This window comes from Pteronotus mesoamericanus, unplaced genomic scaffold (genome assembly GCF_021234165.1).
Source record: "Pteronotus mesoamericanus isolate MK-2021 breed Mesoamerican mustached bat unplaced genomic scaffold, CSHL_Meso_final contig_50, whole genome shotgun sequence".
Taxonomy (NCBI): domain Eukaryota; kingdom Metazoa; phylum Chordata; class Mammalia; order Chiroptera; family Mormoopidae; genus Pteronotus; species Pteronotus mesoamericanus.
In genome coordinates, this window is record NW_026555186.1 from 44,897,249 (window position 1) to 45,018,559 (window position 121,311).

Consider the following 121,311-nt stretch of genomic DNA (forward strand, 5'->3'; position numbering starts at 1 on the left):
AGGGGATTTAACAAGCTGTGGAGTTTTAAGTATCTCTGATCCTAAGTACTTTGGTTGCAAAAATAACTCTAAAGGGACATGCCAGGTTCTAAAATATAGGGAAGAGCCTCTTGTCTAAGCAACACAATGTGCAGGGTCCTTTTGACAAAATCCAGTCCTGCATAAAATATCTGAACACAGATGCACCAGCTGAGGTTCACTTCCTATTTTTGGTTAAGTTCCCTGCGGTGGGGGGCAGAGGGCAGTCTAAAGCCTCTGATTATCTTTATTTAACAGTGGTGGGAGAGCAGTTTTGCGGTATCATATGATACAGACACCCTTCCTGTACTGATCACATACACGCCGTTTAATAAAAAATAAGGTAGATATTCTCTGGAAGAGTGTTCAACATTGCAAGTTAACTAGAACTCTAAAAATTACTGCATCCATTCTCATATTTATTTAAAAAGTGATTGCAGATATCTGGGGATTAGGAAGACAATCCTTGAAAAAGATAATGACCCTACCTTTACGCAGCTGGCATTCTTGAGAAGGAGGATGATAATAATAAAGCTACAAACGAAATCATTGTTTTAGAGAGTAATGAGTGCTCTAAGAAAATTAAGCAGCAGCCCATGTTTGCGTTTATTTTCGACTGTGTGGTCGGGAAAGGGCTCTCTAGAGTTGACATTTGAGTTGAGACCTAAACAAAAAGGAACCAGCAGGCAAAGTACCAGTCACAAGGAACAGTTCTCGCACGAGGAACGTGCTTGGATGGAACTTGGCTACTACTTCCAGGAACTGCAGGAAGCCCTTTGTGGCCAAAGCTGTGAGCACGTGTAGGAGGAGATGGCCTCCCCAGAAATAGGTAGAGTTTCGTTTTTATTCTAAGTGCGATTGTTGTCCTTTGGAGGTTTTAAAGTGGAGTGGGAGGTGTGTGATTTAATACAATTGACATTTAAAATATAATATTGCACTTTGACTTTACTTCTATCTAATTTCTAACTCCCGTAGGGGTCAAACGACACCCCTGTCGTCCCCGTTTGCCCAGGCTGTTTTGCGCTTTCCGGCGTGTTTGCAACCGCTGCCCTGCGTCCTCCTGTTGACAGCCTTTGAGTAGCCTGTGACAGTTGGCAGGCGCAACGAGGCGCAGCCTAAGCCAAGTTGCTGCGGCGGCGGGGGATGCGGGGAAGGAGGGAGAGGGAGAAAGGCGGGGGCCGCGGTCCGGAAGGGCCTGGGCCTCCGCCTCGAGAGTAGCAACGCCGCGCACACCAAGCAAGGGATGAGGGAGCCGGCCCCGGCTAGCCTCCCCGGGGCCCACGGGCCCCTAGATGCTTCATCCCCTAGGTTTGCCGGGACTGCCCAGATTTGACATCGCGAACAATGGTGGCAAGGGGCTGGAGGCAAAGGCGCCAGGGCTGGGGGCCAGAGATGGTTAAGGGAGCTTCTACTTCTCCGGTCCAGCTCCGTCCGCCTAGGCCCAGGACTTCAGCGGCGGCACCCTTCGGAGCCGCAGGTGTTGATTTAGGGCTCGGCTCCAAAAAGCCTTCCGAACACCTCCTGCGGTGCCCACGGCCTCCGGCATATCCAGCGCCGGGTTTTGTGATTCGCCTGCTTGTAGAGGCCACGCCCGGAACCCAGAGCCGGGGGACTAGATCCCTGGGGTCCCCCGACTGCCTTCTGTCTCTTGGGATACGCCCACTTGGGACCGCTCTGTGGCAGGCGGGCAACCCTGCCGAGACAGTTCCCAGCGCCTCCTCTTCTGAGCCTTGGCGAAATGAGCGCCCGGAGCTGCTCTGCAGTTCGGGGAGCGACCCCTCCGCCTTCGTATCTCGGCGACAGTGGCACCTCCCAGCGAGTCCCCTCTTCACCAAGTCACCCGAATTAGCGACCCGCTCACTCTACATACACTCCTGATTTAATGCTCAGTGAGGGCACTTATTTCAGCCTCGTGTATCTTCTGCATTTGTTTATTGTCTGTTTCCGGAATGTCTGCTCCGTGGGGTAACGACTGTGTTTTTCCACCGCGGTGGTGAATACTGGAAGCCTAGGATCATGCTGGCTAGGACGCAGTAGGCCTTCACGTTTGCTGACTGACTGAACGTGGTTCCGGGGGCCAGAAGAGAGAGTGGAGGCAAACCTGGTGGGGGCGTGGCTTGTTCACACCCCGCCCATGGGCCCGCCCTCCGCTATAACCCTCTCCAACCCCTCCTCTCTCCGGTGTTGGCTGCGGGCCCTGCGAAGCGTTTTCTATTTTGATCCTTCGCATTTTCTGCAGCTATCGCGAAAACCCGGAACGGCTGAATCACGGAGTTGCGGAGCGGCGCCGCCCCTCGCAGCGCCTCCCTAACATCCCTCGGTGGCCGCGCTGGGCATGCTCAGTCTGCAGGGCCGCTTCAGCCCTCCGTGTAGGAAGCTAGGGTGCTCCGGCTGTAAGGAGCCGTGGCGGGGGGAAAATGGAGCCCTTCACCAGTGGTGAGTGGGCGGCCGGAGGGCCTGCGACCGGGGCTCTCTGAAGCCCAGAGGATTGTGGGCAGTCGTAACCCGAGGGGTCGGGATGCAGTTGCTCCCATCCTGGGTTTTCTGCGAGGGTTTGGGGGCGGGGAGATGGGACTGGGGGAGGCAGCGGGAGGTTCGCGGGCAGGGGTCCGGCCGAGCAGGGTGCGGGGCCAGGGGCTGGGGTGAAAGTCAACACTGCCGCCTTCCCGGGTGGGGATGGGGGGGAGTCGGGTGCGGCTGGACCCGATTCTCCGCTCGGCGGCCAGGTGGGCGAACGACAAAGTTTGGGCTGCAGTACGCAGAGGAGGGGAAGTGGGAAAGTTGGCAGCACGGGTTTGCCCCGCATAAGGTGGTGTGCGTCATGGCCCCTGCCCAACCTAACTTTGGTGCTGTGCTGGGAGCTGTCCCCCTGTCCTTCAGCGAGTTGCAGGTGTGACTTCTCCGAATAGGACGGGTCGGGGTAGGGATCCTGCCGGTTGATTTAGTGGAAGGGAAGGAAACTTGGGGAAAGGCTTGGCGACCGCTGCTCAGTGCCGAGGAGGTGCCTGCCGGTGTTGCCACCCTCCTGTGGGTTGCTGAGGCACTGCGCAAGGCGTTCAAGCTTCCTTTCCCCGGCTCCCGGCAGGTCTGGGTGTTCTGGTGCAGTTTTTCAGTGGAAGGCTCATTAAATATCGAGGGTCCGTCACGGTGATATCACAATGTGACTTGAGGGGAGAGCCAGAGTGGGAGCCTGTGGGATGCGCTACAATAGTCACAGCCTTTTACTGAATGGAGAGACTAAATCCCGCCTTAGTTAAAACGATGGCTTTTGTTTGGAACAGATGTGCCAGAGTTACAATATAAGGGTGAGATGTCTAACCATTTTGCGGCGTTGGTTATATGGATTCTCTTTTGGGATAGAAAGTGGGAAAACTGCCAGTAAGGGATAATTCACGCTTACATAGAGAATTCACTTTCTAGTTGACATGTTTTCCAGCGAGTGGTTGGTTACTTACGGGAGTTTGTCATATTAATAGAGGCCAAGTCTCCAGCTGTTTGGGTGGGTCGTTGTCACCCAAGAGACAGAGACAATGTCCGCCATCCCCACCGACAGCCATCCTGACTTGGTGGTTTGTTGTGCTTCATTCATGGGTCTGCGCACTACTCATTATTCTTCCTGCTCCTACTCCAGAATGCTTTATTCTACTGCCATCTCCCTGTCTGTAATGTTTAATCGGGTTTAATGATGACAACTTTAATTCTAAATCTTCTCATTCAAGTTCTGTTTGTAATCATTAAGGCTCTGAGAAGAGTCAAGTAAAGTTACTAAGACAATTAAGGAAGATTGGAACAGAAAGGAAGCTTAAAGTCCATCTAGTACTTTACACTAGTACTTTAGTGTAAAATATGTTTAATACAGATCGTCATATCCTTTCAAATGACTCTTACAAAGCTTTTTCTTTGTTCTAAGCAGAATGCTTGGAGCTTCCATCTTTCTAGGATTTTAAATGTGAAATTTTACTTAAATTAAAAAAAAATTTTCCACAGCAAGGCCAAGTCATCCATTTGGTCAAGAGCATGGCTAGCTGATTTTATGAACTGGTACTTATGGAATGAAAGTACATTCTCAAGTCTTAAAAGTTGGGGCCTTTTCTCCTTTCTTAGAACATGCTTTCCTAGATACGAATGTTTGCAAATTGCTGCATTTGTAAAGGCAGTGAAAAAGTCCAACAGACAAAAACAAAACAGAAGCAAACCTTCAACTTTTATGTAGGAAATTGAATTTCAAATCCTTTCCTGTCCTGTCTTCCAGATTTTCAGTGTGTGCTAGAGATAGTTTGGCATGCATCATTTTAGTTAATGTAAATCCTTTACCAAGGAGAATAGAAACTACAATGTCTAAAGTCACAAGAAATGAGCTCCTAGCAATTTGAGGTACTTTTCAGGTTTAAGGGGGACTGTTTTTGTTTTTTTTTTAATTTCAGAAATTTTGGATAACTATAGATTTTTCTACTGTTTTCAAACAAGACATCTTTGTACTTAATCCCTTTAAGTACAAAGGATATGTATATTTAATTCTTCTCTCATAGGTCTGGGTGTTCTGGTGCAGAGTATTTCATTATCCATAGAATTTATGATTGCAAGAGTTGTCAAGCTTGGTATTGGCTTTTGTTTCAAATTCATGCTCTTTTAGTGAAATCTTCACTGTTTACACTTTATCATATATCCTGTATGTGGAAAGAGTTATGAGATCTTAACAAAGTTTTAGTTACAGGACCACATGTCTTTCAGTTAAAATCTTGTCAAGGGTTTTACCCTGTGATCTATAAATTTGCAAAGAAGGCAAATTTAGTTTCTGTTTTGTCATTTTGGCTTTCAGTACTCATCTATTCTGGTAGGGCTTTCTGTACATTGTTAAAAGTTGCTGCTGCTGTGGTTCTTTTTTCTTGGACCCTGCTCTTTGCCTGCTGATTATGTGAACATCCTACATTAACCTGTCCAAATAACACTGCAGCAACCCATTTAATATACACATCTCCAGAAGAGGCTTCAAAAGAGGAACCTTAGTGTCAGGAATTCCCATTGGGCTTAGGAGATATTTTTGGTCTTGCCCTTGGAGGGACTGTTATGCTGAAGATTGGATATCCATTCTGGCTTTGGATCTTCTGCGATTTTTTTTTTTTTTTTTTTTTTTTTTGTGGGGAGAGAGATGTGCTAGACCAGTACTCAAGAGTGTTTTAACAGTAACTATTATGTCCTGTTAGGCAGGTAGAGGTGAAACAGTTAGAAAGTAGTGATTTATATATTTTCAAAAAACAACAAAAGTGATGGCAGTTCTCTAAACCTCTAGATAGATACTGTTGTAGATTAGGACAAGTTATTATTGATGACGGTCAAGCTTTATTTGTCCTCTCTCATGTGCATTCAGGGTTGGGGTATTTCAGAGTAACGTAAGTTTTTGTTAAGGAATACAATCACCTGGGCTCACCCTCAGAATCTGATTGAGGAGGTCTGAGATTGTTGGCTTTAGGAATATGTGACTTCATTTTGAGGATGTGAGAATTATTCACCAGAAGGGAGCAAATTCAGGATTTGGAGGCATATTGACAGAGAAGGACTTTTTATCTTTATGTGCTGTGTGTGTCTATGTGCATATGTATATGTGTTTTTTCCACCTATGCTTTGTGGGTCTGAAGGAAATCTAGAAGGTAAAAAATCTAGAACATTGGTAGTTTGAAGTCCCAGAACTGAAAACATAATATAAACAGTAAGTCATTTTTTCCATATGAACAAAGCCCCCAGAAATTATTTTAGCACTCCAGCCTGGTGCATAATCAAACAGGGGGACTTTCCTGTCTTACAAAATTATTTTTGTTTTTGTTTTTAAATTGCAACCCAATTGAAAGTATTTCTCAACTTCCTAATGAGAAGTCTGGAGAACAAATTAGATATTTGTGGGTTGTAAGGCAGTATGAAATTGTGATTTCATCTTTTTATGTTATAAAATAATAATTGTCCTATAGCATACATTTACAATTTTTTAGAATTATCTATCAAAAGTGTGAGCTTACCACATTTTGTTTATATGTTTTATATCTTTTGTTCTATGATAAATTACTACACTGAGAGAAAACCCTTAAGAAATGGAAGATAGGAGTTTTTCTCTCTGATAGAATATAAGTTAAATTCTGTTTTTAGTCCATCTGTCTTGTTTTTACTTTAGTTAAGGGAAATAGGAACTATATAGGAGCTGAGTGTTAACATTTAATAGTCTAAGGTTGAGGCAGTAACTATAAACCAATTCAGTTTTTAACTGGAAAGCAGTGGTTGAAAAGTTCTTTGCTTTCCACAACAACCTCGAAGAAAGAGTGGCTTGAAACAAGATAAACAGCATAGTTTAGATGCAACTGAAACCAGTGATTATCATTGATCTGTAGATAATCCTTGAGAACTCACCTGAAAGATACATAACCAGAAAGATTGGTTATGAGGAAATTATCATATAGAAAATAAACAAGAGGATTTCCTCCTCAGCAATTCAGTCAGATATCATTTTTTGAATGCCCATTACAAAGTAGATTTTCTGCTAGGCATAATTATAAAAACCCCACAAATCTGTCATCAGATAATGCTAGCCTCAGTGAGAGACATGAAATGCAAGAATCTAGTTTTGTTCTCATGCTGATACATAGAAGTGAAAAAGCAATAAAAGTTTAAGACAGTTTTCTAATTATGAAATAAATGTACAGGGTTGTCTTTATAACCCGTTCATATAATATCTGTCACCAATAAGTTCACATTTCTACTGTGAATATTCCTGTTAGGGAACAGAAGCATTTTGACCCTCTCTATGAAAGTGATAGGAAATCTTAAAAGTTGGGATGGAGCTGGATTAGATCGCTGCTTCCTGGCAGTTGAGGTGAGGAGGATAGTGCAGACATGTTCTGTAAATTTGTTACCTAATGTCTTGAAAACTGTAGGTGGTTGGAGGTGGTGCAAACACTACCTTTCCATAATACTAGTGGAGCAACCAGAGAAAGCCTTTTTTTTTTTTTTTTTTAATTTGAATCAGTTGACATGCACCTTTTCTGAGTGTTCACAGGAAACAAGGCGAGGGAAATTTTGAAGCCCTTGTGATAGTACAGTTCCTGCATATCTAGTGGCCTTTTTAGAGAAGGCTGCTCATGGCCTTAGTGTTCCTGTACAGTTATGGTGACAGTAAGAGTTCCTGTGTCAATGCAAGAGCGGTCCAGATTCCTCTGTAACCTGATTCTTTATTGTAATCCATTTGTGATTGTCCTGGGAGGTCCTGTAGGACAGTGACTCTAAAGGTCTTTAGGGAAAATTGGGACTTAGTCAAATTAATGATGAAGATGAAAGACGTAGAGATTTAAGGTAGAGGAGGAAGGTGATAGGCAGAGATTTTCAAAATGGTCATGCGTTGAGCCCTGCAAGTTTGGTTTAAAAAGGAGTCTAGTTTGGTGAGCAAGACATTGTTGTTTGACGTTGAAAGACAGAATCAGAGTTGGAAGGGGGAGGTAGGGCGGATCTGATTGGACAAAAGAAATGGAGGGGTGAGCGGAATGAATGAGTTAAGATCTACATTTGAAGGACCTAGAAGGAGACAGAGAACATTTGCCATGAGTTTAATCATACAATGTACTTCCCTCTTTCACAGTAAAAAAATTCAGTTACTTGTAAGTTAGGACTGTTCATTTTCATGAGACTTTCAGATTTCAAGAGAAAAAGTACAAAGAGGACTGTAGAGCCATTGACCTTGCGATACCATCCTGGGAGTAGTGACTGTTCTTTATATCTTGGTTTTACTTCACTTTTCTGCTGTTGCTTATGCTTGAATAATGAGGCAAATAATTTTTTTAAACTCCAAGGTTAGCATCTAAACTAGGAGGCAACCAGTTCTTTTGCCTAATAAAGTGAATTCAGGCTTCCAAGGAAGTTTGAAAAACAATGGAAAATCAATTTCAACTGTAGAAGATCCTTTGAAGTTCTTTTCATTTTAGAGTGTTTTCCTCAATGAAGGTCTTCCTGGGCATTCCTCCCATGTATTTTAAGAATGCAGTTGCCAACACAAAACTCAAGCCAATTGTCTGGATTTCTGAAGGTTGTGGGGCTGGGTGGTCCAGTCTTCTCCAATCCCCCTGTGCTTTTGGGGCAGGCCAAGCCAATGATCTGGGATGAAGGGAGTAAAAGGCTTCCTGATGTTTCTGTGGAGAAAGCTTCATAAACTAGGAGAACAGGAGAACGGGAAGTGCAATGAGATAACAGGTATCTCTGTGGATTGGCTGTCCTTCCCGATCTCACAGTGATGATGACCTGACTGTATGGTAATGTTTCCCCAACAACTACCTCAGGTGTCATAGAGGAACTTTCTGGTGGGCAAGGAGCCTTTGAGTCATAGTATTTCTCACAGCTGAAACTTATTTTATAAGATTTAAAACAGTATTGAACACCTCAACAGCATTACGCCATTCCAAGGGTCTCTTCAGAAGAAAAATGCATGGAAGTTAATGGGAGGGATTGAGTAAAGTAAGTAAATGTTTAAAAGACCTTTAAATTGCTTTTGGTCATGTGATTTGAAATCATAAAGTAGTGCGTGTAATCCTTGTCTAGTCTATTCTTGTTCCAAAACTGTGACAAGGGCCTCAATGGCTAAATAAGGGAGGCTGCTGTCCCCTTGGGGCATAGTGGGAGGAACTAGTGTGTCTCAGATTTATCAAGGTCATATCTATGAGTTTGATATGGGCCCCCCTTGTAAGAATTAGCAGTAGTTTTTCTGCTTTTAAAACTGAATGTTAAGTACCTAACCCTTTGGGCCACTGACATGTTCTTGCAGTATCTAGATTGGGTGGCTAGATTAAGAAATCAGCTCAGACTGAGCATGGAGTACTGGGTGTGAGTGGGAATAAGAAATGCATTCCTCTTGAAAACAGCAGCCTCACATCCATCTGCATCAACCCAGACTAGTGAGGCTTGGTAACTTTCCAGTTGGAGGGAGCACACAGAAAAATAATTGAATGTGGAAAAGAGGGTCTAATCCGAATGGGGGTTAGATAAGAAATATAGTGTGTTGTGTTAGATAGAAATAAGCTACCTTTGCTCGAGTGCAATTGTTCATTGCAGTTGGGTACTGTTATAGTTCTGTTTTAATTAATTGTCAATTTGGGAAATGCCATAGAGATAAAAACTTGAAGAATTCATACAGAGAAACTTTTCTTGGCAGGTAATCAAATGACAGTGATGATTGGTAGAAAAAAATGTGGTTCCAATCCCAGAGTTTTGGGTAATCATCACAATTTTTTTTTTAAATGGACTGATGATAAACTGACTCTCATTATGTTTTAAATTGATGGCAAAATTTTTGCTACAGAGGTTTAAGGCTATCATTTACTTGTGTTTTATCAGTCTGATGAGTCAGATGGAAAATTATTTCAGAGAATTATCAGCAAAATAATGTTTTGATCAAATCTATCTCAGATCAAGTCTAGCAAATACATTCACTGATTGAAGTACTTTCTAACTCATAAGCATCCTATATACATTGAAGGGTTCTTACAGATTTCTTTTGTAGATCTCATTCAGTAATTTGCATTCTCTATTAAATCACTTAAATCAGAGGTATTCATTGTGCCTAATGCCATTTTTCAATTTAAATTAAGGATTATGGGAGATTAATATTATTTTGAAATTATATTCAGATAGTTGATGGAATTAAAAATAAGCTTTTTAACTTTAGATCTTTAAAAAATATTCGCCACTTTGTAGATTTGTCTGAGAGATTAGTGAGCATAAATATTTAGGCATTATTGACAATTTCAATTCCTTTTTATGGCTGAATCTTTCTAAGAGGTACCAGGAGGATTTTCAAGGATTGTGGGACTTACGTTATGAGGAAAGATTTTAAAAATATTATGAACAAGTTTGCTATAAGTATAAACAGTAGAGTAAGTAATTTAGCCTAGGAAAGGAAAAGAAAATTGAAAATTAAGCTCAAATAACTTTTATTTCCCCTTATGAGGATGTTGGCTAATTTTTAAATGGCCAAAAAAAAGAGGCATATCTGATTAATGTCATAATGATAAATATAAGGATAAGGAATATTGTTTGTGTTCTTTAGTCCATGGAATACTATGTTCCACTTGTTAACTTGATACTTTATAGGTGTACCCTAGCCAAAAATTTAACTAGAGTATTTTTTCCTGTGGAATCTGCAATGTTTTTGAATGCTGGTTGTTCAGTAGAGATAAATGGTTGTTATTAGAGCTTTGTACATTATTGTAATTTTTTATTCTATATTAAGTCCACTGTACATAACCAGAGAAAATAAATGCTGAAAAATATACATATGAATATATAAAAATGTTTTTAGAAAAAGAACGCTTTGAGCTCAATTCTGTTTTATTGAAACCAGATAATATGAGGGTTTAAATCTACTTATGTTTTTTTTCTTTATTTCCCCCTTTTTTTTTGTTTTGAATTTCTTCCTTTTTAAATCATGCTAATAGCTTTCCTTCATCTCTTATTTTTTTCACTAAGACTAAACATAGAACAAACCAAAATTAGTTTTCCATGTCTCCTTGGAAAGTCAGGAGTTGGGGTCAGAGAAAAAGCATGAATGAATATTTTAGTACAAATTCTTCTTGAATACCATTTTAAACTGCCTCAATTAATAGGTGTTTATAAAGTTTGTTTTTTGACATGTCCCCACTTACCTCTTCTTAAAAATATAATAATTTTTAAAGAAGATACCTCCCTCAATTAAATACATTAAAATATGTATTAATTTTATGCTAACTTGTGCCAAGCTTTGCTCCTAAAGCTGTAGTAAAAATATGAATGCAGCATGGTCTCTGTTTTTGCAGAGTTTATAGTTCAGCAGAAATAATTTTTTAAAAATGTATATGAACACACAATGTAGTACCTTCTCTTAGAAAACTGTCAGGCTTCTCTAAGAAGCACAGGTCCCATCCTATACCACTTTCCCTAAATACACTTGGTTTTGTACTTTTACCTTTTTCATTTTGGAGATCTATCCAGGATGATAGATCTGTCTGTCTATCTCATTTTGTAAGACTGCTACATAGGATAACATAATATAGAAGAGTGGTTCAGATGGCTTTATTTAAATCCTGTCTCCTTACTATTAGCTCTGTGATTCTTACTTAAGAATATTAGAAAGATATTCTCATAAGTTTAGTTAAAAGACTAAAATGTGGTTAGAAACTCAGACTTTTATTGTTTTTAGCTGAGGTCTAAGATATGTACATGGTGATTTGACATATTCCAGCCATAGTGAGGTTTTCAAAATTGAGAACAAATGGTATTTCTTATATCTTGTCTAATAAAGGCTTGAGGCCAGTATAGGAGGATTCTTTTCATTTCATATTTACTAACAATTATCATGCATTTGTAACACTTTCAGGGAAGTGTACTGTAAGAGTAGAATAGAGGAGCTATTCATTTCTACATTCAATTTGATTCTGGCTTAGATGTGTTTTTCTGGTTCCTTTAAGCAAATGTAATATGCAACACCTCATTCATACAAGTAGAACTTGTTTCAGTCTTTGATTACGTATTAAATATATTTTGTCTGTTAGTTGGGGTTGAAGTAGTTAGGAATTTAAGACCAAAAGGAGTAGTGTTAAGATGAAGATACAGAATAAGGGTACTTCATTAACTGGTAACAAGGCCTGTATTTCATAGGCATCAGGAATGAAAACAAACATGTCTATGTTTAAATTTATACCTATTTTGCTGTTTCCTCACAGGAAGTATAATAAGAAGCTAGTTTTATTAGTGAACTTGTATGTCTGCTGGTGACTGTGACAGCTTCATTTATTATTATTATTTTTGCAGAAGGATTGTAACTTGGCATCAGCTTTTGGCTATGAGAATATGTTATGAATCATGGCAATTTACCTCCTTACCTCCACCCTGCCCGTAGTCTCCAGAACTTTTTTCCCCCCTCACAGAGATAATACTTTCAACTTTTAAAACATATCAGGTAGTGATTTTGACCAAATAGCAAGATGAAGTGTCTATATGGAAGGACTGCATGGGAACAGAGTACAGGCATTTCTCATCTTGGGCCAGAATTATTTCGGGGACACCTCAGGGTTAAGAAGAGAGTGTTCCTGTGTTCATTGCAGCATTATTTACAATAGCCAAGGTATGAAAGCTTATGTTTTCAAAAACTTAAAGTTTATTCTGTTACAAATTTTGTATTTGGATCATTTCTTCTTAATCTGAATATTTTACTGGATATATTTTTACTTGGCCTAAACATTATAGGTTTTTATAAGCCTTATTTTTAATGACATAAGAATTGCAAATTCACCAATCTACCACAATTATTTCATTAGTACTCATTTAGGATGTCTCCTGTTTGTCTTTTAAAATAATAAACAGTGCTCTGAAGTTTTATTCAAGTGATATTTAAATTTTGGTCATTTAAATTTTGATGCATCACACTTTCTGCTTATCTTAAGATAAAGCTCACCGTCAGTGTATCAAAAAGCCTCTACCTTTGCCATAACTAAATACTGCCATTAAAGAACCATATTTACAGAATAAATATATTAAAAATATATATAAAAAATAGAGTGTTTTTCCAGAGGACTAAATCATATGAGTCCACATTTCTGCCCAGAGGGGCTCAAAGAAACATGAATGGTACGTTATGAAGGCAGAGGCACCACTTTTTCAGGACTCCATTTTCTAAATGGTTAACACTACATTTCAAGGTCTGTGTAAAGAATGTACATGCTTGTTCAGCCAAAAATTATCAATTACATACAACAAATGAAAACATAACTCTCTTATATTTGGTTGCTACTAGAGTTGCCACCTAACATAGTGTTCCACACATGTTAGATGTTCCATAAATGTTATCTGAGATTAATACTACTTCAAATAACTCTGAAATATTTAAATAACAATTTTATTTTGTCTTAATGTGGGGATTTCTCTCTTTGTACCCTAAGTAAAGCTGAATTTCAGTGCTCTTTTCCTTTTCCTATACATTTCTCTATAGCAAATAGAGTAATTCCAAATCACCTTTTTTGGGGGGGAATATTCTTTTCAGTGTACATGAACCTTCCCTTTCACTGATGTGCATTTTGAGTACTTGCTGTGTTTCAGGCACAGCAAGTGCTTAATACAGGAAAGATAGTGCTACATAAGACATGGTCTCAGTGTGCGAGGGGAAGATGGTAGTTAAGGGGAAGGAGTCTCTTACTCTGAAGCATTTTCAAAATCAAAATTAAAGAACGACCTAGCATTTTCCACCTTCCTTCATAGCTAGAGATCAAAGTGGTACAGTTAAATCAATTTCTGTTCTGGCAGTACTCTAGGGCTTCTGGCTGACCTGGTATTGGGGTACTTTTGCCCTTCATTAAAAAGACACAAGAACAGCTCCCAAGCCAATTAGGTTCAGCTTTTAAAAAGTAGTTTCTTAATATCCCAGAATTGATAAGAAGGCATGAATTGGTCATACATAAGCAAGCGTTCATGTGGCCTTACGGGAAGAATAAAGGAGATGAGGCAGCATCATTGCTGTTAATTAGGCAAAGCCATTGAGAGGCAAAGTTCTCTATTAGTTGATATAACAGAATGCTAATGGTATGAGTTAGTTACAGTATGAGTGGGAATGTGAAAGCATGAAACTAACCAGGAGAAAAAAATGGAGATGTTTGTGTCCTAATGTTAATCAAAGGATAAAAATTAAATGACATTTGGAGAACAAAACCAATACAACTCCTCAGTGGCCACATAGCATAAATTACGGTGTGTGAACTGTGAAGACATTAACACAATATCATCTTTCTTTAAAAAAAAAAAAACAACTTTCAATTTCTCTCCCTTTTACTTGGTATATTTATGGAGTACTTATATGAAAACAAAATATAGGCAATGTATTAGTCAACTCAGGCTTCCATAACATAATACCATGAACTGACTGGGTTGGGTGGCTTAAACAACAGTAATTTTATTTCCTTACAGTTGTGGCATGGAGGTTAGGCATTCAAGAGCAAGGTGCGGGGGGCATGGTTGGTTTCTGGTGAGAGTTTCTTCGGGCTTGCAGATGCCCACCTTCTTGCTAAGTCCTCACATGCCTTTCCTCTGTGCCTGCAGAGAGAGCTGTGGTGTCTCAGATGCCTCTTACAAGAACATCAGTCCCATCAGCCTTACCCTTATGACCTCATTTAACCTTAAGTATGACCTTAAAGGCCCCTGTATCCAACTACAGTCACATTGGGGCTAGTACTTAGCCATGTGAAATTTTTTGGGGGGTGGGACTCAGTTCAGTCCGTAACAGGCAGCCTTCGAGTTGGATGCTTTGTTTATGGTGAAGAAGACTGTGTTTTTCCATAGAAACAAATTATTAGAGTCCACATTCCTGTCTGAGATTGCTCAAAAGAGCATATATGGTTAATTTAAGTTCAATGAATTTTCCTAGACCCAGGAATAAAGGATGATCCAAAACCCCTTGTTCCGTCCTGCCCTACTAGAGGGTGATTCAGTTCTATACTTATTTTTCTTACTTTATGTATTTATATGCTTTTTCAAACAGTATACTGAAACTTCCATTCTTGAATCAAGATATCTGGAGAGACTGGTAATTTTTTCTTTATCTTTGAAGGCAGAATTATGTTTCTCAAACTTCTTGGTCTCAGAATGCCTTTTCTACTCTTAAAAATTATTGTGGACCCCTAAAAGCTTTTGTTTTATTTCTAGATATTTAGTGTTTTACAAGTTAACACTGAAACAATTTTTAGAATATTTATTTCATAACAATAAAATCCTTTTACATGTCAAATAATATCTTAATGAAAAATAACTGTTTTCCAAAACAAAACAATTATTGAAAGCCATTATTTTACATTGTTGCAAATTTCTTTAATGTCTGGATTAATAAATGACAGCTAGATTTTCAGATTTGCTTCTGCATTCAGGCTGTTATATTACATGTAATATACCTTTGTATAACTCCACTGTATACTCATGAGAGAATGGGAACAAAAATGGCAGATAACCTCTTATTAAGAAAATAATTTTAACCTTGAGGAACGGCTGAATGAGTGTTAGGGGTTCTAGGGTACCTATACCACATCTTCATAACTGTTGCTTTGAACATTAAATCTGCCTTTTACAGGGACTGGAGAGGAACACCTAAGGAGTCCACAGCAGATAGAAAGTGGAACTGTTGGAATTAGGCAGCAGGTTTCTTAAGATAGATCTAGGTCATAGGAGAAGGAAATGTTCTAGCCAGGCATATCTGACAAACCACGTATCAGGTGCCTTGGTTATTTGAGGATTCTACAGTTATTTATTTCAGCCCTTGATAGTTCTAAACTAGGGTGGACACAAAATTTTAGAACACTCTTTAATTACCTTAAAAAAGACAATTGGGTTTTATCTATTCTGTGTTACAACGTGAAGAGTTTTCAACCTGCTGCCCTTCTTTCCCAAAACCCCTCCCTCCAACATAGACATAATGTGAACACATCATTTGTCTTCTCAGTCCTTTAGTGGTTTCTTAAATTTACCTTAATCTTAATGAATTAAATGTCTGCACAGTTTAATTCAATTAGTTATTTACTCTTGTTCTGATCTGTGGAGTCCGGAATGATATAAAACCCTTTGTCCCATATCTCTCTTTAAGAGAACTATAATAAACCCTTTTTTTTCCCCCCGCGGTACTTAGGGTTACGAATGACTAGTATTGATCTACTTAAAATTGTTTTTCCCCTTGAAAATATATCTGCACCCTCATGTTCATAGCAGCATAATTTATCACAGTAAAGACATAGAAACAACCTAAGTGTCCATCTAAGGATGAATGGATAAAGAAGTTTGGTACATACATACAATAGAATGTTACTCAGCCTTAGAAAACAAGGAAATCTTTGCTCTGGTCTGGGGGCTCCAATGATTGGAACGCCATCCTGTATACCAAAAGGATACCGGTTTGATCCCCAGTCAGATACCTAGGTTGTGGGTTCAATTTGCGGTCGGGGCACATAAGGGAGGCAACCGATTGATGTTTCTCTCTCTCTCCTGCCTCACTCCCTCTCTAAAACTGATAAAAATATCCTTGGCTGAGGATTTAAAAAAAAAAGAAGGAAATCCTACAATTGGCGACAACATGGATGGACCTTGGAGACATTATGCTAAGTGAAATAAGTCAGAGAAAGACAAATACTGTACTTGTCTTACATGCGGAATCTAAAAAAAACACAAAAAACACTAAAAACCGACAAACACAGCAAACACACAGAAAAAAGGACAGATTTGTAGTTACCCAGAGGCAGGTTGTGGGGACAGGGACAGTTGGAGGAAGATGGTCAAAAGGTACAAACTTCCAGTTGCAAGATAAATTAGTACTAGGAATGTAATGTACACATGATGACAATAGTTAACGCTGCTGTATGATATATAGCGAAGTTATAGAGTAGATCCTAAGAGCTCTCGTCGCAAGGAGCAAATTTTTTTTATTGTATCTGTCAATATATGAGATGATGGCTTTTAACTAAACAAACCCATTGTGGTAATCTTTTCACAATACTTTATGTAAATAAAACCATCATGCTTTACACCTTAAACTTACACAGTGATGTAGGTCAGTTATAAGTTCAGTTAACCGAATTAATGTTCTGTAAAAGTAGGTTCTATACCCAGCCATTCTAATCTGTTCATTTAAAGTACCTTGAAGAGAATTAGCTATTCACTCTGTTGTTCATAGGAACTGTCAGGCACGCTTTTGAACAGAAGACCATTTATGGTACCTTTGTGTGAGTTAACAAAAAGTAATTGTGGAACAAAGGTCTGGAGTCTGGCATGTGAATGTGCAGTAATTGTTCAAATGAATAAGCCTCACAAATTGGCCTTTGTATAATTAAAATCAGAATACTGAGGTGTTGCACTTTCCTGGTTCTTAGTTTTAACATTTTTTAAAGTTAAAGTCAAAGCAAAACAAAATCTACATTCTATCCTTCCCTCCATCCCCATTTTGAGGCAACAATTGACCTGCTTTCTGTTGCTATAGATTAGTTAACATTTCCCAGAATTTTATTTAAATGGAATTATATAGATTTTATATAAATTTAGTCATATACTATCTTTTTTGGCCTGTTTTTTTCAATCAGCATAATTTTGAGGTTTGTCCAAGTAATATCAATATTTACTGTTTTTCTTTTAAAATTGCTGAGTGGTATTCCATTATATGGATATACCACCATTTGTTAATACCTCTTCATGTACATTTGTTTCGGTTATTATAAATAAAGCTGCTGTGAACATTCAAGTACAAATCGTTGTGTAGACATTAGTTTTTGTTTCTCGTGGTTAAATACCTAGGAGTTGATTGGTTGGGTCATCTGATAGATGCATGTTTTAACTTGCAGAAATTGCCAGGTTTTCCAAACTGGTTATTTCATATTTCTGTTGTCAGTATTATGGTGGTGCTTCTCCATATCCTTGCCAAAACTTGGTAAGATTAATCTTTTTAATTTTAGCCAGTCTTGTGGGTTTGTAGCAATATCTCCATGTGGTTCTAATTTGCATTTCCTTGAGGACTACTGATGTTGAGCATCTTTTCATGTATTTTTTTGTCATTAGCTCATCTTTTGTGAATTGACTGTTCAAATCTTCTGCCCATATATAGAGTTATAAGAGTTCTTTATGTATTCTGCATTCACGTTTACAAAAAATATAAATATATTTGTGTAATATATAACCTATGTGTTATACAGGGTGGGGCGAAAGTAGGCTTACAGTTGTTCATATGGAAAATAATACAATAGTTAATAAATGTTACTATGTTAATACACGAATAAACTGTTTCACTCACAACTGTAAAGCTACTTTTGCCCCATCCTGTATGTGTTGCACAAACATGTATAATAAGTTACATATATGTGTATATATGGATACATATACATATATCAAAACACTAAAGGTGTTGCTCTGTGAAGTTCTCCACAGTTTTCTGTTAAGAAAGCCTCAGTACTTTGTATTACACTATATATAATATGTATTTTTTCCCAGCTGATTTCAGAGTTTTTCGTACTTTGTTTTACACTATATATAATATGTATTTTTTCCCAGCTGATTTCAGAGTTTTTCTTTACTTTCGTTTTTTATTTTTAGCAGTTTATTTGTGTCTTGATTTGGTTTTCTTTGGGCTTATTCTTTTGTGCTTTTAAAGATTTTGTTTATTTTTAGAAAGAGGGGAAAGGAGAGAGAAAGAAGGAGAGAAACATTGATATGTGAGAGAAACATCTGATCGGCTGCCTCTGGCACAACCCCAACTGGAGATCTGGCCCATAACCCAGGCCTGTGCCCTGACCGGGAATTGAACCAGCTACTTTTCAGTCTGCAGGCCGGCACTCAGTCCACTGAGCCGCACCAGCCAGGGCTGGGCTTATTCTTTTGTTAGGTTCATTGAACTGTAAATTTATGTCTCTCACTGTATTTGCAGAGTTTTAGACCATATCTTTTCTCAGATGATTGTTCTGTCCCAGTATTTTTTTACATGTGTTAGTCTTTTTGATACTGATTAACTTGTTGATATTGAGGCACTGCTGTTTTTTTCAGTGCTTCTTTTCTTCCTGTTTTTGATTTTGAGGCACTGCTCACTTTTCTCAATCTTTCTTTTATCCCTTTTATTCAAATTGAATAATTTCTGTGTATCTTTAAGAAATATAATATGTGAATAATAATTAAAACTGACCATCAGTTTGGAACTTACAAACCCCCTGATAAATAGCGGGAGTAAATAGCTGCAGTGTCTTCAGTGAAACCAGTGATTCAGCAAATAAATATAAACTAAAACTTAAAAAATAATCTCATACAATATGATTTGCTGTAAATTTTAAATTGCTAATTGAAACACATTTTAAAGCAAGTTTGGCCAAATTCTGGGGTCCAGAGTGTCAACTTACTCTATCAGCTAAGACACTGAATTCTGTGTTTAAACATGTAGTAGTATAGTTATTTTTTTGCCAGTGATGACCATATGTTGAACCTATTTTTTATAAGAAGATGGTAAAGTAATAAAATGTGTTAGAAATATTTGCATCAAAAACATTTTAAAAATTAGTAAATAAAGTTTTATCACTTAGCCAGGAAACTCTAATATTAATAGTTATACATATTCTCTCATCCCAAGTATTATATTTTACTGTATTAAGATTCAGCTAGTGCTTACTACAGGGGAAAAAAGGGGACAGCAGATATTTTTCTCAAAAAATCAGCTATAGCACATGAGAAATTTCTCTAAAAATATAATTTTTTCAGTCATATCTGACTTCTGTTTTGTTTGAGATCAAGATGGAACCATGTTGCTCAGCCTTGAACTGTCGGTTTATTTGTTTCCTGCAATGGTTTTTATTCTTCTGGTTTGGTCTGAGGTCTTGAGAATTCATTTTATTATAAAATGTAAAAACTCATTTTTAAAAAAGCATTATAGCTCTCTTTGCCCTTTTTAAAGGAAAAACATATCTAGGATAGAGTAATAACTTGTAAAATCCTATAAACTTGCTATTTCGGTTGATGAAGGCTTGGACAATGTTAGGATGTTCTGTTACCTGAAAAATACTCATTGAAAAAAAAAATTGTCTGCCATGGTGCAAGAACAAATGACTTCTCTGAGGTTACTTAACCATTTCCTGTGTCTGAGAAAGTAGTTGTTTTCACATCACCAAACTGAACTTGGGTAGAAGAAAACTTAGCTAAGTGATTCTGTGGGTAAAACTCAGTTTCACTTCCATCTTCCTGTAGAGAAGTTAAAATTAAAAAAATTAAAAACAAGAAATCTTCTTGGTTCCACGCATTTTTACTAACCAGCTGAGTAATTTTGGACAGAAGTTAATTGTTTTATCTGTAAAATATAAAGATTTAGCATGTCTCTAAAAAAGCTGCTAATTTTCTAAAGTAGCAAAAAATAAAGTTTCAGTAAAATGGGCACACATTGTGTTGTATTTGGATAATTTTGTAATCTTAATGAGAAAGGGGGAACTCCAACTTACTGCCCATGCTGGAGTAGTAGTACAGTGGGAGGTAACTGGGCACTATCAGGCAGCACCTTTTAAATACCTACTAAGGGCCTGGCCGAGAGAGTTGTCGAAACCACAGTGTCAGTGTCTGGCACATTGTGGGTAGGTGTGTTAACTCTGAGGCCATGCTACACGTCCGTTCAGCTCTTCAGTTCTGACCCACAGGTGGCTCTGTGACCACCCCAGCTCCAGAGGCTGTGGAGACATGAAACGTTTGCCTGGCAGGAGGGACCTGGTTTGACACTCCTGGGCTATTTTAAGTCATATCACACGGTGTTAGAGGGTTTAGCTACTACAGTCAGAAAAATGTGGGTTTGGAACTTGGTTGTGTCACTTGCTAGCAAGTTCTTTAACCTCTTACCCTCTCACTTCTTCATCTGTAAAATGTTGAGGTGATCAAATTAAATAAGCTCATACATAAAATGCTGATTAATAATACAGAAAGCTAATAATTATTGAGCACTTACTATGTGGTCGGCTCTCTTCTAAACCTTTTATATGTATCTCACTGAATTATCACAATTCAATAGGATAGGTACTCTTCTCTCCATTTTACAAATAAGCACACTGAGCTTAGAAAGATGAAATAACCTTTTCAAGTTTACACAGGAAATGGCACAGAACATCTCTGGTTCCAAAGACATTCTTACCTATGCTGCTGTGCTCAACCCATTGTTAGCACATGCTAAAGCCCTCAGTGAATGTTGGTTTTTATTATTTTTATTGGTGGTGGTGCCAAAATGGGGATGGTGATGATGAACTTCAGCTTTACTTTTTTTCAGCATCTAACCTGTTCCTGTTCCAGGACCGCAAACATGTGGATGATGGATAAATCAGTCATCTACTGCTGCATAATAAGCCACAAAACATAGTGGCTTAAAACAACCACCATTTAATTTGCCCATGATGTTTTTAGGTCAGTAATTTGTATTGGGCTCAGCTGGATGCTTCTGCTACTGATTTTGCTGAGGTTGCTTGTAGCAGCCATCCGCTGATGGGTTAACTTGGAGCTAGAAGATTGGAGGTGTCTTTGTTCACGAACCTGACAGTTGGTGCTGGCTGTTGACAGGGCTTGTCTCTCCACATGGTTCCTCATCCACGAGGGGGCCAGCTCAGATTTCTCCTCATAGGGCCCTCAGATCAACAAAAGGGAAGCGGTGAAAGGTACAAGGCCTCTAAGCCTATGATTGGAAATATTTCACTGTCATTTCTGTTGCATTCTGTTGATGAAAGCAAATTACAAGGCCAATATAGATTTAAGGAGTGGAGCTAATAGACTCCATCTCTTAATAGGAAGTCTCATGGAAGATTAATTAGCAAATTCTGTCCTGGTGTCCAGGTTCCTATTTCAGTGACCAGGACCATTTCTAAGACATGTCAAAAGACATGTATTTGAGGGAAAAATAAGGATGCACATTATACATGGGTAGCACTAATGCCCTGTGTACAGTGCACACCCACGTTAAAACCTTGGGTGCACATTATACATGGGAGTGCATTACACATGGCAAAATACAGGTAATTTTCATTAATTTCTTAACTTTACATCATAAACAGATTAAAACATCTGTACATGTAGGAGCGAATTTTCCTATTACTTAACATATAAAACGAAAAATAATAAAAACATTCAATATACCCATAACTTCACTTCGCAGAAATAACCACCATTAACATTTTTATTTACAGTGTGTCCAACTGGACAAATATTTATATACTTAAAATTCTTTAACCTGCCTCAACACTATATTTTGAAGACCTTTCCATATTTAAAATAGATGTAAATAATTTTTATGCCTGCATAACATTTTATTGGTATGAGTATACCTATCCCCTGTTGCCTCACATGTAGGTTGCTTCCTTTTTCTTGCTATGTAAATGAAATTACTGTAAACATTCTGTAAATGTGTGTAGATTCTCTTTAAAATAAATTCCTCTTATGGAGTTATTTGGTCAAAGGAATTAGGCTTTTGACATGTATTGATGAGACATGATTTTAAAAATCCTCTGGTTTGAACTCATCAGTGAGTATAATTTCACAGAGCTAGGTTCTTAAGTATTTTAGTAACATTGTTCTTTAGACATGCATGCATTAATGTACACATTGTGGTTTGTGTTTGGAGGAAATTTGGTGTATTCTCTTAGCTGTCAGGATAAACTTCTAGACGTGAGCCTTAGATGTCAGTTTACCTGTAATATACCTCAAACATAATACTGTTTAAAACCTAGGTAAAAATGTAAACTATGAAAATACATTCCTCTACCATTTCAAGTCAAAGGGTGTAAACTTAGTTCTGACACCATCTTACTAACTAAAGCTTTTATTTTCCATATGAGTCCACTGATTAGAGTTCTACATCTTTCTTGTATATGACATGTGCTGCCCAAGATGCATCTGTAATTTCTAGGATTTTTTTTTCAAGTGGTTTGAGAACTTACACACTTTGAAGCCTGGATGCAAAAATCCTTCTGGGACCCCTTTCCCCCAATCTTTTAGCTTTTCTTCCTAATGATTTGGCAGCACTGTTATTTTGGGGTCTCACTTTGGTAGGGTCTTTCTGGTATATAACCCAGTTTTCATAGAAACTATTTTCTTTTTGTATTTTTTCATTTAATGCAATACTGATTACATAACTACAGTTATAATTTTAACTAGCGTGAGTTGGTTTGAGAACAGACGATTAATTCTTGGTAAGAACACAAGTGCTCTGCTGGGGGCATAACTGCCTGGACCTTCTAGAGACTAGCCCTTTAGTTGTAGGCATCCACTGGGCACATGGCATTAGAAAATGTCTTTCAGAGGAAACAGGGAAGATTGGTTAATTTGGAGGCTTAAGTGTACATAAGTTGAAAGAACATCCACATCGTTCGTGAGGTAAGATTATTTCCTTCCTTTACTGAAAAAAATGACTTTTATTATTCTTGTTTTACAAGTTAAGGTTTGTATTAAACTACAAGTGTTTATTTCTTTCTTTGATTTTTGATATTAAATTTTGTATTTAAAACATTTCACACCAGATTCCTTATGTGCTGCAGCTCTTCTTCTTCTTCTTTTTTTGATGGTACTCTCCTTGGTCATTGGCATTTTCTAGCAGAGTGCCTCCTTTTCGTCGTAAATGTTCTCCTTGGCAGATATTTAAAATAATGTGCTTCATAACTACAGCATTAGACTAGCAAGTAGTTTTATCTTCTTTGCTTCTTCCTTCCAGCACTGAAATGTTGATTTTTGCTTATAGGAGTACAAAACTGCACAGATAATAGCAATTGTGATTAGACATAGTAAATATTATACAGTGTAGAATTTGAAGATGGTGGAGAATTTATTGACTGAACATTTTAGTTTGGTAAAGTAAAATCAATATCTATGTAATGCTTTCCTTTATGTTGTTTCAACCAGAAAATATTGAACATTCTATAAATTCAAATTGCCTTCTTACAAATTGTAGCTGTCGTTTTGTATGTCTTATTGTATAAATGCAATTATAGCAAATGAGCATGGCCTTTATAGATACACTTAATCCCTAGGTTTATTTTGTTAAGAGTTGTAGTGTCTTCACAATCAAAGCAGCCATTTGACAGATGTGTTAAAAGTCAAATGAATTAAAATGTAAAACCTGCATATTAAAATTTCTGTGAAACAGAATTATCTAAAGTTACCTTGTTCCACACTGGCTGGAGTCCTTCATGGACACTGCTGGTGCTGCTTCTAAAAGACACCAAGAGGCCAGAGTTGTTGCCTATGTTTTATCGTTTGGTATTTGTGGCACAGAAGACAAAATAAAGTGTCTGGACTCTTTTTAAAAAAAATATTTATTTTTCTTTAGAGAGAGGGGGAAGGGAGGGAGAAAGAGAAGGAGAGAAACATCAATGTATGAGAGACACCTCTCTAGGTTGCCTCTTTCACGCCCGAACTGGGGACCAAACCCACAACGCAGGCTTTGTGCCCTGACTGGGAATCGAACTGGCGACCTTTCAGTTTCACAGTCCGGTGCTCAATCCACTGAGCCCCACCAGGTCGGGTTAGGGTCTCCTAAATTCATGAATTTATCTACTGATAAGTGCTGTGAGCAACATTTAAGAATCATCTTTTTACAGTTAAAGTTGTGAGGGGGAAAATTGTCCTGATGGATCTTAAACAGTAATTCTAGTGTGCTGGGCTGAAAAATAAAACATGTGTTTATTGGCTTATGATTTTGAAGCCCCTACCCTAATTACTTAATATATTAACAATAAATTCTTTATTAATGTAGCAGTCAATAGTTTGCAAAGTGTTGTGACCCACTTATTTGATAATAATAATCTAAGCAGACAGGGCAGTTATTATTCCCTTTTACCAGTGAGAAAACTAAGGTTCCAACACATACTTAAGTGGTAGAGCCAGAATTAGAATCCCCAGGTTTCTATTTACTACACTTTATGTCTACTAGACCATAATGTATTTAAATTACATACTGACTTTGAGAAAAGAAGAGGAAATGTATTACAAAGTCTGAGGAATCACTGTCCAGTGGAAAAGGAATGCAGTGACTCAGAGCCCATAATCACTGCAGTAACTACTAAGCCCTGCCCTACAGCAGGTGTTAGAAGGAACTTGGAAGCCTCTTGGGTAGCACACTAATTCTATCTTATTACAGGCCTCAGTAAGCCTGGGTTCAGCCCTTGGAGAGTTTATGAGCAGACATGGAGATCATTTTCATTAATTAATACTTCCTTTTAATGTATTGGGCATTGCTACTTTCATTTTCACCTTTTCAACATTTACTGCAGACTTCTTCCCTGCTGGGAACTGAGGATACAAAAAGGAACGACATGAGAGCCCAGCTTGGAGGAATTATCTAAGTGTGAAGCAAAACTTGTAATTGAAGTTTATTTATGCAGAAATTCCCTTCCCTATTCAGTAAACTAGGTCTTGGAAATTTTCTAAACCTTCTTTCATTCAACTTCTAATTCTTTAATAAGCAAAAAGTTACCAGTATTAAAACCTACCCTTATTCTAGAAAAGTATATGAAGCAAGTTTTACAACTCAGTGTTTTATCCTAAATATGAAAGCCTGTATAAGCATGTAGTATGTACAATTTTCATTTTCCAGGTTTGAGAGGCTGCCACTAGTGTGTAGTGTGGAGAGCGATGATTCATAATTCAGGAATGATTGTTTTGATCTCTCCCAGAAGTTTCTGTAGAACATTGGCAGGGCGACCAGCGTAATTAACACTGCACAGACTACTTATAAACACAAACCTGCGGATGGTGGCTACTGGGAAGCAAGCCTGTACTGGATAATTTTCCAACTTGGCGGAATTACTTTAGAATGATGACTAAATAATGTCAAGTTTACTCTAAATCAAGCTTTTCCTAGATTGTCCAAAGACTTACCATAGGGAGGAAATAGTATCTGTGGAAGTCTCATGGGGTCATTTTTTTTCAGGGTCCCTTTAAGCATTTCCTTATTGCCGTCCTTATAACCTTTTCATTCTAAGATGGCAGTTAGGCATCTTAATGCCTTAGGGGAGAATAGGGAAAGGGGTCATATTAGGACCCTTTTTCCAATAACAGTTGAATTGTTTTTTTAAAAGGTGGAAGAAACTGGAGATTTCGAAACATTACGTTGGATTAATATAGTAAAGAAGGAGAAGGGACAAGCCTTTGGGCTAAGGAGAGGGAAGATGTTGGGATAAAGGTACAGTGACGAAGTGGATGCAGCAGCCATGCATGCTTGAGAGAAACAGAAGTTTGCAACATGTGTGGTCTCGTACTGGTCAGAGGTAGAACAGGCACTGTGTGTGGTTGTGCATCCCTGAGGGATCTGTGGAAATGTGGCTTAAAGCCAAAACTGATTTAATTAGTATATACAGGTTTGCTCATTGGACCACTGAGACTCAGAACAAAGGTGCTAGCTGTGGAGAATGGTTCATTCAATTTCAATGTGAAATACTGCAGATTGTGTTTTTGCAGAACGAGCTTCAGAATTGTGATTGCCTTAAATGAAGTCGGTGCTTTAAATCAAATGCCCAAAATGAGGCAGAAATAGATGATTTAAGAACAGTTTTTTGCTTAAAATACTTTTTGAAAATGCTCACCTAATGATCTGTTTATTGATTTGAGAGAGAGAGAGCAAGGAGGCGGGGGTGGGGGGGAGGGAAGAGGGGAGGGAGAAGGAGAGATAGAAACACATCCACGTGAAAGAGAAACATTGCTTGCTTGCTTATCAACCAGAGATTGAACCCAAAACCTAGGTATGTGCCCTGACTGGGAATTGAACCCACAATCTTTTGGTGTACGGGATGATGCTCCAACCAACTGAGCCACCTGGCGAGGGCTTAAGAATACTTTCTTGCTTTTGAAGAGATTGTAAGAGGTTTCAAAGGACTCTCTCCAATTCATTTTAAATACTTAGATTTATAAAAAAATTTTCTCTAGATTTTTATGGGTTGGCCAAAAAGTTTGTGTGTTTTTTTCCATGAAATAAAAAACACATTTTTCATTTTCACTAATAGCTTTATTGATTTGGATACTTTGAGTATGTTGGCTATCTCCCATGAGGTTTAACATTGATTGTTTTCAATGTCTCGATTTGATCGCTGTCAACTTCAACTAGTCTCCAGACCATGGAGCATCCATCATCCAGCGAGAAATCTCCAGCATGAAACTTTGCGAACCACTTCTGACACGTTCGATGAGTTACAGCATCTTCTCCATATACTGCACAAATCTTTTTGTGTGTTTCAGTTGTGTTTTTACCTTTCTTGAAATGATAAAGCATAATATGCCAAAAATGTTGCTTATTTTCTTCCATCTTCAACATTAAAATGGCTACACAAAAATTCACCAATTTTTTTTTTTTTAATGCACACTGATACAATAGCTGTCACAAAACAGTCTAACAAAATTGTTTCAAATGGAGATAAAGACAACTAAGCATTACTAGAACCACCTTAGGGAAAAAAGCTGAATGAACTGTTGGGCCAACCCAGTATTGAATAGAGAGAGAATATATGGATTTTCTATATTTGGGTATAACTGGCATTCTCACTAGCTAAATGATTTTGTGTTTGTCAGATATTGAAAGAGGGACAGTTTTAAGACTGTTGGGCTTGTTAAAGCGGACCTCTGTCTGTAGTCCAAGAATCAATTCAGATTTGTCTCTTTAATGAACCTAACTAGACTTTTGAGGAGACATGAATGATTGGTCTTGGAGATCTACTAGGGTTTGATACTATGGGTTTTTAGGCCAGTTTTCTAGGAGAATATGATTTAGAGCCAATAACACTGCTTTCCTGACCTCCTGCAGTATTTTTTGCTTTGTTAATTTTCTGTTGTTTCTCAGTTTCATTAATTTACATTCTGTTTATTATTTCTCCTACTTAGGTTTAATTTGCTATTTTCTAGATTTTTAGGGTGGAAACTTATATCACTGATCTTAAAATTTTTTCTAATATGAACACTTAAAGCAATAAATTTCTCACAAATTTTGATGTTATATTTTTATTATTATTTATTTCAAATATTTTCTAAATCCCTTATGGTTTATTCTTTGATCATGGATTACTTAGAAGTTTATTTTCTATTTTCAAACACCTATATATTTAGATAACTTACTGTTATTGGTCTTTTAATTGTTTCCATTGTGGTCAGAGACATAGCCTCTAAAAAAAACTAGTTCACTTAGTCTTTTGTAATTTATTGAGATTTATATTATAGCTCAAAATATAATCCATATTAGTGAATGTTTTATATGTATTCTGCAAGTTTGCAGAATGTTCTATAAATGTCAATTGGGCCAAAGTGGTTGATAGTATTGTTCAGATATTCTCTAGCTATACTTATTTGTTCTCTACTCATTCTATCAATTATGAAGAGAAAAATGATAAAATCTTTAATTATGGTTATGTACATTTCTGTTTCTTGAGTTTTATTATTTTCTGTCTTATGAATTTTGAAGCTCTGTTATTAGGTACATACTTGTTTAAGATTGGCATTTTATCCTGATGAATTTCTTCTTTTATCATTATAAAATTTCATTCTACGTTGTTAACCTCTTTGTATATTTAAATTTAAAATGTATCTCTTAAAGACAGTATATAGTTGAGTTTTGCTTCTTTTTAATCCAATATGACAATCTCCACCCTTTAGTTGAAATATTTAATCTACTTAGTTAATGTAATTATTTATGTGGTTGGATTTAAGCCTGTCATTTTGCCATTGTTTTCATTTGTCCCTGTAGTTTTTTTCCCTCTGTTTTTCTATTAATGTCTATCTTTTGGGTTAATTGTGTGTTTTTTAATATTTCATTTTAATTTTTCTATTGGCTTATTAGCTATCCATCTTTTAAATTACTCTTTCATTGATTATTATAGGGCTAATGATATGCATTCTTAACTTATTAAAATCTGTTTATAATCAGTATTGTACCATTTCACATTTTATACTTAACCCTTCTGACTTTTTACTTGATTTTCCCTTCTCAATTTACAAGTATAATTTAATTTAATTCCCCTTATTCACCATCTACATTCTTTGTGTTCTTGTTAATATATTTTATTTTTATAAGTTAAAAACTGCTAGCATGTTATTCTTGCCTTAAGTAGGTAGTTTTATAGATATTTAAGGATGTTTTAAGAAGAATAAAGAACACAAACTTTTATTTTTAACAACTTATTCATCATTTCTAATATTCTTCTTTCCTTCCTGAAGTTCTGAATTTTTGTCTGGTATCATTCCTCTCCAGCATGAAGAACCTCCTTCATCATTTTTTATAGTGCTTATCTGCTTGAGATGAATTCTGTCTGCTTTCATGTATTTAAAAATGTCCTTATCTTGTTTTTTAAAGGATATTTTCACTGGATATAAAATTCTGAGTTGACAATCTTTTTTTCTTTCCAACTCAGAAGTGTTGCCTGTCATATTCTAGTCCCATTTGCAATGAGAAGCTAGTGCTTTTCCATTATTTTTCTCTTTTATATTGCATTGTCTTCAGGTTCCTTTAAAGATTTCTCCTCATTCATTTCTAATTTCATCTGTTTGGGTCCTTGCTCTTTTTTTCTTGATGAGTCTGGTTAAAAAGGCTTGTTGATTATGTTTATTCTCTCGAAGAACCAGCTCCTGGATTTATTGAGCCTTTGAATGGTTCTTTTAGTCTCCGTATCATTAAATTCTGCTCCGATCTTTATCATTTCTTTCCTTCTACTCACTCTGGGCTTTGTTTGTGTTCTTCCTCTAGTTCTTGTGGATGCAGGGTTAGGCTGTTTATTTGAGATTTTTCTATCTTTTTTAGGTAGGCTTAAACCTAACTAACCATCTCTCCCATGAATGCCTTCTCTGTGTCCCATAGGTATTGGGCTATTGTGTGTTTATTTTCATTTGTTTCCAGAAACTTTCTGATTTCTTCCTTGATCTCACTGTAAACCCATTCAATATTTAATAGCATGTTATTCAGTCTCCATGGATTTGAATGTTTTTGAGTTTTTTTCCTTGAGGTTGGTTTCTAGTTACCAGCCATTGTGATCCAAGAAGATGCTTGACACGATTTCCATGTTCTTGAGTTTGTCGAGGCTTGTTTCGTGACCTACCATATGGTCTGTCTTGGAAAATGTTCCATGTGCTTTGAAAAGAATGTATATTTTGCTTCTCTGGGGTGAAAGTTTCTGTGTATATGGATTAAATCCATTTGATCTAGAGTATTGTTCAATGCCACAACAATATCCTTGTTGATTCTTTGCTTGGAAGATGTATCCATTGTTGACAATGGGATGTTAAAATCCCCTACAATGAGCATGTTGCTGTCCATATCTTTCTTAAAGACCTCCAAGATTTTCCTTATAAATTCAGGTGCTTCTATGTTGGGTGCACATGTTTACAAGGGTTGTATCATCTTGATGGATTGTTCCCTTAAGTATTATATCATGTCCTTTGTATTTTTTTATGGTCTTTGCTTTGAAATCTATTTTGTCTGATGTAAGTATTGCTACCCTAGCTTTTATTTATGTCCTTTTGCTTGGAGTATTTTATCCCATCCCTTCACTTTCAGTCTATGTAGATCTTTTGTTCTGAGATGGGTTTCTTGGAGACAACATTTATGTGGGTTATGTTTTCTTATCCTTCAGCTGCCCTCTGCCTTTTGATTGGAGCATTTAATCCATTTAAATTTAAGGTTTTTATTGATAGGTACTTATTCATTGTCATTTTTCCCTTCCTATTTGTGTTCTCTCTCTCTCTCTCTCTCTCTTTCTCTTTTCATCTTCTGAAAGCAGTCCCTTTAGCATCTCTGGCAATGCTGGTTTGGTGGAGATGTATTCTTTCAGCCTTTTTTTTTTTGTTTGGGCAGCTCCTCATTTTACCTTCCATTTTAAATGAGAGCTTTGCTGGGTAGAGTAGTGTTGCTTGCTGGCCTTTGCTTATCATTACTTGGAATATTTTTTGCCATTCCCTTCTGACTTACAGTGTTTCTGTTGAGTAATCAGCAGATAGCATTATCAGGGCTCCCTTTATGATACTAGCTGTTTCTCCCTTGTTCCTTTTAATATTCTCTTTGTCTTGAAGTTTTTCCATTTTTATTATGATGTATCTTGGAGTGGGCCTCTTTGGATTCATATTGATTGGGACCCTCTGTGCTTGCTGGACGTGCGTGACATTATCTCTCATCAAGTTAGAGAAGTTTTCTGTCATTACTTTTTCAAGCAGGTTTTCTGTGCTCTACTGTTCTTTTCTGTCTGGTATTCCTGTGATATGGATATAATTACATTTCATGTTGTTCTGCAGTGCCCTTAAACCCTATTTATTTTTTTACGTCTTTTTTCATTTTGTGACTCTGGGAATTTTTTTCTTCCTTGTTTTCGAGCTCATTGATTTGATAATCTGCCTCATCCAGCCTCCTTTTAATTTTTTCTACTGTGTTTTTTCTTTTTTAAAAATAATCATTTATTTATTTTAGAGAGGGTAAGAGAGGGAGAAAGAAGAAACATCAATGTGTGGTTGCCTCTCAAGTGCCCCTTACTGGGAACCTGGCCCACAACCCAGGCATGTGCCCTAGACTGGGAACTGAACCAGTGACCCTTGGTTCTCAGGCCAGCACTCAATCTATGAGCCACACCAGCCACGGCCCTCCTGGCTCTTATTGATTGTTTCTATGTCCTTTTTCATGCTGATGTCATTTGCAGTATGTTCCTTGTAGCTTCCATGTAGTTCTTTGTAGTTCTCGCTTAGCTCATTGAGCTTCCTTATAACCAATATTTTGAACTCAATATCTGATAGTGTACTTGCCTCTGTTTCATTTAGTGCTCTTTCTGGGTATTCCTCCTTTTTTTTATTTGTTTGGGTTATTTGTTTGTCTCCTCATTTTAGGTAACTCTTCTTGTTTGTTTCTGCTTGTTAGATTGATCTGCTTGGACTTCCTGTCTTCATGCTGTGAACTCTGTGGTAGGTGACCTGTGGGATTCAGTGATACAGCCTCCTTTATCTCCTGTACTTGATGCTCTTGGGATGCCCCTTATGCCATTTATGTAGGCTCTGTGGTTGTAATTGGGTTTTGATTGTTGTTTGGTCATTCTTTGGTGGGTCCTTCCATCCAGCTGGCTGACTGAGAATCAATCCACTCACCATGTCTTGTATGCTGTTGTGCAGGTGCTGCCAGAACCAAATCACACAGCCCAGGAAACAAACCCATTCCTTTAAAAATAGCCCCCACCTGCAGTCACACTATCACAGAGAATGAGCCATGGTTATTAAGGGTGTAAAGAGATTATGAGTATTATATGAAAGGAAAAAATGAATTTGAGGTGACTAACATAGAGGAAAATTATTTTGAGAGGGTAGATGGAGGAGTAATAATATGAGTTGGGAATCAGGACAAGGTGAAGAGAGAAAGAAAACTTTGCAACATAAATAAAAAAGAGAAGGAAGAAGGCATAATGGAGAAAGAGAAGAGAAGTGTGTAGTATTAAGTTTAAACAGATATTTAAAAATACATACTGAGAAAGAAAGAAAAAAATGAGTAAATAAGTAAAAAAAAAAAAATGGAACCAGATTGGAGAAAAAGATCCATCACACACTATCAATAACAAATGAGCACAGATTAATAGAGGTGGAATGTGAATAAGAGGGGGAAAAGAAATAGAGAAAAGCTTAAGAGATGTATAGAGGGAAAGGAAGTGATTTTAAAAATGATGCAGAAGGAATATTAAGAGTGAGGAATGAAAACCAGGTTAGAGCACAAAAAAATTAAAATTTATGATGAAATAAAGGGCTGGAGGAAGACAAAATGGAGTAGGAGAGGGCAACAGTAAAATTTGAGATTTGAAATACCAAAAGAGTGACAATCTAGAGATAAAATTGAAGAAATGCAACAACCACAGTATCTATAACCAAGGATCAAAGGTGGTTAAAGGTAGAGAGAGAACAAGGGTATTTTAAGAGCAGAAAGAAGAATGTGAGATGACCAATGACAGCAAACGTGGTTTTGAGAGGTTGGAAGGGGAAGAAATAATAATAGTGTGGAATGGAAACAAGTCACAGCAGAGAAAAAACAAAATTTAAAACAAAAATAACAAAAGAAGAAGATAAAATGGGATAAGAGAAGGGAGAAGCAATATGTAAGTTTTGAAATAAACTATAATATAAAAACTAGTGACCTAATAGGCACACTCTCTAGAGACAAAAAGTGAATGTTAAAAAGCTACGCAGGAGAGAAAATATTGCAAGTCATGAAGACCGTGGTGATTTGGTCTCGGTAGCATCTAGTATTTACCACTGTTCTTTCTTTCTGGATCTGCCTCTGGTGATGTCAGATGGTGCCCCAGTCTGGCCTTAGGCAGTCTGCTCAGGACAACCAGGGATCCACAGTCTCTGGCTGTGTCCTTCAGTTGTTAATCTAGTCACTCTGTATTCAGCAGTCAGGCCTAAGTGCCACAGGGTGGGGCAGAGGAATTCCTGTGGGTGGGGCTACTGCCTCTCCTCAGGTTGATGCCCCTTGGAGGGGAATGGTCTGCCTGAGCAAATGACCTGCCTGAGCAAGAAGGGGCAATGAGTCAGCACCAGGATCCTGGCAGCTGCTGTCTCAGTTCTCTCCCCAAAGCCACCATCCCCAGTCTCTCCTCCAACGTCTCTAGTCCACTCTGCTCCCCCCTTTGCCGGAGCCCAGGGTAAGTGGCTGCAAGTGAAACTTTTATGTGTTGGCCCTTTAAAAGGCTCTCTGTGTTTCCAGCTGTCTGTGCCTGGCAGAGAGAAACCCTGAAGCTTTTCACCGCTGGCTGTTATCTGGGTTCCTTTGTAGCTCTGGTGCTGTAGGCGGGGGAGCCCTGCTTGGTGTTTAGACCCCACGTTTCTTGCGGGGAGCCCCTCGGCCACTGAAAGATTCCTCCGGCACCTCAGCTGCTGGCCGGCCGGCCCACTTGTGTCTCTTCCTCCTCACTCCCTACCAGTCTCACTGGGGTGAAGCTTTTTCTTCTGTCTGTCCTTGGATACAAGGCTTCTCTCCAGCTAGTGTTCTGTTGGCTATTCAATAGGATTTCTTCACAACTTAGTTGTAATTTTAGATTGGCCCTGGGGGGAGGTTCGTGTAGCTTCCACTTACTCCTCTGCCATCTTGGATCCCCCTGCTTCCTGAAATCTTAATCTCGTTGGAAACATGTCTTCCAGTCATAAGGAAGGAAGGTGAAAAGGATTATGAGAGACTGGGTTTGCGGGGCTGAAGCAAGTGTGTATTTTATGTCATGTAATGTTTTAATAGATAGTACCAGATTATTTTTCTGAAAGGGGGTGTTAATTCACCTTCCTCTTACCTTTATATCCTGTACTTGTTAGTAACAAATGTTAATCTCTTATATCTAGTAAACCTTTCCATGGTAAACTACAGTTTCCCTAGATGTTTATATAGCTACACCACTAGTTTTTCTTGACTGGAATCGGTTTGAGAAATCATTTTGTATCCTGTTTCTTTGGATTTTTCTGTATCTTTTATTTTCAGATGAGTGTTTTATAAACAGACTATTCCTGAATTTTGTTTCCCGTTATATTCCCCAACGTGGGCAGGTTGGGCTCTGTCCTCTGCCCCCACCCCCATGCCTTCTCGAAGGCATAGAAACTGAAGCTTCGCATGCCCTCAGGGCAACTGTTGCGTTCAGTCTCTGCTTGCCCTCACCGTCCTGCATTCACTTCAGTTTTGATCCATGAGCATTCCTTAGTAACTTTCCAGGACATCAATGCATTCAAACAACTTAAAAATGTACTTTATTCTACATTTTTCTTTTTAGCGGGAAGGTCAGCCAGGGTCTCTAGTCTAGCATATCTGAGAAGCCATGATAATTCATTTTCCAGTCTGCAAATGCCTAACACTTTTACACATGAGGCTCCTTAGTATGGACATTTGTTTGTTGTATTGACTTTGTACTATCGATTTCTCTTAAATGCAGTTGTGGGATGCCTAACACTGTACCGTGCTTAAGAAGCTAGCAGTATAAACAGATGGTTTTTTCAGAACTTAAACCAGGAGAATTTTCGATATTCAGAGGGAGAAATGGTTAAGAAAGTCTGAGAAATGTAGTCTTAACTAACAAGATAGAAAAACGTTGCTGTCTCAATCACTTCTGCAAACTATTACTTCAAGAGGATTTATTAATTTGTGCTTCTTTTCCCAAGTCTCATATTAATACAACTGAGCATGTCCCTTAGTCATCCAAACAAGATTTCAGTTATAATTACAATCCTCATTTTAAAGTAGGCAGACTAAATTGTCTAAGACTTAAAAGATACAAAATACATTATTAACCTTTTGAAACATTATTCCCCTTTAAAATTGTTTTCTAGTAAACTGAGTTTGAAAATTCTCACTCATTTTTAATATGAGTTGGAGTCAAGAAAAGGCTAGATAAAACTTTGTAAAAATTTAAATAGAGAAAGAGGTGGGATAAGGTGGAGGGAACTTTTTCTGAAACAAAAACAATTGTCTCCATGGCATAAGGCTTTCACTTACTCTTCCACCGTCTTGGATCCCCTTGTTTTCTTCTTTTTGTTCCTGAAATTGGTAATTGCTAATGATTTGTCAAGGTCATAGACTTTTTTGCTGTTTCCAGTCTATTAAGTCTGTTGAGTTATTATTTTTTTGTTTCAATTATTGAATCTTTCAGTCCTAGAATTTCAATTTTTCTTCCCTTTGTTTCTTTTTTTGTAGTTTGAGCTTCTTTCCTGAGTTTCTCATCTGCTCATATATTCTCTTTTGTTGTTGTTATTGTTGTTTAAACACATTTTCCTTTATTCTTTGAGACTTATTTATAATAGCTGCTCTAATGTTTTACTGAATGCAATATCTAGGTCATCTCAAAGCCTGTTTCTGATGACTTAGTTTTTCCCTATATGTCACATTTTATTGTTTTATTGGATGTCTTAGTTTTGATTATGTATTGGGAAGTGTTGATGATACATTATTGAGATGCTGAATTAAAAAAAAAAATTCTTTGTAGAGTGTTCACTGTTGTTTTTAGTAGGCAGTTTAGTACCTGGTTGATCACCTTGTGTAAGCTTGGTTTTATATTTTGCTAGGACAGATCTGTGGAAGGCACAAAGCTTTTTCTGAGGCCCCTGTAACAAAGCACGTCTCATCCTCCAAATTCTGTATCCTGTATGAATTATATTAGAGCTTGGTTTTAGACTTTGTCAGTGTGGTCTAGAGGAAGCCTCATTCTTGGGTGTTCTTTTGCTCCTAAAGTGAAGCCCTTTCTAGTGTTTCAAGTTGATGCCCAGAGTGCTAATGAGTTCTCTTTGTTCAGACTGGGTTAGACTGCCAATATATCCCCATGTTGCTTGACTTCTGGCATTTCTGTTTTATGCTAACCTTATTACAGCCACCCTTTTGCAAGTCTCATGTAGTCCTGCATTGGTTAAGGACTCTCAAGAAATCCTTGTACAAACTTTTATAGTCCCCCCTCTGCCCAGTTCCCTCCTCTCTGGTGCCCTGTCTCTGCCTACCAGCCCTGCTCTGTTGCAGTCCAGCTCACTGTACTGCAATTAGGAAATTGTCCTTAAGCAGAGAACCGTGAGCAAATGTGAGCTCACCTTTTCCCTCTCTCGTTTACTTCACTCTTTTCTCTTCACAAGGAAGGAGAGGGGAACAGAAGAGAGAAAGACCATACTTGGATTTTGCATCCTGGGTTATAATCATGGGCCTGTCAACTTGAAAATAAATGTGGGTTGTGATAAAGCACTTTATATTAGGGGTGAAAGCAGGAATGCATGCAAGACTTTCTGTGTTTGTGTTTTACAACGTTGCTTATACATTAAGATTTAAGGAAATAGGATATGCCAGGGAAAGGTACTACTTAGAACATCTTCAGAATTTGTGCTCTCTAATGGCTGTCCTTCAGATTCTGGTGAGATGGTGATATGTCTAAACTTGTAACTTAACATGAGCATTGGGATTAGGGATGGGTAGAGAATTTTTTGTCAGATTAGAGCTACTCAAAAAGTTACTTTTTTTTGTTCTAAATTCTAGTCCTTTTCTTTTTAAGTTTAAACATCTTTAAAATAAAATCTCTTTTTGATGGAAGAGGATTATTTTATTTGATAATTAGCCATCACTTCAGAAATTTAATGAAGTTTCCGTTTGGAAATAATCTAGAAGATTTAAATACTGTCTTATGCTTAGAGTTTTCAGCTCTATTTAAATGTGTCATAGAGGCCTTTTATTTTTAGAGCCTAATTTGGTTGCTATATTACCTAATTGAATACAGTAAATCTTGTGTCTGCCCAAGAAGCCTTATTTTGATTAGGCCTATTCTTTGAAAATGTTTGGTTTGTTGATCTGGAAATACCCTCCATTTCATTCTCTCAAAAAATGTGATGGTTGTCTGAAGGGATTGAAGTCTGTGAGAAGTTTGTTTCTTTTAATTCAAGTTGTTTACCATTTTTGCCAAAGCTTTATGTTTTGTCATATTTTTAAAATTGACCTCTTCAGTTAATTACTTACCCCACTGCCAGCACCCTCTGTGCATTTTCCTCTTAGGTTTTCATCACATCCTCCCTACATATTTAAACCTGAATCCACCATCTTCTTTCTCTACTTTTATAAGTTTGTTTTCATTTATTTATATTTTTAATTGTGGTAAAATACACGTAATGCTTTTTCTCTTCTTTTAGACCTGGGCTGGTGAACACTGCTAAACGCATTTATGGAGACTGGTGGCCTGACGTATTCCACTGGGCTTATTGCTGAACTTCTCTGTCATGCTTTGTCCTTGGGCCACTCTTCCCTAGTTCTCTCCCATAGCATCTGCCCTTATTTTTCTCTTCAAGTCACCTATGCCTTCCTCGAGACTGCCTTGGCTCTGGGCAGATGGCCTTGCCTCCTCTGTCCCAGAGAACATGGAGGCCATCTGCTGTTTACACCCTCAGCTTCCCTATGAATACATGCTTCTCTGTCTTCTCCTCCTGTTCTTCCAGGCTTGGGGGTGGCGGGGGGGAGTGCCTAGATCTTGCAAAGGTTAGTTTCTCTATTGGAGTTCCTGTGATACCTCCCTGTCCCTCTGAGATACAGCATTTCCTCTGGTCTACTTCTTCACCTCCCTGTTTTGTTGTTGTTTTCCTTCTACACGTAAATACATGCTTAAGTTGTTCTCATCTTAAACACAGACAAAAAAAAAAAAGGATTTGACTCTTCACTATGCCATGTTTTCTTTCAGTTTGATCCTATGCTTTTCTTTTGATACACAACTACATACCTTGAAAGAATATGTCTGTAGCCCTTGTCTTCCCTTGTTAACTTTCCAGTTTTCCTTTGGGTCACTGAAGTCAGGCTTCTGTTCTCATTACCCCATTGAATGTGCTTCATAAAAAGTCACTGGTTCCCTGGTTGTCAAATCTAGTGGCCCCTTTAGGCTTCATTTGCTTGACCTTCAGAGACGACAATTTTCAACATTTTTCCTCTCATAGCACACATAGACTAATTACTAATGTTCTGTAGCACACCAAAAAATATATTTTTTGTCGATCTGACAGGAAAAAGTAGGCATAATTTTTATGCATTCACACTGGATGGCTGCTGTTGTGTTGGCTGTTGTCATTTTTCTTGTTTGACAATCTAAGGGAAAAGAGGTCAGTACCCCTGCATTAGTCTGGTATGGCATGTTTTAAAAACTCTTGCAGCACACCAGTTGGAAATTCTAAGACATTAATGCTGACCACATCCTTCTTGAAAATCTCCTTTTGCTTTCTGGGATGTTACTGTCCCTGATTTTTCTTCCTCTGATACATTCTGTTCATTCTTCGTTGCCACCCCTCCCCCTCTGCACACCTCTTTAATGCTGATGCTTTCTGACTCTTATCTCCCACGTTGTCACACCGATCAGTATAATTTTAGTTATCATGTAATTAAAATTACATGAAAATTCCAAAATCTGAATCTTTCACCCATATCCCTCTTTTGAGTTCAGACCCACATAATATAATCCTTATAACTCTCCTGCAAAATAGTAATATTTTCCACATTACTATTAGTCAAATACCTTCATCTGGCTTACAGATAGTAGATATATCATGTCCCACACCAAATGCCATCTCATAACTCCATTCTCCCTATGCCCTCCCGAAGTAAAACAAGAAAGATAACATGAAAACCTGTATTCTCAATCTCAATGAATGGCATTCCTTCGTTTACTTATTCAAGCCAGAATTGTTTAGAGAATTCACATAGACTTCCTGCTATACTTCCCCTGTCTCTCCACCCTACAGGCCCATCCAGCCCAAGCTGGCATCAAATGGTTTCTGTATATTCTCCTTCTTTAACGTGACTTGTACTCATTCCCTCCTTTTTACTCCTATTGCTACTGTGACAGTTGAGAACTTTATGTCGACCTGGATTGCCACTATTGTGACAATCCAACCCATTGCTTCTTATATTATCTGAGATGAAGAATTAAGGTTTTTAATTTTTAATATGTTGCAGGAGTGTTGTAGGAATGTAAAAGTGAATCATTGGAAAACAAATGAAAAGAAGACAAAATGTTATGTGCTGTTTTAAATTCAATAGACATAAAATTACTGTGAAATTTCTACTTTAGTTTTCAAATACTAATTTTCTACATCTATTTTGTCACAGACAGGTAACAAACAGTTTGGGGATTGGCATTGTCTGTAGACAACATTGAGGTTCATGGTATCTGATGAAATGAAATGTCTTCAGATTTTCTCAGAGTATAACCACACGGGCCTGTTATTTAAAACTGAGATATTTTAACTAGGACATTCTTTGCTTTTGGGTTATAAGTAGTTTGTATATGTGGATTTAAGAGGTTTTAGAAAATTTTCTGTTTCTTTGGGATCCTTCTTTCAATATGAATAAATTCCATGTGAGCAAGGGGTAATCATGTGTCACATTACAATTTAATGCTAAGATCAAAGTACACTGACTTAAGAATCCAAAATGACATTTTCTTAAATAGTCTTCATGGGCTACCTGTAATGAAAGTGATTTTCCCTGGTTAGATATATTTGATATGGTGGCACACACATACAAAAATTTGTTTCTAATGTGCAGTAAGATGGAGCAGATTGGTTGATATGTTTAATTTGTGAAAGATTAAAATTCTATATATGTATTAATCTGAGTGAAAAATAACAGTTATCTGGATTTTGACAGGCATCTGACTAAGCCCTTGTCAAAGATTTGAAGTTAATCAGTTGCAGGCAGGAGATGCTGAAATGCTCAGACGGTGGTTTATCCCTTGGCTTTCAACCGGGCATGGCTTAGGAATCCAAAAGCACAGAAATGAAGTTCGAGAGAGAGAGAGAGATGAATTCAGAGATGGAAATGCCGTCAATAAATATTAAGCCGAATCATGCCTGGAGTTAGTTTAGAAATGTATTAAATAAAACTGTACTGCCCAGGCCCCTATATTGTCTATATCGGGTCTGACACAGAACAAAACATATGGGCAAATGCCTAAGAGAACATAATTTCCCCATATGAGATTTTTAAAAAGTCATAAAAGATCTTTTAGACATTTTTAAATGAGAAAGCAAATTAAACAACTAATCGGCATCACTGCCAGATACTAAAAAAGTAACAGAGAGAAAATTTCTAACCATTAAGTATTCATTAAGAGTTAAATTTTTTAAATTCAATTACAGCAGAATTTGCTCAATTAAGTAAATGACTCCCAAACACAATTAACTATAAAAACAAAATATTATCACAAGAAGTTGGGGCACTATAGGAGGTTTAGGAGACTAAATTCCCAAAGCAGGATGTCGTAACTGCCACCCTTCTTCCATTTCCAAGACGGAGAGTTGGCAACCTGGCTAAACCCACACCTAGAAAGTGATTAAAAGTTTTATTCAAGGAAAACTTTAAACAAGCATAGCTTTTATGAAGTTCAGGATAGAGAGGAGATAGGAGAAGACAACCTAACTGGAGTCTCTGCTCTCCCCAAATCAAAAAAAGGGATGAGCTAAAGTGAAAGAAAATGGATTTTTAAAAGGTAATAAAAGAAAAGAAAAGAAATTTTCTTCATTTGCATTGTAGCAAGTTAAGCTGAGTTACGTAATAACATGTTCACCAAGCGGGCCGGGGTGGAAGGGAGAAATGGCGACATGGCAGGGCAAGGGAGCAGAGGAGAGGAGGCGTGTGGAGGCTAACGTGAAATAGCAGTGCTCTCGGAGTAGGAAGCAGGGGGCGGTGCTGGAGCAAGGGCAGAGGTGGCATGTCTGGTGTGAAGCCGATCGTGGAGGAGGCTTAACACAGTGCTGCTCAAACTTTGGGAAACATAAATCACCTGAGGATTTGTTAAAATTCAAATTCAGGGAAGGGACTTGAGAGTCTGCTTTTCCAAGAAGTTACAATGTGTTGCAGATGCTCTGGTCCACAGACCACAGTTGGAGTAGCAAGACTATAAATTTTATCTTAATATTTATCAATACTTTGTTTCATGGATTGAGTTGTCACTATTTAGTTATTAAGTGTTTGTTGAATAGCACAAGATACATGGCATTTCTGTTATGCTAGCTATTAAGTAATTTTAGGTCAGTTTTGCCTTGCTGATAGAGAAATAATACTCTTAGCAACTTCATTGCCAAGTGCGAAAGAGATAAATAATTTAGATACAAGCTCTCATCCTGTATTGAATTAGTTGAGTAGGAGAATGCAACATAATAATGGAAAGAATCTAAATTTGATAACATTTTTAAAACTGAGCTCCAGTTTCAGTTTTATGGCTGAATAGCTGTGACTTTATGAAGATAAATTAACCCCTCTTTCTGTTTCTTTTTCTCTCCTCTGAAATAGTTATAATACTTGCCATTTTATAGAATTGTTGTGAGGATTAGAAATGATACATATAAAGTACCTTGTAGGGGAAGGTAAATGGAGATTTCAAGGATCAAACTTTTGAGCTCCCTTAAAAGCTAAAAATATGTGATTCTTTAAATAAAAAAACATTGAATGATCTGACTTTAGGAATTATTGATCTGTGTGTGATTATTGGCCTGTCTACTTTTTGAGTCTTTTATTCTTAGAGACTCTTAGCAGGTTGGAGGGTGTGGTTTTTTGTAGTTTATAAAAGCTCCCACCACCACTACCCAGTCCTAAGATCCACTTATATTCACGGTGTAATGTAAGTAATACAGTTGTTAGAGAGGAGTTTATGTTGTACTTCTGAACGTTCTGGAAGCATGAGAAAAACAAGTTGGATTGTAGCTTTACCTGATTTTCACAATTCATTTGTCTTATTTTTAGTATTTCTTAACTATGGACATTTTCTCTATAATTTGCCACTTTCAGTTTGCTGTGGAACAGGAACATCCCTCTTCCAGGGGGAAAAATAACTCAGCCTGTTGCTTAGCCATAGTGCAAGCCTGTAAAGGTCAGACCAGTTTGGGATTCTCCTTTGGGAGAATGGGACTCAGAGGAGAGCCCCACAGAGGCCCCAGCAGCAGAAATTCTTTTAAACCTAGGGTTCTGGTGTCAGACCCCAGCAGGGGGACCTGGACCGTTGGTGTGCCCACCATCGGTGGGCCCATCTCTTTGGTCTTACTGACTCCTCACCCAGTGGGGAAAGGTACAGACAGGCAGGCCAAAGCAGGGCTCTCCAAAGCCCAGGACGATTGTCCGGGTTGTCGGGCAGGAGCATATTACGCAACTTATTATTTAATCTCTTACCTTTTTTTTTTAATACTAGCCCATTTACTTAGCTTTCTTGTTTCATGACTGCAGTATATACATTTGTTTATGCCTGAGTTTTTAATGGATACAAGAAAACTATAGCATCTTATTTAGCTTAGTAGCTCTGGGATGGAAGTAAGTCTTAGTGATAAAAATTCTTAGATTAAATGTGGTCTTGCTAGTAGACATTCATTATGAGCTTTTCTTCCTAACTCTGCATTGTCCTTATGTTTTGTTTTGTTTTTTTAGATCGGCTTCCGCTCCCCAGGAATATGATTGAAAACAGCATGTTTGAGGAAGAGCCAGATGTGGTGGATTTAGCCAAAGAGCCTTGTTTACATCCCTTAGAACCTGACGAGGTGGAATATGAACCCCGGGGTTCACGACTGCTGGTGCGGGGTCTTGGCGAGCATGAGATGGATGAGGATGAAGAGGATTGTGAGTCGTCTGCAAAGCTGCTGGGCATGTCCTTCATGAACAGAAGCTCAGGCCTTCGGACCAGTGCAACCGGCTACAGGCAGAGCCCAGATGGGACTTGTTCAGTACCCTCTGCGAGGACCATGGTGGTCTGTGCTTTTATCATTCTGGTTGCCGTTTCTGTAATCATGGTGATTTATCTACTGCCCAGATGTACCTTTACCAAAGAAGGCTGCCACAAGAAAAACCAATCAATGGGACTAATTCAGCCAGTTGCAACAAATGGGAAGTTATTTCCATGGGCACAAGTCAGGCTTCCCACTGCCATTATGCCACTACGCTATGAACTTAACCTGCACCCAAACCTGACCTCAATGACATTCAGGGGTTCTGTGACAATTTCACTTCAGGCTCTTCAGGCCACGTGGAATATCATTCTTCACAGCACAGGCCATAATATTTCAAGAGTGACCTTTATGTCAGCAGTTTCAAGCCAAGAAAAACAGGTTGAGGTCCTGGAATATCCATTTCATGAACAAATCGCCATTGTTGCCCCTGAAACCCTTCTTGGGGGCCACAATTATACCTTGAAGATAGAGTACTCGGCAAATATATCTAGTTCTTACTATGGGTTTTATGGTTTCTCCTACACAGATGAAAGTAATGAGAAAAAGTATGTAGCCCTCTTAAATGGTTCTGTTTCTTTGCTCTGTGACAACTTCTGTGATGTGGACTTCTTTGACCACACAAGAGATATTAACTGCAATTCTTTAAATTTTAGGATGTTATGTATGAAAGTGTAGAATGTTGATTTGGAAGAATGTACTATTTCTCTCTTAGTCAAAACCTTGAGCATGTATCATGGCAGGGGTAGGGACATGCTGATGGAAGGAAATAGCTAGAAATTTTGTCTAAGATGAATCCAGTTTTCTGTCACCATACAGGATTTCTATGAGAAGCTGAGTATGGATTATTCTTTAAGACCTATTTTTCTAATGTGTGGAGCATTTATGAGGTGCTTAGTGAGATAAGAAAGAAGGTGTTAAGAAGTGTTGTAGGCTTACATAAATCATGTTTAGTAACCTTAATTTTGGCTGGTTTATTTTTTTAGATGCCACTGACTATTTTGAATTTTTGATGGAAAGATTTTTTAAAAATCTAGAAGAGACAATTTATTTTTGACAAAGAGTGACTCAAGACGTAAAGCTATTCAGCTCCCTATTTAGACCATATATTTTGCAGTTTAATCTTAGTATTTATAGCATGTAGTTTGAATTTCCACAAAGATGCAATGCCTACTGCATACAGGTCATTCTTAAGTAACAAGAATGTTAATTCTCTTGTGTACACAAAGTCCTCGTTAGATCTGCCTAATGCAGTTGCAGTATTCTCTCATATTCCTTTGTAAACCAGTATGTGAATTACTGATGCCATTTGGCTATTGGTATATTGAGAAAAATAGAAATGAGTATTTTGAATCTATTTGAGGAAGTTTTTTTGATCCTTCTTAAATGGAAAGACAAAAGCAGGATCTGTGGTTCTATTTAGATAAGTACTTCTCTTTTCTCTTTATATAATGCTTGAAAAATAAATGGAATACTGGCTCTTCATGAGATCTGACATTAAAAGTGAATTTACAATTGCAGTGGTAGCTTGGACTGCTTGGCTTTACTTCTCCTTTTATAATCTCTATCATCTCTAGGAATTACAGAATATACATAAAAACAATATTTTTTAGTATGCAAATAAACGGTTGAGACAAATCCTTTGTCATACCTTCCAATCAGATTATTGCCCTTGGAGTCCCTTGTGCCTGCTACTATATAATGGGAGGAAAAATATTATGTGGCAGATAAGGTGATTTTTGGTATGGTCACTTGTCGACTCCTGCCATAGTCTGGATTGAGTTGTGAAAAATGCTAGAAAAATGGAAGACAGTTCTTTAAAATTAAGAAATAGAGCATTAAAAAACATTATTTTAAAACCTTAAAATAAATTTGTGAAACCTTGCTGTTAAAAACTATATATAAATTCATTAACTTACTTGGTTAGGTAAAACGAGTACCTCACAAGAATGTGTATATTCATGGAAAATAAAAGTTTAGAAGATTATTTATACCTTTGAAGATGTTTGAAAACTATAATTCAGAGCAATTTTTTGGTCTTTTTGCCACTTGTAATTTTGCTTAGTTATCATAGAAGTTTTTGTACTTTTTCCCCCTTGGAGGTGTAATAAGAATAAATATTCAAACAAGTAGGTAAAGTGATTAAGGGATATATTGTTTACTGATTGGAAAATCAGAATATATGTAAATTCCAAACATGTACTGACATTGCTTGTAGTAAGGAGAAGTTACTGATGTCATCTAACAGGTAAAGATGGTTAGTAAGTCTAGAAAATTTTTGATGATAGACTTAGGTTCTCGATAACAAACTGTTATTTACTAGGTACTCAATAACTATTGGATGAATTTGCATTGGTTTTAGGTACTTTGCAGCAACTCAGTTTGAACCCCTGGCAGCAAGATCTGCTTTTCCTTGTTTTGATGAACCAGCATTTAAAGCCACATTTATCGTCAGGATCATGAGAGAGAAGCGATACACTGCTTTATCAAATATGCCTAAGGTACTATTCTGATCCTTGATTATAAACTCTTTCAGTGGGTCTCTTTCTTTGTTGCGAAGACTTGAACTCCTCTTTGCCATATTGTTGAGAATGAGTAAAGTCTTATGCATTCTTATTCTTTCTTAAAATACATAAATAAAAGTTACAACATACATTGGAATATACTGGGAAGTCAGCCTGAGGAGCTGAGGAAAGAGAAAGACCTGCTGAGCGTGGAATGTGAGGGCAGGAAACATGAAGTGTGTGCTGTGCACTAAAGATGTACAAAATATTAATACTATGAACAAGTACTGAAAATCAGAGTGATATTTTCTGAGATATGGTGAATTTGCTATTCTAAACACTGGAGAGTGATGAGTCATTATTGACCTTGGCATTTTATTGGTTATTTAAAAATCTTGGCTTGTGAGCTCTGCATGGGAGACAGTGAGTGTGGAACCAAGCAGAATTGTTTCTATGCTAAACAGAGCTTAGGGGGTCCTTTTGTTGACACCTGAGGGGCTGTGTGCAGCCTGATGGGAGCCTCTCAGATCCCACGTGTCTAGGGGAAAGGAGCAGCCACGTTCAACGGACTGTGGAGCGAACGCTTGCAGGCAAGAGAGGACAAGATCTGTCCTTTAACAGGGACATACTTCAACAGCTCTACTCCCAGCCATACTCTTTACCTTAATCTTTCCCTGAAAGAGATAGAATGCCTTGTATCCTAAATCACATCGAAATCCATGGTCAGAAAATCCTGTAAGATTGCCTGCATTCCCTTATCTTGTGTCTACTACAGACTTCTCTAACGACTTGGATCCCGTTAAACCTTGGGGTCACAACATGTTACCTTCTGAAGCCATTTCACATCATTTGGCATGATATCCCAGCTTTAGCTCCTTCTGTGAGTATATCTGTAGAAGTACAGAGGAGCACTGTTAGATCATAAGAGAGGACTTTGGTTTTGGTGGTGTTTTAAAGGGGAGAAACAGAGCCAATGTTTCTTATTATCTCTAACTTATGTTTACCTAAAGCCATCTTTTGAAACTAAAAACTCTTTAAGGATTTTCACTGTAATTGATAGATCCTTATGATGAAGAATAGTAGAACAGACTGAGACTAAGGGCCATGGTCTGTTTAGAAACTAATGCTGAGAGATTAAAACATGCCAACATCTTTACTACTTATTTCCTATTGAATTTTCAGTTTCTCAGTTTGTCACTGTCATTTATTCCCATAATTATAGAATTGTCATCTTTTCCCCTTTGCTTGTAGAAGTCATCAGTCACTATGAAAGATGGATTTGTTCAGGATGAGTTTTTTGAAAGTGTGAAGATGAGCACTTACCTGGTTGCTTTCATTGTGGGGGAGATGAAGAATCTGACTCAGGACATAAATGGAACCCTGGTATGTGGTGGTATTTATCTTGAAAGGTTGAGAAGATTTCTTTAATGAGTTCTAGTAACTGCTTTATGGAGGAAAACAAGGTGTTGGATCACAACTGTGACATTTTATGCCAGAATTGTTCTTTTTTGTTTAGTTGTAATTTACTGTTATTAATTGAATATCTGAAAGTAATTTTTAAGCTTCTTTTCATTTTAGTTTTACAAGTAAGTTCCCCTAAAACAACATACAGGGTTGGCAAAAGCAGGTTTACAGTTGTTCATATGGTAAATATTACAATAATTAATAAATAATATAGGACTAAACTGTGGTTCACATACAACTGTATGTTTAATAAATCTTTTAGAACTGTGTTGTATACTATGGAGGTCACTAGCTTAATGTGACTAGATTTAAAATTAGATGACAGTATCATGGCTGAATAAGATGTCCCTCATTTATGCCCGACTGCCAATAGCAATTTGCATCCATTCATGGACAAAAATGCCTTTGTGTAAGCTCTGGGATCCAGCACCATATGCCTGGGACATGGAAGAGTCTTGCCCACCTATGCATCAGCTACGAAGCATACAGACCTTGGTCCTGGCTGTGGACCCTGTAGTGGTCTGTGAAATGGCTCCAGCCCTCTGGGCTGTCGTTTGTGAGCATCTGAAAAACACTGTCTTAGGCCAGTGGTTTTCAACCTTTTTCATCTCATGGCACATGTAAACTAACTACTAAAATTCTCATGGCACGCCAAAAATAAGTTTTTTGCTAATTGGACAAAAAATAGGTATAATTTTTATTCATTCACACTGGGTAGCTATTGTTGTATTGTTGTTGCCATTTTTTTATTTGACAGTCTAAGGGAAAAGAGGTCAGTGCCCCTGACTAAATAGTCAGGTGTTGCATATTTTAAAAATTCTTCTGGCATGCCTGTTGAAAATCATTGTCTCAGACAATTGCCCCTGGACAAAATATCCTTAATGGAAGCCCAGGTTTCCAGCAGCAAAGTTCTAGCATACTATTGGAGGAAAAAGAAAAAAGCATGAGTTTGGATGCATTGGGGAGGTCAGTTAGTAAAAATTGGAGGAGATTACTGGAGGAAATTTAATCAGCTAAAAGAAAACACAAAAGACAGTTCAATGAAATTAGAAAACAACAGACAAACAAAAGGAGAAGTTTAACAAAGATATAGAGATAATAAAAAAGAACCAAACAAATTCTGGGGCAAAGAAATACAATGAATGAAATGAAAAATACAATGGAGACATCAACATCAGAATGAATCAAGCAGAAGAAAAAACTGGTGCATTAGAAGATAGGAAGTTTGATATCCTGTCAGAGGAGAACAAAGAAAGAAGCATGGAAAAATTGAAGAAAGCCTGTGTGATGTATGGGACCATTAAATGAAATGGTTTGTTGACTATTGGAGTTTCAGAATGAGAACAGAGGGAGAAGGGCACAGAAAGAATATTTAAAGAAGTAATGACTGAGAACTTACCCAGACTGGGGAGAGAATTGGGTTATCTAAGTTCATGAAGCTCATAGATTACCAAACAAATTCAGTTCAAAGGTATCTTTTCCGAGACACATTGTAATAAACATGTCAAAAATCAGAAAGAATCTTAAAAGCAGAAAAATAAAATAAGCTTCTAATTTACAAGGAGACCCCCATAAGTTTATCAATGTGTTTCTCAACAGAACCTTAGAGAGCAGGAGAGAATGGAATGACCTGTCCAAATTGCTAAAAGAAATAAAACTGCAGCCAAGAATACTCTTTCCAGTGAAGTTATCCTTCAGAAATGAAGGAGAGGAAGACTTTCTTAGACATACAAAAGTTGAGGGGGTCCATTAGCTCTATCTTATAAGAAATGACAAAAGGTCGGTGGGTGGGGCAGGGGAAAGTGGTAGCAGGAAAATGGAGGCAAATGTATTGGAACAATAAAAAACAAAAATTAAAAAAAAAGAAGTGCCAAAAGGACTGCTTCCAGCTGAAAAGGAAGGATGCTAATTAGTAAAATGAAAACAAATGAAAATATGCAACACATTAGTAAAGTATATAGTCAAATATAGAATAATACTGTAACATGGAATGCATCAAAAGGATTTCTAAGAGGGAAGTTTGTAGTGATAAATGCCTGCATTAAGACAAAAGAAAGAACTCAAGTGAACAACCTGACTTTATACCTCAAGGAACTAGGAAAAAAAGAATAAACTAAACCCAAAATTAGCAGAAGGAAGGAAATAAAGATCAGAGCAGAATTAAGTGAAATGTATACCAGGAAAAACATAGAAAATATCAAGAAAACTGAGAACTGTGTTTTTGGAAAGAAAATTAACAAGCCTCTACCAAAGCAAAGGAAAAAAGACTGAAATCAGAAATGAAAGAGGAAACATTATAACTGATACCATAGAAACTACAAAGGATCATAAGAGACTACTATCAATGATTATATGCTAACAATTTGGGTAACCTAGAAGAAATGGATAAATTCCTAGAAACATAGAAACTACCAAAAATGAATCATGAAGACATAGAAAATTTAAACAAAACAGTAATGGTTAAAGAGATTGAATCAGTAATCAAAAACCTCCCAACAAAGAAAAGCTCAGGGTCAGATGGTTTCTCAAGTAATGTCTACGGAACATTAAAAAAAAGTCTTAAACTCTTTAAAAAAATTGAAGCAGAGGGAATACTTATTTTGCAAGGACAACTTAATCGTGATACCAGAGCCAGATAAGGACAATACAATAATCCATGGCCCAGTATCCCTGGTGAATGTAGATGCATTAGATGTTTGTGCATGAAATTCTCAGCAAAACGTTAACACACTAACTTTCTACAGCACATAAAAAAGATTATACATCATGATCAAATAGAATTTATCCCTGGAATACAAAGTATAGAAATCAGTAAAAAAGTGCTAGATCAAATTAATAGAATGAAAGGTAAATATCATGTGATCACCTCAATAGATGCAGAAAAAGCATTCTACAAAATGCAACTGTCCTTTATGGTAAATTTTTCAACAAATTCGGTATATCCTAACATAATAAAGTCCATATATGAGAAGCCCACAGCTAACATCATATTCAACAATGAAAGCTTGAAAACTTTTCCTCTTAATATTGGAAAGTAAACAAGGGTGCCCGCTCTCACCCTATGAGATAGAGTGATTAAGCAAGAAAAAGAAATAAAATACATTCAGATCAGAAAAGATGAAGTGACATCTTTATTTGCAGATGATATGATCTTATATATAGAAAGGGCTTTTTGACATTGGTCTTAGCAATAATTTTTGAATATGATACTAAAAGTGCAAGCAGCAAAAGCAAAGACAAGCAGGACTACATCAAACTAAAGTGCTTCTGCACAAGAAAAGAAACAAAATTAAAAGGCAACTTACAGAGTGGGAGCAAATATGTGCAAATTGTGTGTCGAATAAAGGGTTAATATCCAAAATGCATAAGGAACTCATTCTATAGCAAAAACAAGCAATACAATTTAAAAATGGGCAGAGGAACTGAACGGACATTTTTCCAAAGAAGACATACAAATGACCAACAGATACATGAAAAGGGGCTGAACATCACTAAGCTCTAGGGAAATGCAAGTCAAATCCTCAATGAAATTTCACTTCACTCCTATCAGAATTACTATCTCAAAAAGGCAAGAGTTAAGTGTTGGTGAGGTTGTGGAGAAAAGGGAACCCTTGTGCACTTTTGGTGGGAATGTAAATTGGTACAGCCTCTGTGTAAAACAGTATGGATGTTTCTCAAAATTTTTTTTTAAAAAGTTAAACTACCATATGATCCAGCAATTTTACTTCTAGACATATATCCAGAGGAAATTAATCAGGATTTCAAAGAGATATCTGCACTCCGTTGTTCATTGCAGTATTATTCTCAATAGTCAAGATATGGAAATAACTGTAGAAATAACTTATGGAAAAAAGTGTTTGTGAACAAATGGATAAGGAAGATGTGGTATATGTGTACTATGGAATATTATTCAGCCATGAGAAAGAAGGACATTCTTCCACTTACAACATGGATGGACCCTGAGGGCATTATGCTAAATGACGTAAATCAGAAAGAGAAAGACAAAGACTGTATAATGTCACTTACATGTAGAATCCAAAAAAGCCAAACTCATAGAGATAGAGAGTAGAATGGTGGTTGAGGCAAGGATTGAGGGAAATGGGAAAATGTTGGTCAAAGAGTAGACATTTCTAGTTACAACATGAGTAAGTTCTGGGGATCTAAGTTACAGCATGGTGATCATAATTAACCATACTGTATTATATACATGAAAGTTGCTAAGAAAGTCGATCTTAAAGGTTCTCACTGCAAAAAAAAAAAAAAAAAAAAGTAACTAAGTGAGGTGAGGGCAGTGTTAACTGATGTTACAGTGGAAATCATTTCACTGTATAAGTGAATCAAATCAGTACATTATACATCTTAAGTTATTGTATGTCAATTATATCATTAAAGCTGAAAAAAATTAAATTTAAAATTCACTTCCTCAATCTCAGTAGCCACATTTTTAGTGTTTTTGTGGCCAGTGGCTACCATATTGGGTATCACCAATACTGAATATTATCATCAATGCAGAAACTTTTATTGGACACTCAGCACTAAATCTAGAACATGGACAGACTTAAAAGATGTAGTTAGAAGAAACACTCCAGGTTGAGAAAGTTAGTTGAATCTTCCTTTTTTAATAAGCAAATTCTGATTCAGTTTTCTTTTAACCTCAGAGTAATGGGTAAGATTGTTTAAGGGTCTTGTGCATCTGTAATTTGTCAAAATTGATTATTTCTTCTAATTAGGCCCCTCTGCCTTTCTTTGTCATTAGTGACTATCTTTAAATAATTTTTGTTTGGATGGATTTTATGTGTTAATTTTACAGTGGAAAGCTAGTAAAGCTAATATTTTCACCTGCTGACAATGTAGAAGCAAAGGGTCTTTTAAAGCTAATAATGATTATTCTTCATGATAGAAATGTAATGGAATTCTTTTTTTTCCATATTTTTGAACCCCACTAACCAATGTGGTTTACCCTTTCAACATATTCAGTTGTATTTGGGTTTCCTGTCTAGACTGAAGAGCTTTATTTTAACCACTGTATACTTGGATTATATTATTTTGCTAATTAACAGGGTATATACTCCTGTTACAAAAGATTATCATGTTTACCCCCTAACTATTAGATATAAGGACAGATATGAGGATTATCTGGCTGTTTATTAGCAATAACACTGTATGCCTTTATGGTTAATGTTGGAGAATGGAGAACTATTCCTGAAGTAAAGTAAGTGTTCAAGGGTAAGTGTAGGCTGCATATTGAATAAGTGTTCGATATGATTTACTTACCTTTGGGCTGAAAGAGCTTTGTAAGTCTAAACCAAAGAATTTTTCAGAATCCATTCGAAAGGATATTAAGATCGGTTTAATCTTAAAAAATTCAATTCCTCTTCAGGCATTGCACCACAAATTTAGCCCTTGATTTAAATGTTGCAGCTTGATAAAATCTAAAAAGCTCAATCTACAAAGTTAGGTTTGCTGCTTTAAGACCCAGCTGAATACCAAACTACCCTCTTTCATTGAAGCATTTCCTTCTTTCCACAGCTAGGGTTAATCATTCCCTCTGATCTTTCATAGCACTTCAGTTACATTTCTGTTGTTGTTCTTATCATACTTTTTGATATAAACCCCCTGCACTTTTTATTGTCTTCCGAAATGTACGCAGGCCTGGCTTTTCCCCGGACTTCAGTCCCTCCATCCCAGTCTGCCTTCCTCTCTTCTCTCTTTCTCCCTGTCTCCCTTCTCCCTTTCTTCCTCCCTCTGTGCCCTACTCCATCCCTCTCTCTTTTTTTCTCTCAGCTGCTAGGTTGGCTTCTTACTACTTGTAGGATCACATTCAAAGTCATCATTCTGGTATTCAAGATCCTCATAAATTAGGCTATATTTCCAATCGATAGATAGTATTGAGAGAGAGGAGTTTCAGATGACTTTTTTTTCTTTTTATTTACATGTATTAGGAAGCAACATGGTTTAGTACAGGATGTGGAGTCTAGCTGGGTCCATATCTCTTCTTTACAGCTTACTAGCTGTGTGCCCTTGGCAGACCACCAGCAATCCCCTCTACACCTCACCTTCCACAACTCCAGTACTGTATTGCCTGTGTTTGTCCTCTCAAAGATTAAATTTTTGAAATTCCTCTAAAATGTTCAGTACCTCGCAGATAGTAATACACACACACAGGGAAAGTGCAGCCTCTTTTTTGTATATGCAAACATATCATGAACTCCCTGTATGTGTGTAAATATAAATAATATTTATTATTTTTAATGCTATCCAGTAAATGTTTTATCAATTTTATCTTTTTTTTTAGTACGAAATGGAGAAGAATTTAACATGCATAGAGTTATACTCTTTCCTGGCAGCCTACACACTCATTTATAAATACCTTTTCATTTTATTAACCAAATGAGGGATAGTCATTAGCTCCACATTGCTGATGAAGAAACAGTATCTCAGAGAAGTTTAGTAGATGAGCCAAGATGATATAACCAGTAAATGATAGTCAGCATTGTACTGTCTACTACAGTATGCTACTTCTTACACCAAATGACAAATAACTTCTCTAGGTATGGTGACCAGAAATTCAGAGGAGTCTTAACAACGGGTTTTTGTTGTGCAAACATGTGGTAGTCTCTAGAATAGTTTCTCTTTTGTAATATTTGACATTAGGTCTATTTCACAAGATTCAAGAAGGCAGTAGGGCTTCACTTACTTACCAATTTTACCAAACAACTAAAAATGTCAAAATTCACTTTAGATTATTAAATATGTCATGTTCAGTGGTAAAGACTATGTTGTCAAAGGCCTAAAGAAAAAGGAACATTTGTTTTATTACTTCTGTCCATTCTTCAGTGTTCTTTAAACCTTTCCCTGACTTTAGGGTGCTAGAATTACCTAGGAAATTCTAAGCCAGTTTTAAAATACACTGCTTTTATTTATTTTTTCCTGAGGTTTTGTTTTACTTTTCCCATTGCCTGATTTTGTTTTTACCATGGACAGATCTAATTAGTAGAATCAGAATCCAGTGGTGATTAGTCAGATGTGGACTATTTAACATTTAAAAAGAACCTTCAAAAGTATTATCCATATAAAGCTATAATTTTAATTTATTCATTCTCAGGAACATAGCTTAGTTCTAAATTTCCGCTAACAACATATCTGTGTCAAGTATCCCTTCAGTAACCAGGGATGTTATTCATAATTTAGATCATTCTCTTAAAGTCCCATCCAGTCAGTTATTCTGGATAGATGTGATGCTGTTGGGATTTTTTGTTTGTGATTTGTTTTAGGGATTTATGCTTTTTTATATGTTCCGTTGTCAGTTTAGTAAAGCTGGTACTTTTGAGGAGCAGGCTCTATTGTTATCCTTTTGGGTGGGGAATGAGGTTTAATTTTGTTTTTACTTTTGTTTTATCTAGTTTTGGCTGTTATTAAATTAAGGAACAGATTAAGTTAAACCTAACAAATCCGTTACTCGTCAGCCTTAAAGAACCTTTGTCTGAGCCTTTAGTTGTATCTTTTAGAATTGCCCCTGAAGTCTTAGCAAGAGACCTTGCAAGGAAAGTTTTAAGCTGTTAATATTAAGACCTGAGTGCCAGCTGAGTTCCATTTAGCAATGTTTATGGTGTGCTCTTACCAAGACCCGAATGCTGGTTAAGGCTTTCTTTGTTAAACTAGATTGCTCTCTCTGTTAATTTCTTACCGTTCTTGTTGCTCATAAAACAAGTCTGATAATAGTTATAATGACCAGATGATTTATCTCTAGTGAGAACCCATAGCACCCATTCTTTTTTTTAAAATTATATTTTATTGATTATGCTATTACAGTTGTCCTGGTTTTTCTTCCTTTGCCCTACTTCACCCAGCACCCCCTACTCCCTCCGGCAATCCTCCCACCCCATTGTTCATGTCCATGGATCATGTGTATAAGTTCTTTGGCTACTCCATTTCCTGTACTGTACTTTACACCCCCCTGGCTATTCTGTAACTACCTATTTGTATTTTGTAATCTCCTCATCTCTTCACCCATTCTCCCCCTCCCTGCTCTCATCTGGCAACCTACTAATAACTAACTTCTTTTGCTTTAAAGAGTCTTCCTTTATCTTTAACATTTGGCCTTTTAATAATGACATGTCTTGAAGTGGGCCTCTTTGCATCCATCATAATTGTGACTCTCTGCACTTTCTGGACTTGCGAGTCTGTTTCCTTCACCAAATTAGGGAAGTTTTCATTCACTGTTTTTTCAGATAGATTTCCAATTTCTCGCTCTTTCTCTTCTCCTTCCAGCACCCCTAGGAGGTGAATATTGGACCACTTAAAGTTGTCCCAGTGGCTGTTTATACTATCCTCATTTCTTTGGATTCTTTTTTCTTCTTCTTGTTCTGCGTGATTGTTTTTTGCTTCCTACTGTTCCAAATCATTGATTTCATTTCGGCTTCATTCATACCACTGTCCTCACTAAGTTCCTTGAGTGTCCTTAAAAACAGTGTTTTGAACTCTGCCTCTGATAGATTACTTATCTCCATTTTGTTTAGTTCTTTTTCTGGAGTTTTGATCTGTTCTTTCATTTGGGCCATGTTTCTTTGTATCCTTGTTTTGACAGCCTCCCTGTGTTTGTTTCTGTTAGATAGAGCTGCTTTGACTCTGTGTCTTGGTAGTGTAGCCTAATGTAGTAGGTGTCCTATAGGGTCCAGTGTCATAGCCTCCCCTATCACCCAAGCTGGGTACTTGGGGTGTGCCCTTCATGGGGCCCAAGTACGCCCTTCTTTTATAGTTGAGTCTTGGTTGCTGTTGGCAAATCAGTGGGAGGAATTTACCCAGGTCAGTCAACTGCAAGAACTGGCTGTGACCACTGGCCACCAACTTCTACCCTCCATGGAGGATCAGCTATGCAGGAGCAGGGTGGTGGTGCTCCAATGTGGTCTGTAGCTATCCACTGGGTGTGCAGGCTCTGGGGTTTCCCAGGTGGTATAGACTAAGGTTAGCCTCTACCTGTGTTTTGTCCAGGGCACCCAGCATGAGCTGTAAAGCAATCTGAGGTGGCTGCTACTTGTGCTGGGCTTGGAGATTCCCAGGTGAAGCCAAGCTGTGATTCTAATCTGGCAGCCACTATAGGGCTCACTGCTAGCAGCTGTTGCTAGTTTGATAGGATTTAGGAGCCAACACTAGCCATTCTTATGGAAAAGCAGCTTGGGAGGGTCTCTAAATTGGGTGGGGTAGAGCCTCTTTGGATCTCCAAGGTGGGTCATATAGTGTTAGCCAGGTTGATGGAGTCTCAGATATGGCACAAGCCTACCAGCTCTGAGGGGGGAGGGCTCAGCAAAGGGACAATGGCCTCTGCTCCCCCAGAAGCCAGGCACTTCATTCTCTCCCTGTGTACCACAGGTGCCTGTCAAGCTGCCACCCTGGTGCTGGAGCTCAGGGTGACTGAGTCTGAGTAGGTGAGTCCATCATGTGTGTGTTCCCCAAGAGGAACTGCTTAGGGTTCCAGCAGCCTCCTCCATCAACTCAATCCCCGCTGGTTTTTGCAGCCAGAAGTTGTGGGGACTTATTTTCCTGGCACTGGAATCCTAGGCTGGGGGGCCTATTGTGACAAGGTATCATACCCTCCTGCATTTTTATACACATGGGTTTGGGGGCCAGCCTGTTTTGTGTCTGCATCCCTCTTACCAGTCTGGATGGATGTAGTTTCTTCAGTTCTGTAGTTGTCAGACTTCCTTCCATTCACCTCGATTTCTGATGTCCCTGAGTTATGGTTGTTCTATATTTTACTTGTAATTTTGATGTGGTTGTGTGAAGAGGCAAGCCATTGCTGCCTATGTCGCCATCTTAAAGATATTTTTCATACCCATTATTTTAAGGAAAAAGAAAAGAAGTAGAGGAAAGAGAAAATGCCAAAGTACCTTTTCCCCTAATTACTGTATTCCAGAAGTGGGACTAAGTGGATTTTTGGATCAGACTTCAGTTTCATATGAACTACTTTATCCCTCTTTACTTTTTCTCTAATGGAAGGTGCTTGTCACATACAATGATGGCATTGGCCAAATTGTGTGCCTGGCAAAAGGATGTTTGAGGAGAAATGTGGGTGATATGGGTGATGTTCCTTTTCTTTTTTTAAGATTTTACTTATTTTAGAGAGTGGGGAAGGGAGGGAGAGAGAGAGAGAAACATCAATGTGAAAGAGAAACTTTGCTTGGTTGACTCTCGCACACCCCCAACCAGGACTGAAAACACAATCCAGGCATGTTCTCTGACTGGAAATTGAACTGGTAACCCTTCGCCTTGTGGAACGATGTCCAACCAACTGAGCTACACCTGTAATGGCAGGTGATGTTTCTACTGGGGTAACATCTTTAAATGATTGCATCAGTTATAACATGCATAAAAGATGTAGGTTTGGAAAAAACAGGCAGATATAATAAAGATATCTGAAATTCTAAGTGATCTTGGCACAGCATTTATAATGACAGATTTTAAAAGAATATGTCAAGCTTTTTTATTATTTGAGTGATAACACTGATTTCTTCTGAAGGGGAAAGATGCAGAAAGTGCACATGTTGGCAACATGAGCTTTAGTTCCCTTGGCAGGCGGTGACTGAATTCACTAACCTGTGTTCACAGCCATGCATTATACCAAGGGCTGCAGATAGCAGAGTGCTGGGCTGGTGATGTACACTTGGCCACATACTATCAGAGGTTATATTTCTTCTATAGTTACTTCAGAATGCAACATATTTTTAATCAGCTAACTCTAGTTCTAGGCACTTCATTCTTCCAGTAACTGTTGCCACAAATGTTTTAGTCACACACATTTTGTCCGTTTCTGATGGGGCTCTGGTAGTAATGATCATAACTACCATTTATTGAACCTTATATCGTGTGAGGTACTATTCTAAGTTCTATGAATGTATTAGCTCATTTAACCCTCACAGCTGTCCTGTAGGGTAGGAGCTAGTTTTATCACCATTTTAGAGATGAGGAGACTGAGGTTAACTTGCTCAAAGACACACAATTAGCAGAGTTTTGAACCTGGCACTCTGACTACACAGCCTGTACACTTAATGTTCTTTCTTTTACATTTAATTTTGATGCTATGTTTCCCCCATGTTTCTGTAATTAATGTATATATTCCATAGACTAAAGCCCCACATTAAGGCAGTTACAACTAAAATCTATTTGAACTCTTAGAAATTGCTGACAGATTTTCAGTCCTTTAATGGGACACTAAAATTAATTTAGACTGAAAGTCCACCAATGTATTTTGTCCAAATGATGAATTACTTAATGTCTCCATTTCCTATTTTCTGAAATCCTTATTTTGAAATTTTTTTTTTCTGCTATGTCTTATCCACATTCCATTTTCCAGGTGAATACAGAGGGATTTTTTCCAAACAATTAAAAAACAATAAACATTGTTTTTTAAAACCCATTGCTTTTAACATAATTGGTTATTTTTACCTTTTGATATCACTTATTGAGTAAGAAGATTACAGTTAGTCACATCGTATGTGTTTAACTTATGCACTTGGAGAAAGAGAAAGAAAGTCCTTGCAGGTGTGGCTCAGTTGATTGCAGCATCATCCCACGCACTGAAAGATTATGAGTTCAGTTCCTGGTCAGGGCACATACCTAGGTTGAGGGTTCAATCTCTGGTTTGGGCGCTTATGAGAAGGCAACCAATCGATGTTTCTCTCTCTCTTTTCTCTCTGTCTCTCCCTACATCCCCTCTCTCCCTTCCTCTCTCTCTAAAAGCAATGGGGAAAAAAAAGAAGAGAGCAAGAATAACAATTTAAATAATGTGGTGATTGCATCTGTTATCCCCCTGAGCAAGCCTGTGTGCTGGAGTAATGGGTAATAGGGACATGAATTTATCTTCCCATTAAGCTGGTTTTAGGGAGTATGCCACTCACTGAGTGTTTCACTCTCCTGGATATGATTACTTTTTGATACAATATGGTCCATAAAAACAAGCCGATAACTGGAAAAAAAGTAAGCTCTCGCAAGGCTGAAAGAAAAACTGACTGTGTGCCATGCTTACCGAAAGAGAATGTGTTGATCTCTAATAGGTTTCTCCAGGGTAATTTCACAAATGTGCAATGTCTGCCTTATGTATTTAAGTAACTCCCTCTTAATACATGATTCCTCTGTATTGAGTACCTGCCCAATGCCAGGCACTGTGATAAGTGTCAAAAGAATGAAGATTTGGTTTCATCCTTTAAATAATTCACAATCTTGACAGTTCATAATCAAGGGAGGGCAAGTTTAGGTAATGGAGAGGAAAAAAAGAGTATTGTAAAACTAAACTGGCAAATGCTTATAAATTGTTATAATATGACCCCAAATAGTTTATTTTGGGTGTTACAATAACTTAAAAAAGGAATTATCGTTTTTTTGTGTGTCTTTTTTTTTAATTTTAACACTGTTGTATGTATGGAAGTGACTTGCTAAACTCTGTGGGTGCTAAAAAAAACTATAAGCAAGAATTTTTGCCCTGAAAAATCTTTCAGCTCTGTGCATTTCTCACATATGCTAATCTTAACCTTGTTTACCTGAATAACATGACATTTTAATTATACCTGCCTTACATCATACATAATATTTTTTTCTAGGTTTCTATATATTCTGTACCAGAAAAGATTGGTCAAGTTCACCATGCCTTGGAAACAACTGTGAAGCTTCTTGAATTTTTTCAAAACTACTTTGAAATTCAATATCCACTTAAGAAATTGGGTAAGAATCAAACAGTACCTCTGATTTTTCTTCCCATATTTGTAAGCTAGATTCATTTTGCAAACATTTTTTAGAAAGAACTCTTGCCACAGTTATTATAAAAGAAAACCAATAAACATTGTTAATGATTTGAAAATTATTTGTATTTAAGATCATTTAGATTTCATGAATGTAGATACATTCATGTGGAGCTCAAAACACTTAGAAGTTTATGGGTCTCCTACAAAGGTGCTGTCTTAAGTGGGAACTTGCTTTGGGCTTAGTCTGGAGTTTAAGTAATTTTAACTTCATGAGAAATTTCTGATTCAGATAATAAGAACTGAGCACTGGAAGCTCTGAGTGATGGAGCTCATTCTAAATCAAAGAGAGCTGGCCCTGCACATTGAGAGGGAACTAGGTGTCTCTTTGTTTGCTAAGGAACAGAGAAACAGTGACTCTCCAGGTGTTCCTCAGCTGACGTAGGGGTGAGGGAGCGTACAGGGCTAGAGTAAGGAAGGTTCCATTCGTGAGGAGTGTAAAATGAACTCACTGCCTCCTGATCCACAGTGATCAAGCACTGAGTAAAATATTTTGATTTTAACCAGGGAGTACCTTAAATGAGGGGAAATTCATTACCTTTTTCCTGTTGTGTCCAGATTTGGTGGCTATTCCTGACTTCGAAGCAGGAGCAATGGAAAATTGGGGTTTAATCACCTTCCGAGAAGAGACACTTCTGTATGACAATAATACTTCTTCAGTGGCGGATAGAAAACTGGTTACTAAAGTCATCGCTCATGAGCTGGCCCATCAGGTAGTAGCAACCAAGGCTGTTGGTCTGTTTCATATCCTAAAGAATTAGGATAGGTTTAGATGAGAGTAATGATTCACCTTTTTATTACAGTAATACTTTCATAATAAAATGAAGCTTTTGAGCGCAAACAACTTCAGGTGAAAGTGCTTTTTAATGTTTGTATAGGACTTTACAGTTTATAAAGCATTTTCACATGTATTATCTCACTTTTCATAACTGCTCTAAGGTAAGTGATAATCCCATTTTACAGGTGTGGAAACAAGACTCAGCTTAAGTAAATAACTTGCTCAAAGTCACACAGCTAGTAAGCGGCAGCACTAGGCGTTAAAGAAGCACTACCTCATCAAAGTCACTCTCTCTTTTCCCCCCAAGAATACAGAGCTATTTTGCCTCTGACAAATGCCAGCTGCTCAGTGTAGCTTTGAGGGTGGAAAATCTTTTTCCTAAGTTGTACTCCCACAACTCTTGGACTGTAGTTGTCATGGCTAGATTTATTTTTTTCCTTTCCCCTAGAACTGTATTTTTTTTAATTACTTTTAGAGGGGGTGGGTACTCTTTTATGATGTGGAGAAAAAGAAATAAAATTATACAGGTACAGGACCCTCCTTCTGACTTCCCCAACGCCTTGCCTCTCTTGCATCCTTGATGAGGTGCCTATCAGTGCTGGGTGCAGTTTAGAGATGTCTTAATGGTGGGAGGATATAGAAGAAGCATAGAACATGCTCTGGGCAGTTTACTCCCTGTCCCACACTCAACCTGAACACAACTGTACAGCCCCTGTGAAGACTTTGTGAGAAACCGGTGTATGAAGCATATACTCATTTACGATTACAGTGTTAGGCGTGCAGACAAGGTGTCTTTTACGTAATTTCCTCTAGGTCTATTATATCTGGGGCCTCCCATCACTACTGGAGAGCATTTCTCTGTTACTTTTTCTTTAAGACATAAAGATCATCTTTGTCTGAAACAGGTTTTAAGATAATACCTTTGAAAACTGTGTTCTGGTAATTCACAAAAATGTTTTGTTTCAGTATTTAGTCACATTATCAGTTTGCTGCTGGTCTGAGTGAAGCCCTAGGCCACAGTGACTATTGCATGCCATATCACACTTTATTTTAGGGAATTTTGAGATGCATTTTTTAGGAGAGTCTCCTATCTTTTTTTTTTTCCTTCTTCCTCAAGGAAGACTTTTAAGGTCTATCTTACTTCATTTATTTACATGCATGACAACTTTCTTAAGGAATATTGTTTGAATTCCATTTTGATCATGTGAAAACTGTCCTCAACTTGGGTACTGAGGAGAAACGTGAAGTATGGGTTCTCAGACTACAGGAAAATTTGTCACATACAATCTTATTTTTTAGTTGTCATGGATGGTTATAGATGCAATGGAAAATAATCTTACTAACTTGATATTAAAAAGTAGAAGAATTTCATCACCTTTTAATGAGGTATCTAAAAACTGTTTCCGTAACCTAGTATGAAACATGTATTACTTTGATAAATATGCTAATTGTCTGTCTTGTTTGTTTTCCCCATTAAATTAGAGTAAAATGTTAAAATTTTATTTTACTTTTAAAGTACATTTATACAGCTTTTCTAATTCTTTAATTTGAATATAGTTTAACTACAATGACTGTATTTTTAAGTAATTTTCATCTAGTTATAGGTGATTAATCTAAGAATTCAATTGTTAGAACATTCTTGAGAATGTAAATATTGTGTTGGTTAGTAATTTTTTTTTTCCCCCACAGTGGTTTGGTAATCTGGTAACAATGCAGTGGTGGAACGATCTATGGCTAAATGAAGGTTTGGCTACTTTCATGGAGTATTTCTCTTTGGAAAAAATATTCAATGAGCTGTCTGGTGTAAGTACAGTGTTTGTTAGGTCTACTGTGAATGCTGGAGGGAAAAAGTCAAATTACATTTGGCATGTATTTTTATGCATTTGCAATAAAGAAAATGTTTCTAGAAAGAAACAATAAAATTGGCCCCTGTTACTTATATCCGTACCTCTTGAGATTTGACAATGAAAATTATGCTTTTATTTAATGATATAGTTCATTGAAAGCTGAAAGTATGTGAAATTACTTTACACTTTGTTGTTATGAAGAACATTATAAATTCATTTGCTTAATTTTAATAGTTGTGATTCTTCTGCCTGAAGGAATTTAGATATAGTTGAAAAACTTTTTTGCAAAACAGTACTTTTTATCCAATGTATAAAGAAAAACATTAAGATAAGTTGTAGCAATGCTGTCTGTTATCACTCTGATCATGCTTACAACAGTGATATATAAGTTGATACAGACAAATAATTTGCCCTATTTAGATACAAAGCACATTTCATTCTTGTTCAAAGACTTGGAACACCACTCTGTTATAGAGAACATAATAATGTCACTATGTTATTAGACTTTCCGGAGTTATTTCCTATCCTTAGAGATATTTGGACATACTAGGATATACTGGCAAATAATTCAGGCAATAGGTGGGAAGTATAAAGATGCTTTTTAACCCTAAAATTCTGTGACTGTCTATAAAACTTCCTGGATGTATGACCCAAGACTGCTTTAAAACAAGAGTTCTTTTAGAGCTTTCAGTTTGAAATTTTTGTGTAGGACCTGTTCAAATATTTCAGGTGGTATAGAAGGAGATTGTTTTTAGCTAGAAGACTGACCAAGATATTTTAAAAGTCTGTGAATGCTCCTTAATTAAGCAGTGAGATTCACAGTTTCACCACTTGGTGGTGCCCAGAATGTTTAAAAGCTTCTTATATACTATTGAACCTCATCTGCTAAGCTCTCAAAGAATTCTGTTTAAGAGTTACATTTTATTTCAAATGACCCTCCGTTAAAGGAAATGTATATTTTCTTAATAGAAAAAATGGACCGTGTATAATAGATCATCTTAAGAACCAATTTTTATTTTTGTTTTTTAATTTCAGATTTTATTTTTAAAATATACACTAACCTTTTCAGATTATTCATCTTGAATATCAAGATTTGGAATTTGGTTGCTTTAATAATAGAATCTTAATTCATCCTTATGTTGATTAGGAAACAATTTTTCATGTGGCCAGGAGGCTATGATTTTATTTTTAAGTTTAAGAAATATGCATAAATATCACACTCTTCCTATATTTTCAGAAGCATATGTTCTGAAGTTTAGTGGGTATGGTTATTTTTTAATAATGTCCTTAAGCAGTAGTATAATTTATATACATAATTACTCTACTTGCCTTTCCCTTTGATACTGCTCATAATTTCCTAATCTGTTTAATTTTTTACTAGTATGAAGATTTCTTAGATGCTCGATTTAAAACTATGAAGAAAGATTCCTTCAATTCATCTCGTCCAATATCATCATCTGTTCAATCTTCAGAACAGATTGAAGAAATGTTTGATTTTCTTTCCTATTTTAAGGTATTGCTATGCACAATAATACCTGGAATAGGTTTCAAATAATTAAAATGTGAACAAGGTGCATGGTTTAAACTATTTTAAAGATTAAATGAGTATTATTTTTAGGTATCATGTTAAAATTTAAGATGCTTGCTTCTATTTAAACCTTGGTCTTAACTTTCTCTGGATTATTTTTTTTCTGTCTCTCATTTAAGTTCTCTGACTAGTATTCTCAGCAGTTAACTAGATCTTCTAGCAATATATTTTTTAAAGTTGCTTCACTCTTTAGATCTGATGGTAGTGTGTGTCCAGGGAGGATTTTCAGCAAGCCCTTGGCTCTATTATTCAGGATTGAGGTATATTCCAAAGTTAGAATTTCCAGAACAAGTAAGCAAACAGTATTTTCAGAATTGAAGATTAGGAGATTCCAAGGTGACTGTGGAGTAGGTGGAAGCTACGCTCGGCTCCTCCTGGCACCAAACCAGATTTGCAGCTAAATTGTAGAGCAATCAACTTGAATAACCAACGGAAGGAGAGCTGGACAGGAGTATTATGACCATGGATTTACAGAAGAAGCCACACAGAGACTGGTACAAAGGACGGAGATGCGGAGAGGGCCGGCCCCTGCACCCACGTGCAGTGGCTAAGGGGCTGGAGGGTTATCTCAGTCACAAAAGTCCCCCCCTGAGGAATGTGAGGTCTCATCCTCAGGCCCGGCTCCCCAACCTAAAGCATCTCATCTGGGAAGAGGAATTTGCAGACAAAACCCTACCTCCCGTGCCTTCCACATACAACAATATGGCGATTACCAGAGAGGAAAGGGGTGGGGGGAGGGAGGGAGGGAGGACAAAGCGGGGTAAATGGCAGTGGAAAGAGACGTGAATTTGTGTGGTATGTGCACGATGCAGTATGCAGATGATGTGTTATAGAATTGCACACTTGAAAACTATATGGTTTTATTAACCAGTGTCACCCCAATAAATTAAATAATTTAAAAAAAAGAATCAAAGATTAGATTGCAGGATCAGACATGCAGACTCCAGATTTGGAGGTGAAGCCAGGACAGAGAACCGGAAACCTGATCAGGATCATCATGGGTCAGAAGGACACAGTTGTCAGTGCCACTCACATTTGTGTTGGGAAGGAGGGGCGAATGTTCCTTCTCTCCCTCCTTACTCTGGGAATTAGATTAGTTGATTAATAAGTTAATTGAGTTCCTGTGTTAGAGAAGAAAATACACAAAATAAGTGAGATACAGTCCATGTTTTTAATGGGAATGTGTCAGTAGAGAGGAAAAGTAGGTATTGCAGGATAGAAAGGGAAATGCTGGAAAAGAATGAATACTTAAATTCATAGAACGCGTAACACCATAGAGAGCAATAGGTATTAAATTCAGTTCATGTGTATATGGTAATTTTAATGACTTAACATTGATAGATTTTTATCAGAATTAAAATTCATTTAAAATCATTTGAGTGCTTACTGTGTATTAGGCATTGTTTAGTCATTGGAGTTGAATTTTTCAGTTTTCCCCTCAACTAATATACAGCCTAGAAGAAGAAATAAGTATATATCTATAGCAGATGCAGGAAGTGATACGAATTGCTTTCGAAGATAGATAAATATGATTTCTATTTCAAATCAGGAAAGGCTTCACCAAGGAGGCGGTTATTTTTAAGACTGGGAATAATGTGCACCAGTGAATAAAGTGTGACCTTAATAGGCGCATGCCTAATTCTGAGTAGTAGTGAATACTTACTATGTTATGCATTCATTAGCTCCAAACATATTGAAAGTGAGTCTGCAGGAAGAGATCTTGGTTACTTCAGCAACATGACAATACTAAAATTGGAAATTAATGTACTCCCTACCAGAGAGACTTTTGGGAGCTCTTCTAATTTATTGTCCCCAGCAGCGTGCCCATGAATTGAACTGGTGCTTTAAACATTGAGGATAAGAGTGGGGATGCCACAGAAAATTTGTCATGTTTTTCTATTAAAAATATATTTACAGCTCTGGTTGGTGTGGCTCAGTGGATTGAGTGCTGGCCTGTGAACCAAAGGGTTGCCGGTTTGATTCCCAGTCAGGGCACATGCCTGGGTTGTGGGCCAGGCCCCCAGTTGGGGGCACATAAGAGGCAACCCTACATTGATGTTTCTCTCCCTCTCTTTCTCCCTCCCTTCCTCTCGCTCTAAAAATAAACAAAATCTTTAAAAATACATCTATTTACAGTCACTTAGCTTTTTAACATTAACAGTAAAACATCAAGTAACTGATAGACCACACAAAATATCTCACAGTAGAATTAGTACACATGGGAATCTGCTTCATGAATTCTTTTGAAATCCTTTAAAATAATTTTTTAAGACACTTTGAACATAGACCACAGGTGGTTATATGGAATTGAATAAGAGTATATTATAACTAGATTCTATATATGAAAGTATATGGTTAGATTGATTACATTTTGATTTTTAGATTCTCAATTTTATAAATCTATTGTATACTATTATTTCTCTTATTTTTTTTTTGAATAGGGAGCATCTCTCTTGTTGATGCTGAAAACTTTTCTTAATGAAGATGTATTTCAACGTGCTCTTGTTTTTTACCTGCATAATCATAGTTATACATCCATTCAAAGTGATGATCTGTGGGATAGTTTTAATGAGGTAAGTGACCTGAATATTTTACTTAGCTCTTAAAATAAGAAGAAAGGAGTTCTATTTATGTTTTTATCAAGTATGTAAATAAGCTGTGGTACCAAAGATAGTTATTTAAGAAAGACAAGGATGAAGCTTAGGATATAAATATTTATAAATAGAGCACAGAATTTAAAAAATCAAGAAATGGAAGTACTAGTCTTAATTGTTGAAGAATTGTGTGTGGCCTTGTGTAACCATTTTTATTCTTTAATTTCTATTTCTACTTTGTAGAAAAGTTGTCTTTTCCAAATTAGCACACATTACTATATTTTCATTCTTCTCAAAAATCTTTTTTTATTCTTATGACTTTGCAATTTTTCTCCCTCTCATTCATGAATTTTTTTCTGTACTCTGCCCTACAAATCCTCCTGTCTTTCGGAGCCATGTCTCTAGAGTAGACGCTACATCCCCCGCTGGCTGCCCTTGGCGGCCTACTGCCCTTCCTTCGCTCTTTGGATTTTGTTGCATCTGCAAATATTCCAATAAGCAGTGTAATTAGGTACATGTTATGCTTCATAGCAGTGCATGAACCAAACCTGTGTTGTGCATGTATGCTAACTACATATTCTTATAAATATTTGAGGTTGTTTACCCTAATCTGGATAAAGTTCTAGATAAAGTTCTTAATGCTTAGAAGATCACAGACATATTTGAAAATTTGATGGAAGTTCTGGACATATTCCCCAGAAACATCACATAATGTAAAACATCTCACTGTTTCAAAGTCTTATGGACCCTGTTTAAGAACCTTTCTCTGGATGTTTTTCATATACTGTTTCTGCTTCCTTGCCTTATTGGAACCTGATATTTCCTAGCTGTTAACCCTTTGCCCAGAATGTAAATAAGCTGTGGTACCTTCCCTACTCTCTTGAGTTCTCTTTCAGAAGAATTAGCCCTTATTGCCTAAGAGTTGTTTCCAAATCATTGTTTTTCTTGTCATATAGTAGTATTTCAGTGAAAAGCCACACTATTTACTTTATACTTGTCATATTATCTCCTGACATGTAGAATGTATTTCTGCCTTCCTCACTCACTTTAACTTTTGTATCATAGTGTTTTCCTGTCCCAACCTAGTCCCTAACATCATCCTCAGGTTTTTTAGCATCCACATCAAATGATGCATTCTCCTCTTAATTTCAGTTCTGCTTAAAGACCCAAAAGTGCCCTTCTTTGGAGTGAGCTTGTTTTCTTCACAACCCCTGTCCAGAAATAAATAGATCTAAGCCATGAGAAATGTTATATTAATATCACAATGTATTCGGGAAGATTTGCTCCATCCTTTTCTACTTTAAATAAATAGGAGTATGATGATTGAGGTTAGGCCTACCATAGTGAAGTGATACTATCAAACACTTGAAATACTTGATAATTTTAGTTACTTGAAATTCAAATCCATATGTAACCTAGAAAAATAATTTGAATCATAAGTTTAATTCACCTTTTTTAAAGAGATAGTTCTTCAAAAATTGCTTCTTCATCGATACCAGATGTTTCAGGGACAGGGGGCTTTAGAGGATCCATGAACCTCTGTTGCTGGATTTTTGTAGATAAGTTTATGTAATTATCTGGGAAAGAAGGTCTGGACCATCTAAATAGCTTACCACTCCTCTCTAGAGAGACTTAAAGTCAAGGCAGCTGACCTGTTTGTATTTCACTCTTTTGCTACTGCTGCCTGTTTCCTGGCATTTCCATAGTATTCTTTAAAAGAAGAACTTTAACATTATGAAAGCAGAGGGTCTGGAGAAGAGAGAAATCTAGACTCAGCTGATTCACAGGAATAAGTTGCAGTGCTTCTGACTCTGGACTCTCTCTTATTATTCATACCCTCCCTGCTAGTATTGTGACCTGAAAGTGCTTATTCCTCCTTAGGGATGTTAGTGAACACTCAGTTGATAATGTCTGCTGGTTTTTCACCATAGTGCCTCCCTCTCTTTAGTTATCACTTAGTATTCTTCAGGTTACTGACCTAGCAGTTGCTCATTTACCTAGCTTATAAATATAAATTCAACTAAGCATTCCAGCTTCTTTTTTATATTAACATTAAATGTAGCCTTCATAAAATGTGGTAGGGAAAGAAGGAAAGATATATACGGTAATAAACTGTTTACCTTCAAGCAAAAATAAATTTATTCTTTTATTTATAGGTCACAAACAAAACCCTAGATGTAAAGAAAATGATGAAAACCTGGACCCTGCAGAAAGGATTCCCTTTAGTGACTGTTCAAAGGAAAGGAAAGGAACTTCTTGTACAACAAGAACAATTCTTTTCAAATGTGAAGCCTGAAATTCAACCCTCAGATGCAAGGTGCATGCCTGTTTCTCTCCCTGCTGCCTCTTTTGTACCCTCAAGTTAAAGTATTTTTAAATGTTTTATAATCATAGGTTCTTATAAAACCTCTAACAAGATTATCACTTTCTGGAAATACCTTGAAAATTTTCACCCTCCTGCCCACTCCCCCCACCCCCCAAAAAAACAAAAGAAAATAATAAGTTGTATGTAAATGACTGAAATATTGGAAAGCATAATAATCTTTCAATATTTTCTTTTTATAGCCACCTGTGGCATATTCCACTATCCTTTGTCGCCGAGGGGAGAAATCATTCTAAATATCAATTGGTATCATATCTGGACAAGAAATCAGGTTTGACTTAACACTTTTCTGATAAGAAATTGGAAAGAACATATTTTTAAAACATCTGACCAAGCAGCAGAAATGAGCTTACACCTTTCGGTGTATACCCTCTGTGAGCTGGTTTTATGAAATCACCTATACGTGCTGTGATTAAAGTGAGATTGAGTCTATGTATCATGCATAAAATTGGTCTTTCATAGCCATGTGGCATAAGGTATAAAAAGTCTCACTGAAAGTGCCAGCACTCCTGAGAGAAAATAACAAATGCTGTATTTTTGTACCAAGATAAATATTTTATGTTATACAGTAAGAAGTAGAGCAGTTTCTTAAAGTATGCTCTGCTGTCTGCTTTCTAGTGGTGGGCGGGGGCAGTGGCATTTTAACAAGGACCCTAGATAATTCTTATATGTAATAAAGGTTGATTCATGACCTAGGTTTACAGTAAATAATGACTACAAAATGTCATGCAGACGTAGGATGCATTTTTGCTAATGAACAAAATGAGGCAAGAAACTATGATTGCAAGGATGGGGATAGTAAAACTAGCTTATCCACAACGAGTCTATAAAAGCAATTGAAATGTAGTTTCTGACCATCTGTTAAATACCTCTGTGAATACCATACCATTTATCCTCTTAATTTACATCCTGAAAGAACATAAGGCTTCTGGGTTCTGCAGGAACTATTAATGATACTCTACATTTATGGAAAAGGAAACTTTCTTGTTTGAATTTTGATATGGTATTCAATCCTGTAGTTTTGAGAGCACAGTGTAGCTTAGTGGTTAAGAGAATGAACTTTGGGGCCAGATCGCCTGGTTCAGTTGTAAGATTTTAGGTGAGTTATGTGACCTCTCTGAGCCTCATTCCCTCAGCTCTGGAATGGAGATAGTAGCTATAGTTACTTTATAGTGTCATGATGAGCACTGAGTTCATTTCTATAAAACATATAGAACAACACCTGGCATGTGTTGTGTCCTAGATAAATATTTAACCCTATATAAGGGTTAGCTACTGTTATTGATGTCATTATTGAAAAAAATACTTTAAATATCATATATCCACTTTACAGAGAATCTAGAAAACAAGAGCAAATCTTATCACCCTATCATAACCACTCTCATGATTATTTCTTTCTGGCCATTTCAAAGTATTTTTTCCTTAGACAATGTCATTGTGTACATGTGATTTTTGTATCTTTTTTAAAATCACATATGTAGTAATTGACTTAATATTTCCTTATTATTGAACACTTGATTCACCATTTGTCTCTATGGGACAAAAAAAGCCTTAATAAAAATTCAGGCTCTTAAATTTTTTTTTGTTTTGTTATTTTTTCATAAGAATGCTTCTCAAAATGAAGACTGTTACCTTTTGTGATTTAATATATATTTCTAAGTTGTCCTTCTGTTGTGTGATAACAATTTATAATGCCATTTGAAATATATGAGCATACCAGTTGTATTGCAGTTTAAACTAGAATGCAGTGTTACAAGAACAATCTCATCATTTAAAAACCCTGATGCTGGGTTAACCTAGCATAGCTAGAAATGCAGCCTTCTTTAATGAAAACAAAACTGCATACTTTACATGGGCCCTGGAAGGATAGTATCTGACCTAAGAGAAAATAAATAATGTCATCTCCCTGCTTGAAAGGAACCAATGAGGATATTTTGCAAACCTCCTGATAGTTTATAAGTTTTTGGTGGTATTAGAAGTAATTGGATAATAAGCCCCAGCTGGTGTGGCTCAGCGGCTTGAGTGCCAGCCTGTGAACCAGTGTCACCAGTTTGATTCCCAGTCAGAGCACATGCCTGGGTTGTGGGGGGTGCACGAGAGGCAACCACACACTGATGTTTCTCCCTCTCTTTCTCCCTTCCTTCCCCTCTCTCTAGACATAAAAAATAAAATAAAATATAAAATCTTTAAAAAAAAGTATTATGCTAGAAGTAATTAGATAATAAGATACCTGCTTTTATTAGTCCTTTACTTTTTAGCTCAGTTTACATGTGAGCTTTTTAAACTCCTTCAGATTCACAGCCCAATGCCTTGCTCCTATTTTCCTAGTAAAACCTTTTCTTTTTAAGCCCTTACCCTAGTACCCTGTGTTTCCACTGCTCAAAAATTGAGCAACTCAAACATGGCTTTCCTCCTCCTGTCTCTGGCTGGCTTTTGCTTATGCTGTTTTCTTTCCTGGGAGAACACTGTTGCGCCCCTCCCCACACTCCCTTGATTTATTCCTACTCATTCTTCAGATCTCACATCACCCATTGCTTGCTCCAGGGAGCCTTCCCTCACCCCATGGCACGTTAGATACCCTACTTGTGTGCTTTAATAACATTCTCTGCTTCTCTACTTGTAGTATACTTTAAGTACTGTTTCACATAGATTAAGCCCCACATTAGATGTGTCCCCTATTGAAGACAGACATTACAGCTATATGAATCACTTTTGCAACCTTAGCACCACGTAGGCACAAGAACAGTTATTGAATAAATAAATTTATCTATAATGAAGTGACTCAATTTCAAATTTCATTGTAAAAAGTTCCAAGAAAAGAGCATTCAAAGCCTGATGAAATGACATCTTCTGTTTCCTTTCATTTCAGAATATTCGTAGTTAAGGAGAATATACACAATGCACTATAATATAATGGGTTTAATTCCGAGCTGGAACTGAGCCACTCTATGATGAAAGTGGTGACTGTTAGTTCCTCTCCTCAGCTGTGTTACCTCCCTGGCTGCTGCCGCCCTTTTCACTGCTGGCAGTCCGGGTTTTGAGAATCCGCGCTGAAAATGTTTTGTCCTCACAAACAGTGATGGGCCCTAGGGTCCACTGGCTCTTCTTGGTTCCTGGCGCTCCAGTGAGAATCACTCTTACTTTAATTTTTTCTCTTCTCAAAAGAAATGCAGCAGAGGCGGTGGCTACAGATGCTTATTTTATGTCATATGACTTTAGTACAAGGTGTTATCTTGGTAGTTTGTTTAATTATAGTATATTTCCATGTGTTCTAGGGTTGCTGGGTTAGTCCATTAGTTCAATCCAATATAGGAGTTACATTTGGTTAATATCTTTGTCACTTTTCCCCACATACATGAATTTTGAACAAGTAATAGTTGTTGTGCAGAGGAAGGGCTGAAAGGGGCCATTTTTTTCAAGCTACATGTTGAGGAAGTTACACTTACAAAAGCATCTCCCTCTCCCTTTTCTTCCTTTCTCGCTCCTCAGTCTCTGTGTCAATCCACATTGTACTCAGACCTAAGCTCTTTAATTATAGAAATTTTTTATATTGACTCTAAAGTGAAACATTCGTGTTTCTGGAAGAATATGACTGTGCCAGAAATATTTCCCTGAAACTGAAAGACATGTCATTGGAGTGAAAGGCAACTGGAAGAAAGAAGGAGGAAGATTGTAGTATTAAGATATTTATCATGTGCCATTCTCTGCTCTTGCCTTTTTACCCCCTAATAACATAAAGGGGGAAGAGCGGGGTATTGCAGAAAGGAATGCTTTTGAACAGCAGTGGGTGCAGTTCAACTGTATGCCTCATGCTAGTCCTCTGAAGCAAACTATCCAGGAAATTTTTAACTTTGTAGTAAAAACATGATTCTTGTTTCTCTGCTTTAATGTTTCTTTATAAAACAGTAGTTGATTTTCATAACTCACTGACAAATGGCTTTATAAAATCAATATTAGATTACTTCATCTGGGCTTCTGCCATTTAAGATTGGAGTTACTCTTTTTTACTACTCAATGGATTGTGAAAATTGAACTGTTAATCTGTTAATGATTATGATAAATTAAAAACATATGAGGGCAGCCTCATCCACATTTGAGCTGCAAGGATGTAGTGACCTCCCTTGTGAGCAGAGTCATTATTTTTTGATACCTGTGGTTTTAAGGATCTCTCTTCTGGATCGTTCAGAAGACCTGAAAGAGACCAATATGTTGACTCTTTAAACGATAACTCTCCTCTCCATGCTGTTGGCTGTACTGCTTTATATTTCTGTCATCGAGATGACAGTAATAATTTCAAGTACATTCCCAGCTGCATTTCTCCTTTCTACCATCTGGACTTGGCTAGGTTCACGACACGGCAAGTTGCTTGCTTATCAGCCAAGATATGCTGTATTTCAATATTTTCTTGCATCCATCCAGTTGGGAAATGGCCATACTTATTATTGCTTGCCTTCTTTTATGGGAAAGGGAGATTTGGAGCTTTTCAGTCCTTCCCAAGGTCCTCTCTTGGGAAAATATCTGTAGGGAATTGTGTTTGGTGACTTGGAGAGGGTTGATCTTTTTGCATTAGCTAATGATAAAGTTAATATTTCATTAGTCATTGGTTCGTTAAAAAGGTCTCCAACTTAAGAAGAAAAATAAAGTACCTAGGAATAAATTTAACCAAAGAGGTGAAAGACCTGTATGCAGAAAACTATACAACATCGAAGAAAGAAATTAAGGAAGACACAAATAAATGGAAGCATATACCATGCTCATGGATTGGAAGAATTAATATCATCAAAATGTCCATACTACCCAAAGCAATTTATAGATTCAACGCAATCTCTATTAAGATACCAATGACATACTTCACAGAAATAGAACAGACATTTCAAAAATTTATATGGAACCATAAACGACTCCGAATAGCCGCAGCAATTTTGAGAAAGAAAAACAAAGTAGGAGGGATCACAATACCGGACATTAAACTATACTACAAAGCCACTATACGCAAAACAATGTGGTACTGGCGCAAGAACAGACCCATAGACCAGTGGAACAGAATAGAAAGCCCAGAAATAAGCCCAGGTCTTTATGGGCAACTAATATTTGACAAAGGGGGCAGAAGCATAAAATGGAGCAATAATAGCCTCTTCAACAAATGGTGCTGGGAGAGCTGGACGGCTACATGCAAAAAATTGAAATCGGATAATCAGCTGACACCATACACAAAAATAAACTCAAGATGGATAAAAGACTTAAATATAAGTCGCAACACCATCAAAGTCCTAGAGGAGAACATTGGCAGGAAACTCTCAGATATCCCACACGGCAATTTTTTCACCAATATGTCTCCTAAAGCGAGGGACATAAAGGAAAGAATAAACAGGTGGGACCTCATCAAAATAAGAAGCTTCTGCACGGCTAAAGAAAACATCAGCAAAATGAAAAGGGAGCCAACCCTTTGGGAAAATATATTCGCTAATGATACATCAGATAGAGGCTTGATCTCCAAGATATAAAAAGAACTCACTCGACTCCAAGATGACCAATGATCCAATCAAAAAATGGGCAAAGGATCTGGGCAGATGCTTTTCCAAGGAGAAGACACAGAGGGCCCAGAGACATTTGAAAGGATGCTCAGCATCACTAGCCATCAGAGAAATGCAAATCAAAACCACCATGAGGTACCACCTCACACCGGTCAGAATGGCCATCATAAACAGATCACCAAACAACAGGTGCTGGCGAGGCTGTGGAGAAAAGGGAACACTAGTACCCTGTTGGTGGGAATGCAGACTGGTGCAGCCACTGTGGAAAGCAGTGTGGAATTTCCTCAAAAAGCTGAAAATGGAACTGCCTTTTGATCCAGTGATTCCCCTGCTAGGACTATACCCTAAGAATACCAAAACGCCAATACGAGAGAACCTATGCACCCCAATGCTCATAGCAGCACAATTTACAATAGCCAAGTGTTGGAAGCAACCTAAATGCCCATCAGTAGATGATTGGATCAAAAAATTATGGTACATTTACACAATGGAATACTATGCAGCAGAAAGAAAAAAAGAACTACTAAACTTCGCGACAGCATGGATGGAACTGGAGAGCATTATGCTAAGCGAAATAAGCCAGGGGGCGAAAGGCAAATACTATATGATCTCACCTATAAGTGGAACCTAACCAACAATACAAAGATGCAAGGAAAATAAGACCCGCAACACTGAAAGGAAAAGAAACCAACAGAGACAGGAGGGAAGGAGGGGGGGCAGGGGAAAAGGAAGGGAAGGGGAAAGTCAAGGAACATATAGCAAGGACTCATGGACAAAACCAAAGGGGAAGAGTTGAGGGAGGGAGGGAGGGGGCAAGGGAAAGTGGTGGGGGGTAGGCAGAGACAAATGTATTTGAAAAAATAAATTAATTAATTAAACAAACAAAAAAGGGTCTCCACCTTAGAGCAGATACTGTTGCCATCGCAATTATTCCTTAGAACTACATTCTGCTCTGGAAAAAGGAATAGACCACATTAATTTTACTGATTTTCCCCCCCACCTATTGCTATATCAGCAATAAAACAAATAGTAGGGAATATTTATTTTTATTTTTTAAATGTAATCTTTATTGTATTTTTTCCATTACCATTTAGTCCCCTATACCCCTTCCCCCCAGCAGTCACCACCTTGTGGTCCATGTCCATGAGTCCTTTTTCCTTTTTGTTTGATCCTCCCCACTAGATGTCATTCTGCTTTCCACCTGAGTCTCTCTCCATTTTCCTTTAGTATAGAATTTTTAAATGAAAAAGAATCTTATATGCCGTGTTAAGACACGATCAGACTGTCTTTTCCGTTTAAATATCTTTTGCAGTTTCAGTAAAATTAAAGTAAATAAGGCATTAAAGAATCTGGTAAATTTTAATAATTCATGCTTTTGAAGTTGATAGACCCTAAGACTTCAGATACTCAAGGGTTTAAATGTGTTTCTAAAGTATATGTGCAAAATCTTTCATATAGAATTATTATGATAGTAAAAATTTTAAAACATTCTAAATGTTTCCAAATAGGAGATTGGTTAAACCGTGGTTGGTCTTGACATAGAATATTATGAAGATACATGAACACTGCATGTGAAGACAATGAAAAATGGCAAGGGGTGGCGTCCGATAGGTGAAAAAGCAATATAAAAATACATGCTTATATGTAGATCTGTTGTACGGAATATTACATCAATTACCAGTAAATTGTGTATAAGAAGAATCTTGGCAGGAAATATACCCCACAGTGCTATTAGTCTCTGAGTTTAGATTATTTTTCTTATCTCTCTATTCCTCTTTCTTTATAATTTTTAAAACTAGTATTCTTTATTTTAAAGCGGGGAAGAAAACTTACATCACATACATTTACAAACCTTATTTAGATACTTTGAAACCATTTACCATGACATGATTATTTTGTTTATTCATCCATTAATTATCCAAGTGTTTTTTGGGTACTAGGAACATTGTTCCAGGCACTGGGAGAGTAGCAGTGAAAAAAATAGTTCATGAAGCAGATGTTCTAATATTAGTAAATCTTAAGATGCTTAGGAGCATACCCTTAACTGTTATATTAAATTCATGTCCTTGTTGCCAAATTTAAAGGACATTTCTTGATGAGTAATTTTAAGGATTTAAAACTTACTACATATATTTTGCAGTCAGCTTTTGTAGTAATATGTCCTTGTAGTCATATTTTGTACCTCCTTATTAAGTTAAAATTAATTGAAATTATTCCATATAAATTTCTAACAATTCTCTCAGCATTTATATATGTAATGGTAGGGGGCCCAAAAGTACATAACACTTTTCTTTTAACTCAATTATTTTTTATTTGCACCCAATGAGACATTAACCCTTCCCTAATGCTTAGTTTGCTAGCTTTGAATTATGTAACTTTTCTAAATGGCTTTATTTGTTTTTCCTTTGCTAACATAGAGACACAGGCTGAGATGGAACACACTTTATGTAGTTCTCTCACCTGATCTTCCGTGCCAACCACCCCTGTACACGTTGTCCCTTTGTCCCCGCTTCTCTTCCCTAGCCGCAATGAACTTGGGAGCCATTTCAGTGCATGGGCACTATGTATACTCTTTCTGGATCTTGAATACTCTTTACCTAGCTAACATATTTTGGGGTCTCAGCTTAGCTGTCATTTCTTCCAGGAAACCTCTCCTAACTTTCCCTAGAAGATGAAGCATTTCTTCTGCGTACTTCTTTAGAGTACCAGCAGTAACATTTATAGGAATTCTACCTGCCTGTTTACGTAGCCTGTAAGATCTGTGAGAGAAGGGACATAAGTACCTTGTTTTACCATTAAACAAATAATTGTTAAATGAATGAGGAGTAATCTTTGTTAATGTGAAAATAACTGCACGGAAGGCAGAGATTTAGTTTCTTAGTAGAATAATAAAATATATATAAAAATACACCAAATTAACTTTGAAACAAAGCATCTGTTTAATATTTTTTTTCTTGCCCTATTATCCTCCTCTCCTCTCTCTCTCTCCCTCCCTCTCTCTCTCTCTCTTTCTCTCATTTTTTGGTTTGTATTAGATGTCATCAATCTTACAGAAGAAGTGCAGTGGATCAAAGTCAATACAAACATGACTGGCTATTATATTGTACATTATGCAGATGATGACTGGGATGCACTAATCAAACAGCTGAAAATAAATCCTTATGTCCTGAGTGACAAAGACCGGGCAAACCTCATCAACAACATCTTTGAACTTGCAGGGTACAGTATGCTTAGTTTTGTTTTGTTCATTTGTTTTTTAACAAGTGATACTGAGGAAAAGAACAGTTTAGAAAAACAGTTCAAAAGAACTAGCATGTATTGCCTGTAAAGTATAATTTGTTTTGAACTGGAAAATGTAAGACGTAGTCCGTGCCTTCAGGGAGTTTGTAACCTATATTGAAACGTTAGCTACAAATATTGAGCAAGTAAATAACAAGATTTAAATGATATCTCAAGTATGTAGAGGCCAACAAGCAGGACCCATATTTGCTGATTACATTGATGTAGTGCTGGTTTTGTTTTATTTCTTGAGAGAATCCTTTTCAAGCAGCACTTGGTTTAAGTAGGATACTTAGTGCTTACTCACTGGTTTCAGGAATATCTGTGATATCTAGAGCCTCCTTATTTGTTTACCACTTGCCTGCCCACCCCACGTGTTACAGAATCCTGAAGCCAAGAATAGCAGTGACCTTGTGTGTATAGATAGCTTACCAATTTAGTTGTTAATGGGTATAAAGACACAAGGAATATTCAAAAGTGTTCCTTCTGACTATTCTTGACCATCCTATCTTGGTTCATTTTTTTAATGAAATGACCTTATGTCATCTCAGCCATCATTGTTATAATTTCTATAAAATGGTTATTTGTAAAATGTACTCACCATAAATTCACAGTAGACCTCACTTTAACAAGTCTGACAAGCAGATTCCCATATAAACAAATACATTTTCTTTCTGATTCAAATTCTCTTTATGTCACCTGTTCTCACCTGGTAAATATAAGTAATTTAAAAGATAAATAAAATTAGTACTTTTCATCTTTTATTACCTAAGATATTGTAATACTTTACCTGAGTCAGTAGCAATTCACAGGTGACATAGAATAAAAACGGAGCTATTATTTATCTTTTTCCTGAAATGTATCTTTAACCTTAGGTCACACATATGAATTTAATTAAAGGTAATAATATTTAGTCTAACTTTATGGAATGACACTCTAAGCTTAAATTTTAGGTCTTCAAGACTCACCATCCAGCCCTACAATTTCTCTCTCAGCAGATGTAATGTTCATCTGCCTTTCTCAGCATATTTACTGTTTCTGTTCTTTTATCCTTCAGCATAGGCAAAGTGCCTCTTCAGAGGGCCTTTGATTTGATTGGGTATCTTGGAAATGAGACCTGTACTGCGCCCATCACTGGAGCCCTGTTCCAGACAGGCCTCATCTCTGACCTCCTTGAAAAACTGGGATATATGGATCTGGCCTCCAGAGTGGTGGTAAGTCTGCCGCTTTGCCAGCTCCTCTTTGTTGCTTGCCTTTAATATGGTTATTCATAATTCCATTCAGCAGTAATAGGCCGAAAGAGCAACTAGTTAAACTCCATTTTCTTTACTTTTCTAGAAATCTTTACTTTGAATCAAAATGTTATTGCTTACCATGGAGAGCTGGTAAAGGCTTAGCATGATGTGGCCTCATTTGAATATCAAAATATAGACTTCTGATTCTGCTATCACATGAAAAGATAATTTTTATATTTAAATACTGCTTTATGTTTATGTAATGCATACTTTAAAGGGGCCCTTTTGCAGAGTAGTTCTCCCCATTAATATCCTGTGGTCAGTATAAAATGACAGTTATATTTGTATTGAGAATATTGTTTAGGAGTCCTTACAGATAACCTGTCTTATGGATGCCAACGCCGGTGGATATGCTTTTCTGCAAGGCAGTAAGGGAGGTTTTGTATTGGAGATTGTTTCATCTTTTTTAAAGGCAGTTGCCAAATCTTAACTGTTAGCAACAGGTTTTCGACACTTTTAATGTTAAACCATTGACTGACTCATTACAAGCGCTGGAGGCAGTGATGAATCCTTTGCTTTATCTAATTCTCTAAATCAGCCCATTCTGACAACATGGTTCACGTTGTAAAATAGTCAGATTTTCCAGGGACCAAGCAAGAGACAGCTTTCAGGAAAAGGAAGACATACTAGACCAGGAATTAGAGTAAGCCTTTTAGGGTTTTGGTGTCCTCACCAGTAAAAGGAAGGGGTTGGATTAGGTGTTTTTTGTTTTTTAACAGCCTTCTTTCTGCCACTCTTCTACTCTGCGTCCCGTGTGATGAGGTCTTACCACTTGGGTGATTCTCGGTGAGAGAAGGGGCTGCAGGGCAGGAGGGCCATGTGGTGCTTGACAAACGTCCTTCCTCGCAAGTTTCTGATCTGAGCCCAAAGGAACCACCCCATCCTGACGCATGAGTGGAGATGCTTAAGTCCGATTAAGTCAGATTAATTTAAATTAAGTTAGATTAAGTCAGTGCTTATTATATTCTCTACACCATCCTTAGTGCTTAATGATGATTACGCCTTTTAACCCTCACACAATGCCAGATAGATACTCCTGCCCTCATTAGATATATGAGGAGACTGAATAACTTCCCCAAGTCACTTACCTAGCCAGTTGTAAGCTGAGATTCAAACCTATGTTAGTTTCTCTTCAAAGCCTATTCCTTATGTTATGTTGCTATATTTTAAAATGTTGCTAATTTGTATTCTAACAATGTCATCTTTCCAATGATACCTTTCCTTTGGGAAAATCAGAGGTTTTTCTTTCTTGCTATTATTGTTTTCTTTTTTAAACTGAGATTTTTAAAAATTAAAACAGTTTGAAAAGCTTGTAAACCATGTGTTTAAGGTTTAAATTCACAGACCCACCTCTAGTTACTTCCTTGGAAATGAAGTTGTCAACTTACTACATGAGATTTCTTTTATATTCAGAATTAGTAAAAGTATTTTTTTAGTATTGGTGTACATTTCCAAGAAGTATGCAACTAACCTATTAATCTCTTAGGGCAAACTTAAAATCCAACACAGACTTTCTACTGCTAGTGTATTAAAGAAACTGGCCATTTATTGGTTAGTTCAGCTACTGTAGATGGACATTTGGGTTATTTGGAGTTTGGAGCTATGACAAATAGTGTTACTGTGAATATTCTTATATATGTCTTTGGTGAGTTTCTGTGGGATATGTGTCTGGGAATGGAATTGCTGAGTCATAACATGTGCGTGATTAATTCATTTTTCAAAGTTCTACCAATTTAACACTCCATCAGCAGTGTTTGAGAATTCAAATTCTTTTCTGGATCTGTACTTTGCCAATACTTAGTATTAATAGCAAACTTTTTTTCTTTTAGTTTTTTCAATGGGTGCATCATAGTACTGCAATTTTTACTTTAATTTGCACTTCCCTAAAGTGAAGATGAATTCCTTTTGATGTGTTTATTGATCATTGAATGTTCTCTTTTGTGCCTTTTTCAGTGTCAGCCTTTTTCTTGTTGATTTGTAAGAGTCCCTTCTATATTCTATTTATGAGTCCTTTGTTGATCATGTATATTTACAGATATCTTCTACTCCAGCATGCTTTTTCACTCTTTTAATCATTTTTAAATTAGCATAAATTCTTAATTTTAAGGTAAGAAATCTGTTTATCCCAAGATATTCTCCTATGTTTGTCTTTGAAAACTTTATTATTTTATCTTTTATATTTAGATTTATGATCCATCTGGAATTGATTTTTGTATATGGTGTGAGGTAGACATGAATATTAATTTATTTTCAATATGGGTAGCTAAATGATCCAGCACCAATATACATCATTGTATACATACTTGTTTACTTTGGGGGCTATTAGTGTCATATCAAATCAACACAACTTGGGGTAGCATATTATTTTCCTAGGACTGCTGTAATAAATTATTACAGACTTGTTGTCTTAAAACAACAGAACTTTATTCTCGGACAGTTCTGGAAGCCTTAAATTAAGGTATTGTCAGGGTAGAGTTGGTTTCTCCTGAGGGAGAGTCTGTTCCAAGTGTCCCAGCTTCAGGGGGTTGCCAGCAATCTTTGGCATTCCTCGGTTTGTAGTTGCATTACTGCAGTCCCTGCCTCCGTCTTCAGGTGACATTCTTCCTGTGTTCCTTTGTCTGAATTTCCTCTTCTTATAACGGCACCAGCCATTGGATTTGGGCCCACCATAATCCAGGGTGACCTCATCCTAACTTGTTTACATCTACAAAAATGCTATTCCCAAATAAAGTCACATTCAAATCCTATTCCCAAATAAGGTCGCATTCAAATAAAGTTCCAGTCAGACATGAATTTTGGGGGGAATACTATTCAACCCAGTATAGGTAGCAATGTTGGTATATATCACTCACTTCAGTATTAAGGAACGGTGTTGGTCCTGAATATGCCCTGAGAGGAGGCAGAACATCTCTGTCTACTCTAAAGCTTCCCAGCCAGTTAACTTTTGTGATGGCAGAAGCCACTCTGTCCCCTCCTCTCTCCATTAACTATGTTGAGGCCCAGTGTCAGGAAGCCGTTGATAACTTACCTCAAGCTATCCCTGTGCCAAAAATATAGATGCAAAACACAATTCGAGGAGTTAAGCCATTTGAATATTTTCCTAATATGGCTCTCAAGTAACTCTGAGTCTTCATTCCAGATGATGATTTCCAGTTTTCTGGGCAGGGATGTGTTTACTAAGAACGAACTTCGGGGTGAGGTCCAGGGGACTGGGGGTTAGATGGCAAGGACAGGATACTTAGTATGCAATGGCAGAACGCTGGCCCTTTTACTGCTGGAGAGCCTCATGCCCTTGCTTGTTAGTTAAAAGTCAGCCTAGCTTCAGCTCACCCAGAGTGAGAACTCGTCTCTTTAAAATTCTAATTTTAGGGCATTTTGGTAGCATCAAAACTCTGAAAATATGAAGTCTGACCTACTATAGTTGGAGACTGGAATGGCAGGCATTTCTGAGTCCTTGGGTCCAGTTTTCAAATAGTATTTGTGATAAAGACTGGTGTCTAATTCTTTATTAGACACCAGAGCAGTGTATACGTTTATTAGTCATTTTGCTGTGTAGGCTGCACACACCTACGTGACACACCTCTATGTGTTGCGTTTTGGTGCTGTGGTGTTGTGGTGGGCAGGTTCTGGAGGCACGTTGGAGTTGCGTCATATTGTTCACATAAGATGTTAACATCTGATCCCAGTCATATTCCTGTCTCATGACTTACAAGTCTGTCATTCTTTTACATATGAGGGGTTGGTGGGATAAGCTTTTTGCAATAAAAGCTGACACTTCACGTTTAAGAAGTTCAGTTGACCCAAGAAAGAATTCCCTGGGCATATCACTGCAAAATTAAAGCAGTAAATCAAGATGTAATACATACCATAAGTGCCAACATCTTTCCCTGCTTTGTTTTTTAAATCATTTTGTTTGTTGTTGCATTTTATTGCATATCCAAAGTTTGTTGCTTGTATGACCCTGTTTGAGTGGCACAGTAGGAAAAGATTCAAAAGGTTTAACTCCTTGAATTGTGTTTAGCACCTGTACTTCCTCTCCTCTCTTGCCGTTTTTACTTTATGAAATCAGAGGATGATATTCTATTGTTTAATGAGTTTAAATTTCAAAAATTAATTTAGAGCCATGATAAAATAGGTTTAATTTGTAAAAGACAAAGGTGATTTGAAGCCCTTGCTATGGTCTAGTAATACTAAAAATGTAACCTGGATTACTTATAAAATGACATTTTATACCTGCAGGCATTTTCTAAAGAATTACTGTATTATGCTATCATTAGAAATATATTTAAAATCGACTATTTTGGGAATTCCCCTTGATTATTTGGTGTGCAGGGAATTAGTAAAATTTCAGCCTGTAATTCCAATGGAGTAAGTGCTCAGGAACTAGTCTTAGCATCTTCAAATGTCAGCTTCCTCTTGCCTCTAGTACGTTGAATGGCCATCTCTTTTTCTTTTTCTTTTTTTTTTTTTTTGGTACTGGCTTCTTTGTGTTTCAGTTAACTCTAAAGGAGCATTGCCATGGCCGTTTGTCTCCACTGAACTTTTTAAAATAGTATTTCAAGCATGTGACTTTTCCCCTTTCATTCCTTCTTTGTTTGTTTAACAGTTATGAGTAGCATTTAAATTTCTTTTATGCTTCACTCATTTTGGATGGTTTGCTATCATGACGCCATTGAGGAGGTCAGGCCAGTGAAGACAGCATGTACCAAAGCAGTCATGTGCATCCGATAGGATCTCCTGCATTGCTTTTATGTTCCTTGCATTATCAATCAGCATGGCAACTATTTTTCCACTTCACATCCTCCCAATCACTTCTAAGCTTACTCACACATTCCACAAGGTGTCTGTTCTCTATTTTATTGCTTTGAAGCAAACAAACAAACGTGAGTTGACATGTCATCACAAACTTTGAATCCTCCTTGCACAGATTCTTTTTTCCGTTCTCATAGTCAGATGCATAAGAGATTTATTCGGAGAAGGTCTTCCGAGAAAATGGCTTCGCAGTTTAAAAGTCACTGAGCAGGATTCATTTTAGGTCCTGACAGCAAGAATATAATGCTCTGTGAAGAACTTGAACTAATTGTCTGGGGTTGGGAGGTTTTGGATGTGGTCATCTGTGGCACCTGACCGCTTGAGATGAGACGGGAGAAGGGTGCCGCTGTGGAGGAGGTGCTGGTAGGAAGAAATGCCCCTGCGCCTGGAGCGCGGCGGGCGGGCGTGCCTGGGGACTTTTTTCATCTTGATTCTCCTTACTTATAGCCACGAAGATTTTCTAAAACATACCTATAAGCATTTTTATTTAAAAAATGTTCTCTTAGTCGCATTCACAAATGCATATTTTATGTGGTGATTTTTTTGAAATCCCACGTGTCCTCACCCCTCCCCATGCACCACAGCTGGCAACATGGATATACTTCCATATACTAGTAACAGCTTTTACCCTTTTGTTGTGGGGACAGATGAAAAAGAAATAAGATATTTGTTGATTTCTTTATACCGTAAGTATACATTTGGGATAACATCTTATTCAGAACTATAACAATGGACTAAAGAGTGGATATTACTGAATATCTATTAGTTTCTTTAAGTGTGATAAGGTATTGTGGTTATATAGGAGAATGCCCTTATTTCTGGGAGTTGTATGTTAAAGTACTTATAATTGAAATATCATGATATCTGTAACTTACTTTCATATGGTTCTGCTATAACCATAAAAAATATATCTGTGTTATACACACAGAGAAACAAAGCAAATGGAAGAGTATTAAAAAAGAGTGAATCTACCATATGGGAGTATATTGTACTATTCTTGTAGCTTTTCTGTAGGTTCAGAATTTTTTTAATAACAAGTTGGGGGAGAAAAGAATAACTATAAACAACTATAATTGCCTGCAGTCTTCATTTCCTCACTAATTAGATTAATTTGTTACAGCATCAAACTAGTTGGTATTTTAAATATTTCTTAAATATTGGATTCAGGAACATTTAAACATCTCCTCATAAGTAAAGAATTTTATTTTTCGCTCACTGCTTTGTGGATTTATGGATTCTAAAGTCAGGAGGTCAGGAAGTTCCAACTTCCTTCTAGGAGCGATACTTTGGCACAGAAAAACAACTTCTAGCTGAGTACACACAAAAGAAAGGTTCCCTGCTGCACAGAAGTCATCAATTCTTTCTGTTTTATGTCGTTAAAAGTCTCTCTTGGCTATAGCAGCCTTTTGTATAACCTTTGTTTTTGAATGGTTCATCTCAGCTGTGTGTAGGCAGTTTTTATTTAATGAGTAATATCTTGTCGCCCCTCCCTTTTTTCTCCTTTGATAAACGCTGGGAAAGAGACTTAGTTGTCCTGATTTTTCTGGTTGCTCTAATTATTATTATTTCATTATAACCCATTTTATCTCTTTAGACCAGGGTATTTAAATTGCTTCAAAGCCAAATTCAAAAACAAACTTGGACTGATGAGGGCACCCCATCTGTTCGAGAGCTGCGGTCAGCCTTGCTAGACTTTGCCTGCACCCACAGCCTGGCGAACTGCAGCACCACTGCCATGAAGCTATTTGAGGACTGGATGACATCCAATGGAACGAAAAGGTGATGTGTGCTTCTACTCAGATAACTCTCTTCTTTTTCTTTACTTAACGTCACATGCTAAAACCAGGATCTTCTCATCCTGGGTCATAAATGTTATAAAACTGAGTGTTAATATATGTGAACTCTATGTGCTTACATTCTCAAGTAAGACTTTTATTTTATTTTATTTTATTTTTTATTGTTCAAATAAGACTTTTTTAAAAATTGTGGTAAAATACATATAACATAAAATTTATTATCCTAACAATTTTTAACTGTATAGTTCAATAGTATAAGTATAATATTCACATTGTTCAACAAATCTCCAGAACTTTATCCTGCAAAACTGAAATTTTCTACCGGACCGACTCCCTACCATCCTCTCTCCCCATCCCCTGGAAACCACCATATTATTTTCTATTTTATGAATTTTTACTACCCTAAGTACCTTATATATGTGAAATCATACAGTATGTATGTTTCTGTGACTAGTTTATTTCACTTAACAAAATATTGTCAAGCTTCATGTGTGTTGTAATATGTGTCAGAGTTTTCTTCCTTTTTAAGGCTGAACAGTTAATCCATTGTATGTAGTTTAGACTATATTTTGCATATTCATTCGTGCACTGATAGACATTTCGGTTGCTTCCACCTTTTGGCTCTTACCAATAATGCTGCTATGAACATGGGTGTACAAATACCTTTTGAAACCCTTCTTTCAGTTATTTCAGATATATACCTAGAAGTAGGAAGTGCTGGATCATATGGTAGTTCTATTTTTAATTTTTCAAGGAACTGCCACACTATTTCCCATAGCGGTTGCACCATTTTACATTCCCACCAACAGCGCACAAGGATTCCTGCCATTTTCTCCATGTCTTCACCAACACCTGTTATTTTGTGGGTTTTTTAAAAATATCAACCATCCTAATGGGTGTGAGGTGTCAAAAAGTCTCTTTTAATTTAGGAATAAAACATAGCAAGTGGAGTTGGTGATTAGTAGAACTATTTTGATGATGATTGGTCCTCTCCTTGGTTCCCTGTGGGTTGTTATGGAAAAAGATTCAAGCATCAGATAAAGGGATCATAAATAATCATGGCAGAAAACTGTGCTGCTTCTTTCCTCTCATCCGTCTCTTCGTATTCCTACTATGGAACTTACCACACTGTATTATAATGTATATATTTACTGTTCTGTGCTTTGTGATAGCCTGTGAGTTCCTAGAGTCAGAGACTGTGTCTCTTTCTTCCCCTCTCTAGCATCCAGCCAGTTGCCTGCCTGGTTCTTTGTGGATGCTCAGTGAATAATTATTGTATTAAATTGAACTGATATTTCTCATAGTCCCACCAACTGGGAAAGCAGCAGCCACTAAATTAATCATTTTCTTCACTATTAGTTGTACAGTAACGACTCTTCTATGGCTCTGATCCCAAAAACATCACCACTAGTCATTTCCTCACCTTCATATTCAGGAGTTTTTCTTGTTCTCATATTTGACCACCTCTCTTCTAGCCTGCCTACTGATGTCATGACTGCTGTGTTCAAAGCTGGAGCAAAAACTGACAGAGGCTGGTCGTTCCTCTTAAGCAAGTACACATCGATAGGCTCTGAAGCAGAGAAGAATAAAATACTTGAAGCTCTTGCCAGCTCAGAGGATGTACGGAGACTTCACTGGTATGAAACCACCCAAGGAATATGATATAATGAAACCAAAAGCATAAAAGCATTGTGCTCCAAGGGTGGGGAGCCCAGTTTGCTCTGGGATCTTCCTTTGCGCCATCTACTCATAGGCCACCTTTATGTGAATTTGTGAGACATTCCCTTTTGAATATTCAGTTGATGAAGCCCCGGAAATGGGAGTTCCCCATGGGGAGAGAAGGGCAGTGAGCGGGGCCACCTGACTGGAAGGGCGGTCAGTGGCAGGGTGGAGGGGCTCCAGGAGCCGAGGGAGGTAGGAAAGTATCTTGAGAGGCAGCACTGGGAAGGAGAGAGGGAGGCGCATTTGGGTGCCATTGCTTCTCTTTATAATTTTGCTCAGATAAATCCTAATAGTGTCCCAGAGATGTCCTCAGCACCTGCCCAGACCTGCTTTCCAAAGGAGGCACTGTAAATAATCATTTTCTTTAAGGTAGCAGCCAGCCTCTGATCCAAGCAAAGGGAGAAAAATTTTTGTTTTAAATTAGTAATAATTTTGATTCAAACTGGTAACATCCTAATATATTCCCATTATAAAGTATTTAAACGATGCCTAAGAAAACGGAATAAAATGTGGAAGTTCCTCTCATATGAGCCTTCCATTCCTATTTTCTCTGTTAACAATATCAGACCTGGCCTGTATATTTATATATATCAACATAGGTTTCTACTGTACCCAGTGTTTTGTGACTGTCCTTTCAGTGAATGATCAGTCTTTGCAATTTGCCATGTCAGTTCATAAAGCCTATTTCATTTGTTTTTATGGCTGCATAATATTCCTTAGTATCACTCTGTCATAACTTACTCAACCCATCACATCTTGATGAGCACTTGGGTTTTTCTTTCTGTTAGAAATATTGCTGCATTCTTTTGGGGATATGTGTTTTTCCACCACACACAGATTTAATAGCACAGTAGATGAGAACTGCTTATATTCAAATGGTAGGCTTTAGTATTTACTAGCAGTGTAACTGGGGCAATTACCAACCTCCTCAGTTTTCTTAAACTGTAAAGTGGGGATAGGCAATAATAATAATTACCTATTTCAAGCATTGTTGTGTCAACAATTTAGAACATTGCCTAGTACATATGAAGTGTCAATAAATAATAATATTCCAGAATGTACCTTAATTTACACATTATTTAACAGCCCAGTTTTTAACAGTAATAGTATACCTGCCTACACAAATCAAATAAGGTTTTTAACAGAAAAAAATTAGTCTTCAGAATTATAAATTCTGCCAGGATTTATTTCTCAAATTCCTTACTACATCAAGGTCTATTTATAATTATGTCAAAGTATTTTGAAGTACGGGTGAGTTCTTTCTTCATTTAAAAAAAAAGATGTTTTCAATCTATTGCTCAATCTTGAACTAACCCAAGTTTATATCCCTTGAATTACTACAGAGCTTTAACTAGGAGACCAGTACCAATGTAAGTTCAGCCCTCACTTCACCTTGAATAATTATTTTGGAAGCTAAATCTGCTTTGCTTCTCAGGTTAATGAAAAGTAGCCTCAATGGAGATACCATCCGAACACAAGAGCTGTCATTTATCATTAGAACAGTGGGCCGACAGTTTCCTGGACACTTATTGGCATGGGATTTTGTCAAAGAGAACTGGAATAAGCTTGTACAGAAGTAAGTTTCTCAGAGAATTACTATCTTCTAGTATTTTCAGTCTCTGCCTTTGAAAAATTTTCCCAGCGTTGCATTGGTTCACACTTGTTATGATTTGCTGTGAGAGGAAAAATGCTTCAGTGACATTTAGCTGGAACACGCAGGAATTTTTGCATGTGTAAACATAATTCCATTATGTGAGTCAACAACTGATGTTCCAGTTGGGTACTAATCAAGCCTAACCATGCTTGGCCCCAGGCCACTTAGTTTAGCTTGGCCGTGGGCTGTTTCAGAAAAGCTGTTTACTTACAGAGTTGAATAATGCCTCTTCATTGCCAAGGGATCCGTTAAGAACTCACATCCAGGTAGGCAGCACGTGCAGGGTTTTTTCTTTTAAAGCAATAATTACATTTCTGGGTGTTCGATGTGATTTTTGAGTAGATGAAATGGATTAGTAATTTATGTGGCTATCCCTCACTCTGGCCCTTTTCTGCCCACCTTTCCATACCACCAGCAGTAAGTGTGTGGAGAACTGATTTACTGAGCTGCAGTTCCCAGCAGCAGGACTCTGCTCTGCCTTTGGCATGTGTAGCTTACAGTAAAGCATTTCCTTTGCCCTCGGGAACTTAGCTTACCAACAGCTGCTTCTTTTTTTTTTGCTCTTTTTGCTCTTGTATTTGTGTTTCTTCAGGTTCCATCTGGGCTCCTATACCATGCAAAGCATTGTTGCTGGATCGACTCACCTGTTTTCAACAAAGGCACATTTGTCAGAGGTTGGTTGTATAAAATGCTAATAAAGGAGCTGGGGTATCCCTTGCCTCACAGGCTGCTCAGTTTACGTCAATGGCAGCTCTTCCTATCCGTCCTCTCCCTCCCTCAATGTTAATGATTCTGTGTTAGGATTGCTTTTAAAGGATAGATATATAGCAATGAGAAAAAAATTCCAATGAGGAAAAATTCTGATTCCATTCTCAACAATACCCCCTTGTCTTCCTGATACAAGTATTTTTTTTAATTAAAGCCAGTATATGCCAAGTTTGTTTTTAGGTGGTAATGGAATAGTTTTGAAGAATGCCACTCTAAGAGTAAAAGTGGGCACCAAGCCTAGCTTTCGACTCTACGTCATTTGCTGTTACCTGGCCATTTTATTTTTTTATTTTTAATTTGAAAAATTAACCCTTTTGGGAGTGAGGAGAATGCATTTTTTAAAATTACTTCAGATTTCATCATACTTGATCAGCAATTTGATGTAAACACCTTGGATATTAAAGTACTTCTTATCTCTACTTCTTTCAAGACATCAGCAAAGCCACCACCAAATGAAAGTTTATTTGAAAAGACTGGTTAGAGTTACCTGAGATTTACTGTTTGTTTCTTGTAGTAAAACATTTCTCTGTGCAACTTACAGGTACAGGCATTCTTTGAAAATCAGTCCGAGGCAACCTTTCGGCTTCGTTGTGTCCAGGAGGCTTTGGAAGTCATTCAGTTGAATATCCAGTGGATGGAGAAGAACCTTAACACTCTGACGTGGTGGCTGTAGCATGCAAAACTGCACCTCATTTTGTCGCCCATTCAGAGAGCGTGTTAACTGGGGCTCTGTTAACTTTTGCAAAAGCCAAGGTGAAGCCAAGGATTGCTGCTGAGTTGTTTGCACTCTTAGGAGTTGTAGTTAGCTCAGGGCCTGTCTGTATTTTTCATCAGTCTTTCGTGAAATGTCATTGGGTAATATGTAGTTATTTATTACAAAATTATATTCACCTATATACCAAGCATCTACAAAAACAATGAGTAATTTTTCTACTTTGAAGGTACGCAAATGAGGAATAAAATCTCTTTTGGAATTCTCTTTTTATTTCTCGGTATCCGTAAAGTACTGACTCAGTGAACAAAGAAAAATCTACTATGGGAGCTACCATCTTTGTAGGCTGCTGGTTTGTGAGCCATTTGTTGCTTCTTGTTGATAGATGTTATTTGAATGTGGTAACAGCTTCAAAAAAGTATGACAGTGAAATTGATGAAGCATGCAGCTATAGAGAACTAATCTCAGGTGTGCAGATCTACTTTGATTTGGGGTTTTGATTAATCCTTTATTTCCTGGAAAATTTTTAAATAAGAACTCTAACTATTATATTTTTTTCTGCAGAATAGCCAGGTGCTACAGAATTTTTAAATTTTTGTTATATTGAAAAGCTAAATAACAAGGCCAAAAGATTAAAATTTCCCAATATTTAATGCTTTCTTTATCATCTTTTAGGTAAATGATTCAAACCAAGTTAGCTTTAATTATAATTACTTTATTCATAAATTTAAATATTATCCAAATCTGTACACTTTTATCACTCCCTGCCATAGATGTACTTTATGTTATAATTAAGTATTTCCACAGTTATATGAGCATTTTGTTAGTACTGATGTCTTTTATCATGACTTTATCACTGTTGCTAAGAATACAGGTTGTTTTAGATGCCTTTTGGCATGATAGATTATAGACACTTTATCTCTGAATCATACTTATGGATGGATTTTCATTTTATATGATAGAGTAGCACATTAGAAACATTTTAAAGTAGGGCGTTTGAGAAATTGAACATTTTTATTTGAAGTTCACCATAGTACCTTAAAGGAATAAAGAGAATGTGAAATAGAGGTAACTTGATTCAGGTTTAATATGGTGGGCTTTGAATTTTTGTACTATCAAATACAGTACTTTTATTTAGTTGAAAATTCATAGTTTTATTTTATCATGGGTAAACTAACAGATGAAAAGAAATGTCCAAGTAAAGGAAGGAAGGAAGGAAGGAAGAAACACAAAACTGCCTGGCATTTTTACTCCTTCGAAAGGAGAAATTCTGTACTTGAATTTGTTAAGCTGTGCAGACTTATACCTAGATTGTTGAGTTTCTTTGATTCTTAGGAGAAAAACTTTCTTTCTAATAATTCTTATACTTTATATTTTGTTTGAAAACATCTTCTATGTACAAAAAGGGTAACTGCCCATTTGCAAGCACTTAAAAACACTTTACAGAATCAGACAATGGGAAAAGTCACCTTTTTTTTATTCTGCAAGTGTAAAGTGAAAATATGTGGGATTGTGTATAAAATTATATTTTATTTTATGAAAATATTTTTATATAACAAAATTTAAAAGGCTGACAAACTAAAAGATATCCTTCTTTACCCCTACTGTGTTTTCGCCCAATTTAGTCTTTTTTAAATATTTATCTGCCTGTTTTAGAGTAGAAAATATTATATCCAGAGAATCACAGAATCATCTAAAGATGTCTTATTGAAACTGGGGTAATTATAGGTCTTTATTCCTTTTGTGTTCAGTAAATGAATGATAGTTTAGTTGATAATGGAAGTTAGTGAGTTTTTATATTTTTAGAATGGAAAAAAATACTAAACTTTTGAGGGATATTTTTTGTTGCTGTTTTTTTACCATACTATATTACTAAATTCCACTTTGATACAGAGTTTAAATTTTGCTACTTCTCAAAATCAGTTAAGATACTTCAGTTTTACTTTCCCATCTTTACATTGCTCCTATAACACACATTAACTGTGTAAATGGCAAATCTTGTCTTGAATTATATCAGTTTTTCGTGTGTGTGTGTGTGTGTGTGTGTGTGTGTGTGTGTGTGTGTGTGTGTGTGGGGGTATTATTATAAGTAAAAACTTACAGAAACTTTGGCTAAAAAAGAGTTAACTCATAATCCATTGCTATCTTTGAACTCAAAAGCCATTCATTTGCATGAGACCAGATCCATATTATTTGTAGTTTTATTTGTGAGCCTCACTTCATATTATTTGCATTTTAGTAGGTCTCGCCTCAAATTTTCCCACAGAATTCCATAGTTTTTAATGTTATGCTAACCCATTAGGTGAGGCTTCTAAAAACTAACCCAAGTGAGGACTATAAGGTTAAGTAATAGGTAAAACATGTAGTATAATATGTTTAGTTGTAGCTTTTGAAGTTTTTTTCCCCAAAACTATCTTAGCCACTGTATTTCTGAGAACTCATATAGATTAAAGCACAGTAGCCAGTCACAGTGTGCTTTTTTATGTAAGCCTGCAGGTCCATGACACAAGCACTTGTTTGGCAAGTATTACACTCATTGCAGAGAGACAGTCTACTTGAATGAAAAAGACACATCACAGGAGATTCTTAGGAAAGGTAGAATAGGAAACCTGGAATTGTGGGACACAAATTTATGCTTTGGAGATCTTAAAGGCCATATTGAAGTAGCAATCTAAGGAGTTCAGTTTATTCTGTTAATATCAAGTGATTGGACATAGTAAACTGCAAGGAGTATCTACCTCCATGTTACTTTTTTTTATATAAATCTCATCAAGAAGTTCTGTTCTTTGCCATTGCTTCAGTGTTCATGAACTTTCTTATGGTCACGGGTTCCACTTAATTCTAATCATCTTTGCCATTTCATGTTTTCATTGAACTGTACTTTAGCCATTGTAGTGGGAGAAAAAATCTGGCAGAAGAGCCCTGGGTACTGCATCTGTCCTACTACATGCAGAATAGAATCCTTTCTGAATATTGGAAAGTGAAAAATGAAAGTTAAGTGTTGGGTTTGTCATTACTGATTAGCCTGTTAACCAAGTTAAATTTTAAAAGAGTGTACTCAGACTTAAGCGCCTGGAATCATAATCTGCAGTCAGATTGCTGAACGTTCACATAATCCCCGTGAGTTTCGTGTGACTGCAGATAGGGTGTTTACCGTTACCAAGGATAGCAGTTCCTGGGCTGAGTTGGCAAAACGAGACCTGAATTTTCTGAGTATGATGTAGCTCTTCTTTTCCTGTTACCTTTGTTTTTATTGGAATTAACTCTCTTTTTAAAGAGTTTCCTCCTACCCCCATTTGTTTTTTTAAAAAATAATGTATATAATTTTGCAGTTTTTTGTATTCTTTTATTTTGTGCTTCATTCTCTCTCTGCATTGGCAAGTAAGTACCAAATGAAAAGTGGAGGTCCAAAAGTATGATATAACTCTCCTCTTCTCCCTTTCCCTTATTGCCGGTACAGGCAATAGTTGATAGAATAGTCAACTGATTTCTTTCAGGGACTATTTGGGGGTATATATACTTTAAAATGTACATAGGGTTTTTGGTGTGTTTTTATATTCTTTCATTTTGTATATTTTGTCCTAATGAAAAGTGAAATGTTGTCCATGAAAATCTCTTCTGCCTTCCCATATTGTCTGTGTGGGCAACAGCTATAAAGTTTTTTATTGCTTTTTTTGGAAGGAAGTGGTGATATTGAGAGGAGAGCAGTGTATGTCCTTTGAAAAACATGTACAAATATCTTTGCTGCTCTTTTGTGGATGTTGTTTCATTTTTGTATTTTATTCATCCTTCATGAATATGCAGACATCTAATGAACCATGGAGGCCCACAAGTATGACAAATGTCCCATTTACTCTCTTTATTACCTGCATGGACAATACCTAATAGAGTATTGTTGCTATTGTTTTGACCTAGTCTTAGAGGTAGGAGGAGATCTGTATCATTCTTTAAAGTGTACATAAATGTTACGCTGCTTATTTATATTTCATTTTAAACGTGTTCTTTTGCATGGGTGCGTATGTACTTAATGAAAATGAGGTCCAGAGGATGACAGATTTCCTCTTTTCCTTATTGCCTTTTTGGACAATAGCTAATAGAGTAGTTTGTTTTGTTTTGTGGTGTAGGAGAGAATGGGGTATGCACTTAATGTATGTAAGCAGAGTTGCTACTACTTTGTATTACTAATTCATTTTGTACTGTGTCCTTCTCATAGGATGTTTAAGTACCTATTGAGACCTGGAGGTCCAGATGTATGACAGTCACCTCTGGTCCCCTTCCCTAATTGCCTGCATGGGCAATGAGTAGTATTAGTATTGTAGTTATTAGAGTGGGTTTGGGTGGTGTGGTCAGGGAAAGGTAGGCAGGGATGTGTACCTACTATATATCTGTTTTTACTACTGTGTTGTATTATTTCATTGGGTGCCCAGACTGTAAGGTGCCTAATGAACCATGGAGGTCCAGATGTATAACAGTTCCTCTTCTCCCCTTCCCTTATTGCCAGTGGAGGCAGTGGCTATTAGAGCACTTGATTAGTTTCAGAGTTCTTTTGTGGGTATTGGGGTAACTATTGTACTTTTTACTTTCTTATATTTCATTGGGCACCTAATCCTTTCACTTGGACATGTAGGTTGCTAATAAATGATGGAGTTCTGGATGTATAGCAATCTCCTATTCTTTCTTTTATATCTCTGTAGGCAATAATTTTAAAGTAGTTGGGGTTTTTTGAAGTCTTTTTGGGAGGGGGCTTGGAGAAACTAAGGAAAGGATATATCCTTTTTAAACTGTATATTGCAGTGTTTGTTATTAAGTTTTGTTACTCTATTCTGTACCCTGTCCCTTCCTTGGACGTGTAGATACCTAATGAGACACGGAGGTCCGAATGTATGAAAATCTCCTCTTTTCCCCTTCCCTTATTGCCTCTGTGGGCAATAGTTTTGGAGTAGTGTAGATTATTTTTTACTCTACCACTCCCTCCCCTGGGATGGTGGTAATATGTACTTTTAAAGATGTATATAAATATTTTCACTTTTTTCTCTCATTTCATTTTGTACCTAGACTTTTCCATGGACACGTAGGTACATGATGAAAATTAAGGTTCATTCTATAAAAAAAAAATCTTCACTCCTTCCTTTCCCTGTTGCCTGTCTAGGCAGAGGTCCAGACCCAGAGCTGTGGTAAATCTGTACCCCCTTACCCTGTAGCCTATGTACGTGGACTTAGTATGAGAATACTGTAGAGCTGGGGGTGTGTGTGTTTGTTTTTTAAGGTTTTTAATGGGGAATTGGATTTTTAGGCAAGATATGTAGTTTTGAATTTGTATATAAATGTTTTTCCTCTTTTTGTTGCTCACTTTATTTTGAATATAGTTCTTTGCATGACTACTTAGGTACTTCATGAAAGCTGAGATTGATTCTATGAAATATCTTCCCTACTTCCCTCCCCCCATTGCCTGGCGGGCAGTGGTAGAAGAATAGATGTTTGGCTGCTTTTTCTGGAGGGGTAGGAGTGTGGGGGAGGTCTGGGTGTGTGTACATGTGTGGTGTGTGTGGGTTGTGTATTTTTTAATGTATATAAATGTTTGCTACATTTGTGTATTATTTAATGTAGTGCTCAGCCCTTTGCTGGGACTTGTAAGTATATAATGAAACATGGAGGTCCAGACCTATGATAACTGTCCTCTGCTCCCCTTCCCTCACTGCCTGCATAGGCAGTAGTTTTATAATGTGGGTTTGTTTTTTTAGGGGGAGGGATTATTTGGGTGGGTAGGGCAGGGTATGAACTTTAAAAAATATATAGGTGTGTGTATACATATGATTATACATATATATGTATACATATATACCTATATATATATATGATTTTCTTATACCTATATATATATATATGATTTTCTTATACCTAGTCCTCAGCATAGATGTATAGGTACCAAATGAAAATTGAGGATCAGTGTGTGACAGACCTCCCCTCTCCTCTGCCCCTTATTGCCTGTGTGGGTATATTAGTGACTAGATTAGTTGTGTGTTGTTTACTGGCTTGTTGTTTTGGAGGGATTTATATTTTCAGCAGAGAAATGTTTTTAATGTATATAAGTATGTTTTCATTTCTTTGTTAATGCATTTGTATTTAGCCCTTTGCATGGCTATATAGGGGCCTGATGAAAATTGAGTTTCATAAATTGACAGTTCATTTCTTCCTTTCCCACATTTTTTCTGGTTTAGCAGTGGCTAGTACAGTTGTTGTTTTGTGGTCAGTTTGTTTTATTCTCTAGCATATATGTCTATAAAGATGTAAATACACAGACATAATTGGCTTCTTTTTAAAATTATTTTCCTTTACTACTTAAGTGTCTTGCAGAGCTCTGAATGTATCTAACAAAAATAAAGTCCCACCAAATCCCTGCCATCTGACTTGAAGGTGTAGCACGGTGGTGGTGTTACTAATGGCAACTGGCATGTAGCCAGGAAGGTGGGAGAAGACCCTGGGATATGGCTGAGCTGTGAAAGCTAACAAGATCCAGCTTTTCCTAGATTGATTCAGACTGAATGAAATGGTGGGAAGAAACCTATACTTTGGAAATTCCAGGAAGGCAAGAGGACAATACTAAGTAAAATTATGTTTAAAGTTTATTACTGATTAATCTTTCAGTGACTGGTAAGCAAATAAAAGTCCCTTGAGAGTAGCTTCTTTTGAGGCCTGGAATTCTGATTCATCTATAGAAGTCTGCTGCAGTTTTGCCCATGGCATATTCTTGTATACCGGCTAAAAATTATTTTGATTTTTGGAATAAACTTTTTAAGTTATTGCCATGGTTCCAGTGAATGACAAAATGGGCCCCCGAACTAATCCAAAATGAATTTGGGGGACAAGCCCTTCACTCTTTCAACACCCACATATGGTAAGGCAAGCTGGTCCTACCCAGGGCTCTTCTGTGTGGCTACCTCTCTCTCCTCAGTTCTCCATTAGCTGGACCACTCCTGTTCTTTTTTTCCTTTATTCTTCAGTGTCTGCACCATTAGATGTTATCTTTTAAGTGCACTCAAAAATGTAAGCCATTGTTGCCTCATTAGTTATATGTTTTTGTGTGCATTTCACACACCCAGGCCTGTACATTAGCTTTCAGCACCCTCAAATCATACAATGCACTGACTCCTCCATCCACCACAGAACAAATGTTGAGACTCCACATTTGTCTATATCTAAGAAAATTCATGTGTAATATCCATCCTTCCAACCCCCTCTCTCTTCTTCCCTTCCTTTCTTCCTCCCTTGCTTTCTTCCTCTGAGCTTCTGAGCATTATTGGTTTGTTTTATAATTTATAATAGGTACAGTGCTGAAGATTTGCCATATTATTAATACTTTTTTAGAAACATTGAGTGATAGGACTCCTAGAAAATTTGCAGAGATGTTATTTACTGTATCAAATCCTCAGGTTCTTGTGTTGAAAAATTAGTCTATACTTTGCTGTTACTTATACCTGCTGCTGTAGAAAAAAATTCAGTTTATTCATGACACTTTTTGCTTTGATCATAAATAAAAGGGAAGGGGGCACCTTTTTAGAGTTAGTCATGGTAGTCATTGATATTTCTGAACAGTTTTTAATTTAAAATACTTCAAAGAAAGCAAAGGTCATGGCTTAACTGAATGAAATGCTCCAGAAGTTGAACTGTATAAACCATCAGTACAATAATACACCCATGTGTGCGTGTGTGTATAAAATGAGAATTACATTATAATTGGAGCATTAAGCAACAAAACTCACATTGAGACAAAACTTAGTCTTACAGCTGTCTTGACTCAAGCCAAGTGTTCTGTGTTGCTGTGAAGTCTCTTTCAAACACTTTGAAAAGTAAGTACTTGGAAACTTGTAAAGGTATTAACATTTTTGTATTTAAACACCTATAGAGATCTCCAGTTTCTTGAATCTGAGCTTGAGGGTGGAATTCTAAATTTATATAACAATCTGTCTTTTGTGGAAGATTTTGAAAATAATGTGTGTGTATATATAACATATGCAAATTGTATTGTGTCACTTATAAAGGGAAAAGACTTATTTTTCTTTATACTTCTGATAACTTGTTTGGCATATGACAAACACTGACTGAAAGGCATGTGTAACTGCAAGCACTGTTGCTTTTTTCTGTGAGATGAAAATAAAAGTATTTAAATATAAATATGTGGACTATTTGGATGAAAAAAATTACATACAGGGGTGGGCAAAGGAAGTGTACAGGTGTGATTATGCAAAACAGAGTTCATTCTTATATTGTTTATTAATTATATTATTTATTTGTATTATTTCCCATCGTTACTTATGACTTACCTTTTAGGTAATGGTGGCTGGTAATTTAACCTACTTTTGCCCACCCCTATATATAAAGTGGTATAAGATTACAAGCTCTACCAGAACAACAGCCATACTTCATTGTCTTTCCTAACTTGTTTTCTACCTCACCAGTATCCCAGTATCCTTACTGCACATTAACTCAAGGTTTCCCAAACTCACACTGTTGACATTTTGGGCTGTCCCATGCATTGTGTGATGATTAGCAGTATCCCTGGCCTCTAATGCAAATAGCAACTACATGCCAATAGCATCCCTCAACTGTGACAGCCAAAAATATCTTCAGACATTGTCAAATGTCCCCTGGGGTGATGGGTGGGGATTAAAGCTTTCAGTGGATGCATGAGGCAGGGGTCTCAATAGCAGATGAGCTCCATCTAGGGCAATTATTTACTTCTTGTTTATTATTTTAAATATATAACCTTTATTATTTTTTTTCCATTACCATTTAGTCCCTTATACCCCTTTCCCCCAGCAATCACCACCCTGTTGTCCATGTCCATGAGTCTTTCTTTTTTGCTCAATCCCTCCACCCCCTCACCTCATGCCCTCAACAAGCTGTCATCTGCTCTCCATCTGTGAGTCTCTCTCTGTTTTGCTTGTTAATTCAGTTTGTTCATTAGATTCTACATATGAGTGAAATCATAGGGTGTTTGTCTTTCTCTGACTGGCTTATTTCACTTAGCATAATGTTCTCCAGGTCCATCTACACTGATGCAAAAGGTAAAATTTTCTTTTATTATGGCCAAGTAGAACTCCATTGTGTAAATGCCCCATAGTTGTTTTATTTTATTCACTCATCTACTGATACTTTAGCTGCTTCCATATCTTGGCAATTAAAATAAGACTGCAATGAACATAGGGGTGCTTATGTTCTTTCAAAGTAGTGTTTCGAAATCCTTCGGATATATTCCCAGAAGTGGGATCACTGGGTCAAATCGAAGATCCATTTTTAATATTTTGAGGTATCTCCATACTGCTTTCCACAGTGGCTGCACCACTCTGTATTCTCACCAATGGTGCAAAAGAGTTCCCCTTCCTCCACATCCTTGCCAGCACTTGTTTTCTGATTTATTGATTGTAGTCATTCTGGCAGGTGTGAGATGGTATTGGTTGTTTTCATTTGCATTTATCTGATGATTAGTGACACAGAGCATCTTTTCATATGTCTGTTGGCCATCTGTATGTCCTCTTTGGAGAAGTGTCTATTTGGGTCCTTTGTCCATTTTTTAATTGGGGTGTTCGTGTGTTTTTTTTGGTGTTTTGTAAATGCTTTATAAATTTTGGACATTAACCCCTTATCAGATGGATTGGCAAATATGTCCTCCCCTTCTGCTGGTTGTCTTTTTAATTTGTTGATGATTTCTTTTACTGTGCAAAAACTTTTTAGTTTGATGAAGTCTCATTTGTTTATTTTTTCTTTTGTTTCCCTTGCCTGGGGAGATATATCTGATCAAAAATTCCTGCAAGCAATGTCTGAGATTTTGCTGCCTTGTGTTTTCTCCTAGGATTTTTATGGTTTGAGGTCTAACATTAAAGTCTTTGATCCCTTTTGAATTTATTCTTGTGTGTGGTGTAAGAAGGTGGTCTAATTTAATTTTTCTGCATGTATCTGTCCAATATTCCCAACATCATTTATTGAATAACCTATTTTTAGCCCATTGTATGTGCTTGCTCCCTTTGTGGAATATTAATTGACTATAAAGACATGGGTTTATATCTGGGCTCTCTCTTCAGTTCCATTGATCTATGTGTCTGTGTTTATGCCAGTACTAGGCTGTTTGATTACTATGGCCTTGTAGTATAGTTTGATATTAGGTAACATGATTCCTCCAGCTTTGTTCTTCTTTCTCAGGATTGCTCTTGCTTCGTGGGGTCTTTCGTGGTTCCATATAAATTTTTGAAATATTTGTTCTAGTTCTGTGAAATATGTCATATGAATCTTGATAGGAATTGTGTTGAATCTATAGATTGGTTTGGGTAGTATGGACATTTTAATAATGTTAATGCATCCTATCCATGACCATGGTATGTGCTTCCACTTGTTTGTATCTTCTTCAGTTTCTTTCTCCAGTGTGTTAAAATTTTCCAAATACAAGTCTTTTTTTTTTTTTTTACATCTTTGGTTAGGTTTATTCCTAGGTATTTTATTCTTTTTGAAGCAATTGTGAATGGGATTGTTTTCTTAATTTCCCTTTCTGTTAGTTTGTTATTGGCATATAAATGCAACTGATTTATGAATATTAATTTTGTATCCTGCTACTCTGCTGAATCTTTTTTATCAGTTCTAGTAGTTTCTGGGTGGAATCTTTGGGGTTTTCTATGTACAGTATCATGTCCTCTGCAAATAAAGACAGTTTTACTTCTCCCTTTCCAATTTGGATGCCTTTTATTTCTTCTTGTCTGATTGCTATGGCTAGAACTTCCAGTACTATGTTGAATAAGAGAGGTTGAAGCAGACATCCCTTTCTTGTTCATGATCTTAAGAAGAACACTTGTAGTTTTTGCCCATTGAGTATGATACTGGCAGTTGGTTTGTAATGTATGGCCTTTATTATGTTTAGGTATGCCCCCTCTATTCCCACTCTGCTGAGTTTTTCTCATAAATGGTTGCTGGATTTTATCAAAATATTTTTCTGCATCTATTGATATAATTGTGGTTTCTATCCTTCATTTTGTTTCTGTGGTGAATCACATTTATTGATTTGTGAATGTTGTATCATCCTTGCATTCTTGGAATAAATCCCACTTGACCATCGTGTATGATCTTCTTGAAGCATTGCTATACTCAGCTTGCTAGTATTTTGTTGAGGATTTTAGTTTCTATGTTCATGAGTGATATTGGCCTATAATTTTCTTTCTTTGTAGTGCCTTTATCTGTTTTCATAATTAGGATAATGCTGGTCTCATAAAATGAGTTTGGGAGCTTTCCCAACTCATAAAATTCCTTTTGAATTTTATGAAATAGTTTGAGGAAGAGAGGTGTTAATTCTTCTTGGAATGTTTCGTAAAATTTACCTGTGAAGCCATCTGGTACAGGACTTTTGTTTGTTGGGAGTCTTTTAATTACTGCTTCAATATCATTAGGTAATCTGTCCATTCAGATTCTCTGATTCTTCCTGATTTATTTTTAGAGATTGTATGTTTCTACAAACTTATCCGTTTTTCCATGTTATCCAGTTTTTTGGCATATAATTGTTCATAATATTTTCTTACAATCTTTTGGTATCAGTTGTTATCTCGCCTCTTTCATTTCTTATTTTATTTATTTGGATCCTTTATCCTTTTTTCTTGATTAGTCTGGTTAAAAGTTTGTTAATCTTGTTTATCTTTTCAAAGAACCAGCTCTTGGACTCATTGATCTTTTGTATCATTGTTTTTAGATTCTATTTCACTTATTTCTGCTCTCATCTTAATTATTTCCTTCCTTCTACTTTCTTTGGGCTTTGTTTGTTGTTCCTTTTCAAGTTCCTTTAAGTATGAAGTTAGATTGTTTACTTAAGCATTTCCTTGTGTTTTTGTTTGTTTGGTTTTTTTTTTAAGATAGGCCTGTAATGTTACGAATTTCCCTCTTAGGATTGCTTTCCCATTGTACCACAAATTTTGGACTATAGTGTCCTCATTTTCATTTGTTTCAAGGTATCTTTTGATTTCTTCCTTGATCTCATTGTTAACCCATTCATTGTTTAATGTTATTTAGCTTCTATGTCTTTGCATGTTTTTCAGTGTTGTTCTTGTGATTGATTTCTAGTTTCATAGCATTATGGTCAGAGAATATGCTTGCTACCATTTCAGTCTTCTTAAATTTATTGAGACTTGTTTTGTTTCCCAGCATGTGGTCTATCCTAGAAAATGTTAGGTGTGCACTTGGAAGGTGAGTACATTCTGCTGCTTTGGAATGAAGTTCTCTGAAGATATCAATTAAATCCATTTGATCTAGTGTGTCATTTAAAGCCACTGTCTCCTTGTTGATTTTCTGCCTGGAAGATCTAGCCATTGAAGTCAATGGGGTGTTAAAATCCCCAACTGTGACTGTATTTCTGTTGATCTCTCCTTTTATGTCCCTCAAGATTTGCTTTACATATTTAGGTGCTCCTATGTTGGGTGCATAAATCTTTACTAGTGTCATATCCTCTTGTGGGGTTGTTCCCTTTATCATTACGTAGTGCCCTCCTTTGTCTCTTACTATAGCCTTGGTTTTAAAGTCTATTTTGTCAGATATAAGTACTGCTACCCAGATTTTTTTCTTTTCCATTTGCATGACATATATTTTTCCAACCCTTTACTTTTAGTCTGTGTGTATCTTTGGATCTGAGATGGGTCTCCTGGAGGCAGCATATCCATGGGCCTTGTTTTCTTATCCATTCAGCCACCCTATGTCTTTTGATCAGAGCATTTGAACCATTTACATTTAAGATGATTATTGATAGATATGTATGTAGTGCCATTTTATTGTTAGACTATTTTCCTGTTGTTGTTTTTTTCTTTCTCTTTCTCCTTTCTCCTCCTCCCCCCCTCCCCCTCCTCTTTCTTTGCCCTTTAACATTTGTTGTAGTACTGGTTTGTTGTTAAAAAACTAACTTTTTCTTGTCTGGGAGTTCCTTATTTTACCTTCAATTTTAAATGATAGCTTTGCTGGGTAAAGTAGCATTGGTTATAGCCCTTTTCATCACCTTGAATATGTCATGCCATACCCTTCTGACTGAAATGTTTCTGATGAGTAAATCAGATGACATTCTAATTGGTACTCCCTTGTAGGTAACTACCTGCTTTTCTCTGGCAGCTGTTAGTATTCTCTCCTTATCTTTAAGCCTTGTCATTTTAGTTATGATGTGTGTCAGTTTTGGTCTCTTTGGGTCCAATTTATTTGGGATTCTCTCAGCTTCCTGAACTTGTGTGACTATTTCCTTCACCAGATTAGGGAAGTTTTCAGTCATTATTTCTTCAAATAGGTTCTCAATCTCTTGTTCACTCTCTTCTCCTCCTGGTATTCCCATGATGTGGATGTTGTTATGCTTCATGTTGTCCAAGATGTTTCTTAAGCTCTCCTCATTTAAAATTTTTTTTTCTTTGTTTCTCTGTCTGTTTTTTTCTATCTTGTCTGTCAAAACACTGATTCGATCCTCTGCTTCATCTAACCTACTGTTTATTCCTTCCAGTGTATTAGTGTATCATTTGTCTCAGATACTGCCTTCTTTATTTCTAACTGGTCCTTTTTTATGGTTTCTGTGTCTTTTTTCATGCTGTTGAGTATCCTTATAATTATTACTCTGGACAATGATACATTGCTTGCTTTCATTTCATCTAGTTCTCCTGGAAAAGTCTCTTGCTATTTGATTTGGGGTATGTTTCTTTGTCTTACTATTTTGGCTGCTTTGTATTTTCTGCCTTAGATGTTAAACTAATCCAATGTTAAACTGCTCATACATTAATCCAATCAATCTGTAATCAGCAGTGAGGCTTAAGCACCACAGGGTGGGACAGAGTATTCTTAGAGGTGGGGGTATTGCTTCCTCCCAGGCTGATGCCATTCAGAGAGGAGTGCTCTGCCTGAGAGATGGTTCTTGCAGTATGGGGGATCACTCAGCACATGGATATTGATGGCTGTTCCCTTAATTGTTCCCTCAGAGTCACCAATCCCAGACTTTCCTCAAGCTTCGCTAGTCCACTCTGTACTCCATTTGTAGGCACCCAGAGTAAGTGGCTGCAAATGAAATTGTGTGCTTTGGCCCTTTGAAAGCTTCTCTGTGTCTCCAGCCATCTCTCCCTGGCCAAAGGGAAGACCCCCTGCTGCTCTTCACAGCTAGATGTTATCTGAGTTCCTTTCTGGCTCTGGTTTTGTAGGCTGGGGAACCCAGCTTGGGGTTTAGATCCCAAATTTCTCGGGGAACCCCCCAGCCACTGAAATATCCCTCCAGCACTCTAACTGCCACCTGTGGGAGCCCAGCCAGCCCTCTCATGTCTCTTCCACTCTCCCTACCAGTCACCTTGTGGTGAAGTGTTTTCTTCTGTGTGTCCATGGTTATAAGTCTTCTGTCCAGCTAGTGATCAGTTGGTTATTCAAGATGATTTCACTACAATTTAGTTGTAATTCCAGATTGGCCCTGGGAGGAGATTAGTGTAGCTTCCACTTACCCCTCTGCCATCTTGGATCTCTGTTTAAATTTTAGATACTTTTTTATTCACAAATATCAGCAATAAGCAATTGAACTAAAATCACTATAAATGTAGAGAACATTATGATTCCAATGGACTTTTGGCATGGAGAGTAATGAGCCATTTCCTATTATTTTCAAAATCATTTTTAGAATTCATGGCACAGAAAATTAGACCTGGATATATTTTCTTTTTGCTTCACTTCTTATGATAAAAGCCCTACCCCATCAACACACACACAAAGCATTGAGTGCTCACTAACACTTGTGTGCAAGTTGAACAGTCAATTTATGTGCTATATAGGAGAGTTATTACCAGAAAGCAAAAATATACTTTTAAATGATAATTATAGCTCACCCTCTGGATCCAACAATTGATGATATGTTTTCAATACTTGATGCTTGTTCTTCACTCTTACTTTTCTTCATGGATGGACATCCAGTCCACTGGCCAAAGTCCAGTTGAGCATAAATGGACTTTGGGGACTCCTGTGATTTCTGTCATTGGATGAGCTGAATTAAAATCAGGACTTTTGCTTATGTGTAATAACTTTCATTCTTGCTTTGCACTCATTTTTATAATGGGAAAACATAACGTAACAACATAATGAAAACCTAATAGAGTTGTCAGCATCTGCAATGCTGCTGAAGTTGAACTGTTGATGAGGAGGCAGAACCAGGAGGCCATAGTTTGAAGCCAGGGATACACAAGAGGCCAGCCAGCTCAGGAAAGGCTGTTTAGGGGAGTTGTTGTGTTACTTATTCAAGTGTCATTTGAATACAAGTCACATGTGGAGAACTGGAAGCCCTTGTGTCCTGTGATTGCTTATGCTGTGTTTCTTGTGAATGTGGCGGAAGACAACCTTGGGTACTTCCTGCAAGATGCACATTGTGGGCCCTGTGGGTTTAATGGCTGTTTATATCTTCATTTTCCTTTCTTCTCATGCCTTTGTAATTTTTAATTTGAGCCAGAGTATTGAAATGTTACTATTATCCACATGAAAATAAAAGATAATGATTTCTAGAAATTTCAAGCATTTGAAAGGCTGTGGAGCATAAGACTAGCATCAATGAGGGCTGTGATGCCTGATTCACACATTTTTCACTTGTTACTTATTTCCTATTTGCCTCAGTTTACTCTGTTAATAAAACAGGGATACTAGCTACCTTGCAAGGTGGGTCATTACCATTAAACAAAATAACGGGTAAAGTGCCTAGCACAATGCCTTATACAGACATAAGAAATATCAACTGCTATTGTTAAAACTACCAGCTGCTTTCTGAAGGATATGGATGTTAATATCCTCAGTTACCAGTGGAAATTAGCTTTTAAAATTGAGTAAGGTTATATAGCTTGCCTGTTAGGAAATTAGAGAAATAACCACAGTCTAATCCTCTTTTTATAAATTTCAGCCTTAAGTTTCGCAAAGATTTTGTTTTTTCTTTTTCTTTTTTTTTTGAGAGGCACTGTAGTATATTAGAAAAAGCATGACGTTATATAGATTTTTACAACTGAAATAATATCCTGTCACTGGATTTAGTTAATTATGAATAAGTATGAAATAAAATTCTGTCTTGACTAATCAGCAATGGGGGTAATAATCTACTTTGCAGTAAAAACACGAGGAACAGTATTGAAGAAAGCAGACTTCACAGGTGCTCAGTAGATATTCCTTTCCCTTTTCTCAATTTATTTGCCTGAAATATGCAAAAGAATCAAGCACATTCAAGTCCCAATTCTAGCTAGAAAACATTGTGTACACTTACGACATGATGCGGAGAACCTGGCCAAAGGTAGGATCTCTGTGAGTGCAGGCAGGAGCCTTGCATGTGGCCTCGTCTAACTCCCTTGTTTTCCTGAGAAAGTAAGGGCACCAGAGGTTAAACCTTAATAATATAACATGTTAAATTCATGTATGTGTTTGTATCAGAAACAATTTGTGAGTATCACCTTTGAGACTGGTGATGTGCAGTTACCTGCAGGAGACTGTTTTCTTCAAAACAAGAGTATTAGAAGTTTACTATTGGAAGTGGTAGTGTTTCATTGTTTCAGTGTGGACTGTGGAGCTAAATTAAACTATCCTAACATTTAACTTTTAAACTTGATGATATGAATGATCTAGATATTATAATCCCAAAAGAGTAGCCCTTTTTGTATGTTTAAACTAAGTAGATTGTGTTGAAGTAACCTCTCTCAGGTGAGAGAGGCTAATGTCAGGGAGATTTGGACAGACTTTTTTCACCCCCAAATGGGACATCATAAAGGAGGGCAGGTTGTTATGAGTTATGTGCTGTAATTGTTGATGAAGTGGATGGAAAGAACATAAATATTAACTTCAGCAACCACAGGTAGAAGGTAAAAATGTACCGTTTTTCTAAGATGGTTTGAAGTCAGCCCGCAAGGGGCCCTCTCTCCTCAGGCCAGCCGCAGAGTCCTACACCGGGGGTGCAGACTGCCATCCTTTCCTCCTTTAGAACAGAAGAGTGGCTGAAACTCACGGAGGGGAGAGAGTATGAGAGGGAAGTTACTCTCACACGCTGCAACAGACAACTTCGTCCTCATCTGATATTTCTCTTCTGCAGAGGCTTTCCTCTCATCTCACCATTTCTGGGGAATCTCTTCACCTACCTACTTTATCCAAAGTGCTGTGAGCGTGCACACACACAGGCTTTGATGACTGCTTTTTGTTGCTCCTAGACATTCCTCTGAACTTGAAATGTCTCTTATATGGCATTCTGCCTCAGCATCTACATCCAGATGCCCATGGCCAAGTGCACCCGAAATTCAATGAGACTAATGGCCCGTCGTTAGCAGCTGGCCCCATGATTCAGGGGACCAATGTGTGGCCTTTTGCTTTCAGACATATTCCTTGGAGTTTCACTCCTTACTCCAGGCAGCTTATCAACTGTTCATTTCAAAGAAACACATTATTCTCATAAAAGGAAACTTTATGTACCTCTTTAGATTGGCAACCAATTTCCTCCTAACTATGTTTTTCTAAGCTAACATGAAAATTGGCTTCTAATATCTGAGCACATCCTGGCTTTGGGTGAGAGAAAACAGCCATAAATTGAACCAGTAGAAGAAGTAAGCCAGGCCACACTTTTTAAATGTTTTTCATGGGTCATTCATTCAATAAATATTTGCAATCCTCTACGATGCACCAGGCCTTTGCTAGGTGGGCATGTGAGGCTTGACTCTGTAATGTGAGCAGCTGGCTCCAGCTGGGAGAATGCCGCCTGGGTTTTATAAACACTGCCTGCGCGGTGGGTGGTAGATTGTTGAGGGCATTTGGTTTATGAGGAACAGAAGTAAAGGGTGTCACAGTGGGAGGTTGTACGCTATGAGGCTGGTAGTGTTGCAGCCACTCCTAACAGCAACCGCCTCGAGTGGGCTGGGGTCGGTGGCACTCATTCCGCAGCCAGAACTCTTATGCACATTTGAGTGTGCAGTGCAATGTGAGAAATGGAGGCCTCACAGCAGATGTTGCTTAAGTGCTCACATTTATGCCTTCTGTCACTGATTGGGAATTAGGGTACTTCTGATTTCTGCAACCACACAGATATTCCTTCCTAAAGGTGTTGTTAGTGAATGACAAGAGACAAGGAGTTAATTTACTTCCTGTAAAGTGGTCTGATACAGGCGGCCTTGAAATCTCCAATGACCAGGAAGGGAGTTGGGTTGTCCCAAGCAAGACTTGCCCCAGCAGGAGCTCTGGAAGGTGGTGCTTTCCCAGGGCAGCCAGAATACTCTCCACAAGGAGTCAGGCAGAGCAGGGGCTTGTTGGAGGCCACCTCATCCTGGGAGTGGAGAAGGACTGCCAGGTCCCTGCAGGCAAGGAATCTTCTGTAGGATCTGCAGAACAAGGGTTCTCGTGCGTTTGGCAGGAAAAGGGCCAGTGCTCAATGTTTCTTAGTTACCTTACTGAATTAACCCACGAGTCTGCTCAACCTGTACTGAGACTGAAATCCTGACCAATGGGTTTGCCATGAAATGTAGTTTCAAGTGACATAACCCCAAGTGTACAGAAGAGAACTGCCGCTCAGGCTCATGTGCTCACACCTGCTCTGGGGAAGTGTCGTTTCGCTCTTTACCAGGCAAGCTCTGCAAGTGCTTGGCAATGAAACATAGAAGGGGCATTTTGGCCAGACTAACCTAATAAGATGGATGGGTATTTTAGGGTATGGGGCACTGGACTGCTATAGGAGAAGGCGGTCTGACAAACATTCTCTCTGTGATGGTCACAGCTCCAGTCTTCACAAGTGTTTGTTCAAGGTGATGACACTTTGAGGCAGGTGCTTCATGATTAAGAATACTGAGCGTATTGATGCTCCATACACACGAACACACTACTGATCTGCTTGTGAAGGCCCTTTTGGGAGAGCAAGAAGCATCCTGGTTCAGTGAAGACTCTCCCTTGCTTTATGCAGGCCTGCCAGTGGCTGGGGATGTGGTGGAAAGAAGTAGGTGGATCAAGGCTTCTAACATCTCAAATGTATGGAGCTGCTCAGTTCCTCAAATCCTTGTATGTCACTTTTATCCCATTGCTTACTGTTGATAAGAAATAATTTCTGGACCTAGCAAAATAGTAGATGCAGAAGAAATAAGGAAACTACAAACCAATATCATTTAAATATTGGTGCAAAACCCTTCAACTAAATACTAGCAAACCCAATCAAAAACATACATAAAGGATTATACATTGTGGTAAAGTTGGATTTATCCCAGGAATGCAAGGTTGGTTTAATATTAAAAAATCAATTACTATAAAATCATATCAATAACATCATAGAGTAAAAAATAAAAACATGATCATACCAGATGCAGAAAAATGTGATAAAAAGATACACTTCCATGATAAAACACACAACAGAATAGGAATAAAAGAGAACTTCCTCAAGATGCTAAAGGGCATATATGAGAAATCCACAGCTAATATCATCACACTTAACAGTGAATATTGGAAAATTTCCTCCTAAGACCAGGAACAAGACAAAGATGTCTGTCTGTGTACACTACTTGTATGCAGCCTTGTACTAGAGGTTCTAGTAGGACAAGTTGTTAAGAGTAAAATAAATTAAAATAGTAGTAAGAGTCACCCGGATTAGAAAGGAATAAGTGAAACTATATTTGCAGATGACATGACCTTATATATAGGAAACCCAAAAGCAGGGGAAAAAACCCCCAAAACAAAAGACTGTTACAGCTAATAAGTGAGTTTATAAAGTTGTAGAAGGCCAATATTCAAAAATCAATTGTGTTTCTAAACACTAACAATGAACAATCCAAAAATGAAATTAAGAAATCAATTTCATATACAATACCATAAAAAATTAAAATACTTAGAAATAAATTCAAACCCAAAAGTTCAAAACTTGTACACCGAAAGCCATAAAACATTGCTGAAATAAAGAAAACCTTGATAAATGGAAAGACATCCTGTGTTCATGAACTATAACACTTGTTACTGCTAAGATGTCAGTATTTTCCAAATTGATCTAGAGATTCAACACAATTTCTATCAGATTGCCAGCTTGCTTTTCGTAGAAATTTATAAGCTGCTTCTAACATTCCATGGAATGTTAAAAATTGGTAAGCTGCTTCTAACATTCCATGGAAACTCAAGGAACCTAGAATAGCCAAAATAATCTTGAGAACAAAGTTGGAGGACTCATATTACACAATTTCAAAACCTACTACAAAGCTACAGTAATCAGGACAAAGTGGTATAAGTAAAAGACAGACATATAGATCAGTGGGTTAGAACTGAGAGTCTGGAAGTAAACCTGTACATTTATAGTCAATTGATTTCTGACAAAAGTGCCAAGACAACTTAAGCGGGGGTACAAGAGTCTTGTCAGCAGAGGGCGCTGTGACAAGTGGAGAGCCACATGGAAAAGAATGAAATGACACTACTACTCATGCCATGTACAAAAATTAATAAAATGAATTAAAGGGCTAAATGTAAACTCTTAGAATAAACATAGGTCTAAACTTTCAGGACCTGGATTGGGCAATGCTGGTTTAAGATAGAGTAACACAATAGAATAACAAGGTCCTTAAAAATGGAAGGAGACAGGAGGCCAGAGTAATGGCAGGTGAGCAGCTCTCCACTTGCTTTTGCTGGTTTTGAAGGTGGAGGAAGGGACAGCAGACAATGAATGTGGGGTGTCTCTAGAAGCTGGAAAACAAAGGAAGGGCACTTGACCGAAGCCTCCAGAAAGGAGTGTAGCCTTGCCAAGGCTTTGCTTAGCGGATGAAGGCCATGTCAGACTTCAGGACCACAGAACAGAATGGTGTTATGTGTTTAAACTATGGAAGTTTGTGGTAATTTGTTACGGTAGTAGCTGCAAAATAGTCTGTGAGTGCAGTTAGAAAAACTGGATCTGCTCTCTTGCTAAGAGACTGGTGACTACAAATCCCATAATTTGTACCTCTGAGTAAGGAGCTCTAAGCTTCAGACACGTTTTTACAAATGCAAATAGTTACTTGGCAACAAGAAAAATGAAGTTTCAGAAGCAGCCAGCTGGAGGTTAGAATCACCAACATCTTCCTGTCTCTTGGGACAAACATTTTTTAAAAAATTTGGTCTTAACTCATTTAGTAAAAAAAAAAATTTAAAAAAAATCCTGAGAGTAATTCAAAGATATGTAGAAATCATCACTCATGATAATTTTCTCAAAAGTGGGAAATTCATGGGGTGATACAAATTGAAGAAACAATGGCTCTCAGAGAGTCCCCAGGGAAAAGTTGCACCTAAACCAGCAGTGATTCACATCTTTTGGGTCACAGATCCATTTCAAACTCTTCTTAGAAAAATGTACATACATCCTTACACACACAATTCAGCATTTGTTTTTATTGGTTTTATAGTCACCCGAACGTTGATAAACTCAGCTTTAGAAGGAGCTGATCTGAATGGATATTTTCATGGTGTTGGACTGGATTGTGGTGAGGGATCAGTTTCTCAGAAAACATTCATGTGACAAAGCACAAGTTAGCACACAAGATATATTTTCTTTATCCTAGTTAACTGAGGAACTAGATTTTCTTCAAAGGGCTTACACGTTTTGTCTTAGTCATCAACAGGATCTAAATCCGATACTTTGTGGGGAAAGGATGTGGGCTCTTCACCCCTATAACGGGAACACTGTGGGGGTGCCTTTGTCAGTCGCGCAGCTCTGAAGTGTCACTTGGGACAGAAGCGTCGTGGAGAAGTCCGCTGCGGAAAATGCAGCCAATAAATCCTCAGGGAGCAGCTCCAAAATCACAGTAAGGTGTAAGTGGGTGAAAGCAGGCGAAAGCCTTGGGATTTCCTCCACTTTCTCAAAAAAATCCATGCTTTTAGCGTGTTGGTTTGGTTTTTAATTCAATTCATGGGGATTTATTAACAGAAAGCTAAAAAAACCGAACCAGTGGCTGCGGAGCAGGTGGTGAGAGGCAGCGGTGAAGGCGGTGCGTCTCGGCAGCTGCCAAGGCCCCTTCTCGCGGGGCTGCTGGGACGGACGGACGGACGCGCAGCGCTAAATCCGGGGCAGCTGCTGTTACCGCAATTATTATCCCAAAGTGCCTGTGTACTGATAGGATTCTCACAATCCTAGAATTTTTTACTTTCATTGTGCTCTTAGGGGTAAGCTAATGTATTTTCCTCCTTTCTCCTCCCCTCTTTACAAATGAGGGAACAAAGACCCAATTAGGTCAAGTGATTTGTCAAGTCTTGCAAAAAGAACTAGGATCTCAGTCTTTCATTTTACAGAACAAAACCTAGTACTTTTTAAAAAATATCTTTTTCTCAGTACTGTGGTTCTCATGGTTGATTTATTTATTAATCTACAGCAGTTTTCCATCTGTGTCAAAAGAACGGATGGACTTTGCTATGAATGAGAATTCTCTGTGCCCATGCATGAGAACATTCAGTGTGAAGCCAAACAAAGACCAGCAGATCTTTCAAATAGCTCTTATAATTCCTGTGTTAAGTATTTACTTTTTCTCAGTCTGTTTACGACAAGTCAAGCATGGAGACAAATAAGCTAAACTAGGAAAATTTAGAAGGAATATGAAACATATGGCTACAAAAATATTGAACACCTACCCTGGCCAGTGGTACAGTGGTTAAAGCGCCATCTGTACAGCAAAAGGTGGCAGGTTCAATCCCTGGTCAGGGTGCATCAGAGTTGAGGTAGGGGTGCAAACTATCAACCAATTGGTGTTTCTCACATCGATATTTCTCTCTCTCTCCCTACTCTTCCTCTCTATAAGAATCAATAAATATATCCTCAGATAAGGATTTAAAAAAAAGAAATCGAACACCTGTGGGATGTGTTCTAGGTACTTTGGAACAGTCCCTAGTCAGGAGAACCGTGAAATACAAGAGCATCACTTCAAAGCGAGTAAAAGAAGTATAGGGGAGCCTGGAGCTTTCCCTTTGTGGATGTTCACGCAATATAGAAACCATGTTTTGGCTTTCTCTCAGTAAAAGGCATGAGTTGTTTCGGGAACATGATGCAGAGAAGAAAGAAGATGAAACCAGGAAGTAGCTTGAGACAACACAGAAGCACAATTCTAGGAGCTGTTGTTATACATTTTGCTGTTGTATTTATGATCTATCCTCTAAACTAACCGGTGTTTGCTACTCAGTTTTTTTTCCAGGAAACAATAATTGACTCTGGATACAAAGTATGTCACAGAAAAGTGATCAATTTTTAATGGACTCTCCCTAAAGAGAGTAGTATACAAATTGGCTATTAGGTTTCAAGCAAAAGACTCAAAGTGTCAAAAACAACAACAACAACAACAACAACCCACCAACCCAGCAGTCTTTAAATTTGACATAATTGATAAAATATAAAGGGTAGGGGTATCCCCTGAGTGCTGACACAAAGTTTCTTTTGACTGTTTAGTTCTGAGTATGTTCTGATTTCCATTATGATTTCTTCTGTGATCTGTGACTAATTTAAAGTATGTTTTTTTTTTAATTTTTAAAAGTATGAGATTTTTTTTTTTTGGTTATTTTATTACTGATTTCTCATTTAGTTGCATGGTGGTCAGAGAATGTAATCTGTGTGATATCAGTTCTCTGACATGTGTTGAGTTTTATATATAGTTGAGTATATGTTCCATATGTACTAGAAAAGGAAAGTCCAGTTGAAAGTTCAGTTCCAGAGAGAAGTAGTGAATTCTTCTTCAAGGCATTTGGGCACTTTTCTAGCCTGAGGGCACTCCAAAATTAATTCTCAGTGATAACATAGATGTGTTCCACAAACCCAAATGAGGAGCCACTTTGTGACTGCAGATTCTCAGGGATTTTTTTTTTTCTTGATTCATCCAGTAGAACGTTATAAAAGTTTCTTTGTTGTTGAAGGGGATCAGGATATGCCACCCTGAACTATACAATTTGGGTTATTGACTAGTTTGAGCAGAAGGCAACCGAGAGACTAGATGCAAGAACTCTCTGCTCTCCTCCTTTCTGCCGAAAACCAGGCCATGAACCCCGCTCCTTTCCTGCACCAGGGTGAGGAGAGCAGCCCTTGTCACTGAAAACCCAGAGCCTGCGCGTGAGTCTGGTAAACGTTACTAAAGGAACCTTTACTTCCATTAGTTTCCCCTGCATATTTCCGGTCACTTTCTCACAATGGAGTGGCCCTCGTACCCCCGAAACCCCCTTTTCTTTGTTTAGTCACTACCTCACAATTCTGTGTCCTTTGTTGGAATGGAACATAAGCCCCCAAGTCTCACTGCTTCTTTGGGTTTTCATTTCTTTTCTTTAAAGGACCCTATGCACATTTAAAATATATATATATAAATATATGTATATTTTATTTATTAAAATGTATTTATATATAAATAAACATTGATAAAATGTGTTTGTCTTTTTTCCTGTTAACCTATTTTCAGTTTGGTTCACATGCCTCATTCACTGAGCCTGCAATTTGGTTCCTCACTTCCTTCCTGGGGAATGTGACCCATCCTGTAGCTCTTCTGGCTCAAACAAATACACACCTCTGGTGTCCCCATTAAGAAAAAAGTACTATCTCCTGATTTCTAGATGTTGGCTAAGTTTTTTACTTTTATTTTTATTTTTGAAAGCATCATGAATACCAAACCAAACATCCTGCAGGCAGAATATGGCCTGCAACTGTCGTTTGAGACCTATAGAGAAAAATGACTTAACATTGAATTTTTCACCTTGGGATCATTTTATTGAAACTTGTAAACATGCATCATTTTCATTTAGAAACTTCGAATGGTTTAGTAAATTGGAGCAAACATTTTTTTTTTTCTGACATAAGAATGTCTGAATATCTCAGTTTTCTAAGAAATTCAGCCATTTTTCAATAGAGACCAAGGGTTAAAACCTGTGCTAAGTCTGGAGGGAGTGAATTCACCTAATGCTCCGTGAGCAGACAGAGTCCAATCTCCCTATTATCACAACAAGGAAATCCCGGTGATTAACAAGGACATAATTTGCATAAAACATCCTATTCATGCCTTAGGAACACACCCATCTCTTTATGTGCAGGGAACATCAAACACTATCATTTCTCTGTGAAGTCCGAATGTCCACAGGATTTTCATCTCATATACGTTAGAGTGTGAAAGTCCCCAAGAGCAACAGAGGTTTGCAAAAGAAAAACATCCACCCGGCCTTGTCTGCCCCCAGCGCTGCTTGTGTGGCTGGGATCAGCACCCTGCTTTCCGGAGCCGGCCTCCCCAGTGAGCCAGGTAACCTGAGCCCAAGCCCTCCGCCTGGCCCCGCGGCCATAAGGAAGCCATTCCTTTCTCTTGGAGGTAATGCACATCAGCCGGGCAGGGACACATGTTCAAAGGCCAGCTTTGCCTTCTGCATGGGGTGACACAGCCTGCTAGGAGCCCTTTGAAATGCCAGGGCAGCCTGCAGCCTGGCGGAGCCGGCGCTCAACCATGAGACAGCTGGAACCCATTAAGGTTGGCAATTTTTGCCCAAGGGACCAAAATGCCTTTTCATTGGCAGGGCCAAGGACTTGGCTCACACTTGACCGGTATTTGTAAATGCTTAAGGGAATTTCAGGCAAAGGAGGTGAGCCTGTCCCCAAGGTCCTGTTTCATGCCTGAGCAACCTGCCTGTGGAAGTAATTATAGGTGCCGTGCTGATAGGCTCTCTGTCAATTTAAAGACAATTGATTGTGTCAGGAATTGTTGTCCACGAAGTGCAGAGTCATTCTATAAAAATTCCCATGAAGAAAAATGATCTGAACATAGGGAAAGGATCTAAATAACAATAGTGGTGTGGTTTTCCCCCTATTATTATTTTTAACATAATACCATCATTATATCCTATCTAATCAGTGTTTAGAATAAAATATATAGGACATAGTTCTGAGGGTATTCTATGTTGATATTTTTTCCATTCATTTAAAAATGCACACATAATTGTGATGAAATCATCCTTAAACCATAAGATTATCTAAAAGCAAAAATTATTTTTAAATGTAACTCAATAGCAAATATGATGTAAGAGTATGATTAAGTTTACTAAGACAGCTATAGTAAAAACCCAAATATGATACAACATATTTCCTTCTGCAGAATTAAGTTGTGGAAACAGAGCCAGAAATTGGGAGCCAGCATTCTAGTCCAGTCCTGCCAGGTGCTCGCTGCAAACAAGGACCAACGATCAATTAAGTTGCAGAATTGCCGTGTCCTATGTTCCATTCTGGAGATTGACAGTACACATTAGCCGCATTTGGAAATCTCAGGTTAAAGAAGCTAAACACTACATTTTTCCCTATTCCCTTGCCACCATGACTTCTAAAGGGAAAGAGGTTTCATCAATTTGTTGCATTTGTGCAAGATTGAGTCCAGAACTGAGTGAAGTCAGGGGAGAGGCAGTGGGGCATGAGGCTCCTCTTTTAACGGGTCCAGATGGAGCGGATACAGAGTGACTTTGAAGCCAAGTGACTTCTGGTGATGACTTGCAGCCCCTGGGTGTACAGCAGGGCAGGGCGTTTCTGGGGTGCACGAGGGCAGAGGCGGCTTCTTGGTGCCTAGATCTCAAGTAAGGCATCTTGGTCCTGGAGCCAGCAGTTGCCATGACGGCTCTCTGGTTGTAGCTGGGGCAACCGGTCAGTTCTGCGGCATTATTCTGAAAGCGCAGCCTGGCGTCTGTTCTAGCTATTCCAATGATTCCCTGAGTTAAACCCCTTTCTGGTAAAGTAACTGAAATGGCTTTTCTCGCCTGCAACTGAACCCTTATTGGTGCCCTGTGACTCTCCCTGTTGGAAATGTTGCTTAACGGGGGTGTCCAACCTGTGGCTCACAGGCAGCTTATGGCCCAGGATGGCTATGAATACGCTCAACACAAAATCATAATTTTACTTAAAACCTTTTTTTGCTCATCAGTTTTCGTTAGTGTTTGTGTATTTAATGTGTGGCCCAAGACAACTCATCTTCCAGTGTGGCCCAGAGATGCCAAAAGGTTGGATGCCCCTCTAAAGTATGATCCTGTAAGCGGGGAGGTGTACCCACGCCCTTTCCCCGGGACATACCCAGCTTTTGCTGATAGGTGTTCTTTGTTTCCCAATATTCTTTAGTTGTAAATACTATTCACAGTCAATGAGCTCTCCCCTCTGGCCAAGCTGCCACAACTCCCTGAAGAGCAGCTCAGCCTCCTCAAAGGCAGGCCAAGGCAATGCCAAGAATTAAAATGGCATATTTTTGCTCACTTCAGTGCTCTACACAGTGCCTGGCAGAACGGGCTGTTGGAAATTCATAAGGGATGAACATGGATGAACATGTAGTAAATGGCAGAGCGCTTGATGCTTTGGAATGTTTTCCAAGTTCATGTGAATTTGCTTTGACACTGTGCATCCCAGGCCACCTTTCAGAGATTTCTTTTGCCTTATGGATGTCATGATTCCCAAATCACAGGTAACAGTTTCTTTCACTGCTAAGAGCCTCCTCTTGCAACCTCGCTTTCCTTGAGTGCTAAAGAAGGCAAGGGTGCGCTGTTAATTACTTAAAGTTTTGACTTGTCAAATTATATTTAGCAAGAGATGTGAAGTAAATTCTCATCAATTTTCACTTCAGGATACTTTATTAAAATCATTTGTGATCTATTTAGAAGTGTAGCCAACTAACATCCGCCAGAAACATCAGTCACTTGCAGTTCTCTCTCACAGGCACGGAGTGTGTGTGTGTGGGCACCACAGCCAGAGCTGCCTGCCCAGGTGCTCCTTGTCTGAGTCTCGGGCTGGGGTGCAGGTTTGTGGTGGTGAATTTAATTCCCGCCCTCCTGGATCCCTCAAAATCTAGCGAGCGGCTTCCAAGCAGAGTCTGAGAACTGTGGGCTCTCTTTATAAGGATTTTCAGGATTTCTCTTAAAATTATGCTTTCTTTTCCACAAGCAGACCTAATATCTCAGCAGGCTATGATAAATTACTTTCTTCTTCTGGCCCTTTTTTTTTTTTTTTTTTTTGAGGGGGTGAAGGGGTATAACCTAGCACATATTTAAGCTGTTCCACCATGTTAATTGACCCTAAAAATGCTCCAACTTGAAATCTATGCTTCCCTCCAGGTTAGTTGAGGTTTTTCCCACATAGTATCTTTTTTTCTTTACAAGGTGGTTCTTATATAAAGGGGACTGACATGCGAGGATGCTCTGAGATTGACATCATTGTTGTTCAGTGACCTGCTTGCCCATGCGAACCACTCCGAGTAACAACTGAGAGTAGCACTAGATACTCTGGGAGAAGACTTGAAGCAAACTTCCCAGGAGAACAGGTCTGGGGGAAAATGTTTCTGTGAATTCTTCTAGTCCACAGGTAGGAAAGACTGCTAAAGGGAATCCTTAACTCAGAACAAAAGAGCATTATAGAGTTATAATTACTTGTGTATGCTAACATTAAATTCTTGGGAGAAAACCAGAGGAAGTTGCCCCAGAGGCATTTTTTAAAAGGCTTCTAGCTAAACTTTCAATGAAATTTCACGAATTTGAGATCCTATGATTTAAGGACTAATTATGTCTCCTCCAAAGCACCTTTATTTAATTTCCATCCCCTTAGCTGAAATCTGACCCTGAGGAATGCAAACAGGAAGGGGTGGGAAAGGTGCCTATAAGTACAAGAATCTTGAAGACACATTTGTCTGATAAACATTCCCTTCCGTGGTGTCCTGGGGTCTCTCGCTGATGTGACTTTGCTGACATTATACACAATGCCTCTTTGCCCCCAAATGTTGAACTAATCAGGACTGTTTTTTGTTGAGTTCTAAAAAGAAAGAGAGAAGAAAAATCCTCAACATTTTATTTTCTTATTTCATTTTTAAATCCCCTGATATTTTTTTTTTCCGTCTAGTGAGTTGTGGGTGAAGAAAAAAATGCAAGTAACTGTGTTGCAAAGTGAATAAAAGATTTTTCTTAAGAAAAACAGACCAAGCTTTGTGGCACTTTAATTCTAAAATAAGATCAATGTTTTAAAACAATGTCCCAGAACTGTTTATTAATTTAAATAATAGATTCATTACCAAGCCCTTGCTTCAACTGAGTATAGAAAACCAGCTTGAATGTGTCTTTTAATGAAAAACACTACCTTCAGGAACACCAAACACCTACTAAATTGTGGTAGTTAGTGAAAGACGTCAGATGAATGGCATGATGGTGACTATAATGAAGCACGTTGGGGTTGGAAAGGCAAAAGGGGAAATGATGGAGTTTCACATATGATTACACTTTGGACAGGGAAAGACCACCTTTAAGAAAAAGGACAAAAAAAGAAGAAATGGGAGAATGTGTTTTTCATTTTTACCCATTGCTTCTTCCAAGTTTTCCCCATTAAATTTGTAAACTATAGGGTACATTATAGGATTGTTATTATTATTTATCAAAACAGGACAGTTAATGTACTCTAAACGCACATTAAATATAAAAGTTAGGGATACCCTTTCCACGGTGACCTTACTTGGAATCAAAATCTTTGTTCTTCACCGTTATGTCATTTTTCTATACTTCCTGCCCACCCAACTTCAAAGAACCCTTATAGGTGCTCGCCCCCTCCTTCCTTTTCCCCTCCCTTGTATCTGTGGCACCCTTCTGGAAAAAAAAAAAAACCCCAAAAAACTGTGCTGGAAATTTTTTTATTTTGTTAGATTTCCAGAACACATTTTGAAGTAGAGCTCATGAAAAATAACAGCGCTGAAAACCTGGGTCCATTTACTTTAATTGTTCCTTACTGAAAAGAAGCAAACTGATTTTCTAACCTGTGTTCCTTCTATTCTTTCAACTCATTAAATAGTTTAATTGAAAATGCCTTTAATGTTGAACTGAATTCCCAGGTAACTAAAATCCTTCTCTTTGCACCTAATAAATGTTCCTGTTCCTTCTCTCTTCCTTCGAATGATTTTTCAAGGGGCTAATGGTTTTAATTCAGCTCAGAATATATTTTATCCCATATATGTTTTGGTGAATGGTTCCTGTGGCAAAAAAAGAAAAAGGGACATACACACAGAAGAGTGAGACTTCGAGGCACTCTTGGGGTGGGGGAGGGCTGAAGTCAGAAAAAGAGGCAGACTGTCCAAGGGTTTTTCCTGTGCTGATATCTTTATGCCGCAGTTACCTTTTCTGGCTTTTTTCTCCACTACTCAGAGCAACCAAGACTACCCCATGATTCATTTGAAGGGAAAATTGAATTAAAAATGGAAAAGAAGCAGATATGTGAGTCTGACAGTTGGTTTTGACTCCCACCCACTGAGAGAGTAAAGAAGTTTATTGTTTCAGTTGATACCTGGTTTTTGGTGATATATTGTTTGTTGCTGTTATTTTTAAAGCTATTCAGTTACTTTATTTTGAAGGATGGGTGTGAGAAAAGCCTTTCTTTTCCTTTGGAACTACTCCATGTCTTAACCTACCAGTAACAGCAACTGTTCTGTGTCAGTCATTTTTCTGGTGCCTGCTTGTGAATGAAATCTCAGGACACTTGTCCAGGAGCCCAGGTCCTGGGAGTCATTTAGACGCCAGCAGCCCTGGGCTTCTCTCTTCACGCATGGTGTGTTTGTTATTGAAAACCACAGTGGAAAAACACGCGTTGAGCTTTGATGGAGACAGTGCTGTGAATAAGCATAATACTTAAAATGGTTATGATTATCATGGGGATTTCTGCCCGCCCACTCTCTCTTATATCTTATTGCTTTGAGTTAGAGGTTTTGAAAATAAGAATCTCTCTGTTTCTTTACATTATCAGGTCAGATAATCTTAAGTCTTCCCTCTGATAAATAGTCCTGTTAGAGCCACCTGGAGTTGCCATGATAAGACATAGACAAGACACATCCATGGACTGGGATGTCAAGAAATAGGAAGCGGTGATTAATATCACCTGAGGTCTTGTGACCAAGCACTGCCCCATTTCCACTTATAACAATAGCAAAAATATTTTGGGATACTCATTGGAGAGTAAGATTCATGTAAGTTAGCCTAGGATGGTGCTCACATGCATGTTAACTTTAACCAATTCTACAAGTGGCCTGAACTCCCAAATTGATTCAATATGTCATTCAAGCCCCCTGGTATCCACAAGAGTAAACCTCACCCACCTAGCACCATGTTTTTCA

General features: G+C 37.6%; 1 protein-coding gene across 3 annotated transcripts; it reads left to right on the forward strand.

Annotated features, from left to right (window-relative positions):
• Positions 1-807: 807 nt before the first annotated feature.
• LNPEP (leucyl and cystinyl aminopeptidase) lies at positions 808-92,285 on the forward strand. 3 transcript variants are annotated; one of them, XM_054578630.1, is made up of 19 exons: positions 2,295-2,454; positions 31,403-31,446; positions 42,422-43,262; positions 45,077-45,215; positions 46,470-46,601; positions 59,276-59,396; positions 60,032-60,186; positions 61,941-62,054; positions 63,480-63,611; positions 66,128-66,259; positions 68,437-68,597; positions 68,846-68,934; positions 77,233-77,416; positions 78,534-78,690; positions 85,178-85,362; positions 86,855-87,016; positions 88,537-88,677; positions 89,348-89,429; positions 90,065-92,285. In XM_054578630.1, exons 3-19 carry the CDS (start codon positions 42,445-42,447, stop codon positions 90,194-90,196), a joined length of 3,036 nt encoding a protein of 1,011 aa, XP_054434605.1. In that variant the 5' UTR covers positions 2,295-2,454; positions 31,403-31,446; positions 42,422-42,444; the 3' UTR covers positions 90,197-92,285. The 3 variants fall into 3 exon arrangements, with proteins under 3 accessions (XP_054434604.1, XP_054434605.1, XP_054434603.1); XM_054578629.1 differs by lacking the exons at positions 2,295-2,454; positions 31,403-31,446 and adding an exon at positions 808-847; XM_054578628.1 differs by lacking the exon at positions 31,403-31,446.
• The last annotated feature ends 29,026 nt before the right edge of the window (positions 92,286-121,311 follow it).

What these genes read in the sequence shown, in the direction of transcription:
- LNPEP (XM_054578629.1), top strand. An exon ending in ATATCTGGACAAGAAATCAG is followed by an intron (nt 68,935 to 77,232) that starts GTTTGACTTAAC and finishes GGTTTGTATTAG; the next exon opens with ATGTCATCAATCTTACAGAA. An exon ending in ATCTGGCCTCCAGAGTGGTG is followed by an intron (nt 78,691 to 85,177) that starts GTAAGTCTGCCG and finishes TTATCTCTTTAG; the next exon opens with ACCAGGGTATTTAAATTGCT.